A 130496-nucleotide genomic window follows, 5' to 3' on the forward strand; every position below is an offset into this window, starting at 1 on the left:
TGGCTGCTTGTTCGGACTGCGCGCAGACTAAGTCGGGTAACTCTCCTCCTGCCGGTCGTCTCAGACCGCTCCCCATTCCTTCTCGACCATGGTCTCACATCGCCCTAGACTTCATTACCGGTCTGCCTTTGTCTGCGGGGAAGACTGTGATTCTTACGGTTGTCGATAGGTTCTCTAAGGCGGCACATTTCATTCCCCTCGCTAAACTTCCTTCCGCTAAGGAGACGGCACAAATCATTATCGAGAATGTATTCAGAATTCATGGCCTCCCGTTAGACGCCGTTTCAGACAGAGGCCCGCAATTCACGTCACAGTTTTGGAGGGAGTTCTGTCGTTTGATTGGTGCGTCCGTCAGTCTCTCTTCCGGGTTTCATCCCCAGTCTAACGGTCAAGCAGAGAGGGCCAATCAGACGATTGGTCGCATACTACGCAGCCTTTCTTTCAGAAACCCTGCGTCTTGGGCAGAACAGCTCCCCTGGGCAGAATACGCTCACAATTCGCTTCCTTCGTCTGCTACCGGGTTATCTCAGTTTCAGAGTAGTCTGGGTTACCAGCCTCCTCTGTTCTCATCCCAGCTTGCCGAGTCCAGCGTTCCCTCCGCTCAAGCGTTTGTCCAACGTTGTGAGCGCACCTGGAGGAGGGTGAGGTCTGCACTTTGCCGTTACAGGGCACAGACTGTGAGAGCCGCCAATAAACGCAGGATTAAGAGTCCAAGGTATTGTTGCGGCCAGAGAGTGTGGCTTTCCACTCGCAACCTTCCTCTTACGACAGCTTCTCGTAAGTTGACTCCGCGGTTCATTGGTCCGTTCCGTGTCTCCCAGGTCGTCAATCCTGTCGCTGTGCGACTGCTTCTTCCGCGACATCTTCGTCGCGTCCATCCTGTCTTCCATGTCTCCTGTGTCAAGCCCTTTCTTCGCACTCCCGTTCGTCTTCCCTCCCCCTCCCGTCCTTGTCGAGAGCGCACCTATTTACAAGGTACATAAGATCATGGACATGCGTTCTCGGGGACGGGGTCACCAATACTTAGTGGATTGGGAGGGTTACGGTCCTGAGGAGAGGAGTTGGGTTCCGTCTCGGGACGTGCTGGACCGTTCACTCATTGATGATTTCCTCCGTTGCCGCCAGGATTCCTCCTCGAGTGCGCCAGGAGGCGCTCGGTGAGTGGGGGGTACTGTCATGTTTTGTCATTGATTATCATGCCTTGTCCCTGTTCTTCTCCTTCTATTCGTTTCCCTCTGCTGGTCTTATTAGGTTCTTTCCCTCTTTCTATCCCTCTCTCTCCCCCTCCCTCTCTCACTCTCCCGCTCTCTCTTCTCTCTATCGTTCCGTTCCTGCTCCCAGCTGTTCCTATTCCCCTAATCAATCATTTAGTCTTCCCACACCTGTTCCCGATCCTTTTCCCTGATTAGAGTCCCTATTTCTCTCCTTGTTATTCGTTTCTGCCCTGTCGGTTCCTTGTCAAGAATTCACCGTGCTGTGTTTGTGTATCGCCCTGTCGTGTCGTGTTTTCCTCAGATGCTGCGTGGTGAGCAGGTGTCTGAGTCTGTTTGGTTCAAGTGCCTTCCCGAGGCAACCTGCTGTTCACCTGCTGTTCAAGATCGAGTCTCCAGTTTGTCCTCGTCTTTTCGAGTGAAAGTTGTGTTTTTTTGATTGTATTTACTTTACTGGATTAAAGACTCTGTTTTCGCCAAGTCGCTTTTGGGTCCTCTTTCACCTGCATGACAGTATTATCATAACGATTAAAGGTATATAGATCAAATCTAATCGGATCCAGTGTCCTCCACGTGATTGATGAGGAATGCATTTTAATCGTTAGTTACTGGTCGACAGAGAGCGATCCAGGAAGCTTATGCTCCCTCAATCTGTGATCTATTAAACTCTGCGGCGCTAATTATTTTTAACACATCATTTTGCTCTCTGAATATAAATTAGTAGGCTTACCCTCACAGTCAGAGCATTATAGGATACGTGCAGAAGAAATTGCACTCAAGCAGATCAATGAAGTAAACTATTTTTTTATGAACTCTTCTATGTTTCATTTATTAGATTTAGGTCATGTGCATGAAATACATTATGTTGAGTGTGAATTTACATTGAGACTTGCCCGCTTCTTGAGTTCCTTATCCAAATAGGGTACTTATGGGATTACACATATGTGAAATTTAAAAAAAATTCTGACAGGATTTTCATGAATTATTCCACTGACTGGCATGTAGATGAAGATGAAAATTACAGAGAGGGAATAGATGACCCTTTTAAATGATGGAAATTGAAGGTCAATTTTTCTTTCGATTACTGTCTCTGAACCTTTTTCCATTATCATCATTTTGACTATATGTGTTCAGAAATTAATTCCAATGCCGTATTCTCCCCCATCATGACATTTAATGGATTTTCATCAAGGAGATTCAACCTATAGGTACTGTTGCATGATGATTTTATCAGAGAAAAATATTAAGCTTTTCATGAACATCGCTATTCCAACTTCCGCGACGCATATAAGGCCCTGCCCCACACTCCTTTCGGAAAAGCTGACCACAACTCCATTTTGTTGATCCCTGCCTACAGACAGAAACAGAAACTAAAACAAGAAGCTCCCGGTCCGACCAATCTGATTCCACACTCCAAGACTGCTTCCATCACGTGGACTGGGATATGTTCCGTATTGCGTCAGACAACAACATTGACAAATACGCTGATTCGGTGTGCGAGTTCATTAGAACGTGCGTTGAAGATATCGTTCCCATAGCAACGATTAAAACATTCCCAAACCAGAAACCGTGGATTGATGGCAGCATTCGCGTGAAACTGAAAGCGTGAACCACTGCTTTTAATCAGGGAAAGGTGACTGGAAACATGACCGAATACAAACAGTGTAACTATTCCCTCCGCAAGGCAATCAAACAAGCTAAGCGTCAGTATAGAGACAAAGTAGAATCTTAATTCAACGGCTCAGACGCAAGAGGTATGTGGCAGGGTCTACAGTCAATCACGGATTACAAAAAGAAAACCAGCCCCGTCACCGACCAGGATGTCTTGCTCCCAGGCAGACTAAATAACTTTTTTGCCCGCTTTGAGGACAATACAGTGCCACTGACACTGACATTTAACAACATAGTACCCTCCAGACCCTTGGTCTCAACCCCGCCTTGTGCAACTGGGTACTGGACTTCCTGATGGGCCGCCCCCAGGTGATGAGGGTAGGCAACAACATCTCCACCCCGCTGATCCTCAACACTGGGGCCCCACAAGGGTGCGTTCTAAGCCTTCTCCTGTACTCCCTGTTCACCCATGACTTCGTGGCCACGCACGCCTCCAACTCAATCATCAAGTTTGCGGACAACACAACAGTGGTAGGCTTGATTACCAACAACGACGAGACGGCCTACAGGGAGGAGGTGAGGGCCCTCGGAGTGTGTTGTCAGGAAAATAACCTACACCACCCGATGTCACAGGAAGGCCATAAAGATCATCAAGGACAACAACCACCCGAGCCACTGCCTGTTCACCCCGCTATCATCCAGAAGGCAAGGTCAGTACCGGTGCATCAAAGCTGGGACCGAGAGACTGAAAAACAGCTTCTATCTCAAGGCCATCAGACTGTTAAACAGCCACCACTAACATTGAGTGGCTGCTGCTAACACACTGACTCAACTCCAGCCACTTTAATAATGGGAATTGATGGGAAATGATGTAAAATATATCACTAGCCACTTTAAACAATGCTACCTAATATAATGTTTACATACCCTACATTATTCATCTCATATGTATACGTATATACTGTACTCTATATCATCTACTGCATCTTTATGTAATACATGTATCACTAGCCACTTTAACTATGCCACTTTGTTTACAAATCAAATCAAATCAAATTTTATTTGTCACATACACATGGTTAGCAGATGTTAATGCGAGTGTAGCGAAATGCTTGTGCTTCTAGTTCCGACAATGCAGTGATAACCAACAAGTAATCTAACTAACAATTCCAAAACTACTGTCTTATACACAGTGTAAGGGGATAAGGAACATGTACATAAGGATATATGAATGAGTGATGGTACAGAGCAGCATACAGTAGATGGTATCGAGTACAGTATATACATATGAGATGAGTGTGTAGACAAAGTAAACAAAGTGGCATAGTTAAAGTGGCTAGTGATACATGTGTTACATAAGGATGCAGTCGATGATGTAGAGTACAGTATATACATATGCATATGAGATGAATAATGTAGGGTAAGTAACATTATATAAGGTAGCATTGTTTAAAGTGGCTAGTGATATATTTACATCATTTCCCATCAATTCCCATTATTAAAATGGCTGGAGTTGGGTCAGTGTCAATGACAGTGTGTTGGCAGCAGCCACTCAGTGTTAGTGGTGGCTGTTTAACAGTCTGATGGCCTTGAGATAGAAGCTGTTTTTCAGTCTCTCGGTCCCAGCTTTGATGCACCTGTACTGACCTCGCCTTCTGGATGATAGCGGGGTGAACAGGCAGTGGTTCGGGTGGTTGATGTCCTTGATGATCTTTATGGCCTTCCTGTAACAACGGGTGGTGTAGGTGTCCTGGAGGGCAGGTAGTTTGCCCCCGGTGATGCGTTGTGCAGTCCTCACTACCCTCTGGAGAGCCTTACGGTTGAGGGCGGAGCAGTTGCCGTACCAGGCGGTGATACAGCCCGCCAGGATGCTCTCGATTGTGCATCTGTAGAAGTTTGTGAGTGCTTTTGGTGACAAGCCGAATTTCTTCAGCCTCCTGAGGTTGAATAGGCGCTGCTGCGCCTTCTTCACGACGCTGTCAGTGTGAGTGGACCAATTCAGTTTGTCTGTGATGTGTATGCCGAGGAACTTAAAACTAGCTACCCTCTCCACTACTGTTCCATCGATGTGGATAGGGGGTGTTCCCTCTGCTGTTTCCTGAAGTCCACAATCATCTCCTTAGTTTTGTTGACGTTGAGTGTGAGGTTATTTTCCTGACACCACACTCCGAGGGCCCTCACCTCCTCCCTGTAGGCCGTCTCGTCGTTGTTGGTAATCAAGCCTACCACTGTTGTGTCGTCCACAAACTTGATGATTGAGTTGGAGGCGTGCGTGGCCACGCAGTCGTGGGTGAACAGGGAGTACAGGAGAGGGCTCAGAACGCACCCTTGTGGGGCCCCGTGTTGAGGATCAGCGGGGAGGAGATGTTGTTGCCTACCCTCACCACCTGGGGCGGCCCGTCAGGAAGTCCAGTACCCAGTTGCACAGGGCGGGGTCGAGACCCAGGGTCTCGAGCTTGATGACGAGCTTGGAGGGTACTATGGTGTTGAATGCCGAGCTGTAGTCGATGAACAGCATTCTCACATAGGTATTCCTCTTGTCCAGGTGGGTTAGGGCAGTGTGCAGTGTGGTTGAGATTGCATCGTCTGTGGACCTATTTGGGCGGTAAGCAAATTGGAGTGGGTCTAGGGTGTCAGGTAGGGTGGAGGTGATATGGTCCTTGACTAGTCTCTCAAAGCACTTCATGATGACGGAAGTGAGTGCTACAGGGCGGTAGTCGTTTAGCTCAGTTACCTTAGCTTTCTTGGGAACAGGAACAATGGTGGCCCTCTTGAAGCATGTGGGAACAGCAGACTGGTATAGGGATTGATTGAATATGTCCGTAAACACACCGGCCAGCTGGTCTGCGCATGCTCTGAGGGCGCGGCTGGGGATGCCGTCTGGGCCTGCAGCCTTGCGAGGGTTAACACGTTTAAATGTCTTACTCACCTCGGCTGCAGTGAAGGAGAGACCGCATGTTTCCGTTGCAGGCCGTGTCAGTGGCACTGTATTGTCCTCAAAGCGGGCAAAAAGTTATTTAGTCTGCCTGGGAGCAAGACATCCTGGTCCGTGACTGGGCTGGATTTCATCTTGTAGTCCGTGATTGACTGTAGACCCTGCCACATGCCTCTTGTGTCTGAGCCATTGAATTGAGATTCCACTTTGTCTCTGTACTGACGCTTAGCTTGTTTAATAGCCTTGCGGAGGGAATAGCTGCACTGTTTGTATTCAGTCATGTTGCCAGACACCTTGCCCTGATTAAAAGCAGTGGTTCGAGCTTTCAGTTTCACGCGAATGCTGCCATCAATCCACGGTTTCTGGTTAGGGAATGTTTTTATCGTTGCTATGGGAACGACATCTTCGACGCACGTTCTAATGAACTCGCACACCGAATCAGCGTATTCGTCAATATTCCCATCTGACGCAATACGAAACATGTCCCAGTCCACGTGATGGAAGCAGTCTTGGAGTGTAGAGTCAGCTTGGTCTGACCAGCGTTGGACAGACCTCAGCGTGGGAGCCTCTTGTTTTAATTTCTGCCTGTAGGCAGGGATCAGCAAAATGGAGTCGTGGTCAGCTTTTCCGAAAGGGGGGCGGGGCAGGGCCTTATATGCGCCGCGGAAGTTAGAGTAACAATGATCCAAGGTTTTACCACCCCTGGTTGCGCAATCGATATGCTGATAAAATTTAGGGAGTCTTGTTTTCAGATTGGCTTTGTTAAAATCCCCAGCTACAATGAATGCAGCCTCCGGATAAATGTTTTCCAGTTTGCAAAGAGTTAAATAAAGTTCGTTCAGAGCCATCGATGTGTCTGCTTGGGGGGGATATATACGGCTGTGATTATAATCGAAGAGAATTCTCTTGGAAGATAATGCGGTCTACATTTGATTGTGAGGAATTCTAAATCAGGTGAACAGAAGGATTTGTGTTCCTGTATGTTTCCTTCATCACACCATGTCCCGTTAGTCATGAGGCATACGCCCCCGCCACTCTTCTTACCAGAGAGATGTTTGTTTCTATCGGCGCGATGCGTGGAGAAACCCGTTGGCTGCACCGCCCTGGATAGCGTTTTCCCAGTAAGCCATGTCTCCGTAAAGCAAAGAACGTTGCAGTCTCTGATGTCCCTCTGGAATGCCACCCTTGCTCGGATTTCATCAACCTTGTTGTCGAGAGACTGGACATTGCGCACCACTTCCCAGTATTCTTCTTGCCAATGTGCCCTTTTTCGGAGTCTGACCAGAACACTGCCGCGTTTCCCTCTTTTTCGGAGTCGTTTCCTTGGGTCGCTGCATGCGATCCATTCCGTTGTCCTGTTTGTAAGGCAGAACACAGGATCCGCGTCGCGGAAAGCATATTCTTGGTCGTACTGATGGTGAGTTGACGCTGATCTTATATTCAGTAGTTCTTCTCGACTGTATGTAATGAAACCTAGGATGACCTGGGGTACTAATGTAAGAAATAACACGTAAAAAAACAAAAAACTGCATAGTTTCCTAGGAACGCGAAGCGAGGCGGCCATCTCATCTCATATGTATATACTGTACTCGATACCATCTACTGTATCTTGCATATGCCGCTCAGTACCATCACTCATTCATATATCTTTATATACATATTCTATATCCCCTTACACTTGTGTCTATAAGCTAGTAGTTTTGGAATTGTTAGCTAGATTACTTGTTGGTTATTACTGCATTGTCGGAACTAGAAGCACAAGCATTTAGCTACACTCACATTAACATCTGCTAACCATGTGTATTCATCAAATTTCATTTGATTTAGCTAAAGGGATGCAAGATCCACAGCTATTGTACTCGTCCTGGCCTCAAAGAATAACAGAATATACTATTACTGCAACCTGTACGCATTGTTAATTTATCAATTAAAGGCCATTTGATCCACTTGGGAAGAAGTGAATCTGTTATGGTCACTCTATTCTACAGTGAGGCTAATGGGGATACTTAGCCCAATTCTGCAGCCTCTCACTGATACACTGAAATGAATATGTCGGACAGATAAATTATCACCAAATTGTACATAAAAAGCATTTTGAGTGTGTGCCATAGTTGTCAATTGTAAATCTGTGGGACCATTCTCTGATAATGTTCTGCTCATAAAAGGGGATATCCTGGTCCATAGCAAGGTTGGGTCATCCCATTTAAAAAAATCTCCTCTCAGTGTGAAAAGGCCAGTGTGAAAACACCTAGCTACCAACTGACAAACCCCTTGCGTGACAGACATGCTGTTGTTTCTGTGATCAGCAAATGTTGTTTACTATCCCTTAACTCTAAGCCATACCCAAACATTTGGAAATTAATGTTATGTCCTAAAACTAGATAAACAAATCAATTTTGACATGTAGTCAATAATAATGACTTTTCCCATGTTTTCTTCAGCCCAGGTGTCAATTGGAAACGGAAAGCAGACACAAACAGTGCTCTTAGCAGAACTTGGCTAGGCGAAGTGAACTGTGCTTGCATACTCCCTAAAGACCTACATTTGTCCCTCTTGATCCATCGTAGCAACAGCATAGCTATAACACTTCCTCAAAATAGCCAGAATTAATCTAAAATAAGTTTTTGCAGAGGATGTTTTAGTCACATGCAATGTTACATCTAACTAAGATGTTTAACGCAAATTGCATTAGAACGAGTCATCTGTTGTTGAATGACAACAAACAGTTCACTGAAGAATCCCGTCCATAGTTCCCACTCCTACCATTAGTTTTACTGTTGACCAATCACCGACAAAAGGGCGTAGACTTCGGCTACCGAACATCGACTTGCCTCAAGAAAAAGAATGTGTGCAGGGACAGCCAAAAAACCCACTAAAATGAAGAAAAAAACCTTTGTTATTGTCAGGATTTGGCCAGGGTTGTTCCGGTTTTTGGTCACTAGATGCCCCCATTGTGCCTTTTGACCTTTTGTTTTCCCTTGATCCCCATTATTATTTGCTCCTGTGCCTCGTTTCCCCTGATTGTATTTAAACCCTTTGTTTTCCTCAGTTCTGTGCTCTGTGTTTGTATGTTAGCACCCAGCCCTAGTACTCTGTGTACTCTTGTTGATCCCGGTGGACTCTCTTGAGGAATTCTGTTTTTTTGTTCTTGTTTGTTTGTTTTTTTGGGGATCTTTTGAGGCTTTTTGTGCTGTGCCTTCCACCTTGTGGATTTACCTTTTTTGTCTTGGAGGATTACCTTTGTTCTTGTGGAATTCCTTTTGAGGTTGTGGAGTTACATGTTTTCCTGAAGAACTTCACTTTTTACTTCATTAAATACACCGTCTCAAGTACTGCTGTGTCTGCCTCATCTTCTGGGTTCTGCCGACTGTTCGTGGCTCAGTTGGTTAAGTGACTGTTTCTCACTCCGTAGACTCGGGTTCGTAACCGGGTCCTGACAGTTATAATATATGTGTGAACTGTTTCAACTGGGAAGTTCATGCAGCCACGTTACAAGTTCAAACACTCTAATTCGTCATAAACCACCCCCATCCAAATTAACATGAAAATATGCATTAGCCTAACATCATTGGTTTGATATTTGAGAGTCATTCTTTTCTAACATTGATGGAGCTTACACTTTCTAGCGCCGTTTTGAACTCATAACGGGATAGGGATAATAAGGAAGCGATTGGTCTGTGACACACAAGAGCAGCCACTCACCAATAGCCTATGTCAGCTCATACTCTGCAGTTACACCTCCATATCCGTCGAAACATCTGCTATGTGCATGTCGGCCAACGATGGTTAAAACTCAATCTGATTGACTAGGTCTAATGCTAATCCGTTGACTGACAAGACAGTTCCACCATATACAGTTTTCTTCGATAAGGTCCTGTGATGATACGGTGCTATAACAAGGCAATGAGAGCACAAAGAAATTCACTCTTCTAGTTCCACCCTTTCTTCTGCTGTCAAAGGCATGTTGCTTCTGATGATACCTCCATCCAATAAGAGCTGGATGAAGTAAACACTTTTCATGTCCTTTTACATAGGAACATACAGTCCCATTTTTTTGTGCTGGATTGAAGAGAAAAATAATTGCGAGACCAGCAAGCAGTGGTGGCAGCCTAGACCAGTTGGACCAGAACTCAGGAGGGTAAATGACAAACGAATAACTTGTTTTGCTGTCGGTAGCTAGCTAGCAATATAAGATTTCTTTTAACCGAGACATTGTTGTTCAGTAGAGTACACTTTAGTGATCGATTCAGCCATAAAGGAGCTTGCTAGAACCACTACAAGCCAAGCTAGCCAAGTTTAGATAGCTAGCTAGCTGTGCTGTTTATCTTGATCACTCATATTAGTCTTGTAACTATAGTAACTATACCTGAATGCTGTAGCTAGCTAGCTAACGTGTGTCTGAGTTTACTCATATTTTACACCATGCTGCTACAATTGGAATACAGACAGTACACAATGATTGCCATGAATGTGTAGCGTTTTCTTCTTTCTGTCACAGACAAAACAGCTTGGCTACAAAGAAATTGATGACTCTCAAGAGGAGATGTAAAAGGTCATGTAACCACAACTCTCCTTATATAAAAGGTGACTCTGAACACCTCGCTGCACCATCCAAACATACCATTTGCAAGTATTCCCTTTGTACTACTGTAGTATTTACTATAAGCGTTAGTAGTATATTTATTTTGAACTGTATATACAGTGCATTCGGAAAGTTTTCAGACCCCTTGACTTTTTCTCCCCACTTTGGTACGTTACTGCCTTATTCTAAAATTGATGCAATAGTTTTTTCCCCTCATCAATCTACACACAATACCCCATAATGACTAAGCAACTGTAATGAATACTCAGGGAGAAAAAGGTGTTGATTCACGTGCAGAGAGTGGCAGGTGTTTATTTCGCCTTCACAGAAGGCAGGAATCGTGGTCACAGGCAGGCAATGGGCATACACAGGTAGGCAAACAGGCAGGTGAATCAAAACTTAGACTGAAGGCTACATCTGGTTCTAGGAAAGGCTTAGTAAAGTCTAAACTAACAATACCTCACAAAGGCACAAACAGAATGAACTGAACTAAATAAGGAGCTGATGAGACCAGGTAAGTAACTAACACAGGTGAAAACAATGAATAAAAATGAAAGACAGGGCTACATTCAATAACACAAAGAAACAGGGCTACGTTCAAGAAGACAACGAAACAGAACACAAAGTTGACGAAGAAAATAATTACAGAACCTTACAGCAATAACAGGTTTTTAGAACATTTTGCAGATTAAAAGAAAATACTAAAACTTAAATATCACATTTACATAAGTATTCAGACCCTTTACTCAGTAGTTTGTTGAAGCAATTACAGCCTAGAGTCTTTTTGGGTATGATGCTACAAGCTTGGCGCACCTTTTTTGGGGAGTTTCTCCTATTATTTTCTGCAGATCCTCTCAAGCCCTGTCAGGTTAGATAGGGAGCGTCGCTGCACAGCTGTTTTCAGGTCTCTCCAGAGATGTTAGATCAGGTTCAAGTCTGGGCTCTGGCTGGGCTACTCAAGGACATTCAGAGCCTTCTCCAAATGTTATTCCTGCATTGTCTTCGCTGTGTGCTTAGGGTCGTTCTCCAGGTGGAAGGCGAACCTTTGCCCCAGTCTGAGGTCCTGAGCACTCTGGGGCAAGTTTTCATCAAGGATACTTTGCTCCGTTCATCTTTCCCTCGATCCTGACTAGTCTCCCAGTCACTGCCGCTGAAAAACATCCCCACAGCATGATGCTGCCACCACCATGTTTCACCGTAGGGAGGGTACCAGATTTCCTCCAGACGTGACATTTTGCCTTCAGGCCAAAGTGTTCAATCTTGGTTTCATCAGACCAGAGAATGTTGTTCTCGTGTTTTGAGAATCCTTGAAGTGCCTTTTGGCAAACTCCAAGCGGGCTGTCATGTGCCTTTTACTGAGGAGTGGCTTCTGTCTGGCCAGTCTACCACAAAGGGCAGATTGGTGGAGTGCTGTAGATATGGTTGTCCTTCTAGAATGTTCTTCCATCTCCACAGAGGAACTCTGGAGCTCTGTCAGAGTGACCATCGGGTTCTTGGTCATCTCCCTGACCAAGGCCCTTCTCCCCCGATTTCTCAGTTTGGCCGAGTGGCCAGCTCTAAGGAAGAGTCTTGGTGGTTCCAAACTTCTTCAAATTTAAGAATGATGTAGGCCACCTTAAATACTGCAGAAATATTTTGGTACCCTTCCCCAGATCTGTGCCTCGACACAATCCTTCGACCTCATGGCTTGGTTTTTGCGCTGACATGCACTGTCAACTGTGGAACCTTATAGAGACAGGTGTGTGCCTTTCCAGATCATGTCCAATAAATTTAATTTAGCACAAGTTGACGCCAATTTAGTTGTAGAAACATCTCAAGAATGATCAATGGAAACAGAATGCACCTGAGCTCAATTTCGAGTTTCATAGCAAAGGGTCTGAAAAGCTATTTTGTATTTATTTTTTAAACATGTGCAAAAAAATCTAAAAACCTGTTTTTGCTTTGTCATTATGGGGTATTGTGTGTAGATTGATGAGGGAAAAATGAATTTCATACATTTTAGATTAAGGCTGTAATGTAACAAAATGTGGAAAAAGCGAAGGAGTTTGTCACGTTCTGACCTTTATTTCCTGTGTTTTGTATTTAGTTAGTATGGTCAGGGCGTGAGTTGGGTGGGCAGTCTATGTTTGTTTTTCTATGTTTTGGGTATTTCTATGTTTCAGCCTAGTATGGTTCTCAATCAGAGGCAGGTGTCATTAGTTGTCTCTGATTGAGAATCATACTTAGGTAGCCTGGGTTTCACTGTGTGTTTGTAGGTGATTGTTTCTGTCTCTGTGATTGCACCAGATAGGACTGTTTTTAGGTTTTCTCACGTTTGTTGTTTTTGTTAGTTATCTCATGTGTAGTTTCTTTATAAATTAAAGAACATGAATAACCACCATGCTGCTTTTTGGTCCGCTTCTCTTTCACCAGAAAACCCTTACAGAATCAGCCACCAACCAAGGACCAAGCGGCGTGGTAAACAGAGGCAACAGCAGCAGCAGGAGAAGCAACAGAGGCAGCAGCAACAGCAGCAGGAGCAGCAGGAGCAGCAGCAGCAAAGGCAGCAGCAGGAGAAGCAACAGAGGCAGCAGCAACAGCAGCAGGAGCAGCAGCAGCAGCAGTGGGAGAGGCTGCACTATTTGGATAAATGGACTTGGGAGGAGATCCTTGACGGGAAAGGACCCTGGGCAGAGCCAGGGGAATATTGCCGCCCCAAAGCCGAGCTGGAGGCAGCGAAGGCCTCTCTGCCTTCGCTGCCTCCAGCTCGGCTTTGGGGCGGCAATATTCCCCTTATGAGGAGCTAGCACGGCAGAGCGGCTGGAAGCCCGAGACGCACCCCCAAAATTTTCTTGGGGGGGGGGGCACAGGGGGAGTGTGGCAGAGTCAGGAGTCAGACCTGAGCCAACTCCCCCCGCTTATCATGAGGAGCCAAGGAGGAGCTCAGAACCAGAGCTGGTGTTGGAGGTGAGCGAAGCAGAGACTGTGAAGGAGTTAATGGGGAGATTGGAGGAGAGAGATATGAGGGAGTTGCTGTGTTGGTGCATGAGACACGGAATTCGCCCGACGGAGCGTGTCGAGGATTTGATGACACCTGGGTCAGCTCTCCATACTCGTCCTGAGGTGTGTGCTAGTCGGCTGGTGAAGATGGTGCCAGCCTCACGCACCAGGCCTCCTGTGCACCTCCCTAGCCTTGCATGTCCTGTGCCAGCTCAGCGCTACAGTGTGCCTAGCAGTGCTAACCGTGGCGGGCATGGTACTGGTCAGGCACCGTGCTATGCGGTGGAATGCACGGTGTCCCCAGTACACGTGCTTAGCCCAGTACGCTACATCTCAGCTCCTCACATCTGCCGGGCTAGACTGAAGATCCAGCCAGGGCGGTTGGTGCCAGCCCTGCTCTCAAGATCTCCAGTACGCCTTCATGGTCTGGTCTATCCGTCACCACCTCCACACACCAGCCCTCCGGTGGCAGCTCCCCGCACCAGGCTTCCTGTGCGTGTCCTCGGCCTAGTACCACCAGTGCCAGCACCACGCATCAGGCCTACAGAGCCTTCCTCCTCTCCAGCGCTGCCGGAGCCTCCCGCCTGTCCGGCGCCGCTGCCGGAGCCTCCCGCCTGTCCGGCGCCGCTGCCGGAGCCTCACGCCTGTCCGGCGCCGCTGCCGGAGCGTCCAGCCTGTCCGGCGCCGCTGCCGGAGCCTCCCGCCTGTCCGGCGCCGCTGCCGGAGCCTCCCGCCTGTCCGGCGCCGCTGCCGGAGCCTCCCTCCTGTCCGGCGCCGCTGCCGGAGCGTCCCGCCTGTCCGGCGCCGCTGCCGGAGCCCCTCAGCCCAGGGGCGCCAGAGCCCCTCAGCTCAGGGGCGCCAGAGCCCCTCAGCCCTGGGGCGCCAGAGCCCCTCAGCCCAGGGGCGCCAGAGCCCCTGCCCCTCTGTCCCGAGCTGCCCCTCTGTCCAGTGGGGTCATTGAGAGGGGTTGCCATGGTGAGAAAGCCACGGAGGCGGACAATAAGGCGGACTAAGACAATGGTGAAGTGGGATAGGATAGGATAAGTATTCCCTCTCACCCCCCCCTTTAAGATTTAGATGCACTATTGTAAAGTGACTGTTCCACTGGATGTCATAAGGTGAATGCACCAATTTGTAAGTCGCTCTGGATAAGAGCGTCTGCTAAATGACTTAAATGTAAATGTAAATGTGGGTCCGCGTCCCGCGCCAGAACCGCCACCGCGGACAGACGCCCACCCAGACCCTCCCCTATAGGTCAAGGTTTTGCGGCCGGAGTCCGCACCTTTGGGGGGGGGGGTACTGTCACGTTCTGACCTTTATTTCCTGTGTTTTGTATTTAGTTAGTATGGTCAGGGCGTGAGTTGGGTGGGCAGTCTATGTTTGTTTTTCTATGTTTTGGGTATTTCTATGTTTCAGCCTAGTATGGTTCTCAATCAGAGGCAGGTGTCATTAGTTGTCTCTGATTGAGAATCATACTTAGGTAGCCTGGGTTTCACTGTGTGTTTGTAGGTGATTGTTTCTGTCTCTGTGATTGCATCAGATAGGACTGTTTTTAGGTTTTCTTACGTTTGTTGTTTTTGTTAGTTATCTCATGTGTAGTTTCTTTATAAATTAAAGAACATGAATAACCACCATGCTGCTTTTTGGTCCGCTTCTCTTTCACCAGAAAACCCTTACAGAGTTTGAATACTTTCTGAATGCACTCTATGTGATGCATAATTGTTCCTGCATACTGTTGTGTAAACTCACCTCTGTCTCCAGAGCAAATAACCTTTGTCTTGAATACAAGCCATGCCTATTTATTTGCTATATATTCACAGACTAATGTACTGTTTTATTAAAGCATGTTCACTTGCCAACAAATTACTGTAAATGATACACCAACTCCCAACTCCTCATCATTTGTTTTAGCAGTAAGTCTAAAGCTAGTTTATCTAATTAAAATTCATGAATATCACAATGAATTGATCAAGAAGTTTAAGTCAACACTTTAGTCACATGTAAAAACAATATTTTAAAAATAATGATGATATAAAACACCATTATAAACATCCATATGTACAACAGCTAGCAATATCTATACCACAATGCAGTTGTGAGCATACTAAGCATTCTACATTATACTACAACATCAAATCAGATTCTATTGGTCATATACTGTACACATATTAAGCAGATGTTATTGCGGGTGTAACTGAATATGGATGTTGTGTGGGTTGAATGTTCCAGGCAGTTTCCAGAATGTTCTTCAGCTGGTGAACCTCTCCTTGTGTTGGGTAATGGCAGCTGATTTAGCAAGCTTTGTCACCGTGGCAATGTTGGCAGTGATGTTGGGTTAAAGGGGCTGTGGTCTGATCCTTTCTAAACTCTACAGCCAGGTGGACAAACCTCTCGTGCACTTTCTTCACCACCCACTGCTTCGACCGCTTACAGAAGATTTGTTTGTAACGCAAGTCTCCTGGAAAGACATGAAGACTGACCATGAGGATGTGTAACCATACAATAAACCATGTGTAACCAAAAAAAGGTACAGTAGACTGTTATGTGTTTTGTTACACTCTGAGTCAATAATGCGGAATTGCGATTGGCTTTTAGCAAAGAAGTGAAAGGTTTGAGAGGGGGCTTGACTTGTAGAAAGTCTAGTTATGTTTGGTTGTGTATGAGCACCTACAGTTGTGCTGTTGAGTAGACAAGCACTGCCAACAATAGAGTGAATATGCTAGAAGAGTACACTAACAGCCCCTCTCCTGCATGCCAAAGAACTGACTGCAAAGGTGTGAAAAGTTTGAGGAGCACTCATCTTCTAGACAGTGTATTGATGATTTTGTTTTCTCAAGGGGGTATTGTGCTTTTAAAAATATTGTTGGGGATACAAGTTAGGTATATTCAGCTGTGCGGTTACATGTGGCCATTACAGTCTTCACATACTAAGTAAACTCATAACATTTCCCAAAATCAAATACACATTCATCACACAGACAGTACAATAATGATCTGAGAGGCATGTACTGTAGGAGTTCTTGTCAACATCAGTCAGTGTGTCTGGTTATGACCGGTTACAATTATGTTCCCAGTTCCCCCATGTTGTTTCTATTAGATTCCAACCTCCAATGGTAGATAATGGCGGGTAATGGGACAGAAGCACAATCAACCTGTCATCTGACTTCAGCGTGAATAGATCGTACTGCTGCCTCCACTTTCCCCTGAGGCTGACAGCAGCAAGCTAACAGAGTATTCCTTCCCACGGAAATGTAAACAATGCTAGCAGGAGTGTTGTGAACCTCTTGTTTGTTTTCTTTAGGAAAGTGGCACAGATGGGCAAATTCCTTCTCTTGGACTAAGTATGTGTAAAATAAACGATATCTTCTGTATTTTAAGTGAAGAAAATAAGGGACTAAGCTCAATGGACCTGACATTCCTTAAATCTAGTACACCAACTAATCTCAGTCATACACCAACATCTGAAACCAGAAAGACGACACAAATAATCTGCTCTACGGCAAAGGTTTAAAAAAATATATATATATTTCACCTTTATTTAACCAGGTAGGCTAGTTGAGAACAAGTTCTCATTTGCAACTGCGACCTGGCCAAGATAAAGTATGATGGTGTGATGGTGAGATATGCCTTGGTAATTATCGGAAGGTAGTCTACCAGTTGATATTGCTACTGTAGCTAGGTAAACAAATGGTTTACAAGGACTTCTGCAAGGTTTAAATGAAAATACACATAAAAAACTATATTTTGTTTTTTGTTTCATTAGTCCACTGTTAATATAGTCCCAAAATGTTTTGCACATTGGCATTCAAGTTTTCAAGATATAGAACATTCAAAACAGAGAAAGTGTAACAGCAAGGTGCGTTTTGCATCAGACGATGATCCGGCTTTGCGTTATAGCACTGGGAAATTGCATTTGAGTCATTTGCTTTCTTGTACAAAGTGACATGTAGACCACATAAAAAACTATTGATGAAGCAATTGCGTTTTTCTCTTCCTTCCAGTGACATGACTATTAATTCAAGCTTAATCTCTGGCCCTTGATATCTGTTATCAAGCCTGCTCAGCTTTTTTTGTAGCAAGCAGAGCCGTGTTGCAGAGCCGTGCTGGAAGTTGTACTGTGACAAATGAATAGGCCTACTGTACATTCTTCTACAAAATCATCCCAGATGGACTAAGAATCTATCAATAAAAGGATTTGCTGATCCAATGAATGTACCGATTAGACAAGTAAGACACAAATGGCCTACGTTTCACATCCTGCAAATGTGCTCTTATCGCTTTGTCTTGGAGCACCTATAGTATTTATGTGTGCCATTGTCTTGACTCTCTGTTGCGACTAAACTTGCGGTAACACCTTCATAGATTACCCCCTGAAGAGCCCATAAAAGTAATTCAAATTTTAAAAAGCAGCAACAAAAAAGTCTCCAACAGCAGAGTGGAGCAGTCAAATTCATCCTCTCCTTATTCACATATCTGTGATCACCTGGCCAGAATTACAAAACAACCTCAGCTACTGTAGTTGACAGATAGAGATGAGTGTTTTATTGATTTTTCCATTAGCATTACTTTAGCGTTAGTATTGCCCCTGACAGCATAAACAAAATGGCTGCCGTTAGATTGGTATTTTTTTAAAGGAAGGCTACAATACACAGATGTACCTCCCTAGTTCTGATAACAGCCACAATAACACATCTAGGTTTCTCCAGTTTATTGTTGAAACTGATGCTGGATAGAGAGGTCTAGGTATTTTCCGCATATATTTAAACTTCGATGTGTTTGTTGTGTCTCAGAATTTGAGTGTGGCCAGGCTGAGGCAGGATGGGTTTTCAGACATGCATAATGCATGTTCACAATGGCTAGATAACTCAAACCGGAGAGAGAGAGATTGTTTATCCACATTACAGGAGTTGAGTTATAATTTGAGATGTATTGATCCATTATTGATATATCGATGTACAGAGAACCCTCCAATGCACACATCTCAGTTTATTGCCCAGACCTCCATCATTACAGTAAAATTCTGACCCATTATATCTAGAACTGCTTAATGAGATGAACACTCAAAAAAGGGTTAACTTCATACCTCTGCTCTGCCCCTGGCGGATGTTCATACTGCAGACCATTGGTTGGGGGGGTATTTGGGAGAGTGGAGAGGACACATCTTCAAATCTTTAACAAATCATGTAGTTATATTTACATGCTTTGGGACATTTTGTATGCTGTTGTTTTTGTGCGCAGAGCAGACTATATTACTCCAGCATGGTCAGACATATGGTTCTCAGACATGTCACTATCTCCACGCTGCTCAAATGAGTTTCTGCTCCAGCCCCGTTGGTTTGGAGGGGAATTGAGTTTACCACTGGTTCCTAATTTTGTCATTAAAATTGCAATGTGCAGTGTAAACCTGCTTTCATCTGTGAAGAGCACAGGGCGCCAGTGGCGAATTTGCCAATCTTGGTGTTCTCTGGCAAATGGCAGCGAGTCAACGTGCCAATAAATCTCAAATAGAGGACACAAAACAACCAACTTGTAACTAAATTGATTGTTTTGTATTTCGGTCTAGAGAAAACTTGATAAACAGACTTTCGTAAGTCGTTTTTTTTGTCCTGTATGTTAGACAGAAAATCCCTGCTTATTGAATGTCCAATTGAATTATGTAGAAAAACATGTTCAAAGCATTCTTGCTCTTTAATATTCATCTTTTTGTATTAGAATTAGCCCTATATGTAATATATGTGTCAATATACATTTACTTTAGTGTACTGAATAGTTTGATTCATTATATTCATTGTCAACATGCATAAACATTGAGAAATAAAGACAGGTGGAATTTGATTTCCAGGATATTTTGTCATTGTTTTAATGAACACGAGGGGAGACAGAGAGCTGGTTTCAAGAGCAAGCGCAGCAGGTGTTTATTACAAAGTACCACAGGAGGAGGCAGGTAGCTGGGTCCAGGGGCAGGCAGAAGCTCATACACAGGCGGTCCAAAAGGGCAACAGTACAGGCAGGGAAAAGGATAGTAACGTAGTCCCGGAGATCAGACAATAGGTAGATAACAGGAAATCCGCTAAAATACAGGCAGGGAATAGGCAAAAGGCCTCGTTAGTGAGGCAGGCAAAAGCTATCATACACAGGAGGAGTAAATCACGGGGAAAACAACGCTCCGAAAGACGTGTCACAAAACAAACAATACCTCACAGTGATGGGGTGCAAAGAACAGAACTAAATAGCTAGTGGTAATTACATATAGGTGTGTGAACAGGTGATTAGCATTCAGGTGATTGGGATCTGGAGAGTGACCTGCGTTCAGGGGATCTAGGTGTTTGAGAGTGTGAGCTGGAAAGTGGGCTGGAAAGTAAGCTGCGCTCAGGGGATCTACGTGTTTGAGGGTGTGAGTTGGGAGCAGACGTTACAATTGTAAAAATGAAATAATATAGCCAGTGCATGCACACATCCAATACACCACTTACAGAGTTTAAATCATTGTTCACGGTAAGTGATATGAACAATATGTTATTCCCATGCCATGGTCAAATACACTAATTTGGAACATTTGATTTTGGATGATTCATAAAAAGCTTTCATGCTGTTACTGTAACCCAAACTGCTTGAACACTTATCAAGTCTCTTTTTAATTCATAGTGGCCATTGCCCCAAGAGGGTGTTCTGATCTGTAAGCGACTGTTTCTTATACGTTGGGAGACTTACCCTTTAGGAAAATGGTTCTCACATATACAAATGCTAGCGTTTCTGCCAGGAAGTCGTTTCTAGTACAAATGAATGGAATAGTTGCTGCTTTTAGAGCTACCAAGAGAATGGCTTAACATTTCATGAGGTGGGAGGGGAAGTGTGTCGAATACCAAACACTTTGTTTGAGTTCATACTCTTAGATTTGTGTTGTGTGATGATTTTTTCCCCCACAATGCTGGCCCTACAGAGGAGGATGTTATGGGAAGTGAGTTGAATACCAAACACTGCAGAATATAGTTGTTTGAATTAATCCTTTTTTTTGTTCGAGTGGAGTAGCTGCATGTGTCCAAAATGACTGCTAACTGATTCTGATTATTTTTTAAATGCAATAATGCTGTGCGGCTGTTATCCACTGGTAAACAAAAAGAATGTACAGTACAATCAAGCTGTTATTCAGACCTGAATTACACAGGGATTCTGTCACAAATAGGCAGAGGTCACTGCCAATCCTACATACAGTTGAAGTCGGAGGTTTACATACACTTAGGTTGGAATCATTAAAACTTGTTTTTCAACCACTCCACAAATTTCTTGTTAAACAAACTAGTTTTGGCAAGTCGGTTAGGACATCTACTTAGTGCATGACACAAGTCATTTTCCAACAATTGTTTACAGGCAAATTATTTCACTTATAATTCACTGTTTCACAATTCCAGTGGGTCAGAAGTTTACATACACTAAGTTGACTGTGCCTTTAAACAGCTTGGAAAATTCCAGAAAATTATGTCATAGCTTTAGAAGCTTCTGATAGGCTAATTGACATCATTTGAGCCAATTAGGCACACTCTGTCTCCTAGAGATGAACGTACCTTGTTGTGAAAAGTTCAATCCCAGAACAACAGCAAAGGACCTTGTGAAGATGCTGGAGAAAACAGGTACAAAAGTATCTATATCCACAGTAAAATTAGTCCTATATCAACATAACCTGAAAGGCCGCTCAGCAAGGAAGAAGCCACTGCTCCAAAACCGCCATAAAAAAGCCAGACTACGGTTTGCAACTGCACATGGGACAGAGATAGTACTTTTTGGAGAAATGCCCTCTGGTCTGATGAAACAAAAATAGAACTGTTTGGCCATAATGACCATCGTTATGTTTGGAGGAAAAAGGGGGAGTCTTTCAAGCCGAAGAACACCATTGCAACCGTGAAGCACGGGGGTGACATCATTATGTTGTGGGGTGCTTTGCTGCAGGAGGGACTGGTGCACTTCACAAAATAGATGGCATCATGAGGTAGGCAAATTATGGGGCTATATTGAAACAACATCTCAAGACATCAGTCAGGAAGTTTGAAGCTTGGTCGCAAATGGGTCTTCCAAATGGACAATGACCCCAAGTGTACTTCCAAAGTTGTGGCAAAATGGCTTAAGGAGATCAAAGTCAAGGTATTTGAGTGGCCATTACAAAGCCCTGACCTCAATTCTATAGAAAATTTGTGGGCAGAACTGAGAAAGAGTGTGCGAGCAAGGAGGCCTAGAAACCTGACTGTTACACCAGCTCTATCAGGAGGAATGGACCAAAATTCACCCAATTTATTGTGGGAAGCTTGTGGAACATTTGACCCAAGTTAAACAATTTAAAGGCAATGGTACCAAATACTAATGGAGTGTATGTAAACTTCTGACCCACTGGGAATGTGATGAAAGAAAAAAAGCTTAAATAAATCATTCTCTGTACTATTATTATGACATTTCACATTCTTCAAATAAAGTGGTGGTCCTAACTAATCTAAGACAGGGAATTTCTACTAGGATTAAATGTCAGGAATTGTGAAAAACTGAGTTTTTATGTATTTGGCTAAGGTGTATATAAATTTCCAACTTCAACTGTACTTCCACACTGTGTGATGCTGCTGCTGCATGGTAGATTTGCATTCTAATGATAACAATATAGTAAGGTTATCCAACCCTACTGTAGGAAGCTGTGTGGAATTCAGTATCAAGTCTAGTGACCATCAACCAGTACACAAATGAGTGTCACAAATAGAACACTGGAAATCATATGTATTGCATAAATTGAAAACATATACATATGCTAAGCATTGTGTTAATTACTCTTAACTGAATATTCACTTTATTTATCTTATGTACTGTAGTCCAAATACCAAATGACAATTTTCTGTCGAAGGAAAACAAATGTAAATATCTAATCATGTCTCTTGTTGATAACTACGGGTAGCCACATTATTTAGTGCCTTGAATAAACCGGCTGTAATACATTTCTTAGCCACTTCCTCTTTGTGTGTGATATTCAGTCATGATATATAAAGATATGTAAACAAGATGACAAACAAATATTATTAAGTAGGCATTAAATGTATTCACTGGGTAACCAACCCCAAAAGTCACATAGTGTGAGTTGATCAGAAACACAAATACAGAGACTATTTGGCTCTCCAGGTGAAGTATAAGCATTACCACTATCAACATTTGTCAGTTGCCCGAGGGAGATGCAACTGTGGATTTTGGCTCCAGAATACCAATAGTATTTATCTACCAAGAGACAGCCCACTGGGCACACCACCTCATTTCAATGTGGAAATTTGGGTAATATTTAGTTGAGAGTTGGATCAATGAGACTTCAACCTTTTTTCACCCACTCAAAAAGATAGCCAGAATTTGATCATTGAATTCCCAAAGTGTTACCGCTAAGCTTTCAACCATCTAAGCACAGCCCGATTCCAATGGAGAAACAATGTCTGATTTTGGGGGGTTTATTTGTTATTTAAATGTGTTTTCACTGCACTTTCAACCATTTAAAAACACAACAAAGATCAAATGGGAATGTAATGTCAGATATTTTGTATTTTACATCAACTTAATGTGTTATCACTGTGCTTCATCTAATAACACAACCAAATGACCTGGATTGCAGTTGAGATTACATTAAAAAGTACAAAGTGGAAGTGATCAATGCTGTTCGAGAATGTCCACAGATTATTACAGCAATTGTGAAGATATCCACGGACCTGCGACCTTTGCATGCTATCTTGAACATGCACACTTTCTATGCTTACAAAAGAAGACCTTGATAGTTACAGTAAGCTAACCTCAAAACATGGCCATGGATGTTACTAGTTTTAATTAAGGTTGAATAAACACATTTACATTAGTTTACAAGATTGCCTTAACTTTAGGCTATTTACTGTATTACAAAAGTAATATTAAATTGGAGTCTCCCGTCAGTCTCCCGTCTGTCGTGAGCCGTCAGAGTCTCCCATCTGTCCTGAGCCGTCAGAGTCTCCCGTCTGTCGTGAGCCGTCAGAGTCTCCCGTCCGTCCTGAGCCGTCAGAGTCTCCCGTCCGTCCTGAGCCGTCAGAGTCTCCCGTCCGTCCTGAGCCGTCAGAGTCTCCCGTCCGTCCTGAGCCGTCAGAGTCTCCCGTCCGTCCTGAGCCGTCAGAGTCTCCCGTCCGTCCTGAGCCGTCAGAGTCTCCCGTCCGTCCTGAGCCGTCAGAGCCCCCCCTCCGTCCTGAGCCGTCAGAGTCTCCCGTCCGTCCTGAGCCGTCAGTCTCCCGTCCGTCCTGAGCCGTCAGAGTCTCCCGTCCGTCCTGAGCCGTCAGAGTCTCCCGTCCGTCCTGAGCCGTCAGTCTCCCGTCCGTCCTGAGCCGTCAGAGCCGCCAGTCTGTCCTGAGCCGTCAGAGCCGCCAGTCTGTCCTGAGCCGTCAGTCAGCCAGGACCTGCCAAAGCCGTCAGCCAGCCAGGAGCCGCCAGAGCCGCCAGCCAGCCAGGAGCCGCCAGTCAGCCAGGAGCCGCCAGAGCCGCCAGTCAGCCAGGAGCCGCCAGAGCCGCCAGCCAGGAGCCGCCAGCCAGCCAGGAGCCGCCAGAGCCATCAGCCATCCAGGAGCTGCCAGAGCCGTCTGTCAGCCAGCACCCGCCAGAGCCGTCAGCCAGCCGGGAGCCGCCAGAGCCGTCAGCCAGCCAGGAGCCGCCAGAGCTGTCAGCCAGCCGGGAGCCACCAGAGCCGTCAGCCATCCAGGAGCCGCCAGAGCCGTCTGTCAGCCAGCACCCGCCAGAGCCGTCAGCCAGCCGGGAGCCGCCAGAGCCGTCAGCCAGCCAGGAGCCGGCAGAGTCGTCAGCCAGCCAGGAGCTGTCAGAGCCGCCTGTCACACCGGCGTGGCCAGGAGGAGCAGACATCCTGGACATGGGAGGATATCTTGGATGGTAAGAGAGCCTGGACGTGGGAGGAGATCCTGGCCAGAAGGGCTCGCCTTCCATGGGAGCAGATGGAGGCAGCGAGGAAGGAACAACGTCGACACCGGGGTTCGCGGGGTTCGAGAGGTGGTCGGTTGACTCAGGGAGAGTACCAGAGCCCTCCTGGGATTCAAAAGAACAGTGCGAGGAGGGATACCGGAGAATGGAGTTGTCGAGGAGTATGCGGCAACGTAGGCGTTTGGAGGAGCGTGTCACCAGTCCGGGGAAATCTGGGCCGGTCCCACGCATCAGGCCTCCAGTGCGCCTCTTCAGTCCGGTACATCCTGTGCCTGCTCCCCGCAGTTGCTCTGCTGTACGCCTCCACAGCCCAGTACGTCCTGTGCTACCTCGCCGCACTTGCCCTGAGGTGCGTGTCACTAGCCCGGTGCCAGCTGTACCGGTCCCACGCATCAGGCCTCCAGTGCGCCTCCCCAGTCCAGTACGTCCTGTGCCTGCTCCTCGCGCTCGTCCTGAGGTGCGTGGCACCAGCCCGGTACCACCAGTACCGGCCCCACGCACCAAGCTGCCAGTGACAGTTCCCAGTCCAGAGCTTCCGGCAACAGTTCCCAGTCCAAAGCTTCCGGCGACAGTTCCCGGTCCACAGTCCGGAACCTCCAGCGACGGTCCACAGTCCGGCACCTCCAATGATGATCCACGACACAAAGCCTCCAGTGGTGATCCACGGCACGGAGCCTCCGGTGATGATCCATGGCCCGGAGCCTCCAGTGGTGATTCATGGCCCGGAGCCTCCGGTGGTGATCCATGGCCCGGAGCCTCCGGTGGTGATCCATGGCCCGGAGCCTCCGGTGGTGATCCATGGCCCGGAGCCTCCGGTGGTGATCCATGGCCCGGAGCCTCCGGTGGTGATCCATGGCCCGGAGCCTCTGGTGATGATCCATGGCCCTTAGCCTCCGGTGATGATCCATGGCCCGGAGCCTCCAGTGATGATCCATGGCTCCAGTGATGATCCATGGCCCGGAGCCTCCAGTGATGATCCATGGCCCAGAGCCTCCAGTGATGATCCATGGCCCGGATTCTCCAGTGATGACCCAAGGTCCGGAGTCTCCAGCAAGGGTCTGCAGCCTTGAGCCTCCAATGACGGTCGGCGGTCCAGAGCCTTCAGCGAAAATCTGCAGTCTAGAGCCTCCATCGGGGATTCCCAGTCCAGAGCCTCCAGCGATGATCTACGGTCCCGAGTCTCCGGCGACGATCTACGGTCCCGAGTCTCCGGCGACGATCCACGGTCTGGTTCCTCCGGTGACGATCTACGGTCCGGTTCCTCCGGTAACAATCCACGGTCTGGAGTCTCGGGCAACGATCCACGGTCCGGTACCACGGAAGTGGAGGGATCAGTGAGCGGAGGGGGGTCTACATCCCGAACCGTAGCCGCCACCGGGGCTAGATGCCCACCCGGACCCTCCCCCATGGAGTCAGGTTTTGGCCTTTTTCCCCCTTTAGTTTGTGGGATCTTGATTTTGTATAGGTGCTGTGTAGCCTGCAGAACTGTACGTTCGTTTTGTATTTTGTTGGTTTTTCGGTGTTCATTTTAAATAAATAAGATGTTCGCCTAGCACACTGCACCTTGGTCTAATTCATCCAACGAATGTAACAACTACTGTATGTACTGGGTACAGATGTAGGATCTTAATTTGAGACAGTTTGTACACAGAAGGAAAATAATCCAACAGCAACAGGAAATGTGAATTATTATGTGGATTGCAATTAATGGACACTTTTGTAGAGGTTGATAGATTTTTGTAAGGAGAAATCAAGTCTGACATTTCAAAATGGAAATTACAAACTTCAGAAGCCTTTTTAAACCTCAATCAAATACACTACAAGTTTAATATGTCCTGCATTGCAGCAACATTCTCCTGTAACAGGGTGATCAAATGAAGATACTACATCTGTATAAAATGCTCAAAAGCTTACAACACATATATTGCACAGAAAGAATCATAAGACATGTGCCTTTTCAATTTCTCGATCTGCCTTTTTTTTAAGTTGCGTGCAACATCCAGTGGCCTGTATTCATGGATGCCAAGGGAAGCCAGGCTTCCCCAAAAACGTACAGAGACGTACAGAGACGTACAGAGACGCAAAAACGTACAGAGACGTTATTAACTAACAGGCTATAGAGGTTATTATCACAACACACAGCCTATAATATGGCTTTTTTTCGGGCTTCCCAAGTGATGTTACCCACACACCGCTACTGGCAACATCGGCACTTTCTCAGTTCTGTTTGGAATTATTCAATTAACCAAACACCAAAGCTTAGTTTCCGTCAAGCAGAGCAGAGTAAAGAAATTGGAATAGGCCCAAAAAAGTATAAACATTTGGAACTATCTGCATTTTTGTCCACATTTTGTTATTGACATAGTCTTGTTCTGTTCAATGCTCTCTACCTACATTACCAGTCAAAAGTTTGGACACACCTACTCATTCCAAGGTTTTTATTCATTTTTTAAAACTATTTTTTCACATTGTAAAATAATAGTGAAGACATCAAAACTATGAAATAACACATATGAAATCATGTAGTAACCGAAAAAGTAATAAACAAATCAAAATATATTTTCTATTTGAAATACTTCAAAGTAGCCACCATTTTCCTTCATGACAGCTTTGCACACTCTTGACATTCTCTCAACCAGCTTCATGAGGTAGTCACCTGAAATGCAATTCAAAATACAGGTGTGGAAATTCTTTCCTTCTTAACGCATTTGAGCCAATCAGTTGTGTTGTGACAAGGTAGGGGTGGTATACAGAAGATAGCCCTATTTGGTAAAATACCAAGTTCATATTATGACAGTCCATCATTACTTTAAGACATGAAGGTCAGTCAATCAAGTGCAGTCGCAAAAACCATCAATGGCATTGACGAAACTGTCTCTCATGAGGACCGCTACAGGAAAGGAAGACCCAGAGTTACCTCTGCTGCAGAGGATGCGTTTTTGAGAGTTACCAGCCTCAGAAATTGCAGCCCAAATAAATGCTTCACAGAGTTCATGTAACAGACACATCTCAACATCAACTGTTCAGAGGAGACTGCGTGAATCAGGTCTTCATGGTCAAATTGCTGCAAGGAAACCGCTACTAAAGGACACCAATAATAAGAAGAGACTTGCTTGGGCCAAGAACCACGATCAATGGACATTAGACCGGTGGAAATCTGTCCTTTGGATGATGAGTCCAAATTGGAGATTTCTGGTTCCAATCACTGTGTCTTTGTGAGACGCATAGCAGGTGAACGGATAATCTACGCATGTGTGGTTCCCAGCATGAAGCATGGAGCAGGAGGTGTGGGGGTGCTTGGCTGGTGACACTGTCTGTGATTTATTTAGAATTCAAGGCCCACTTAACCAGCATGGCTACCACAGCATTCTGCAGCAATAATCATCTAGTTTGCTCTTAGTGGGATCCTTTGTTGTTCAACAGGACAATGACCCAACACACCCCCAGGCTGTGTACGGGCTATTTGACCAAGAAGGAGAGTGATAGAGTGATACAGCAGTAGACCTGGCCTCCACAATAACCCAACCTCAACCCAGTTGTAAGGTCCTGGGTGTCGTGAGGGTGAAATCAGGCGCAGGAAAGCAGAGTTCAATAAAATGCTTTTTTTTAATGTACACACGGTGAACTACGGTCACCCCACTTACGGGTGCTCAAACCAAATGCCCCAGACACAGGGTAATGAAAACAGTCTAGCACTAAGTACACAAACATGTACATCTAATGGAAACACCAGGGTTACAATAATCAATCCCGCACAAAGAACCAGGCGGGCCGGCTGACTAATAAAGCCTCACTAATTATAACCAACTCAAAACAGGTGTACTCAATAAACACATAAGGAGGGGGAGAAAAGAATCCGTGGCAGCTAGTAGGCCGGCGACGACGACCGCCGAGCACCACCCGAATGGGAAGGGGAGCCACCTTCGGTCGGAGTCGTGACACCAGTTGAGATAGTTTGGAATGAGTTGGCCCGCAGAGTGAAGGAAAAGCATCCAACAAGTGCTCAGCATATGTGCGAACCCATTCAAGACCTTTGGAAAAGCATTCCAGGTGAAGCTGATTGAGAGAATGCCAAGAGTGTGCAAAGCTGTCATCAAGGCAAAGGTGGCTACTTTGAAGATTCTAAAGCATAAAATATATTTTGATTTGTTTAACACTTTTTTTGGTTACTACATGATTCCATATGTGCTATTTCATAATTTTGTGTAGAAATGTAGAAAATAGTCACAAAAAAAGCAAAACATTAAATGAGTTGGTGTGTCCAAACTTTTGACTGGTACTCTATATAATACTCTAAGTTCCAAATTCATGTTAAATTCTAAATGGCCTTTATTGTTTATGCCCTTAATGCTGATTGGCTGAAAGCTGTGGTATACCTTATACCAGGGGTATGACAAAACATTTATTTTTACCGTTGTTATTACGTTGGCTAACCAGTTTATAATAGAAATTTGGCACTTCAGGTGGTTGTGGTGTATGGCCAGTATACCACGGCTAAGGGCTGTTCTTAGACATGTAAATTAGATATGTCTTTATTTCATTTTCAATACATTTCAAAAAACATGTTTTCACTTTGTCATTATGGATATATTGTGTGTAGATGTGTGAAGAAAAAAAATATTCAATCCATTTTGAATTCAGGCTGTAACACTACAAAATGTGGAAAAAGTTATCTTAATCTGATCTGTTTTTGCAGAGAATTTTCCAGCAAACCAGCGGTTTACAGTTAGTGCATTCATCTTTGAATAGTTAGGTGGGACAAGTACATCACAGGCATAGTAGGTACACTGTTCCTCAATAAAGTAGCTATCTGCAAAGTCAGAGCTAGGGGGGGTCCAAGTGCAATTGTGTTGGGGGGGGGGGTTAGTTGATGTGAGGAGTTTTTATTTTATTTAAGATACTATTTGAAGAGGTAGGGTTTCAGGTGCTTTTTGAAGATGGGCAAGGACTCTGCTGTCCTAGCTTCTGGGGGAAGATGGTTCCACCATTGACCAGGACAGAGAAGAGCTTGGACTGGGCTGAACAGGAGCTGGGTGGGAGGGCCAAGAGACCAGAGGCGCCAGAACGGAGTGCTCAGGTTGGAGTGTATGGTTTGAGCAATTAGGGTTTGAGCAATTTGAACAATTATAATCCACATAATAATTCACATTTTCTGTTGCTGCAGGATTATTTCCCTGCTGAGAAACTGGTCAAATTAAGATAGTAGGCTATATCTGTAACATTTTGAAATGGACATAGAGAATAGGATGGAGGAAGAGGGTATCTGACAGTGAAAAAAAGAACACATTTTTTGTACTGTTAACGCTTTTTTTGTACATTGACAATGGTCGACTGTACCTACACCAACCACTAACTCTGGACACAGTGACGGCTGTCGGAGTACACAAGAGTGATGAGGAACCACACTATGTGAACCTCAGGAGGGTAACTTCAGGGGTCGCAATTTATATATATATATATATCTTTATTTAACTAGGCAAGTCAGTTAAGAACAAATTCTTATTTTCAATGACAGCCTAGGAACAGTGGGTTAACTGTCTTGTTCAGGGGCAGAACAACAGATTTGTACCTTTTCAGCTCAGGGATTCGATCTTGCAACCTTCACGGTTGCTAGTCCAACGCTCTAACCACTAGGATACCTGCCGCCCGGAGCTGTATAAATATAAACCGTCCACATGAGTGATTATTCCTCTTTCGAAGGTGGAACCCTCCGCTATGCTCACCAGTTAGATGCTGGTTGCTGTGGATTTCTGTGAAAAGCTCTCAGAATAATGGCAGAATAGCACATCCCACCTGTGATGTCAGAGCTGCGAGACTAGCTGTTGATGTAGAGGAAGGGGGAGCCTATAGCCTGTTGCTCATGATCATCAAATAGCCTGCTAGTACTCTATAAGCCTTGTTCCTGTGCGCAGAGAGAGCAGAGTTGGTGTTCGATGCAGAAGCGACAGCAACAGTTAGGACTTCAGGTTTTCTTGTATTTCTGATCACTTTGTACGAACTAAAACTCACAGCTGTGGGAAGAACTGATACGCGACCACAGTGAGTATTTCATCATATTTGTTCTTATTTACCTCGTCTCAGAGGATGTTAATACACATACTGTAACGTATATCAATCCCTTTTGACAGCTCATGTAACAGTAAAATGCATGGCGGTATCAACTAAGTGCTATCAGTATTCACCAAGACTTCAGTAAGAGTGCATCTGTTGATGCTGACCACCCTATCAACATTATAGGGGCTGTAATTTGTTGTCATTTTCAGTATAACACATGATAGACCATTGAGTGGTGTAATATTAGAATTGCTAATGTACTAATCACCCCCACAGTTGCCATGATTATGATCATGTTTATCTAACGAGCATGTGTTTATATTCAGCAACAGTTAGTTGGAGAAAATGAGTCAACCATGTGAAAATATCAATGTGTGCAAGAGTATCATTATAAAAACGTCATAATTCTGTCATCTGAATGTGATGTAATTCAGATGACAGAATTATGACGTTTTTATAATGATACTCTTGCACACATTGATATTTTCACATGTACAGTCACTATGTGTATATACTGCAAGTTTACATTTCCCCTCAGGTTTTTGAATTTAATATGAATGATATACTGTTCTTCAAGGGACATTAACATTTTAGCTACTGTCCACTCTGATTGTATCCAATGGGTCCCATCTGTTCATTTATTATAATGTTATCGCTCCATCTCCATGTCTCTGACAGATGACTATGATTAGCATACCGTAGATCACTACATGGGAATAGAGTGGCCGATATACTACATATGGTACATGGTAAGTCACTTTAAAAAATAAAATGTATTTGCCAGATTTTGTTGAACTTCCGTAGCTGTAGCATCCGAGCAACATACAGAAAATATAGTACATGTTCTATTCAAAAGGGCCAAAAAGACTTTAAGCTTCAAATCAAAATAAAATCAGAATTATTTATATAGCCCTTCGTACATCAGCTGATATCTCAAAGTGCTGTATAGAAACCCAGCCTAAAACTCCAAACAGCAAGCAATGCAGGTGTTGAAGCACGTTGGCTAGGAAAAACTCCCTAGAAAGGCCAAAACCTAGGAAGAAACCTAGAGAGGAACCAGGCTATGAGGGGTGGCCGGTCCTCTTCTGGCTGTGCCGGGTGGAGATTATAACAGGACATGGCCAAGATGTTCAAATGTTCATAACTGACCAGCATGGTCAAATAATAGGTCTGGGACAGGTAGCACGTCCGGTGAACAGGTCAGGATTCCATAGCCGCAGGCAGAACAGTTGAAACTGGAGCAGCAGCACGGCCAGGTGGACTGGGGACAGCAAGGAGGCATCATGCCAGGTCTGGCCACTGAGGCATGGTCCTACAGCTCAGGTCCTCCGAGAGAGAGAAAGAAAGAGAGAAGGAGAGAATTAGAGAGAGCATACTTAAATTCACACAGGACACCGGATAAGACGGGAGAAGTACTCCAGATATAACAAACTGACCCTAACCCCACGACACATAAACTACTGCAGCATAAATACTGGAGGCTGAGACAGGAGGGGTCAGGAGACACTGTGGCCCCATCTGATGATACCCCCGGACAGGGCCAAACAGGAAGGATATAACCCCACCCACTTTGCCAAAAACACAGCCCCCACACCACTATAGGGATATCTTCAACCACCAACTTACCATCCTGAGACAAGGCCGAGTATAGCCCACAAAGATCTCCACCACGGCACAACACAAGGGGGGGCGCCAACCCAGACAGGAAGATCACACCAGTGACTCAACCCACTCAAGTGACGCACCCCTCCTAGGGATCGCATGAAAGAGCACCAGTAAGCCGGTGACTCAGCCCCTGTAATAGGGTTATAGGTAGAGAATCCCCGGTGGAAAGAGGGGAACCGGCCAGGCAGAGACAGCAAGGGCAGTTCGTTGCTCCAGAGCCTTTCCGTTCACCTTCACACTCCTGGGCCAGACTACACTCAATCACATGACCCACTGAAGAGATGAGTCTTCAGTAAAAACTTAAAGGTTGAGACCGAGTTTGCGTCTCTCACATGGGTAGGCAGACCATTCCATAAAAATGGAGCTCTATAGGAGAAAGCCCTGCCTCCAGCTGTTTGCTTAGAAATTCTAGGGACAATTAGGAGGCCTGCGTCTTGTGACCGTAGCGTACGTGTAGGTATGTACAGCAGGACCAAATCAGAGAGATAGGTAGGAGCAAACCCATGTAATGCTTTGTAGGTTAGCAGTAAAACCTTGAAATCAGCCCTTGCCTTGACAGGAAGCCAGTGTAGGGAGGCTACCACTGGAGTAATATGATCAAATGTTTTGGTTCTAGTCAGGATTCTAGCAGCTGTATTTAGCACTAACTGAAGTTTATTTAGTGCTTTATTCAGGTAGCCGGAAAGTAGAGCATTGCAGTAGTCTAACCTAGAAGTAACAAAAGCATGGATACATTTTTCTGTATCATTTTTGGACAGAAAGTTTCTGATTTTTGCAATGTTACATAGATGGAAAATAGCTGTCCTTGAAACAGTCTTGATATTTTCATCAAAAGAGAGGTCAGCGTCCAGAGTAATGCAGAGCTTCACAAGACACAATGCATTATTGGTACCTAGTAATTTCACAGTCTGACAGACGTATTAAACATTAGAGAGTGAATACTATTGATTGACAGATAGGTCACTCAATATAATATATGTTTCTGGAGTCAAAAACTCATAACATTGTTTTATCATGCTCCTTGCCCACAGTTCCCCATATTTGGTTGTAAGTGTAGAGACCCGATACATTGATGTATTCAGGGCTTGGAGACACAAGTTAGACAGACATTGATAGCTATATCAGTCTGACTACATGAATGTCGAGTCTATGCATAAGGAGCTAAGAGACTTTTGGCTGCTTTAGGCATTTCCACACTCTACATACAGTACCTAACATATTTCTGCTCTACACTGTAAACCCCTACACAGATGTTCTATATTTAGTTGCAAGCGGCAACACGAACGAAGCAATGCTCAAAACCTTGATTACATCTCTGAAGGCCACTACTGGAAATTGATTAATGGCAAATTATGAGCAATACCAGACCTAAGAAGGGAAGCAATAAGAGCTGCGTTGATTTACTAGTGCCACTGTTGTTGGATCACATATGTAAGAGGGTCATTAATCAATTGTGATACTACCAATAATCTGACCTTGGTTTTCCTCAAATGCAATCGTGCACAGAATGCAAGTTCTTTCTTCAGACCCCTTTATGATGTATGTTGTGTAATCTATAGATCTATTTCACCCACTCTGCAAGGTCATTCCGATTTGAATGAGGTGAACTAATGACTTTCTTGTATTTACATCTATGGCAGTCATGCTCCCCCATTCCACTCCGACTGGGCCAGTGCAAGAGTAAATATAATCTGCTTATTCCCAGATGTGTTTAGAAGTGGAGGACCTGAGCGACAAGTCCTTGCATGTCATTAGTTCAGACCGCAGAGTCGCCATTTTAACGGCATTAATTAACTTACATTCTCAATGCACCTGAGGAAAATAGTCTACAGAGCCCTTTCTGCTCTCTGGTCAGGGCTAACTGTCGACACAAATTAGGCTGGGATAGGTGGTGTGTGATTGGAGAGCAAAACACTTCACTCTTCCCCCATTTTCACATAACTTGAGTTGAGTGCCTTGAAACGTCGGCTAGTTCCAGCATTAAATATTCTATAGCAATTGATGTACAGTACAAATCTCCCATCTAGAATGATTTAGATATTTTGGGTCTGAGTAATTTGGGCAAACCAACACTGGCTGAACAGTAAGCAGACAGAAGCTTACATTTAAAAAATGATGTGCATTTAAACAGCATTAGACATTTAGACATTAAACATTAAACAGCATTAGACATATCCTTTTCTACAATAACATGTTACAGTACAAATCCTTGCTGACAGCAGATTTTAATTGACAGAGGAACCTACTGTCCATCTTTTTGAGTCACTAACCACTCTATCAAAACGATTGTATTGGCTACCAGTACCACTGGTGAAAGTACCAGTCTTCACTCAACACCACACAAAACAACTTTTCCCTTTGACTCACTACCATTCTATTTGCTACCTCTGCAGAAAATGCTAGTCTTCACTCAACTCCACACAAAACAACTTTGTCCCCTGTTGTAATTTCCTAGAGCCCAGATCTTGTTAATCCATCCCATCAACTAAAGTAGTTTCTCCTCTCTGTTCAGGCTGACACAAATCTAATAAGGGCTTCCAGAAAGACTGTATGTTGTTTTTTTCTCTCATTTTAAGTCCAAAACGATCCATCTCTCATCCCCCCCCCCATCTCTCTTTTATCTGTCGTTCAATGTCCTCCCTGCCAGACCATCCCAATGAGGCCTGTAGTGGGGTCTGGTTTGGTCTCGTAGCCACTCAGAGCAATCCCTTCAAACACTCTGTCCCTGCAGTGACAGGACAGACAGGACAGGCAGCTCTCTTCATGAACATCAAACATCAGACTGTCTGTCTGTGCACACCCCTACTGGGACTCTTTTAGCAGTGAAGAGCAGGATTAGGGTCAATTGAACCTTAATTAAACATGCATACCCTGTGCTGTCCGAGACAGGTATGGACAGTACTATAACAGGATACTAATGTGTGGTTATGTAATGCACACAGTCTCACAGCTGAGATCTTGTGTAATCATTACGCAATCTAAAGTTGTGTTCTGTTCCATATGTGAGTTTACTTTCCAACTCAGAGAGTGTGATATCAAACAAAGAGATCACAGAAAATGTGGATGGGCAAGAAAGAAACCATATGCATAAGAACCAAACCCATGAGAACAAGATAGGAATACTTACCTCATATAACTAGATAGAAACTACATTTTGCTTTACAAATGTCCTTTTACAGGCATAATTAATCTATATTATGAAGATTGAGAGGTACTCTCTACAATTTACATGAAAATCTAAGTTCCTTGGGCAGAAAGATACAGTAGATTATGAGCAGAATTCCCCAAGTGTTGTCCATTAGCCAATTATGTTCCCAGTTCTGTAGCCTAATGATAACTTAAATATGACAGGGAAAACTACTCTCTATTCCAAACCAGTGCCGTAGTAAGTCAAGACACTTCAGAAAGAAGAATATGGAGGTTACGTTAAGGTGGAGGGTGGAAGGTGTAGGGTTGAGGGTGAGCATTTGGGTGCTACCCGAAATATTGTCAGTCACGGTGTGGTGACTTAAGGGGATGAGGAGGAGTGATGAGGCATAATATGGAGCAGCCAGGCAGAAAAGGAGGAATTGGCAGTGTCTTCTCAGTTTCTGTCTGGGTAGTCCAGAGGGCACGAAGAAGGACAAGGACGGAACACTAAGATTAATGGAGAAAATGGTAAAAGTTCAATAATTCCCATTAGCGGCCTGACATTTGCTAAGAGTGGAAAGAATCTACTGAAGGAAAGACAACTGCAACTGCAAGAAAGGACATCTCCATAGGCTTTGCGTCGAAAGATTCCCCACAACACACATAAATTAGAAAGATGGCATAAAGGATTTTCCTTTAAAAACATATTTTTTACCCCCTTTTCTCCCCAATTTCGTGGTATCCAATTGTTGTTAGTAATTACTATCTTGTCTCATCGCTACAATTCCCGTATGGGCTCAGGAGAGACAAAGGTCAAAAGCCATGAGTCCTCCGAAACACAACACAACCCAACTAAGCCGCACTGCTTCTTAACACAGCGAGCCTCCAACCCGGAAGCCAGCCGCACCAATGTGTCGGAGGAAACACCGTGCACCTGGCTACCTTGGTTAGCGTGCACTGCACCTGGCCCGCCACAGGAGTCGCTGGTGCCCGGACGACTCTAGGCCAATTGTGCGTCGCCCCACGGACCTCCCGGTCGCGGCTGGCTGCGACAGAGCCTGGGCGCAAACCCAGAGTCTCTGGTGGCACAGCTGGCGCTGCACTGCCCCAGGATTTTCTTTTAAAATAAGAGCGACAGGAAAGATAAAGATGGTAGTACAGTATGTAAAATATACGATATACTGTATGAAACCAACTGTTGGTTATATGAAAGATATAAAGTAAAAGTATTAAATTATGGTGTGGATTAAAGTAAATCACATTTGGATATTGTGGACCACGGTGAGGGCTAGCAAGGCAATTACATCCCTTGAGATATTTCTTGTTCCAATGTAGTCCGTATTTATTAAATCCACCCACTTACATCAGAAAAGGGTCTTTTTTTCTATTCCACAATTCCTGCCGGAGGTTCTGTTGGCATAGGTCTTACAATGTAAGGTTTGCTCCAGGCATTGAATCTTGCCTGCATTAAAAAAACAGATTTGAAAACAGAGAGGGAGAGAGCGAGCAAGAGAGACAGAGACAGAGTATTGGCTCAGTATTTCTGTGGTCAGAAGTCCATTTCAACACTACCCACTTCGAGTTCATTAAGTTAGATGGGTTTCTAAAAGAAAACAATGTTGTTCAGATGGTCATTATGTGGTCTGAATGGTCATTAGAGGAGACTGTAAGACTCCAGGCCAGGCTGTATACTGTTGTCATCTTGAATAGCCTACTTGCACCACGCATTTGAGATCGGGGTCAAAAACAAATGGTTTTCGGTCTACAGTACGTAGACACTGTTACGGGGTTGATGGGAAGGATAGTCCTCCCTTGAGAGGAGAGCACACAAGCCATTAGAAAAACAGGGACCCAGTCCTCCAGGCAGACTTGTTTTGATACATTTTGGCAAAGTAAGACACGTTTGTAGTAGAGGGTGAAAAATAGTTACCACTCTACTCACACCACATAGACAGGATTATTAAATAATGACAGAGAATACAAAACAAATAAAAAGTAAGGAATATTACTAAAGAAATATACAGCACCACTCAAAAGTTTGAACACACCTAATCATTCAAAGGTTTTCTTAATTTTTTACATTTTCTACATTGTATAATAATAGTGAAGACATCAAAACTATGAAATGACACATATGGAATCATGTAGTAACCAACATTAAACAAAGTGTTAAACAAATCAAAAGATTTAGATTCTTCAAAGTAGCCAACCTTTACCTTGATGACAGCTTTGCACACTCTCGGCATTCTCTCAACCAGCTTCACCTGGAATGTTTTTCCAAAAGTCTTGAAGGAGTTCCCACATATGCTGAGCACTTGTTGGCTGTTTTTCCTTCACTCTGCAGTCCAACTCATCCCAAACCATCTCAATTGGGTTGAGGTCGGGTGATTATGGAGGCCAGGTCATCTGATGCAGAACTCCATCACTCTCCTTTTTGGTCAAATTGCCCTTACACAGCCTGGAGGTGTGTTGGGTTATTGTCCTGTTGAAAAACAAATGATATTCCCACCAAATGCAAACCAGATGGGATGGCGAATTGCTGCAGAATGCTGTGGTAGCCATGCTGGTTAATTACTTTAAAACATGAAGGTCAGTCAATACAGAACATTTCAAGAATTTTGAACGTTTCTTCAAGTGCAGTCGCAAAAACCATCACGCGCAATGATGAAACTGGCTCCCATGAGGACCGCTACAGGAAAGGAAGACCCAGAGTTACCTCTGCTGCAGAGGATAAGTTCATTAGAGTTACCAGCCTCAGAAATTGCAGCCCAAATAAATGTTTCACAGAGTTAAAGTAGCAGACACATCTCAACATCAACTGTTCAGAGGAGACTGTATGAATCAGGCATTCGTGGTCAAATCGCTGCAAAGAAACCACTACTAAAGGACACCAATAATAAGAAGAGACTTGCTTGGGCCAAGAAACTTGAGCAACAGATATTAGACCGGTGGAAATCTGTCCTTTGGTCTGATGAGTCCAAATTCGAGATTTTGGGTTCTAGCCGCCGTGTCTTTGTGAGATGCAGAGTATGTGAACGGATGATCTCTGCACATGTGGTTCCCACTGTGAAGCATGGAGGAGGAGGAGTGATGGTGTGGGGGTGCTTGGCTGATGACACTGTCAATGATTTATTTAGAATTCAAGGCACACTTAAGGACTGTCAATTCTCTTTGCTTATTTGAGCTGTTCTTGCCATAATATGGACTTGTTCTTCTGTATACCAAACCTACCTTGACACAACACAAGTGATTGTCTCAAAAGCAATATGAAGGAAATAAATTCCACAAATGAACTTTTAACAAGGCACACCTGTTACTTGTAATGCATTTAAGGTGACTACTTCATGAGGCTGGTTGAGAGAATGCAAAGAGTGTGTTAGCTATCATCAAGGCAAAGGTTGGCTACTTTGAAGAATCTCAAATGATTTGTTTAACACTTTTTTGGTTACTACATGATTCCATATGTGTTATTTCATAGTTTTGATGTCTTCACTATTATTCTGTAGAAAATAGTAAAAATAGTAAAAATAAAGAAAAACCCTGGAATGAGTAGGTGTGTCCAAACTTTTGACTGTCACTGTATATGATTTGGATATTCAAATTCAACCTGAGTTTTGAATTTCATAGACATTGATTCAGTATTGAATTGTAAATATTTGATTTATAAGTGATTAGGAAAATGTGGACATTGGATTTAAACTTAACATATAAGTGTATAGATCAAAAAGGACTCGATAAGATGAATTTAAGCATTGTATAATTAGTCAACTATAATGTACTTGTTTTTACACAGACTTATCTGAAAACAAAACATATTTTACTAATGACCAAACCAATGGCCTCTGAAAGCTAACACAAACTTCAATGTTCATTTAAAGTGTGCCAGAATTGAGAATATATCACCAAATAAGGATCACCCCTGATCAACTTTATATTTGGTCCATTACCAAGCCGTGAACAACACGACTCCAGGATCTCAGTTATAGCCTTTCTCAGACACTTGAAGTGAGTTTATCACTACATTTCCAAAGCAGTTTGAGTCAGATTCTCATGGCGCTGTAGGAAATCTGCTGTATTTCTGTTACATTTCGAAGCCACAGACAACTCTAACATTTCAGTAATAGCGTTTCTCAGACACTTGAAGTGTCCTGTGTAATCTGGTAGTGCTTTTCAAAGACAGTTAGTGTCAGTTTCTCGAAGCACAGTTGGAGACGCATGAGCTCTGCAGATAGAAAGAATCACAGCCCAGGCCAGTGACTCACAAGCAATCTGGAGAGAACATGCCCTTTGGCAAAGCTGCGATAGACAGCACGGCATAGCACCGGCACGGAGTGGCCCATCGACAGAGGGCTAGACCTTAGGCGATCTGGTGGAGACAGAAACATTGGCTCCGTGTTGTTTCATCTCTTCCTCAGAGATTTCTGGGAGATACAGCTCTCCCTCAAGGAGGTGTTTAAAGGCACAGTAGAGTTCAAAACACAACTACTTCACGGGTGCTCCTGTGACTGGAAACAGACCAAAGGACCACCTGTTACTACTGGCTCCGGAGAGAAAACAAACGGTGCCAGAGCGATTGAAGGGTTTTATCTATACGGTCTTTGCCATCCATGTCTTTGGGCGAAGAAGAGGAGAGGAATTTAAGATAATTTATTTGATCATTTTATCTTTGGAGCATGAAGAAGACATAATTGTTCTGCAATTTAGAGTGGAATGTTCTTTTTACTGTCTTTGGGCAAAGTGGAAAGGATTTGAATAATGTCTCACAATAATGTTTCTTCCAGATTGGTATCTATCAGTATAATATCCTTGGAGCATCAATAAATGAGCCAATTTAATGGCCATTTCATTTTACTGGATATTTAGGATTTTGTAAGCATATAGGACACTGTTTGTTGAAACTAAAATGGCCTATTTATCACACTACTGGTGATATGTTTTGAGTACTCCATCAAGATACAGAATGCTGTTGAGAATAACTGCAGTGTCATTGGCCATCACAAAAGTGGCCTGTATGGTTTGTTCAAGTGGTTGAGCAGATTCAAGCTGCTGTTCATTGTGACCGAAATGTTTCTCCTCACCCCATCTCGAACATATCCAGATATACACTTTAAATTTCCATTTGAGTCATCTATCAGACCCTCTTATCCAGAGGGATTAATCAACAATCCCATCCTTGCTGAACTCCACTGGCTTCCGGTCAACTGTACGATTGACTTTAAAATAATCCTCGTAGTGTTTTAAAGCCTTGAATGGATTGAGGCCTACCTACATCAGTGACCTCATTTCTATCAATGAGCCACCTCGGACTCTCAGCAACTCCCTATTGCTTCAATTCCCTAAGACACGTCTTCGTACTATAGAGAACTTTTAAAACAGCCTTAAAACACATTTCTACATACTGTCATTCATATAGACCTCATCTGGAAAGTCCTTTTAGGACATATTATTGCCACTTCCTGCCTTGATTCAAAACGTAGAATGTTTATTGTCAGGAAGAGTGGGGTGTGCCCAACTACACAAGCGGCAATGAGTAAACACACAACAAAAGAGTTCAAGTTTCAGACGCTTTTACTTTAGCTTTTAGTTTGACAGATTTTACTTGCTAAGCTTTTTAGTGTCTCTGTAGTTTTACTCCACAAAGTTTCCTAACTGCTTTACTTGAGTGAGGTCCAGCCTGCACTCTTGTGCCAGTCAGTTGATTAGGGAATGCCTTGCAGGTGTGCTGATTAGTAATCCTGCACAGGTGTGTTGGATGAGCAGAGCTGTGGCGCTGTCTTCCGCTGGCCTGGGGCCGAAGGCAGTGCAGCTTTCCACAGTGCTGCTGTCCACTATGCTGCAGCCAGGGCCACTGCCCATGGTGCTGAAGTGAGCACACCTGTCTCCTGTGCTGAGGTGGCTGGCTCTGTTCATGGTGCTGAACTGGGCATCCTTCAGCCACATCTATGCCCATGTCTCTCACGGTGCCACATGTACTGCATATTGTATTTTATTATAATTATTTATATTTTTGCCTATGTAGAGCTTTAAGACAACACTGTAATGAAAAGCACTATACATATTAAGTGCATTATTATTAGTATTATTAACCTCTCTGGTACAAGTGGGATGCTAGCGTCCCACCTCGACAACAGCCAGTGAAATTGCAGGGCGCAAATTCAAAACAACAGAATTCCCATTATTAAACATCCTCAAACATACAAGTAATATACACCATTTTAAAGATAAACGTCTTGTAAATCCAAACACAGTGTCCGATTTCAAAAAGGCTTTACTACGAAAGGACACCATGCGATTATGTTAGGTCAGTGCCTAGTCACAGAAAACCATACAGCCATTTTCCAGCCAAAGAGAGGGCTCACAAAAGTCAGAAATAGCAATTAAATTAAACACTAACCTTTGACGATCTTCATCAGATGGCACTCATAGGACTTCATGTTACACAATACATGTATGTTTTGTTCGATAAAGTTAATCTTTATGTCCAAATACCTCCTTTTTGTTTGCGCGTTTAGTCCAGTAATCCAAGTGCACAAGGCACGGAGACTAAGTCCAGACGAAAAGTCAAAAAAGTTCCATTACAGTTTGTAGAAACATGTCAAACGATGTATAGAATCAATATTTAGGATGTTTTTATCAAAAATCTTCAATAATATTCCAACCGGACAATTCCTTTGTCATTAGAAATGAAAGGGAATGGAGCTCGTGCTCACGGCCGCGAAAGGCTTTCAGCCCGACCACTGGTTCAAACAGCTCTTATTCGCTCCTCTTTCATAGTAGAAGCCTGAAACAATGCTCTAAAGACTGTTGACATCTAGCGGAAGCCTTAGGAAGTGCAATCTGACCCCATAGACACAGTATATTGGAAAGGCATCTCTTGAAAAACTACAAACCTCAGATTTCTCACTTCCTGGTTGGAGTTCTGTTATACTCACAGACATCATTCAAACACTTTTAGAAACTTCAGAGTGTTTTCTATCCACATCTACTAATAATATGCATATCCTAGCCTCTGGCCCTGAGTAGCAGGCAGTTTACTCTGGGCACGCTTTTCATCCGGATGTGAAAATACTGCCTCCTACACCAAAGAAGTTAAGATACTTTTTCCCTTTTATTTAAGATGGGGCCCTCTGTTCTTTAGAAACAACCAGTGGCAAACCAAACACAGATTGCTCCCATGGGAAACCAAGCAGGCTAAATGAGAGGAATAGGTGAATGTCAATGTACTACATCATCGTTGGCTTCGCTTGGGGTGGTTCACTCTAATGTGACAGGTGGGAAACAGAGAAGTAATTATTGGCCTGAGGCACTCACAGTGCAAACACCTAATAACCACCCACTGACCATGACGCACTCTGATACATACATTTTTATGCGTTTTGTCATATGGGTTTTTTATTCACAGCTAAAAACGTGTGTTGTATTATGGGATTGGTAGTTATTTCACACACAGCAAGATGGAAATTGGAGTATTTCAAAAGGCTATTCTTTATAGTTGCAGAGAGTGAGGCTGTATAACTAAGAAGTGATCGTATTGTAAAAAGTGTTAAGTATCACATGCAATCAATCCATCCCTAAGTGCTATAGCTACCATATAGTCTGAAAAAATCAAAGCAGCACTGGAAAAACTACACTGCAACTGTTACACAATGGATAGCAGATGTTTTCTGACAGAAAATGGTTGGCTATGTTTATATCAATTCATCTAGATGAGTAAACGTGTTGAAATATGTGTGCATGGTATCTTTATGTAACAGGAACCAACAGTGTGGGTTTAGTGTTGCATCATTAGACGATAATGATCAGCTTGTTGTGACAGAACTGGGTACTGGGGTTGGGGTTGCCTCTGCTTAGCTGCCTAAAGGTTATAGGGGTCCGCCATATGATGTACAAGTAGGGGGACATCAAGAACAACTACATTTGTCCAATGTTGTTGAACCAATGTGGCATGAATGTTCATATTGGGAAGAGCCAATATTGGCAGTCTTGGCAGATTAGAAATCCATTTTTGTAAGCAGGAAGTCACTCTGCTCTTTATGATGATATCACATTGCTGAGTCTAGGTCTACCTTCCTATGTGTTTGTATCTGTGTGAGTGGGTGTACTGTGTATGCAGTGTCATTATGCAGTAGTCCTGAAATAGAAGTTTGCTATAAGATCTTGATTCCCATGTACTGTAAATTTAACTATATCACCTTCGGCTATGAATTAGTCTTGCCAAGTTCTCACCAGTGTTTTTGTTCCAAGTACATTTATCATCTCACCCCAGTGTTTATCATAGTTACATGACTCTACATGATACATGGTTGCCCTACGGCTGTAAAGAATCAACAGCATGTGTGGCATCCACTACAATTACATCCATTAGACAACCAGACCCCAGATCATTTCAGGTGTTGTCCATCGAGCATCAACATTACAGTGAAATCATATGTTGCCTATCCATTAGACAGAGCTTTTAAGTGCATTACAGGGGGAATCAATCACAATCAGCAACCGTTTCAAGCATCTAAAATCAACCAATACATGTTTATTTAACCTTTATTTTCCTAGACAAGTCAGTTAAGAACAAATTCTTATTTTCAATGACGGCCTAGGAACAGTGGGTTAACTGCCTGTTCAGGGGCAGAACGACAGATTTGTACCTTGTCAGCTCAGGGATTTGAACTTGCAACCTTTCGGTTACTAGTCCAACGCTCTAACCACTAGGCTACCCTGCCACCCCATGCAACAGGGTTTATTTTATTGAGGCTTTTGCCTATTAGTGACATATAATGAGAAAAGACAGGGAATCAATGATTTATTAATGTTTTTAGTTTTTCATATGATTCCACATCTGTTATGTGTTAACTGTACATTATGGTCACATCAAATCAAACCAAAGTTTATTTGGCACGTGCGCCGAATACAACAGGTGTGTTTCACCTTACAGTGAAATGCTAACTTACAGGCTCTAACCAGTAGTGCAAAAAAGGTATTAGGTGATCAATAGGTAAGTAAAGAAATAAAACAACAGTAAAAAGACAGGCTATATATAGTAGCGAGGCTATAAAAGTAGCGAGGCTACATACAGACACCGGTTAGTCAGGCTGATTGAAGAATATGGACATGTAGATATGGTTAAAGTGACAATGCATATATGATGAACAGAGAGTATCAGTAGGGTAAAAGAGGGGTTGGTGGGTGGTGGGTGGCGGGACACAATGCAGATATGATAAACAGAGAGTAGCAGCAGCGTAAAAGAGGGGTTGGGGGGGCACACAATGCAAATAGTCCGGGTAGCCATTTGATTACCTGTTCAGGAGTCTTATGGCTTGGGGGTAAAAACTGTTGAGAAGCCTTTTTGTCCTAGACTTGGCACTCCGGTACTGCTTGCCATGCGGTAGTAGAGAGAACAGTCTATGACTGGGGTGGCTGGGGTCTTTGACAGTTTTTAGGGCCTTCCTCTGACACCACCTGGTGTAGAGGTCCTGGATGGTTGGCAGCTTAGCCCCAGGGATGTACTGGGCCGTACGCACTACCCTTCGTAGTGCCTTGCGGTCAGAGGCCGAGCAATTGCCATACCAGGCAGTGATGCAACCAGTCAGGATGCTCTCGATGTTGCAGCTGTAGAACCTTTTGAGGATCTCAGGACCCATGCCAAATATTTTTAGTTTACTGAGGATGAATAGGCTTTGTCGTGCCCTCTTCACGACTGTCCTGATTACATAGTAATCCTTGAAATAGAAAAATATGTTATCCTATTTAAAAGTCAAATGATTTAGGCCTACTACATCTGTGACATGAACAGACCACTTCAATGAACTTCTAAGTTAAATTGCAGGATACATAAAGTCAATAAAAAATTCTAACTAGCAACAAAGATGCTTTGCCCCTTCCTCTCTGTTAGCAAGTACATTCCCCCATATGAACAGTACATAGAATACTAGCTAGCTAGCTAACATTATTACATTAACCAACATTATCTTCGATCTTAATCAAGATATTGTGGATGACTGACTGACATCAAAAATAATAATGGGTAGTCATTAAACAAATATGCCAAGAATACCAATGCTACTAAAAACAAGTTAGCACAGTTAATAAAGTTACTAACGAGAAATGTCCACCGAGTTGTGTGGACATAGGACGAGCAGCTAGCTATCTTCTCAGCTCATTTTTATTTGCTACCAGCCAGAAAGGTCAAAGCAGAGACGGTATTTTGTAGCTAACTACCAAGCTACACTACCAAAGTTACGTCGGTAATTCAGTTAAATGAAAAGATGTAGCGTTAGCAAAAAGTCACTCACTAAAACAGTGAACTTTAGAGTCACCGGTTTGTTTTTCAGACAGAGTCTGACTTCAACTCCAGTGAGGTGGAGGAGAACTTGGAGTTTTAAAACATAATTTCAAGCAAAAGTATTTTTCAATACTTAATGTCTAATATGATCAGTTGGTGGCTTTAACACTCAAAGAACACAAAGATCTTAATCAGGAAAGAGTTCAACCTGGTCCTGGAACCCACAATCCAACAAAGAACAATCTACGAACGTTCCTTTGTAGTACATGTAGGCCTACCCAGTACCTGTACCCTTTGCATATGAGATTATGAAATAATGATACATATAATTTTGTGTTTGTCCTTTCCTCTCCTTCTAAAGGTAAGCATGTGCCAGAGAAAGGTCGACCACAGGGATGTGACCAGCGATGGAGGTAGAGGGGTTGTTCCTGTATAGGTAAAGATGACGCTGCTGGCAGGTGATGGCTCGGACTACGACTACAGCGCTCTGAGCTGTGCCTCTGATGCCTCCCTCCTCCTCCTCCCTCAACCCCCGCCCCTGTCAGAGCAGGAGGCCCTCAAGGGGGCCTACTACAAACGAGCCCAATTACTTCCCGAGGACCCAGACCACCTCCTCACCAATGCTACCTCGCTCTTCGCTACCCATAAACTCCACGTCATCATCAACGTGGGTGGGCTGCGTTATCAACTACCCTGGACCACCTTGGAGGACTTCCCCCTGTCCCGACTGGGCCAGCTGCGCCTCTGCAGCAGCTTCGACGAGATCATGTGCGTCTGCGATGATTATGACATCGCTCAAAACGAGTTCTTCTTCGACCGCTCGCCCTGTGCCTTCCGCACCATCCTGACTTTCCTGCGGGCTGGGAAGCTGCGGTCCCTCAGGGAGATGTGTGCCCTCTCCTTCAGGGAGGAGCTGCACTACTGGGGGGTCCCTGAAGAGAACCTGGAGTGGTGCTGCCGTCGCCGCCTTATCCAGCGGGTGGATGAGTGTGACGAGTTGGAACGGGCTGCCCAGGAGGACGAGGAGGAGGAGCTGATGATGGACACGGACAGCGGGCACCGTAGGGGTTCCACCGCCCTGGCTACGGAGACCCGGATGGGACATTGTATGAACAAGCTGAGGGACATGGTGGAGCGGCCCCACTCGGGCCTGCCAGGAAAGATCTTTGCCTGCCTGTCGGTGCTGTTTGTCACCATCACAGCTGTCAACCTGTCCATCAGTACCATGCCGGCTATGAGAGAGGAGGAGGAGCAAGTAGGTGGAAATGTTGAGGACCAGGAGGCCTCAGTACAGGGCAACACTTCCCAGACACTTGATAACAAAACTTGCACTTTGAAATTGTAAAAAAAAAAAACATTTTGAATATCAGAGCTGTAATGTAAAGCACAAAGAGCATTTGTCAAGTTAAAGTAATAATGGATTATGTGCATGGGCTATAATTTGCAAAGAAAACACATCTGAAACATTTTAAAAAGTCTTGTTCGAATTGAATATACATGCTCATGAACATGGCTGACTTGAATCACTGCAGTAATTCCTCTTTTTTTGGCCTCGGTGGCCAGATAAAATGAAAATTGGAGTGACACACACACACACACGCACACGCACACACACATGCACACACACACACGCACACACACATGCACACACACACACGCACACGCACACGCACGCACACACACACACCACTGCAGAAGTGCAGTCTGGTTTCACTGTGAGTTATAGGAGAGTACTTCCAGGAGCAAAAGCAATTAATTCATTTTTAGCCTCCGTTATCTGGTGGTAACCATCATGGAACATATTTTGTAACCCAGAAGGTAATTCATTACCCCAGAGGTGATGGACTTTAGATGGTGATCCAAAGCCTGATACCTGAGCACATCATTCCAAAATTGCATCCCTAATAGATTCTATTGTTAGACGGTTAGAATCAATTAAAGAAGAGTATTTTGCTATCTAAACGCTGTTCTGTCTGAGAACAAGCTTATTGTACACTCTGTGTAGAAATGACACACTGGTATAAGTTGTTTCCTACTCTGTGGGAGTGTTTCGTGATAATACTGCATGTTTTCTTCTGAAATAGAATCAACTCAAAGGCCACTTTATATCATACCATATGTGCTTGGAATTGGTTAATAATTTAATATCCACAATCGAAAAACAATTTCTAAGAAACAATCTCCCAAATAGTACATAACCTTCAGCCTTGGAGAGCATTATTTTGTGTTAACTAAATTCAGGAATTTATGTTTTTGTTTCAGTACATAGATTTTTAAAATATTTTATGTAGCTGAATAAAGCAACACGTACTCTGTGCAAGAACTGTCTGAGCAGAGAACAGAGAACATAAAAAATATTGGTAACAAGCTGTGAACATAAAATATTTGGGCTGTAATGAATGGAGTCTGTGTTCAATGCCCTGCAGTCTACAATTTGACATTTGAGGAATAGAATTTGGCATACCTCAATGACTTACCTTGGATTTTAGGCAGCACCATAGCTCCCTCTAGTGTCAAACTACTCATGCAACAACCAAAAGTCAAGAACGAGTTCAAAACAAAAGCCTATACACCTTGTGGCTTGGTGTATAGAACACTGCTGTATATGCTAGATGTGTATATACAGGTGATAACCAGTATCTCGTGTCTCTTAGGGCAAGTGCTCCCAGATGTGCTACAACATCTTCATTGTGGAGACGGTGTGTGTGGGCTGGTTCTCCCTAGAATTCACCCTGCGCTTCATCCAGGACCGAGACAAACTAGCCTTCCTGAGGCGCCCTCTGAACCTCATAGACGTGGTGGCAATCCTGCCCTACTACATCACCCTGGTCGTGGATAGCTACCAGGGGGAGAAGAAGCTGGGTTCGGGAAGTAGTTACCTGGATAAGGTGGGCCTTGTGCTCCGTATCCTCCGCGCCCTGAGGATCCTATATGTGATGCGACTGGCCCGTCACTCCTTGGGCCTGCAGACTCTGGGGCTGACGGCGCGGCGCTGCACACGGGAGTTTGGGTTGCTCCTCCTCTTCCTCTGTGTGGCCATTGCCCTCTTCTCCCCGCTGCTCTACCTCATCGAGAACGAGATGGCCGCCACCCACGAGTTCAGCAGTATCCCCGCCACCTACTGGTGGGCTGTCATTACCATGACAACGGTGGGCTACGGGGACATGGTTCCGAGGAGCATCCCGGGTCAGGTGGTGGCGCTAAGCAGTATCCTGAGCGGGATTCTTCTCATGGCGTTCCCAGTCACCTCCATCTTTCATACATTCTCCCGGTCCTACGTGGAACTGAAGCAGGAGCAGCAGAGGCTACTGCAAAGACGGACACACTTCCTGTTACGCAGGAGGATGGGTGGGCTGGGAAGTAACATGTCGCTGGAGAGTGACTACCCCAGCTGCGGCTCCACTAAGACCAGGGACCGGGATGACTGAAGAGGAGGAGGAGGAGCAGGAGGAGCAGTAGGAGAAGCAGTAAGTGGAGGAGGGAGAATTAAAGGACACAAAGCACAGAGGGAATAAAACAAAAGAGGGGTTAGGACTTGTCAACTTCATCTGTGAACAGCGACCTAAATGACTGTGGATGATGAGAGAAAGAAATCAAGGACACAAAGCACAGAGACTACGGAGAGAAAATCTGAGAGAGAAACAAATAAGGGTTAAGAGGACCTGGCAATGCTCTGCTAAAAATGTTTTAGTTTATTATTCTTCTCTGGACGATGTCATCTCTGTCTGCCATTATGCGGTAATAGAGGCCAGAAATATTCCCATAAACCAGAAGATCTGCACAATAACAGAAAGAAGATTGTAATGAATCCTATTAGATCATTGACATTTTGCTGTATAACAGTACATTATATTCCATAAATGCATAAATCCAAAATAACCTACAGTATAAGCTATATGTAATATGTGATTGATTTCTTCTTCATTTTTGTGTCTCAATTGTGAAGAGTCCAGTCCATAACCATATTTCTTAAGAGTTAGGTATATTGGAGGTGTATTGGTGCTCAGCACTGTTAGGGGTTGCATATGCAATTTATGTATGAAACATTGAAGAAACATGTATATGTCCGTAGTTGTTGTGTACTCCGTGTCTTGAAAATGTATTTCTAAATAATGCTGTCGGTTGCTATATATTTACAACTGAACTGAAGCTGATCTGCCTCATGATTGCTTGGACTTATTTGTAATTTCACTGACTTTGTTGCTATTTCCCAAACAATTATACGTCTATTGGGTCCTACTAATCACCCCAAACAACCCAAAAGTACCAACAAGTACCTAAAAGTACCCAAAATAACCCAATAATAGCAAAAAGAACCCAAAAGTACCCAGGAGAATAACAAAAAACCCTAATCAGGTACCCAAAATAACTCCAAACAGAAGTGGAGGCTGGTGTAAGGAGCTATAGGAGGACAGTCTCCCACATTGTAATGTGGTTTCTATATATTTGATGTGTTTGATACCGTTCCATTATTCCATTCCAGGCATTACAATGAACCCGTCCTCCTATAGATCCTCCCACCTGCCTCCTCTGCCAACCCGGTACCAAAAGAACCCATAAACAAACCCAAACAGTTACTCAAATGATCAGTTCAGGTTCACGTTTCAGGTGTTACGCTACATGCTAGTCATAACTAGGAAACTCTGAAATGTCTGACTTGCTGATTTGTTGAATGCGGCACGTCTATAACTACAATCAATTAGGATCTTTTGGGTTCTTTTGGTACCCGGTTTGGCAGAAGAGGCATGTGGGAGGATCTATAGGAAGATGGGCGCGTTCACTTTTGTCAAGATAGTGACCAACGATGGTCACCAACTTTCAAAGTGTGTTGCAATATGGGCATAAAAATTGTCCGACTACATCGGCTGCATGACCTTTACAGCAATCATACGATCAAAGGTCATGAACTTTGACTGCAGTCAACTGAAGATTTCTCAGCAACTGAAACTTGAATTCGAAACCAAAGCATTGTGTGAGATGAGCCTCTTCAATTTGTTTTGATGTTGCCACCTATCATTGGTTATTATCAATGCATGTTTACTGTTTTTGGGTGGAAGACTATTTAGAGCATAAATACATCTTTATCTTTACATCCTAACAATCTAATTACATAGGCCTACATGTGATCCACGTTTCTAACATAGATAAATGAAATATCCAACTAGATGCTACTGTAACGTTGTGTCCCATGTTATATCCGGCAATTTATTTGTTCAGTCTGTAATATTGTTGTCACCAAACAAATGCAAATGTGTTGATTGTCTATTAAGTGTGAATAAAATGTAATACATATTGTAAGCTACACATGAGGCTTAATCTGTGTCCGGGAAACCAGCCCTTAATGAGCAAGTATCCCAGACGCCAGTCGCGGGGTCAGTACCAACTGCGTTTGACTGCTTGGCATGTTGTTAGGCATATTGTTTGCCAAGTAATTTATGTGAACTGATGTACATGTATAGTCTAATCCTGTTCATAGTGTTTACCCAGTATGTGAACTGATATACATGTAAATTATTCCTTTTCTGTACAGTGAGTGTTTTGTCCTTCATGCGCTTGAATCAAATTCTGTTATTTACATGCTGACAAAAGCAACATAAAGGTTGAGAATTAAAGAAATTACACTCCCGGCTGTAGCGATGCTGCCATTCAATCAATTACCATACAGTAAGAATCTTTGTGGACTAGGTTTAATCACATCTGTTACAACTCCATGTTGCACAAGCACAAATAATGATGAAGGTGCAAGGCCATGAAGAAATTGCAAACAAGTGCCTATGCACTCACTATCTGGTTGTGTTTTGAGAAACCCATCACAAAAATACAGAACAATTCCTGTGAATGTTAGAGAGCTTGGACTGGTATCTAATTTCCTCATCAGCATATGAATTCCTTGGACAATGTTGATCGTGTTCAGCTTCGGGTATGAGATGTCGAATTTCGATAGCCTCCACTTCCTCGGCAGTAACAAAGGCGAATGCCACATCTTCAATTGGCTATGTTTCTGTTAAGGTGTCCAGTGATTTTCTTGTCGACATTTAGAAAGTGCTCGCATAGAAAATAGATGTGACAATTGCCTGTTAGGGTGAGTTTCCATTTAGGCTAACTATCTTGTGTCGATAAAAGCAGCATGACATCACACCTAAGAAACACCTATGATCAGTGTCGAATACAAATGTGGTGGTTGAAGTGTTTCCATTAGCCATTTTGGCAAATTGCACGTTAATAAATTGGCCACAGCCTGTAGGCCTATGTGTCATGTGTCAGGTAGCCCGCGAAAGCCTGCATGTATAGAATGCAATAATTGACTAATATTTGCCGGTCTAATAATTCTCCTGTACCAACCTATCGCCACAGTCCATGCCAGGGTGGAACTTGCACTCATGTAGATCTGAAATAATTGGATGGTGAAACTAGAAAAGCAAGGTGAAGCAATTCAGGTATTCTGGAAAGTCATGACAATCCTTGTCCTGCAAAGAAACATACATTTTATAGCTGAAAAAAAAAGGATTTTGCAAGCAGTAGGCATTTAGAAGTAAATGTGGGTGGAGTGGAGTTTTATAGTTATGTGGGTGACATCAAGTGCCTTCAAAATGATTCAGCATTTCTTTTTAAACATTGTTTCCATCATAATTTGTCGCAATAAAGAAAGTTCGACAAAAGACAAATCCACCTGTCAAACATAGAAAAATGTTGTTGATCTTTAGAAAATGTTTGCTATTGGCCTATCTGCATTTCCATTATGGAATAAACCTGGGTCAATGGAAAACTGCCTATAGAGCCCCACTGTGGAGGTGTAATAATACCCATAAAACCTAGCAGTCAAACAGGGAAATGGTTCCAATAATTTTAATAATAATAATAATAATATATGCCATTTAGCAGACGCTTTTATCCAAAGCGACTTACAGTCATGTGTGCATACATTCTACGTATGGGTGGTCCCGGGGATCGAACCCACTACCCTGGCATTACAAGCGCCATGCTCTACTAACTGAGCTACAGAAGGAAACATTTGAAATAAGGGCTGTGTTTTTTGTAGGCTTACCCTAGCGTGACGTTTTGATAACCATGTAAATCTCTCTCTGACAAGGTGACTGTTATCAATATATTAGGCTCTATTTACTCTCAGATTTGAAAATGCTAATTAGCATCAAAGTAAACATCATGCAAGACAAAAATCCCCGCAAGCTCCTGCATGTCATCTCTAGCTGACACCTATGCTAACAGGTATTGTGTCCATATAAAACATGCACGAGACAGTTCACAGAATTGTTCGTTTAAAGAAATGTAGCCAATTTATTCATTGCTAAATTTAGCTACCGTTCTCAATCAAATCATATTGTATTGGTCACATACACTTGTTTAGCAGATGTCATTGTGGGTGTAGTGAAATGCTTGTGTTTCTAGCTCCAACAGTGCAGTAATATCTAACATTTTTACAACATATACCCAATACACACAAATCTAAGTAAAGGAATGGAATTGAGAATATATAAATATATGGTCAAGCAATGTCAGAGCGGCATAGCCTAAGAGTAGAATGGAATATAAACTATCGGTCAAAAGTTTTAGAACACGTACTCATTCGAGGGTTTTTCTTTATTTGTACTGTTTCCTGCATTGTACAATAATAGCGAAGACATCAAACTATGAAATAACACATATGGAATCATGTAGTAACCAAAAAATGAGAGCTAGTTTCATCATAGTGCTTGATGGGTTTTGTGACTGCACTTGAAGAAACTGAAAGTTCTTGAATTGTTCAGTATTGATTGACATTCATGTCTTAAAGTAATGATGGACTGTTGTTTCTCTTTACTTATTTGAGCTGTTCTTGCCATAATATGGACTTAGTCTTTTACCAAATAGTGCTATCTTCTGTATACCCACGTACCTTGTCACAACACAACTGATTGGCTTAAACACAATAAGAAGGAAAGAAATTCCACAAATGAACTTTTAACAAGGCGCACCTGTTCATTGAAATGCATTCCAGATGACTACCAAATTAAGCTGGTTGAGAGAATGCCAAGAGTGTGCAAAGCTGTCATCAAGGCAAAAGGTGGCTATTTGAAGATTCTCAAATTTAAAATATATTTTGATTTGTTTATCACTTTGTTGGTTACTACATGACTCCATGTGTGTTATTTCATAGTTTTGATGTCTTCACTATTGTCACATCTTCTCCCGCTTCCTCTCTCTGGAGCTCATTGTCGACAGTTTACTCATTATTACGCACACCTGCCACCATCTTTACACGCACCTGCTCCTCATGAGACTCAGCTGGTCTCTATTACCTTCCTGATCACCTCCCCTATATCTCAATATATCTCACTCCCTTTGGTTCTTTCCCCAGGCGTTATTGATTCTGTTCCTGTGTATATGTCTGTATGCTACTTGTGTTTCTTGTTTTGGTCCATGGTTAATTTATTAATTCAATTCCCTCCCTGTACCTGCTTCCCAATTATTAGCGTATACGTGAAAGAATAACGCATCGCCAAAGGGAAGCAACAGGGATGTTTTATTTATTTTTTACTGGTTATGCCGGGTCCAAGGGTGGCTGCTGAAGCAACTGGGGATGCCTCAGCTGGCTCAGGCTTCCATGCCTCAGCTGGCTTGACATGTTCACAAGCCCCGGTTGGCTTGTCAGTTTTCCATTGCCGAAGCTACCAGGGATGTCTCAGCTACCTCGTCACGCTTCCATGCCTCAGCTGGATCGACAGATTCCCAAGCCTCGGTTAGCTCGTCAGGCTACCGCGCCTCAGCCGGCTCGTCAGGCTCCCGCGCCTCAGCCGGCTCGTCAGGCTTCCGCGCCTCAGCCGGCTCTACAGGTTCCCGCGCCTCAGCCGGCTCTACAGGTTACCGCGCCTCAGCCGGCTCTACAGGTTCCCGCGCCTCAGCCGGCTCTACAGGTTCCCGCGCCTCAGCCGGCTCTACAGGTTCCCGCGCCTCAGCCGGCTCTACAGGTTCCCGCGCCTCAGCCGGCTCTACAGGTTTCCGCGCCTCAGCCGGCTCTACAGGTTCCCGCGCCTCAGCCGGCTCTACAGGTTCCCGCGCCTCAGCCGGCTCTACAGGTTCCCGCGCCTCAGCCGGCTCTACAGGTTACCGCGCCTCAGCTGGCTCTACAGGTTCCCGCGCCTCAGCTGGCTCTACAGGTTCCTGCGCCTCAGCAGAAGTGACCGGCCCGCTCATGGTCCTTTGGACGTCCCTCTGGTTGGCATCCTGCGGCTTGAGCCATGTATCAGGGATGCGGTACTGTCACGTCTACTCCCGCTCCCCCTCTTTGGCGCTCCGTGTCGCCAGTTTACTCATTATTACGCAGACCTGCCACCATTGTTATGCACACCTACGCCTCATGAGTTTCACCTGGACTCCATCACCTTCCTGATTACCTCCCCTATATCTGTCACTCCCTTTGGTTCTTTCCCTAGGTGTTATTGATTCTGTTCCTGTGTTATATATCTGCACACTACTTGTGTTTCTTGTTTTGTTCCATGGTTCGTTTATTTAGTAAATTCACACCCTGTACTTGATTCCCGATTATTAGCGTACACGTTACATCTCTTATTCTACAATGTAGAAAATAGTAGAAATAATGAAAAACCCTTGAATGAGTAGGTGTTCTAAAACTTTTGACCAGAAGTGTACATATGAGATGAGTAATACAAAATATGTAAACATTTATCAGTGACTAGTGTTCCATTTATTTAAGTGGCCAGTGATTTCACGTCTATGTAAACAGGCAGCAGCCTCTAATGTGCTAGTGATGGCTATTTAACAGTCTGATGGCCTTGAGATAGAAGCTGTTTTTCAGTCTTTCAGTGCCAGTGTTGATGCACCTGTACTGACCTCGCCTTCTGGATGATAGCGGCGTGAACAGGCAGTGGCTTGGGTGGTTGTCCTTGATTATCTTTTTGTCCTTCCTGTGACATCGGGTGCTGTAGGTAGTTTGCCCCCAGTGATGCGTTGGGCAGACCGCACCACCCTCTGGAGAGCCCTGCAGTTGAAAGCGGTGCAGTTGCCGTACCAGGGGGAGATACAGCCCAACAGGATGCTCTCAATTGTGTATCTGTAAAAGTTTGGGAGGGTTTTAGGTGCCAAGCCAAATTTCTTCAGCCTCCTGAGGTTGAAGAGGTGCTGTTGCGCTTTCTTCTCCACACTGTCTGTGTGGGTGGACCATTTTAGTTTGTCAGTGATATGTACGCCGAGGAACTTGAACATTTCCACCGTCTCCACTGCTGTCCCGTCGATGTGGATAGGGGAGTGCTCCCTCTGCTGTTTCCTGAAGTCCATGATCATCTCCTTTGTTTCGTTGACATGGAGTGAGAGGTTATTTTCCTGGCACCACACTCCCATAGCCCTCACCTCCTCCCTGTAGGCTGTCTCATCATTGTTGGTAATCAAGCCTACTACTGTTGTGTCATCTGCAAACTTGATGATTGAGTTGGAGGCGTGCTTGACCACAAAGTCATGGGTGAACGGGGAATACAGGAGGGGGCCGAACACACACCTTTGTAGGGCTCCAGTGTTGAGGATCAGTGAAGTGGAGGTATTGTTTCCTACCTTCACCACCTGGGGGTGGCCTGTCAGGAAGTCCAGGACCCAGTTGCACAGGGCAGGGTTCAGATCCAGGACCTCAAGCTTAATGATGAGCTTGGAGGATACTTTGCTTTCTTGGGTACAGGAACAATGGAGGCCATCTTGAAGCATGTGGGGACCGCAGACTGGTATAGGGAGAAATTGAATGTGTACGTAAACACACCAGCCAGCTGGTCTGCACATGCTCTGAGGATGCAGCTAGGGATGCCGTCTGGGCCGGCAGCCTTGCGAGGATTTAAACGCTTAAATGTCTTACTCACTTTGGTCACAGAGAAGGAGAGCCCACAGTCCTTGGTTGCGGGCCGAGTTTGTGGCACTGTATTATCCTCAAAGCGGACAAAGAAGGTGTTCAGCTTGTCCGGAAGCAAGATGTCGGTGTCAGCGACGTGGCTGGTTTTCCTTCTGTATTCCGTGATTGTCTGTAGACCCTGCCACATATGTCTCGTGTCTGAGCAGTTGAATTCCTACTCCACTTTGTCTCTGACGTTTGATTTCCTTCGATGGTTAATCCAGAGATTCTTACCTTTGCCTCGATTTGGCAGTTTCGTCCAGATTATCATGGCATTTGTAGTTCTTTGATAGCCACATTAGCAGCTAATTATAATTTCATTTTGGGTGGGTAATTACAAGCGAATATATTGATAAAAGTCACCTTGTCCTAGAGAGATTTACACAGTCCTCAAAACATCATGCCAGAGTAAGCCTACACGAAACACTGCCCTTAGGGGATTTTAGAAACATTTAAACTATGGGAAAAATGAACGGTGGAAAAACATTTGGAACCATTTCCTTGTTTGACCGCAAGGTTTTATGGGTATTATGACTCATTCTGTGGTACTCTATTGTCGCTTTTCATAGAAACATCAGAAGTTTTATGATTTGCTGTCGGTGCATATGTACCTGCTCTGACTTTACTCTTCGACTTCCGTCTACAGTTGACTACTTTCAGCTTACCACTCGCGTGCCCAGTATTACTCTATGATAGACAAACAATAGCCCTTGTAGACTTCAATAAATGACTGCTGTACTGTTTTGTAGTTTACCGCTTATAAACTATGTTTTCTGGGTTAAGCCTGTGCATGATCTTTTATTGACATGTTGTTAAATAATGCACTTGAAGTGAAAAAAGCCGTATTGATCAAGATGTGAGCCACAGGGAATCTGTTAAAGTCTATCCATACTGTAAATAATATACAAATATACATTTAAGATTATATGCTGTCAACTATGTGATTACCACCTACAGTGGGGCAAAAAAGTATTTAGTCAGCCACCAATTGTGCATGTTCTCCCACTTAAAACTATGAGAGAGGCCTGTAATTTTCATCATAGGTACACTTCAACTATGACAGAAAAAATGAGAAAAAACATCCAGAAAATCACATTGTAGGATTTTTAATGAATTTATTTGCAAATAAATGGTGGAAAATAAGTATTAGGTCACCTACAAACAAGCAAGATTTCTGGCTCTCACAGACCTGTAACTTCTTCTTTAAGAGGCTCCTCTGTCCTCCACTCGTTACCTGTATTAATGGCACCTGTTTGAACTTGTTATCAGTATAAAAGACACCTGTCCACTATGGCCAAGACCAAAGAGCTGTCAAATGACACCAGAAACAAAATTGTAGACCTGCACCAGGCTGGGAAGACTGAATCTGCAATAGGTAAGCAGCTTGGTTTGAAGAAATGAACTGTGGGAGCAATTATTAGGAAATGGAAGACATACAAGACCACTGATAATCTCCCTCGATCTGGGGCTCCACGCAAGATCTCACCCCGTGGGGTCAAAATGATCACAAAAACAGTGAGCAAAAATCCCAGAACCACACGGGGGGACCTAGTGAATGACCTGCAGAGAGCTGGGACCAAAGTAACAAAGCCTACCATCAGCAAGGGCATTGAAGATGAAACGTGGCTGGGTCTTTCAGCATGACAATGATCCCAAACACACCGCCCGGGCAACGAAGGAGTGGCTTCGTAAGAAGCATTTCAAGGTCCTGGAGTGGCCTAGCCAGTCTCAAGATCTCAACTACATAAAAAACTTTGGAGGGAGTTGAAAGTCCATGTAGCCCCAAAACATCACTGCTCTAGAGGAGATCTGCATGGAGGAATGGGCCAAAATACCAGCAACAGTGTGTGAAAACCTTGTGAAGACTTACAGAAAACATTTGACCTCTGTCATTGCTAACAATGAGAATATAACAAAGTATTGAGATACATTTTTGTTATTGACCAAATACTTATTTTCCACCATAATTTGCAAATAAATTCATTAAAAATCCTACAATGTGATTTTCTGGATTTTTTTTCTAATTTTGTCTGTCATAGTTGAAGTGTACCTATGATGACAATTACAGGCCTCTCTCATCTTTTTAAGTGGGAGAACTTACACAATTGGTGGCTGACTAAATACTTTTTTGCCCCACTGTATATTCTCATTACTTGGCTACAGCGTCCTGGGTCAGATTTTTAAAATAAACCTTGCAACAGGCAATCACTCCTAGATTTGTCCTTTCCAGACTTAAAATAAGAATAAAAACAGGCATATTTGCCTTTCAGCTATAGGATTTATTAGAATGTTATACTGCTAAAGGCCTGTAAAGGGCAAAGAGAAAGTGTCTGATAGTGTCGATAACAGACTAACATAGAATTGCACACAATTTAACATTCGACCCGCTCTTTTTAGTCATACCACTTTCACGCTATTACAGGTGACTCTATTTTTTATTTTATAGAGTTGGGTAGGATTTGAATGACCAGTTGAAAAAAGTTGTGATTAAGGTGGTCCAGGGAGAGGGCATTATGTGCAGCACCAGTTTAGCGATTTCAGTCACACTCATATTAACAAGACCACACCTTGCCACACCCACCAAACGGGAACAGACCTACCTCATACCTCTTTAGGAATGTAGTGAACTAAAATTAAAAGTTGTTTAAACTATAAATAGTAAAGTATAGATACCCCCCAAAACTACTTTAAGTAGTACTTTTAAGTATTTTTACTTAAGTACTTTACACCACTATAAATTTCACATATAGGCTAGGACATACTTAGAATTAAATACAAATTATACTAAAAATGACTTATTAGTGCCTTTGAATTTATTTTTAGAAGCACAAGTTTGGCCAGTCTGTGGCTTCAGGCTCATGCAATGTTGCCTGGAGAGCAGGCCAGGAGCGGAGAATATCCTCTCCACACTTGCAGAGCCACTGGGGATGCTTAACATCCTTTTGGCTGTTCTTGACAGGCTGGGCAGAGATGCTTTTATTTTTATAGGTAGGCCTAAAGGTTTTTAGGAAAAATAACCCAATCAAAATGGAAAGCTTTTTGAACATGGAAATATGCTAGGTCTATTGGGCCAAAATAACGGATGGTCTATTGTATAGATAATAGAACAAAAAAATGAACGAAACGTTTAAGAGATCGGATTTTTAGTTTCTAAATGATTTGCTACAATGGCACACTGAGTTATCTAACCACCTCATTTCCTTTCATTTACAATGTGGATGTAATAAGAAAACTATCATGCTTTTGGGATACTTGTCTTTTCAGATTCCATTATAGTTTTTTAGTTGTAGACGCAACAACACCACACTCCCTCTCTTGCTCCTGGTCATCATCTTTGTAAGTCACCTTGATTTTGCACCTGTGTGTTTTATCAGTTTCTTTGTGAGAATATACAGCGAACTGCATTACAGTAGCTAAAGCAAGGGGCTATAGCAGCACACAAGTAGACTACAAATGCATGCTGGGTCAGGGCATGCCCTGAGCTCGTGAAGTGAGCTACTGGAGCTAAATTGGAGTGGGCGAGAAGGCCAAGGCTCCAGCCTTTGGGAATCTCGCTCCACACTCCAGTCAAATTGGGATCGCTGTGCTCCAGTCCCAGCTCCACTCACATACACTACATATACAAAAGTTTGTGGACACCCCTTCAAATAAGTGGATTTGGCTATTTCAGCCACACCCATTGCTGACAGATGCAGGGGCACAACTTTCACTAGGGACCTGGGGGACATGTCCCCTCCACATTCTGAAATTGCATTTTTGTCCTCCCCAGTTTTATCATTGAAATGTGATACAAAACAAGGCACCGGTGTGCTTTAGGACAATGCGGACGCCTCCGAGTGGTCGGGTAGGCTGTTTGGAGTGTTTATCCGACTAGATCAAAATAAATAAATAAATTATGCCCCCTACTTCTAAAACCAAAGTTGCGCCCCTGGACAGACGTATAAACTCGAGCACACCGCCATGCAATCTCCATAGACAAACATTGACAGTAGAATGTCTTTACTGAAGAGCTCAGTAACTTTCAACATGGCACCATCATTGAAAGCTACCCTTACTAACAAGTCAGTTTGTCAAATCTCTGCCCTGCTAGAGCTGCCCCGGTCAACTATAAGTCTTAATCTTGGAACACGATCTAAATCTCCCATAAATCAAATCAAATTGTATTAAATTGGAACGCCGACTGTGGACCAGGCCTAACCGCCCAACATCATTGTCCGACCACACTAAAGCTCTTGTGGCTGAATGGAAGCAAGTCCCCACAGCAATGTTCCAACATCTAGTGGAACATCTTCCCAGAAGAGTGGAGGCTGTTATAGCAGCAAAGGGGGGATCAACTCTGTATTAATGCCCATGAGTTTGTAATGAGATGTTCGACAAGCAGATGTACACACACTTTTGGTAATGTAGTGTATTCTATTCTTAAGAGTGTCGAATCTGGTTAACAAAAAAGGTAATGGTTTATAATAATAATAATATATGCCATTTAGCAGACGCTTTTATCCAAAGCGACTTACAGTCATGTGTGCATACATTCTACGTATGGGTGGTCCCGGGGATTGAACCCACTAATATAATAATATTGTAATATATGCCATTTAGCAGACGCTTTTATCCAAAGCGACTTACAGTCATGTGTGCATACATTCTACGTATGGGTGGTCCCGGGGATCGAACCCACTACCCTGGCGTTACAAGCGCCATGCTCTGCCAACTGAGCTACAGAATTAGCTAGGTGTGGCTTATTGATCGAATAGAAGTTTCGTAATGATTAGGTTGTTAGAAGTGTACTGATACAAATAGGAAACGTGACATCCCAGTAACTAAAAAACAACAACGTTATATCAGAGGCCAGTTGTCTCAGTGACTGCTGCTGGGCTAAGAAATATGCACCTCGTCCTGTTTTCAGTGTTCCCTATTGGAAATCAGACTAGTGACACAAAACCAACCAGTGGCCAGAATTACATTACACCCGGGTTGTTTTAGAAACCCCATTGACAATGCATGGGAAATGGTTTAGGGCTGTTGAGCCAAAGAATCCGCACGCTGGGACAACTAGCAAGCTAAAGTTAGCTAGTGAGTCACAGAAATGTACGTTCAGCCTGTTAATTACTTCAGTCCAATTGGATTTACCTTACTAAATCAGCATGGCTTAATTAACATATTTAATTTGGTTTTCGACGTTGACATTATTGCTGGACACGCAAGCACTGCTAGCTAGCTAATGCTAACAACGCTAGGTATGTGGATGCCTCTAGTTCCGAAGAGCAGCAGACCAATAAGTCAACTTTGCTTTCAAACTTTATGATCATCTCTAAAGTGGTTTTACATGCAACCATTGCTAACTAGATGGACCTTTAGTTAAAACGACTGTTGATGCCATTGGTTGTCTCTTTGGAGCTAAGTTAACTAGATAAGCTAATAGCTTAAATTAGATACTATTATCGAGCGATCACACATTCATGCAGATGTGGTGGTGTCACATTGTCTTTATCCATACCATAGCTGCTGCTATTGAGATGCCTTTTACTTGAGCCCTCTTTGCTAGGTCTTCCTTGAATTTTTTGTTATTTTTGACCTGGTGAAATAAGCTAACGGTGGTGTGTACTCTCACTAGATTGAATTGTGTGGTTCGGTGGTAGATTTTCAAAAGAAAATAGACGTGCAGTATATCATCAGCAATTCGCAATCAGATGAGATAAACAGCTAACCCACCTTGAATTTCATTCATAAATGTGTCCACTAATTATTGTTGATATTACAATTCTTTAGGTCCTTCCGAAGCCCCCTGTCCCCAGCAGGAAAGACAAGGAAAAGTGTTGGCTTAAGGTACAACTTCCTATTGAGGAAATGTAAGATAACTCAACTAGAGGTCGACCTATTTCCCATGTCGATACCGATTACCGATTATTGGAGGACCAAAAAAAGCCGATACCGAATTTTTTTTTAAAGAAATGTATTTGTAATAATGACAATTACAACAATAATGAATGAACACTTATTTTAACTTAATATAATACATCAATAAAATCAATTTAGCCTCAAATAAATAATGAAACATGTCAATTTGGTTTAAATAATGCAAAAATAAAGTGTTGGAGAAGAAAGTAAAAGTGCAATATGTGCCATGTAAGAAAGCTAATGTTTAAGTTTCTTGCTCAGAACATGAGAACATATGAAAGCTGGTGGTTCCTTTTAACATGTCTTCAATATTCCCAGGTAAGAAGTTGTAGGTTGTAGCTATTATAGGAATTATAGGACTATTTTTCTCTATACCATTTGTAATTCATTAACCTTTGACTATTGGATGTTCTTATAGGCACTTTAGTATTGTCAGTGTAACAGTATAGCTTCCGTCCCTCTCCTCGCTGCTACCTGGGCTTGAACCAGGACTGCTCTATCAAATCAGACTTAGTTATAACATGATAACACACAGAAATACGAGCCTTAGGTCATTAATATGGCCGAATTCGGAAACTATCATTTCGAAAACAAAACGTTTATTCTTTCAGTGAAATACGGAACCGTTCTGTATTTTATCTAATGGGTGGCATCCATAAGTCTAAATATTGTTGTTACATTGTACAACCTTCAATGTTATGTCATAATTATGTAACATTTTGGCAAATTAGGCAGCCCAAACTGTTGCATATACACTGACTCTGCGTGCAATGAACGCAAGAGAAATGACACAATTTCACCTTGTTAATATTGCCTGCTAACCTGGATTTCTAAATATGCAGGTTAGAAATATATGCTTCTGTGTATTGATATTAAGAAAGGCATTGATGTTTATGGTTAGGTACACATTTGAGCAACGATACGCACTGCATCGATTATAGATAGATAAACTATCATATCATCAACCATGTGTAGTTAACTAGTGATTATGATTGATTGATTGTTTGTTTTTTATAAGATAAGTTTAATGCTAGCTAGCAACTTACCTTGGCTTACTGCATTTGCGTAACAGGCAGTCTCCTCGTGGCGTGCATTGAGAGGCAGGTGGTTAGAGCGTTGGACTAGTTAACTGTAAGGTTGCAAGATTGAATCCCGGAGCTGACAAGGTAAAAAATCTGTCGTTCTGCCCCTGAACAAGGCAGTTAACCCACCGTTCCTAGGCCGTCATTGAAAATAAGAATGTGTTCTTAACTGACTTGCCTAGTTAAATAAAGATTAAATAAAGGGGTAAAAAATAAAGTTTTTAAAAAATCGGCCAAATCGGTGTCCAAAAACATCGATTTCCGATTGTTATGAAAACATGAAATCGGCCCTAATTAATCGGCCATTCCGATTAATCAGTCAACCTCTACACTCAATGTCATATTTCGAGTTACTGACACGAAGAGAAGCATATACAAGCACTCAATCAATGTTGTTTTACATCAGCAGTTGTCACAAAGTGCTTATACAGATACCCAGCCTTAAACCCCAAAGAGCAAGCAATGCAGCTGTAGAAGCACAGTGGCTAGGAAAAACTCCCTAGAAAGACAGGATCATAGGAAGAAACCTGGAGAGGTGCCAGGCTCTGAGAGGTGGCCAGTCTTCTTCTGGCTGTGCTGGTGGATATTATAAAAGAGTACAGCTATTTAGGCCAGATTGTTCTTTGAGACATTTAAACGTTCATAGATGACCAGCAGGATTAAATAATAATCACAATGGTTATAGCGGGTGCAATAGTTCAGCAACTCAGGATTAAATGCCAGTTGGCTCTTCATAGCTGAGCATTTAGAGGTTGAGACAGTAGGTCCGATAGAGAGAGACAGGATCAAACAGCAGGTCTGGGACAAGGTAGCACTTCCAGTGAGCCCTGAGCAGTTCAGGGTTCCATAGGCACAGACAGAAACTGGATCAGTAGCACGACCAGGTGGGCCGGGGACAGGGACAGGAGTCATCAGGCCAGGTAGTCCTGAGTCATGGTCCTAGAGCTCAGGTCCTAAATTCTTTATTTAATTTAAGTGTAGACTAAGCCCGAGAGGTGATTTAGCCAACTTGTCAATCCTAATCTGAATATTTGATATCCTTTTTACTGTACAATGTTGATAATAATTTTTCCAAAGCTAATCACTGAATGTCCTACAACAAGGATGTGGTCAGGTTGACACACTTCTGAGTGTAACGGCCGTTGTTGGTGGTGGAAGAAGAGGAGGACCAATGCGCAGCATGATAAGTGTCCATATTGATTTAATAGAACAATCGAACACTGAAACAAAACAATAAAGCGACAACGAACGAAAACGAAACAGTCTTGTACGGTGAATACACAAAACGCAGAACAGAAAATAATCACCCACAACTCAAGGGTGAAAACAGGCTGCTTAGGTATGGTTCTCAATCAGGGACAATGATTGACAGCTGCCTCTGATTGAGAACCATACCAGGCCAAACACAGAAATACCAAATCATAGAAAAAAGAACGTAGACTGCCCACCCAACTCACGCCCTGACCATACTAAAACAAAGACATCACAAAGGAACTAAGGTCAGAACATGACACTGAGTCACAATAACACAGAACACATACACCACAGTTTGCGAGTGCAAGTACAATGAGCAGTTGGGAAAATGAAGTCTGCTGCGTGATTGCCCTATACACACACACAAACACTTCATTTAGGTTAGTGTGTAGTCGAAGGCTTTGTCATTAACATAATATTGTGCCTATCGTTCAGATCTGCCAACTAGGCTCGGTGGGTGACAGGTAACCGTGTTTCCACCAAGCTGTTCCAGACCTGGAGTGGCACTCTGGAACTAGAGGCTTGTAGACTTGAAGTAGTGTGATGTGGTCCAGGTAATTATCGCACACACGTATACACACTCACTCAATCACTCTCTGTTTTGTTGTATAATTATTTTCACTTAAGAAAATTGTGCCGCTCTCTTTTAGATCTGACACCCCTATTAGATCAAGCATAGCCCTCATAGCCGCAGTCGTCTGCTCCTTTCACCTGTTACACAGGCCGCAACAGGTGATACAGGTAATTATCACATACAGTACCAGTCAAAAGTTTGGACACCTACTTATTCAAGAGTTTTTCTTTATTTGTACTATTTTCTACATTTTAGAATAATAGTGTAGACATCAAAACTATGAAATAACACACATGGAATCATGTAGTAACCAAAAACGTGTTAAACAAATCAAAATATATTTTTACTTTAGATTCTTCAAAGTAGCCACCGTTTGCCTTGTTGACAGCTTTGCACGCTCTTGGTATTCTCTCAACCAGCTTCATGAGGTGGTCACCTGGAATGCATTTCAATTAACCTTGTTAAAAGTTCATTTCTGGAATTTCTATCCTTCTTAAGCTAATCAGTTGTGTTGTGACAAGGTAAGGGGGTATACAGAAGATAGCCCTATTTGGTAAAAGACCAAGTCCATATTATGGCAAGAACAGCTCTAATAAGCAAAGAGAAACGACAGTCCATCATTACTTTAAGACATGAAGGTCAGTCAATATGGAACATTTCAAGAACTTTGAAAGTTTCTTCAACTGCAGCCACAAAAACCATCAAGCACTATGATGAAACTGGCTCTCATGAGGACCGCCACAGGAACGGAAGATCCAGAGTTACCACTGCTGCAGAGGATACGTTTTTGAGAGTTACCAGCCTCAGAAATTGCAGCCCAAATAAATGCTTCACAGAGTTCAAGTAACAGACACATCTCAACATCAACTGTTCAGAGGAGACTGCATGAATCAGACCTTGATGGTCAAAATGCTGCAAATAAACCACTACCAAAGGACACCAATAATAATAAGAGACGAGCTTAGGACAAGAAACACAAGCAATGGACATTAGACTGGTGGAAATCTGTCCTTTGGAGATTTCTGGTAACAACCTCGGTGTCTTTGTGAGATGCTGAGTAGGTGAACGGATGATCTCCGCGTGTGTAGTTCCCACCGTGAAGCAGGTTTGATGGTGTGGGAGTGATTTTCTGGTGACACTGTTGGTGATTTATTTAGAATTCAAGGCACACTTAACCAGCATGGCTACCACAGCATTCTGCAGCGATACGCCATCCCATCTGGTTTGCTGTTAGTGGGACTATTTGTTTTATAACAGGACAATGACCCAACACTCCTCCAGGCTGTGTAAGGGCTATTTGTATAATGACACAGATGCAGAGACAGGAGGCAGATGGTTCAAGTCTGATATTTATTAAAATACAAGGGGCAGGTTGAGGACAGGCAGAATTTCATTAACCAACCGAGTCCGAAAGGTACAGGGTGGCAGACAGGCTCGAGGTCAGGGGAGGCAGGAAGCCTCTGTGTCAGGGCAGGCAGAAAAGGTCGGGAACAGGGAGGGCTAGAAAACAGACTAGGAAAACAAGGAATATGGAAAAACCACGCTGGTAGGCTTGTCAAGACAAAACAAACTGGCAATAGACAAACAGAGAACACAGGTATAAATGCACTGGGGATAATGGGGCAGATGGGAGACACCTGGAGGGGGGTGGAGACAAGCACAAAGACAGGTAAAACAATTTGACGAAGAAGTGATGGATTGCTGCATCAGATGACCTTGCCTCCACAATCACCTGACCTCAACCCAATGAGATGGTTTGGGATGAGTTAGACCACAGAGTGAAGGAAAAGCAGCCAACAAGTGCTCAGCATATGTGGGGACTCCTTTAAGACTCTTGGGAAAGCATTCCAGGTGAAGCTGGTTGAGAAAATACCAAGAGTGTAAAAATCTCAAATATATTTTGATTTGTTTAACACTTTTTTGGTTACTTCCATATGTGTTATTTCATAGTTTTGATGTTTTCACTATTATTCTACAATGTAGAAAATAGTAAAAATAAAGAAAAACCCTTGAATAAGTAGGTGTTTCCAAGATTTTGACTAGTACTGTACATGTATACACATATCCATAGTCTCCATCACTTGGGGCTCTGTTCAATCACATCCGCTTTAGCCGACATCCGCATAGCGTTTGTTTTGGTGGTGTCATTGGCGGTGTCATCATTATTTCTAAAACGTCCTCTCACTGTCAATTGCGTTTATTTTCAGCAAACTTAACATGTGTAAATATTTGTATGAACATAACAAGATTCAACAACAACCTTGTTGACAGCTTTGCACGTTCATAAACTGAACAAGTTCCAAAGACATGTGACTAACAGAAATAGAATAATGTGTCCCTGAACAAATGGGGGGTCAAAATCAAAAGTAACAGTCAGTATCTGGTGTGTCCACCAGCTGCATTAAGTACTGCAGTGCATCTCCTCCTCATGAACGGCACCAGATTTGCCAGTTCTTGCTGTGAGATGTTACCCCACTCTTCTACCAAGGCACCTGCAAGTTCCCTGACATTTCTGGGGGCATTGGCCCTAGCCCTCACCCTCTGATCCATCAGGTCTGAGACATGCTCAATGGGATTGAGATCTGGGCTCCTCGCTGGCCATGACAGAACACTCACAATCACACACAGTACGAGCAGTATGGCTGGTGGCATTGTCATGTTGGAGGGTCATGTCAGGATGAGCCTGCAGGAACGGTGCCACATGAGGGAGGAAGATGTCTTCCCTATAACGCACAGCGTTGAGATTGCCTGCACTGACAACAAGCTCAGTCCGATGATGCTGTAACACAGCGCCCCAGACCATGACGGGCCCTCCACCTCCAAATCAATCCCATTCCAGAGTACAGACCTCGGTGTAACGCTCCTTCCTTCGACGATAAACGCGAATCCGACCATCACCCCTGGCGAGGCGAAACCGCGACTCGTCTGTGAAGAGCACTTTTTGCCAGTCCTGTCTGGTCCAGCGACGGTGGGTTTGTGCCCATAGGCGACGTTGTTGCCAGTGATGTCTGGTGATGACCTGCCTTACAACAGGCCTACAAGCCCTCAGTAACAACTCGGGCAGTTGTTGTTATTGCCATCCTGTACCTGTCCCGCAAGTGTGATGTTCGGATGTACCGAGCCTGTGCAGGTGTTGTTACATGTGGTCTGCCACTGTGAGGATGATCAGCTGTCCGTCCTATCTCTCTGTAGCGCTGTCTTAGGCATCTCACAGTACGGACATTGTAATTTATTGCCCTGGCCACATCTGCAGTCCTCATACCTCCTTGCAGCATAACTAAGGCAGATGAGCAGGGACGCTGGGCATCTTTCTTTTGGTGTTTTTCAGAGTCAGTAGAAAGGCCTCTTTCCTAAGTTTTCATAACTGTGATCGTAATTGCCTAACGTCTGTAAGCTGTTAGTGTCTTAGCGACCGTTCCACAGGTGCATGTTCATTAATTGTTTATGGTTCAAGCATGGGAAACAGTGTTTAAACCATTTACAATGAAGATCTGTGAAGTTATTTGGATTTTTACAAATTATCTTTGAAATATAGCCTACACTTTCTCGTTCGGAACTTGTATCACGAGTAGGATGGGTGTGGCTTTGTGACAATGATCAAGAGCAGCTGCATACCGATTTTACAACTCCAACGTAGTTAAACCTCAGACACCACCAAAACATCAGCTATGCGGGAGTCGGCTATCTGCGGCGGGTAGTCTAGTTGTTAGATTTTGGGCCAGTAACACAAAGGCTGCTAGGTTGAATCCCTGAGCTGACATGGTAAAAATCTGTCTTTTTTTAAACCTTTATTTAACTAGGCAAGTCAGTTAAGAACAAATTCTTATTTTCAATGACGACCTAGGAACAGTGGGTTAACTGGTTGTTCAGGGGCAGAATGACATATTTGTAATTTTTCAGCTCAGGGATTTGAACTTGCAACCTTCTGGTTACTAGTCCAACACTCTAAACAGTAGGCTGTCATTGTAAATAAGAATGTGTTCTTAAATGACTTGCCTTATTAATTAAAGGTTAAAAAAAATCTTTAGTATCTGATTGAATCTTAAAACGTGTGCCTCTCTCTTTCTGATCTGCCACCCTCAGCAGTTCAGCTGCAGCCACAGCAGTCCTCTGCAGTCCTCTGCTGCACCAGGTCCTACTACACTGGCCGTGAAGGGAGAAACTTTTATTACATTAACACACACATTAACTCAGACCAACAGATGTGCACACACAAACATGTTGTTGAGCTATATACTTACTGCCACTTTGTGCATCTCTCTTTCAGATTTACCATGCACTCCACCAAAGCCCGACAGCCTCACCCAGACGTGCCTATCAAGACTGGCAAAGCAGAGATGGGTGAATGACAAGGAAAAATAAAACATAACATGCACACACACACACACTCTCGCTGTCACACACACACACACATTATCCCCAATGTAAATAATTTGTAATTACTTGTTTATTTTATGTATGCTCCATTTTATTTTAGGATTGGAGATATCTACTCCTACATTATCACATCTACATAATGAATCTAAATAGCTATCAAATCAAAGTGTGATTGATAATATTGTAAAAGAGTATTGCTTAATGTGTACAGTTTGAGGGAATTCTGTGTGCTTTTTCTGTTGAAAAACATTACTCCCTCTCATCTCTCTCTCTCCCTCACATACAGCATATACAAGGTTCCCAGGAGTGGCAGGCAGATAGTTTATTATCCTGCAAAAGTGTTTTTAATGTACTAAGGCCCCTAGCTACCCATCACATTGCTCTGGCCAAACTGATGTTTGTTCTCCACAATGAATGTATGTAGCAATTTCATTTCAGGGTGAGTCATCAGGCAACCAAGGCCAAGGAATGGAGAGAGATGACCTGGAGGGAGTTCCAGACCTCAGCTTTTTATGAAGCAGAAAAGCAGAGATGGGTGGCTGACAAGGAAAAAATAAAACAACCTGCACACACTCTCTCTCTCTCTCTCTCTCACACACACACACACACACACACACAGTCTGTAAATATATAAAGACATTGTAAGATATCTAGGCCTCTAACACTCAAGTGCAGTTAAAAAAAGGTTTATCATAAAAATGATCATTAATAACGGACACAATTATATAATTACTACATAGAATAATAATACATGTGACCAATAGTTACTGTATTGTGATTGTTTAAGTGTTATAATTAGTCAACAAGTAGTGCCCCAAGGGGGGATCGAACCACATCCCAAAAGCAGCAGAAAAGGTCAAATAAGGTCACAAGGTCACAAAACTGTTCATTGTGGCTATACAAGTCTGGCAACAACGTGGTGCCTTGTCGTCACTAGTTACCACAAACACAAAGTCATATAATCCCAACTATTTATACAATCTATCTTCTCAAAATGTGATTTTAAACCTAATTCTAACCTTAAATTAAGACCAAAAAAACACTTTTTTCTCTCCATGCATTTTTAGGATACAGTTTTGACATTGTGGCTGTGGTATCTAGTGGAAACCGTTGCACCTGTTCACATGCATATCCGTTCTCTCATTGGCTAGAATGTTCCCACCTGATCTTGCCTTCTCCAACTGCCTTCCATTTTTGAAGACATGCGACATGTTCGAGTGTATCGTTGGTCACCGCCTTTCAAAACGTGTTGTGTTATGTGCATAAAAATAGCCTGACTTGCTCCCACATGTCGACTACATGGACTTTACAGAAATCATGTGATCAAAGGTAATGAAGTTGACTGCAAGTTTCTGCAGCTGCTCTTCACCAACATCCTTCTGCAGCCTTGCCTGCATTGTGGGAGGCACTATTGTAAACCAATCAATTTGGTGTTTTTGTTTGATCCATGTGAATGGGACCAAAGACATGACTGAAACAGGAACCAACTTCTTGTATACAGTGGATAACCTATATACAAATTAATGTGATATTTGATACTCTCAGTAAATAATTGAACAATGAACACACATTTCAGTTTGTGAGCGTGTTATATGGGTATTGGAGTCATGTTATTTCGACATTATAGAGAAAAACTTTGATAAACAATGACAACACTGGGATGTTGGTCTGAGCATTGCTGTTAGAAAATCACTGCCCAACTTTTGGCCATCGAAGATACACCTCCCCCCACTTCACTCCTCGACTTTTGTTTACAGTCGGTAGCTTTCGCTTACAACTCAAACACACCCATTGGTAGTGTTTGAAAGCATCAAAACGACTGCAGGTGACTGACTCGGATGGGGCCACAGTGTCTCCTGTCCCCTCCTGTCTCAGCCTCCAGTATTTATGCTGCAGTAGTTTGTGTCGGGGGGCTAGGGTCAGTTTGTTATATCTGGAGTACTTCTTCTGTCCTATTCGGTGTCCTGTGTGAATCTAAGTGTGCGTTCTCTAATTCTCTCCTTCTTTCTTTCTCTCGGAGGACCTGAGCCCCAGGACTACCTGACATGATGACTCCTTGCTGTCCCCAGTCCACCTGGCCATGCTGCTGCTCCAGTTTCAACTGACCTGAGCCCTAGGACCATGCCCCAGGACTACCTGACATGATGACTCCTTGCTGTCCCCAGTCCACCTGGCCTTGCTGCTGCTCCAGTTTCAACTGTTCTGCCTTACTATTATTCGACCATGCTGGTCATTTATGAACATTTGAACATCTTGGCCATTTTCTGTTATAATCTCCACCGGGCACAGTCAGAAGAGGACTGGCCACCCCACATATGCTCTCTCTAATTCTCTCTTTCTTTCTCTCGGAGGACCTGAGCCCTAGGACCGTGCCTCAGGACTACCTGACATGATGACTCCTTGCTGTCCCCGGTCCACCTGACTGTGCTGCTGCTCCAGTTTCAACTGTTCTGCCTTGTTATTATTCGACCATGCTGGTCATTTATGAACATTTGAACATCTTGGCCATGTTCTGTTATAATCTCCACCCGGCACAGCCAGAAGAGGACTGGCCACCCCAAATAGCCTGGTTCCTCTCTAGGTTTCTTCCTAGGTTTTGGCCTTTCTAGAGAGTTTTTCCTAGCCACCGTGCTTCTACACCTGCATTGCTTGCTGTTTGGGGTTTTAGGCTGGGTTTCTGTACAGCACTTTGAGATATCAGCTGATGTACGAAGGGCTATATAAATACATTTGATTTGATTTGACTGATCTACAAACCTTGCATCATAAATAACAACTAATTATTGGTAGATCAGTCAGTCACAATTTAACCATTATACATTGTGGTTTTCATCCTCTCGAACACCATTTATTTTAATTTTGATTGATGTTAGAGCAGCCACTACAGTATCTGGTCAATATAGTGAATAGTCTGTATAAAATAACACAAGAAATCTATTATTTTTTACATTTTTGTATAAAAAAAAAATGTCACCCAATTTTACGTCTAACTAAGATGGTTTTGAGGTAGAGTATCTTATGATGAGCTGTAAACAACGCTATCGACCTAGAGAGTTTTCATATATATTCTTCTTTGCTGTCTATTTACCGCCACAAACCGATTCTGGCACTAAGTCTACACTCAATGAGCTGTATACGGCCATAAGTAAAGAGGAAAACACTCATCCAGAGATGGTGCTCCTAGTGGCTGGGGACTTTAATGCAGGGAAACTTAAATCCGTTTTATCAGCATGTTAAATGTGCAGCGAGAGGGGGAAAACAACAACTCTAGACCACCTTTACTCCACGCACAGAGACGCGTACAAAGCTCTCCCTTGCCATCCATTTGGCAAATCTGAACATAATTCTATCCTCCTGATTCCTGCTTACAAGCAAAAATTAACGCAGGAGCACCAGTGACTCGTCAATGAAAAAGTGGTCAGATGAAGCAGATGATAAACTACAGGACTGTTTTGCTAACAGACTGGAATATGTTCCAGGATTCTCCTGATGACATTGAGGAGTACACCACATCAAGTCACTGGCTTCATCAATAAGTGCATCGATGACGTATAACTTTTCGATTACAGGCAACATCCGCACTGAGCTAATGGGTAGAGCTGTCAATTTCAAGGAGCGGGATTCTAACCCGGAAGCTTATAAGAAATCCCGCTATGCCCTCCGATCAACCACCAAACAGGCAAAGCGTCAATACAGAACTAAGATCAAATCGTACTACACGGCTCCAACGCTCATCAGATATGGCAGGGCTTGCAAACTATTACAGACTACAAAGGGAAGCACCATCGAGAGCTGCCCAGTGGCACGACCCTATCAGACGAGCTAAATTACTTCTGTGCTTGCTTTGAGGCATGTAACACTGAAACATGCATGAGAGCATCAGCTGTTCCGGACTACTGTGTGATCACGCTCTCCGCAACCGATGTGAGTAAGACCTTTAAAGAGGTTAACATTCACAAGGCCGTATGGCCAGACAAATTACCAGGACGTGTACTCAGAGCATGCGCTGACCAACTGGAAAGTGTCTTCACTGACATGTTTAACCTCTCCCTGTCTGAGTCTGTAATACCAACATGTTTCAACCTGACCACCATAGTCCCTGTGGCCAAGAACACGGAGGTAACCTTCCTAAATGACTACCGACCCATAGCACTCTGTAGACATGAAGTGATTGAATGGCTGGTCATGACCCACTCCAATTTGCATACTGCCCCAACAGATACACAGATGACACAATCTCAATCGCACTCCACACTGCCCTTTCTCACCTGGACAAAAGGAACAACAATGTGAGAATGCTGTTCATTAACTACAGCTCAGCGTTCAACACCATAGTGCCCACAAAGCCCAGGAGGTAAGGGTAGGCAACAACACCTGCCACGCTGATCCTCAACACTGGGGCCCTTCAGGGGTGTGTGCTTAGTCCCTTCCTGTACTCCCTGTTCACCCACGACTGCATGGCCAAACATGACTCCGAAACCATCATTAAGTTTGCTGATGACACAACAGTGGTAGGCCTGATCACTGACAACGATGAGACAGTCTATAGCAGGGGTGTCAAAGTCAAATGGACGGAGGGCCAAATAAAAAATTTAGCTACAAGCCGAGGGCCGGACTGTTCGAATGTTCATTGAAAAATTTTTAAATGACGCATATAGTCTAGTGAACCTAATTGAACCTACTGAAAACCTAACAAATATATTCCAATATGATCAGATAAATAAAGCAATATTTTCTTATGGCTCTGTCAGTAATCTTTAATTTTCAACAGACACAAAAGACAAATTTCCTTTATATAAAAATCCCCATAACATGAACATTAAATGAAAGAAACCGGTATTCAAGGCACCATCAGTAGCCTATATTTTCTATTTTAGCAAAAGTGGGCTAAATTTACTTCAAAGAAAAAAACAATAATAGCAATTTTCTATCATCCACTCAACTGAAATATTTTTAAAATATAATTGGATTGAAATACAATAAAATAAAGTGCAAAAATCTATTAATCAAAAACAACACTTTGTTTAAGGAGAAGTAACATGCAGTGAAAACAAATATTAAACTTTAACTTTTAAACTTGAACTGAGTAAAAACTCTAAATATGTGATTGCACAGTAATGTTCACTTGTTTGAGGTTGAGGGTGATACTTGGTGGTGTCCCATCTTTTCCACAAGTTCATCAATGTTCGGGGTAAGGCTCTGAGCTGAGGAAATCCTCAGAATTGAGTGGAGGTGTTCAGCAGTAAGTCGACTTCTGTGTGATGTTTTGTTCAAGTTCATCAAAGAAAACAGTTGTTCACACAGGTATGTGCTGCCAAACATAGACAACGTTTGAGCAGCCTGGATGCGCAGCTGGGGCATTGTGTCGGGGAGGAAACGGGCGAACTCCGCAGCACCCACTGCCGCATATTTTGCCCTCAGTGCATCATTGCATTGGAGGTCAATCAACTCCATTTGGAGGTTTGGTGGTGAGCTTTCCACGTCAACAGCAAATGGGTTACCGAGCAGTTCCAACCTGCTTTTTTGTGCTTCAAAGTCAGCAAATCGGCGTCGAAAGTCAGCGGCAAGCATACCTATTTTATCAGCCAACTGTGCGCTCGGGAACGCACTGGTAGAGAGCTTCTCTTTCATGGTCTGGCAGCTGGGAAAGTGGCTCAAATTTTCTTTCCGCATCTGCGTCTCCCACAGAGTCAGTTTGGTTTTAAATGCCTTCACTGTACTGTACATATCAGAGATGACACGATCCCGACCCTGCAGCTGCAAGTTCATTGCATTCAGATGACTCGTAATGTCACACAGAAAAGCCATTTCACACAGAAACATTTCGTCTCGGAGTTGTGTTGTGTCTTTCCCTTTGCTGTCCAAGAACAGACAAATCTCCTCACGAAGCTCGAAACATCTTTGAAGCACCTTTCCCTGGCTTAGCCATCGCACCTCTGTGTGATAAGGCAAATCACCATGCTCCGTTTCTAACTCCGTCAGAAATGCCTTGAACTGGCGGTGATTCAAACCTTTGGCTCTGATAAAGTTAACTGTGCGCGTGATGATGCTCATTACATGCTCCATTTTCAAGGCTTTACCGCACAACGCTTCCTGGTGTATGATACAATGATAAGCTGTCAGCTCACCTGTCGCGTTTTCCTCTTGCATCTTTTCCCGTATCTTCGGCACCAGTCCGCTCCTGTGTCCACACATCGCAGGTGCTCCGTCGGTTGTCAAACCCACAAGTTTTTCCCAAGGCAGCTCCATCTCATTTACACATCTTGACACCTCTTCATACAAATCATGCCCCGTAGTTGTGCCATGCATAGGACGTAAAGCCAAAAACTCCTCTGTCACGCTTAGGCTGGAGTCCACTCCGCGGATGAAAATTGACAACTGGGCAATGTCAGAAATGTCGGTGCTCTCATCCACAGCCAAGGAATATGCAATGAAATCTTTTCCCTTTTTCACAAGCTGCTCTTTTAGATTGATGGACAACTGGTCTACTCTCTCGGCAATGGTGTTTCTGCTCAGACTCACATTTAAAAAGAGTTGCCTTTTTCTGGGGTCACAAACTTTAATCATGCAGTTTTTGATGAAATCCCCCTCCGTAAATGGCCGGGCTGATTTAGCGATCTCTTCTGCCAAAATAAAACTGGCCTTGACAGCAGCCTGGCCTGTGATTTGGCTTTTTGAACAGAGCCTGTCGAGATTTGAGGCCTCGTTTTAATTCCTCTGCCTTTTGTAGCCTTTGTTCCATGTCCATATTCTTGTTTTTGTCCGCGTGTTTCGTTTCATAATGTCGTCTCAGATTATACTCTTTCAGTACCGCCACACTTTCTCCACACAGAAGACACACAGGTTTTCCAGCTACCTCCGTGAACAAATACTCCGACTCCCACCTTGTTTGAAACCCCGGTTCTCAGTGTCCACCTTCCGTTTTGCCATTTTTGATGGGTATCTGAAAGTTAATTTTACTGTGATGCTGACAACTGCTGTGCCAATAAATATTGAAATGAAGCAGCCTACTGCTCGGTGCGTCACCGTTGCATTGTGGGAAATGTAGTATTGGTGCGTGTAAAAGATCTGCGGGCTGCCGGCTTGCTGCGGTCTGCGGGCCGGTTCTAATAACAAATCAAGATCATCCCAGGGGCCGTAAAAAACCTTCTCGCGGGCCGGATGTGGCCCGCGGGCCTTGACTCTGACATATGTGCACTAGATGTTGGAACATTGCTGTGGGGACTTGCTTCCATTCAGCCACAAGAGCTTTAGTGTGGTCGGACAATGATGTTGGGCGGTTAGGCCTGGTCCACAAGGACTTATAGTTGACCGGGGCAGCTCTAGCAGGGCAGAGATTTGACAAACTGACTTGTTAGTAAGGGTAGCTTTCAATGATGGTGCCATGTTGAAAGTGAGCTCTTCAGTAAAGACATTCTACTGTCAATGTTTGTCTATGGAGATTGATCGTGTGGAATACGTCTGTCCAGGGCGCAACTTTGGAAAAGGGGGCATAATTTATTTCTTTATTTTGATCTAGTCGGATAAACACTCCAAACAGCCTACCCGACCACAGGCCTAAAGCACACCGGTGCCTTGTTTTGTATCACATTTCAATGATAAAACTGGGGAGGACAAAAATGCAATTTCAGAATGTGGAGGGGACATGTCCCCCAGGTCCCTAGTGAAAGTTGTGCCCCTGCATCTGTTGAAATAGCCAAATCCACTTATTTGAAGGGGTGTCCACAAACTGACATATGTGGTAGTCAGGACCTAGCAGTGTGGTGCCAGGACAACAACCTCTCCCTCAATGTGAGCAAGACAAAGGAGCTGGTCGTGGACTACAGGAAAAGGCTGGCCGAACAGGCCTCCATTAACATTGACGGGGCTGTAGTGGAGTGGGTTGAGAGTTTCAAGTTCCTTTGGTGTCCACATCACAACGACCTATCATGGTCCAAACACACCAAGACAGTCATGAAGAGGGCATGACAACACCTTTTCCCCCTCAGGAAACTGAAAATATTTGCCATGGGTCCCCAAATCTGCAAAAAGTTATACAGCTGCACCATCAAGAGCATCCTGACCTGTTGTATCACTGGCTGGTATGGCAAATGCTAAGCATCTGACCATAAGGCGCTACAGAGGGTGGTGTGTACGGCCTAGTACATCACTGGGGCCAAGCTTACTGCTATTAATGACCTATATACTAGGCGGTGTCAGAGGAAAGCCCCAAAAATTGTCAAAGACCCCAGTCACCCAAGTCATAGACTGTTTTCTCTGATACCGCATGGCAAGCTGTACCGGGGAACCAAGTCTAGGACCAAAAGGCTCCTTAACAACTTCTACCCCAAGCCATTGGACTGCTGAACAATTAATGAAATGGCCACCGGACTATTTACATTGAACCCCCCCCCAATTTGGTTTTTACACTGCTGCTGCACTGTTTATTATCTATGCATAGTCACTTCACCCCTACCTACATGTACAAATTACCTCGACTAATCTGTACCCCCGCACTTTGACCCCCTGTATATGGCCTCGTTATTGTTATTTTATTGTGTTCCTTTTTAATCTTTTTTACTTTAGTTTATTTGGTAAATATTTTCTTAACTCTTTCTTGAACTGCACTGTTGGTTAAGGGCTTGTAAGTAAGCATTTCACTCTAAGGTTGTATTCGACACATGTGACAAATAAAGTTTGATTTTGATTTGAGTAAACCGGGTGCTAGTGACAGTGAGGGTATTGGGTATTGGGTGGAGGCCGGCTAGTGATAGATATTTAAACAGTCTGATGGCCTTGAGCTAGAAGCTGTTTCTCAGTCTCTTTTGGCCTTCCTGTGACATTGGGTTCTGTAGGTGTCTTGGAAGGTAGGCAGTGTGCCCCCAGTGATGTGTTGAGCAGATCACACCACAATCTGGAGAGCCCTGCGGTTGCGGGCGGTGCGGTTTCCGTACCAGGTGGTGGTACAGCTCGACTGGATGCTCTCAATGGTGCATCTGTAAAAGTTTGTGAGAGTCTTAGGGGCCAAGACAAATTTCTTCAGCCTCCTGAGGTAGAAGAGGCTGTGTGTGTGGACCATTTCAGATTGTCAGTGATGTGTATGCCGAGGAACTTTAAGCTTCTCACCTTCTCCACTGCGGTTCGGTCGATTTGTATGTTGAGCATTTATAACCTGGCAGAGACTAGGAAACAGGAAGCACTTGTAATTGAATTCACTTGGTCAAACTAAGCCAATAAACACTTATCAAAGTAAACAACTCCACAATGACAGTTTAGATACTATAACCTGTACGAGACAGAAATATATAGAATAGTTTTAAAGAGCTGGACTAGTGAAAAAACGATTTTCCCCTAATTAGTAATGGCGTGTCCCTTCTTAATGAGCAGACCATGGTCACCTGCACGCTTGGTGGCCACACCCTTCCACATGCTACAAGACAGATCTCATACACAAACATTAGTAAGACAGATGGCCCAGGGGGAGTGGTATTTTTGGAGGTAAATCTGGGAGACTCCTAGATGTGAGAAATGTGCGGGAGGACATGAGACTAAGGAATGTGTAGTATCGGTGGGAAAGGTTGTGTGTGTAAACTGTAGGGCTACCCATGGTGCTAGAGATCAGAGGTGTCCGGTGAGAGAAAGGCAGGTTCAGCTTACCAGGATCAGAGTAGTGCAGAAGGTGTCGTATGCTGAGGCAGTGAAAGTAAGTAGTAGAGGAAGATGGGTCCAGGTTCATTGATCCTAAGAGGATCCCTGTGAGTAGGCTGAGGGCCAAAGTGATAGGAATAACATGTGCTTCAGTAAGTTTTTTTTTTTTTTTGGCATTCATGTCCATGGTTGTCAGTTGTACCGCAGGGATTGTACCGCAGGAATGGAATGTAAATCACAGAGGACAGAAGTTGTGGTGGCATCTGCAGAGAAGAACTTGGGTGTTTTAGATTTTACAGCAGATGAGTTACAAGATGTTTTGAACTATAGTATCCTGTCCTCCCAGCCTGCTGGCCTGGAGTAGGATCTGATCAAGGTAGTGGAATAGTGGTTTTAATGGGTGCAGGGTTAGTTGGTAGGGCCATTTCTATTCATGAATTGCAATGAATTCATACTGGAGAATAGTAGGCTGATACATAGTCAATACAGTAGGTGGCGGCATGCACCTGTAACATTTGTTTGCGTACTGCCATAATACCGAAGAAGAACAGTTGTAATAACTGCATTAGACTGGCAAATAATACTGCTTTAGACTAGCAAAGTAACTATACTGAACTGAAATATAAATGCGACATGCAATTTCAAAGATTGAGTTACAGTTCATATAAGGATATCAGTCAGTTGAAATAAATTAGGCCCTAATCTATGGATGTCATGTGATTTGGAATACAGATACCTGAAAAAGAAAGGTAGGGGCATTGATCAGAAAACCAGTCGGTACCTGGTGTGACCATTTGCCTCATGTAGCATGACACCCCATTTGCATAGAGTTGATCAGACTGTTGATTGTGGCTTTTGGCATGTTATACCCACTCCTTCAATGGCTGTGCGAAATTGGTGGACATGCTCAATGGGTCACATGTCTGGTGAGTATGCAAGCCATGGCAAAACTGGGTCATTTTCAGCTTCTAGGAATTGTGTACAGATCATTGAGACATGGGGCTGTGCATTATAATGCTGAAACCTGAGGTGATGGCAGCGGTTGAATGGCATGATAATGGGCATCAGGATCTCATCACGATATCTCTGTGCATTCAAATTGCCATCGATAAAATACAATTGTGTTTCGTTGTCCGTACCAATACCATAACCCCACCATGTGGTACTCTGTTCATAATGTTGACATCAGCAAACAGCTCACCCAGACAACACAATACACGTTGTCTGCCATCTGCCTGGTACAGTTGAAACCGGGATTCATCCGTGAAGCGCACACTTTTCCAGCGTGCCAGTGTGCATTGAAGGTGAAAATTTGCACACTGAAGTCAGTTATGCCGAACTGCAGTCGGCTCAAGACCATGGTGAGGACAACGAGCACGCATGATGGGCTTCCCTGAGACGGTTTCTGACAGTTTGTGCAGAAATTCTTCCATTGTGAAAACCCACAGTTTCATCAGCTGTCCGGGTGGCTGGTCTCAGTCCATCCTGCAGGAGAAGAAGCCGGATGTGGAGGTCCTTGGCTGGCATGGTTACACATGGTCTGTGGTTGTGAGGCCGTTTGGACAATACTGCCAAATTCTCTGAAATGAAGTTGGAGGCGGCTTATGCTACAGAAATGTACATTAGATTCTCTGACAACAGCTCTGGTGGATGTTCCTGCATTCAGCATGCAAATTGCACACTTTCAAACTTGAGACATCTGTGGCATTGTGTTGTGTAAAAAAAACTGCACATTCTCGGGTGGCCTTTTATTGTTCCCAGCACAAGGTGCACCTGTGTACTGATCATGCTGTTTAATCAGCTTCTTCATATGCCACCCGTCGGGTGGCTGGATTGTCTTGTTAAAGGAGAAAAGCTCACTAATGAGGATGTAAACAAATTTGTGCCCAACATTTTAGAGAAATATGTTTTTAGGTGCATATGGAACATTTCTGGGATCTTTTTATTTTATGTTGCATTTATATTTAGGAAGAGGTTGTCATTTCATGGATTCTGTGAAGGAAGAAACCACATGAGCAAGTGGTAAGCAATTTAGGTCCACAAATTTGTTTTGCACCAAGTCGAATGAAAGTATTGTGAAAGAGGTGTTATTATTGTATCTAAATAAAAGTAGATCATTTTAAGATTGTTCTATACATCAGTTTGGGTCTCTATACACATCAATGGGAGGTACTAAATCTAGTATGAAAGTGCATCCTTGTAGTTGTGTGGGCTAATATAGGCAATGTTTGCCATGGTAAGTTTAGCCAATGGCCATGAGGTAAGTGAGCCAATCAATGGTTCAGTCAATAGCAAGTTGAAATTGAAGGGTTTTCTTCCCGGGTGTAATGTGAAGCATGTGTTTAAATATGCTTAGTGATTAAATTACAAAAAGGTAATGTGATATAAAGATAGACATTATATTTAAAATGTAGTGGTAATATTCTGTATAGAAATTTGCAGGCGTCTTAGAGGCCTCTTAAAGCTGCATTATGTGCCTTTTTGGGCGATCCGACAATTCAGACATTTTTGTTATAGATATTTCATTCTCATTGAAAGCAAGTCTAAGACGCGCTAGATCTGTTCTATGCTTCCCGTGCTTAAATTTAGTTTTTGTGTCTTTTACTTTCAGGTTTGGTACACTAGCATCAAACAGCTGAAAATATATTTCATAGCGGTTTAGATGGTAGAATGATTCTCTACTACACTATACTTGCTTGTTTTGCCAAGAGATTAGATTATTTCCAGGGATACACAACATCCTGAAATATATGTACATATGTACATATGGAACAAACTCCCTCACGACGCCAGGACAGCGGAGTCAATCACCACCTTCCGGAGACACCTGAAACCCCACCTCTTTAAGGAATACCTAGGATAGGATAAGTATTCCCTCTCACCCCCCCCTTTAAGATTTAGATGCACTATTGTAAAGTGACTGTTCCACTGGATGTCATAAGGTGAATGCACCAATTTGTAAGTCGCTCTGGATAAGAGCGTCTGCTAAATGACTTAAATGTAAATGTAAATGTAATGTTTGTGATAAAGAATAATATATTTCCCTTGATCGCGTGATGCTGAAAGTAAAAAATGACTCAATTTACGCCACCCTCCCAAATATTGTTTTTCTATATTTGGCCTACTGCCCTAAAATGATAGCATATTTTCATTAACCTAAAAATGTAGACTCAAGGACTGTGCCCAAAGTAGATCCGTTGATTTTTAATGACCTGCAGTGAGAAATGGACAAATTACCTGTCAAATTATAATGCATGATTATGTATAATAAATGCATATCTAATTGTGAACATGACCCGCCTTATCCCAATCACAGCCAATGGCAAAATTGTGGATACTTCCAAAATAGAGTATGTGTGTGGACTCCCACCTTTTTGCGGGCGGTGCTCAAATGCGGAACAATTCAAATGAGCCTAAAGCTAATTATGCAGAAACAGTCTATTAGGTCTCCATAGTCAGCTGTCCCAATACTCCAAATCCCTCCCCTTACCCCCTCCTATCCCACACTCTATGTTTTGGTCCTGAATTCTCTCTGCTTGTGTGTGTGATTTACTACGCGCAGCACTGAACGCAGTAGCCTAGATATTTTTCCATCGCAAAATCTAGCCATTTCTTAGGCAATTGTCAACCTGCTTGAAAGCCTACTCCCTTTCATAATTATTGGGATTAAAATTATTGCAGCAATCAGACTAGTTCTGACTGCCTTACGTACAGTGATTCTCGGGCATTCCCCGTCATGACCTAGCCCGCCCCTCTGGTTGAATGGATGGGAAACCTCATTAGTTCGACCATAGATTTTCTGCTGTGAACGTCGTCTGTAATCTGTTATCATTTTTGGGTTTACTTCGATGACGGATCTGTGTTTTCTGTCGTTACATTCGATGAACTATTGTCCATCTGGTAAATAAACGAGCAACGCAATACACTGGTACGCGTTAGGGTAAGTGACTTGTTATTTTGGTATTACGATGAAACCATTGATTGAACAGAAACAATGGATCACAAATGTATCCAGTCCGGCAATATTTATTGAAATGCATTCTGATCTCAACAATTCTTCTGATAGGCTACAGTTGATATGAAATAGCTCGCTGGATCAGGGTGCTGAGGTGGGGCTTTAAATCCAATAAATGATTTGAATGCATGTTAAGTGTGTGCTTACCATTTTACATAGATATTCAGTAGCTAGTACTATGATTGGGACACAAACCCCATTGACCATCGCATCATATTTTTCAAGTAGCTACATGTGTATGCCAATATGTAAGTCAATCAACAATACATTAGTGTGTGAGGGGGGTGATATGTTATAAGGTGTTGATATACACTGACTATACCAACCATTAGGAACACCTTCCTCAGAACAGCCTCAATTGGTCGGGGCATGGACTCTACAATGTGGCAAGCGGTCCACAGGGATGCTGGCCCATGTTGACTCCAATGCTTCCCACAGTTGTAAAGTTGGCTGGATGTCCTTTGGGTGCTGGACCATTCTTCATACACATGGGAAACTCTTGAGTGTGAACAACTCAGCAGCGTTGCAGTTCTTAACACAAACCGGTGCGCCTGCAACCTACTACCATACCCTGTTCAAAGGCACTTAAATCTTTTGTCTTGCCCATTCACCCTCTGAATGGCACACATACACAATCCATGTCTCAAATGTCTTAACAATCCTTCTTTAACCTTTCTCCTCCCCTTCATCTTCATTGATTTGAAGTGGATTTTAAAAAAGTGACATCAATAAGGGATCATAGCTTTCACCTGGATTCACTTAGTCAGTCTTTGTCATGTATACACAGTGTATAGACCGGTCTCTGCCGGTGCCTATGTCCTATTTACTAAACTATGGGCTGTGTCATATGCTCAGGATTAGTGTTATGCCACTCAAGATGGCTGGCCCTCGCTTCATATTTGTCGCCAAACCCACCAGCTCCAGGTCATCTATAAGTCTTTGCTAGGTAAAGCCCCACCTTATCTCAGCTCACTGGTCACCATAGCAGCAATTGAATTTATCCAACACAGAGTTGTCATAGTCCTTAAGCATTTTTGCAATTCGTTCCAGTCATTGGCAGCAGAGAACTGGAAGGAAAGGCGGCCAAAGAGGAGTTGGCTTTGGGGATGACCAGTGAAATATACCTGCTGCGGGTGTAGCACGTGCTCCAGCAGGTATGTTTCACTGGTCATCCCCAAAGCCAACTCCTCTTTTGGCCACCTTTCCTTCCAGTTCTCTGCTGCCAATGACTGGAACGAATTGCAAAAATCGCTGAAGTCTTATCTCCCTCACTAACTTTAAGCATCAGCTGTCAGAGCAGCTTACAAATCATTGCACCTGTACACAGCCCATCTGTAAATAGCCCACCCAACTACCTCATTCCCATATTGTTATTTATTTTTTGCTCCTTTGCACCCCAGTATCTCTACTTGCACATTCATCTTCTGCACATCCATCACTCCAGTGTTTAATTGCTATATTGTATTTATTTCGCTACTATCGCCTTACCTCCCTGATCTTCTACATTTGCACACACTGTATATAGACTTTTCTATTGTATTATTGACTGTACGTTTGTTCATCCCGTGTGTGACTCTGTTTGTCGCACTGCTTTGCTTTTGGCCAGGTCGCAGTTGTAAATTAGAACTCGTTCTCAACTGGCCAACCTGTTTAAATAGAGGTGAAATAATTCAAATAAAAAAAGATGACTTAGACAAATATTGACTCTTAATGAAGCGGTATCCTTAGCATGTCTAATTCCTGTTTTTGAACATACGGAATGAATGATGTTTTCCCCAGTTGAGTATGGCTATAAAGAATAATGACATTAAACTCTAGGTTTCAGTGTTGAGATGTAGGGAGTGGTCTACACTTGAAGTAATGGGTTCGCCTCAGCCTCATGGCAATTGAATGTATCCAACACGGAGTTGTCATATTCCTTAAGCACGCACACATAAGTTACACAGTATACATTCACTTTGTTTACGCCCTGCTGAGTGTGTTGTCTTGTACCTTTTTGATCTGCCTGAAGGCAAGATATTGTGTGAACAAAGGCAAAATTCTAATCTGAAGTCCAGAAATTCACTCAGAATTTAGAATCACAAATTTGCCAAGGAATTTCACTCTATTGAATTTGCCAGAAAATGGTCAGCTGTTCATCGATTATTAGATGAATTGAAAACACATCCTAAAATGAATATGAACTAGGAACCATTCAGTTGTGTGTTCTGTGAGGATGAGAATGAATGAGTGCATGAACAGTAAGCCTATATCTCTTTCTCTATTATTGAGGAATTATGTTGTTTGGCAGAGCATTCTGAAGCTATTAACATCTCTGTATAGGCTATATCCTTTCCAAAAAATCAGTTAATCTGTCTCCCAAAATCAGACACGCAGATTTACGCTCCATGGATATTTAGTTATACCGTTGTAATGCCCCAAAGCATACAATATGACGAGAAGAGCACTGCAGTCTTTTTAGTCGCCCTTTTATTTTCCTCCAGAAGATTTAATTTAAAATGTGCTTCTTTTGTAATAAAACAATGGGATATTTCAATATGATTTAGCTGATTTCTTGGGAGCCATCCTCTCACTCTCTTACACGTCTTTTCAGCTGGCCAGTCAGGCATGGTGGTGAAACACTCGTGACTAACAGAATCTTCCCTGGCTGATTTGGGGGACATGTCGAAGGAAAGGCCTCAAAGACAGAACTTAATGGCCCCTTGGAATCCTATGAAAGAATGTCATCCAGTGAAAGATTTGGCGCTTTATGTTGGTTCCGATGAGATCACTGCAAAGTGGCTCTTGAAGCAGAAATTCCTGTCAATTGGTGGCTTGGCCCCTTTTGTTCCCCCTATATACTGAATCACTCTGTCTGACAGGGCAGTACACTACACTGGGCCTGGCGATAGTCAATGACTTGCTTGTTTCTGAAGCCAGGCGTTCCAAGCCTTGAGAATGATCTGCCTCGGAAACAAGTTGTGACTTCCTTTCATAAAATGTCTTTCTCATAATGAAAAAGTCAAATGGAAAGGGCATTTCGACAGGCCTTGTAGAACTACTTGAGGAGTGACTCCATTACCATGAATCTCACTTGAGGCTGTCTAATATGTACAGTTTTGACCCTATATTATTGTCTTGAATTTAAATGTTAACCTAATTTGGCTGTAGGACTCAAACTGGGCAAATAGAATGAAAACAGAACAGTCTAGTTAGTTTTCTAGTGAAGATCATTTCAGGTGAGTTGCTCCAGGTCACTTCAGGTCAGAGGAGGATTCATTTGAGGAAATGTCTAACTACTTAATTAGCGGTATTATGAGTAGGGGTCTGGTTTTTTGGGCCCGGGGAATAGGATAGAAATGATGAACAAATGGTGGGATGATGAAAACAATAAGCCATACAGAAGTATAGACGTGCTGTTTTGTTGGTCCAAGTAGAACAGCACAACATTCCCTGATATCTGATGCCAACAATCCCCCTAAGTTTTGGCCTTCGGATGTATGATTCACAGTCACACTGCTCAGTGCAGTTGTATTGGTACTTTGGCTAGCTGGCGCGAGCACTGTGACTGTGACAGCCTCTGAACTCATTGAATTTTTCATGTGGCAGACGCACACTCCGACAGACACCAAACTTCTGTTGCTCTATCTGGCCCAGTTTTGGTGCTAATTAGTGCCCAGCGATGTTCAAGGGCAGCCATTTTAAGAGGGGAATGGAAATACCACCTGTTCTCTGTTGAAGCAGACTTTGTTTGGGGTAGTATTTCCGTAAATGGTGGAAGAGGACAACTTGTTTTTCCTTTTATGTAGGCCTATCCTTTATTTAAAAAGGGCAGACACATTAAGATTGACATCTGTTTTTAAGGTGATCCCTGGCTATCTTCACAGAGCTGCGTGGGGCTGTCTAAGCGTCATTGTAATTTACTGACAAAGCTTCATGTAAAAGTGTGTTTGTGAACGTGTGTGTGTAAAGGGAACCAAATGTATGACCTGGAGTGTATTACCAAGTTACAGGTTACAGTCAACTGGGCAGTGAACACCCCGCAGGATGTCACCTGAGTTACATAAGTAGATTTACGTAAGGGTGCACAATATGCAAAAGTCAAACCATTTGTTAAATCAATGTTAGTGTTTGGCTTAGCAACCACTGTATATGATAATAAGAATGGAAAGGGGTTGCACAGGTAGCTGCATGGAGAGAGGGCTGGGTGAGTGACTGCTATCTGTGGCTGTTTCTGTGGCTGGAGACATTTGAATTGAATATCTGATTGTGGTTCATTGAGCGGAATAGAACAGAGGAAGGACTGTGTCCTCTCAGCCCTCCCAGGGTTTCAGGCTACTGAGGCTAGTCACTTCCTGTTCTGGCCTAGCCTGCTCTGTGAACAGGGTGACCGGGGCCATACTTCTCATCTCAATCCCTCCACTGTTGCAAGGGAGTGTGGACGGGAAGGCTATCAGTCAAAATATCTTGTATGGATTTTCTTCTCACCCCCCCATTTGTCTTGACAGGAAATGGCTCCTTTGCATTCAGAGGTGTCTCTCTGTCTCCGTGTCTTAATGCAGTCACAGCTGGGCCACTAAGTCAAGTTGTATGACTGCTTGCGGCTTCCTCTTGTCCAGGGCTCCCTTAAAAATGGGACTCACCTCGTTGATAAATACAATTTTGAGATGCTGGACCAGCCTTGGTCTTTGTTCCTCTGCCCTGCCTGAAAATCACTATATTGGAATGGATTTTATGTAAATGTTGTATTGACAAAATTTGCCTCTCAAGTTGGACTTGCTGTCCTTTACCCTGTGGTTGTAAAATGACTGAAAAGACAACACAGACTCTTTTTGTCTGTACATTTTAATATGAGCACAAGAGGATGTAGGTGGATAAACAACACAGTCTCAGATCCTCTCATTTACAGGGGAATGGAAACACACAATTCTCCTTTCTGGATTCACTGTGTGACTTTAGTGTCTATCGTAACAAAAGACAGACCACACCTGCATCACTGTGATTCCTGTGGGGGCTATTTGTTGACAACAACCACTACTAAGCCAGAGCAGGTCAAGGAGAAACAGATAGGGGAATTATCTGTGAGTGGAAATGGGTTCAGTCATGCTTGAAAAGCAGCCTTTATCTATAACTGAGAACCTGTTCCAGTCCTCACATGGACAGACGAGCAGTTTTCCTGAGTGGTGGCCTTAGTTGCCCCTGAATGCCCTGATGCTTATCTGTGTGAGTGCGAGAGCTGCTCCCTGGGGTCCTCTTCCTCCTCATCAGTCATCTGAGCTGAGCAGCAGCAGCCACGCCCTGGGGACTGGAAGCTATACAGCTGGTGTATTTATTAGTGCACACTGTAGCAAAACATTATGCAATGAAAAGCAAAGCTAAGCTTTTCTTATTGGATAAGTCCAGGTAGTCCCTCCCTGTTGCAGTCTGTTTTCTTCTATTTAGTGCCTAATGAACATGGCCCTGCTGTCCCCTACCCAAAGGAAGTTGCCCCTGGTCCACACGCCTGAATGGCAGTGTTAATTTGAATATTGAAATCAGGCTCTGTGGTGAACAAAGGCTGATATAAAAGCAATGGAGGATATCGCTCCATTGATGGGGCCCTCACCCTAAAATCAGTTATGGAAATGATGTTATGTTTTGATGATCATGCGCAATTCCACGATAACAGAATTTTCACTTAAACATCGATTTAAAAAATATATATATATTTTTTTACAAACCATACAACTCTATGCACAAGGACTACTTTTTAACAATTTACACAATTGTTTTAATATATACATTTATTGGAATGACTGCAGATGCAAAGTTCGGTAACAGTTTGTGTCCACGTTTTCCGAAAACTCTGTTAAATATATGCTCCGAATTAATAAGATTCAACGATGTCTGCTGAAAGAATGGAGACCTCATTGAAAAAAATCGAATCCAATTTAATTTGCCACTTGCTTCATAAACAACAGGCGTAGACTAACGGTGAAATGCTCAGTTACGGGCCCTTCCAAACAATGCAGAGAGGGGAAACAAATAATAACACAAGGAATAAATATGCAATGAGTAACGAAACGTTGGCTATATATACACAGCGTAACAAGTCTGTGCAGGGGTACGAGATAATTGAGGTAGATATTGGTAGGGGGTAAAGTGACTAGGCAACAGGATAGATAATAAAACAGTAGCAGCAGTGTATGTGATGAGGTAGTGCATAAAGGGTCAATGCAGATAGTCCGGATAGCTATTTAGTCTTATGGCTTGGGGATAGAAGCTGTTCAGGGTCCTGTTGGTTCCAGACTTGGTGCATCAGTAACGCTTACCTTGCCGTAGCAGAGAGAACAGTCTATGACTTGGGTGGCTGGATATTTTGAACATTTTTAGGGCCTTCCTCTGTGCCTGGTGTAGAGGTCCTGGATGGCAGGGGAGCTCGGCCCCAGTGATAAACTGGGCCGTTCTCACTACCTGCTGTAGTGCCTTGCGGTACGATGCCAAGCAGTTGCCATAACAAGCGGTGATGCAGCCAGTCAAGGTGTTCTCACTGGTGCAGCTGTATAACTTTTCGAGGATCTGAGGGCCCATGCCAAATATTTTCAGACTCCTGAGGGGGAAGAGGTGTTGTCCTGCTTTCTTTACGACTGTGATAGTGTATGTGGACCATGTTAATACCTTAGTGATGTGGACACCGAGGAACTTAAAGCTCTCGACCCGCTTCACTATAGCCCTGTCGGTGTGTGCTCGGCCCTCAGTTTCCTGTAGTCCATGATCAGCTCCTTTTTGTTTTGCTGATGTTGAGGGGGGGGGGTCGTTGTCCTAGCACCACACTGGCAGGTTACAGACCTCCCTATAGGCTGTCTCATCATCGTCGGTGATCAGGCCTACCACCATGATGTTGTCAACAAACTTATTGATGGTGTTGGAGTCGTGCGCTGTCGTGGGATAACAGGAAGTATTCCACACCATTATTACAGAAAATCAAATATATTATGCTACCCTCTGCCTATTGGCTACATAGCCTATTCAAGCCCATTTAAAATACAGCGCTACCCCTTTTAAGACCAAAAAAAAGCTCATTACCCGACTCGCTTTTCAAAGATGTCTAGAAATGTACAAGTTTTGTGCTCTTGTAGGAAGCAATCCCTCCCCCATTGCTGACTACAAGTTATCTATAACTGGGCTAATAATTAACTAACTATCAACGGATATGAACACATGTGCACACGTGGCTACATGCGCTTGTTTTGAGATCAAAGCGAGAGCTGCATCTACTCACGACCGCTCATGCTGTAAACACAGTCAAGTTCAAAGTGAATGGCACAGATCCATATATGGCAATGGTATAGGCCTAGTGCAGCTCTGATTGGTTATGCCGCACCGGTCTGTGTAGCATTATGCCTACAACAAAATTGACTGCATAGTTAGTTTTGCATACTAAGTCTTGCATAGTTTGTTTTGCTTCGGTATGTTGCGTTGAAAGTGACTAATATTGCTTTGATTCAATCACAATTCCAACAGTAAAGGGAAAAGCTATAGTGAATGTCTACTTTTGTAGAAATATTTTTATTTATTTAATTTGACTGTTCTGTTCTGCAGGATAGTTCTTGTCTCATTGAAGAAGTGCTCTTGTCTGAAGCCTCAAGAGGAAAATATAATCAAAGCTTTAATTATTTCCACGCTAATTACGAACAAAACACAGATTCAGTCGGTTCTATAATATATGCCATTTAGCAGACGCATTTATCCAAAGAGACTTAGTCATATGTGCATGCATTTTACGTATGGGTGGTCCTGTGAATCGAACCCACTTACCTGGTGTTACAAACACCATGCTTTACCAACTGAGCTACAAAGGACCACAGTTCTAAATCCAAACATCCACTAGTCTGAAGAAGTCTGTGTTGTTGATGAGAACAACGATCAGTCTTCCATTAGTTCTGCTTATTGTTTTTAAGAATGGAAACATTCCCGTAACCTTTTTCCTACTCTAAGTTATTGTAAAACGTTTCTATGGCCTGTGGCATCATGAACATCTATCCACATCCTGGGTGTACGGTGTCTCTACCTGTTCCCAGAGCATTCCTCATGTGGGGTGTGTTAGTGAGAGAGGAGACAGGACCTGCCTTATCCTCCAATCTACATTCCACAACCATGACTGGGGCTGCCTCACTCGCTCTCACTGTTGTAACAAACCTGAATGCACAGACTGTACGTAGACACACAGCCCGCCCAACAAACCGACCCACTACACACACACAAACCTGGTTGTCTCATTCCTCATTCCTGTTGATGGCTCATACCTGTAATGGGGACTAATATTTGGGCTTGTGTGTAAGCACACGTGTTTAGAGTTGCTGTGATCTGCCATTTTACATTTTATTCACTTTTCCTGATGGATTTCTCCAATCTATTATAGACTATATATACAAAGTTATGTGGACACCACTTCAAATAAGTGGATTCTGCTATTTCAGCCACACGAGTTGCTGACAGGTGTATAAAATCAAGCACACAGCCATGCAATCTCTATAGACAAACATTGGCAGTAGAATGGACTTACTGAAGAGCTCAGTGACATTCAACGTGGCACCATCATAGGATGCCACCTTTCTAACAAGTCAGTTTGCCAAATTTCTGCCCTGCTAGAGCTGCACAGGTCAACTATAAGTGCTGTTATTGTTAAGTGTAAATGTCTGTCCTCTGTTGCAACACTCACTACTGACTTCCAAACTGCCTCTGGAAGCAAAGTCAGCACAAGAACTGTTCATTGGGAGCTTCATGAAATGGGTTTCCATGACCGAGCAGCCGCCCACAAGCCTAACACTTGGCTTTTAACGCAAAGCCAAGTGTCGGCTGGAGTGGTGTAAAGCTCACCACTATTGGACTCTGGAGAAGTGGAGACACGTTCTCTGGAGTGATGAATCATGCTTCACCATCTGGCAGTCTGACGGACAAATCTGGGTTTGGCGGATGCCAGGAGAACGCTACCTGCTCGAATGCATAGTGCCAACTTTAAAGTTTGGTGGAGGAGGAATAATGGTCTGGGGCTGTTTTTCATGGTTCGGGCTAAGCCCCTTAGTTCCAGTGAATGGAAATCTTAACGCTACAGCATACAATGACATTCTAGATAATTCTATGCTTCCAACTTTGTGGCAAACAGTTTGGAAAGGCCCTTTCCTGTTTCAACATGACAATGCCCATGTGCACAAAGTGAGGTCCATACTGAAATGGTTTGTCAAGAACTAGACTGGCCTGCACAGAGCCCTGACCTCAACCCCATCGAACACCTTTGGGAGGAATTGGAACGCTGACTGCGAGACATGCCTAATAGCCCAACAGTGCCCGACCTCACTAGTGCTCTTGTGGCTGAGTGGAAGCGAGTCCCCGCAGCAATGTTTCAGCATCTAGTGGAACGCCTTCCCAGAAGAGTGGACGCTGTTATAGCAGCAAAGGGGGGGGGGGGGGGGGGACCAACACCATATTAATGCCCATAAACATTTTTGATGAGATGTTCAACGAGTAGATGTCCACATACTTTTGGTCTTGTAGTGTATATGGTTCCCTGATGGGACTTCAGATTTCAGAGCTACATGGATTTTTCTTAATGGTAACAGTATTAGGCACTGCTGCCTAGATCAGAAGTTAAATGGTCAAACCCCTGAGTTACTGAAGGATGCAGCGCTCTCGGGTCTCTGTGGATGCTGGCTGGTCAGATGTTAGCTCAGCTGCTCTGGTGTTCCCTCTTTTTGAAATAAGATTGAAAAGTGCTAGAAGCATCATTGAAGGGTTATACTTCATAGAATCTCAGTGCCTTCTGTAGGCTTTGTAACATGTTTGCTAGTTTTCTCCTTTATTATCCTATATTTCTGCCCTTGTCATTTCTGTTGCATAGTTTTGGTAATCTGTTCTGACAGAGTTTTTATAATGTGAACAAGCAAAACCGTAGGGAAGAAAGTACATTGGCTATATTTTCTAATACACTTCTATACGGATCGGTGTGTTTTTCAACTACTTGTAGTTGACTAGTTCAGTAATATTTGGGAAGCAGGCAAAGAGGATGTTTTTCCTTGTCATGTGCCATAATAGGCTATGGATGAAATTGGTTTATTTTAAACATTTTCCTTTGAGAAAAAAGAAGGAATCCGCGCACTACTCTTGATAGTAACGCTGCTCTTTAATTAGCTTTACATATCGGCCTCACGGCCTTCGTCATGGCTTTTGAGAGTTTTCTTTTGCTTTCCTAGAGATCTTAGTGATGAAATGCTATGTATGTTATGATGTGAATATGAATTATGTCCCCATTTCAGATTAATCTGACGTTTTTCTTGTGCTGTACCCAATGATTTATGAAAACTTGCTTGGTAGGTCGATGTCCTCATTGTGGTTTTACAGATGTGTTTTAATGTTTTATGGACACACTTTGTGCATATTTATGAAATGCACGTTGTATTTGGTAGCACTTATTTGTTTCTCCCTCGACTCCAACCCCATCCGATCCATGGAACAGATGTGGGTGGGGCTATGTCTACATGTAAAAAAAAAAAAAACTTTATTTAACTAGGCAAGTCAGTTAAGAACAAATTCTTATTTTTAATGACAGCCTAGGAACAGTGGGTTAACTGCCTGTTCAGGGGCAGAACGGCAGATTTGTACCTTGTCAGCTCGGGGATTTTAACTTGCAACCTTCTGGTTACAAGTCCAACGCTCTAAAACCACTAGGCTACCCTGCCGCCCCAAAGGGTGCTAATTTTTAAAAACTCACAAAAGCTCTGACGGAAGGCGGTGAGGCTGGTACGTAAAAGCTTATTAAAGAGCAGTGTGCAGGTTTCTTTCTCATTTTATTCAACTGTTACCATGCACCTGAAACAAAAAATGTCTCAGATGTGCCAAGTGCCTTTTGAATTATACATTTTCCTTTGGAAATCTCTTGAAAGGATTGGAGAAAGAGACAGCAATGGAGAGAGTAAGAATTGTAAAAAGCGAAACCCTTAGAATTATGTTTTTCTTCTGCCTCACTCTCACTCACTCTTCATGTCCCTCAAACACATGACCACAGATCATCAGTCTCTGTGCACATAATAACCATATTCAGATGAAGGGAAAGAGATGGGGAGGATATGTGATTGTTTGGGGGCAATGGCAGAACAATATAGGGTACCCAAACATTATACATACTTCCGGTAAGGCTTCCAGGATTCCAAAGTGAAGCTATGGCAGAGCAGATTTTAAACAATTCAACACTAAATCAGCCATTCTATTCTTAGTGTAAATATACCATATACAATAGAAACAAAATGGATCTGCTTATGGTCTATAGAATGCACACACAGGTCATTGCAGTGCAGTCACGTTTTATTTTCATTGCTGAGCCCCAGATGCTTAAAGGCCCTGTGCAGTCAAAAACATACATTTTGCTGTGTGTGTTTATACAGTGTTTCCACACTGTGAGGTTGAAATAATACTGTGACATTTATGAAAATGCCCTTTTAGTGTAAGAGCTGGTTGAAAAGACTGATTTTGGGCATGAGAATTGGTCCAACTCCTCTTTCTCAATTCTCAAACAGAAATGGGATGTGCCTTTGAACTACTAATATGTTATTCTGGTCATGTGCGCCGCGACCGGCATAGCTAGTTCGTTAGCTAAGCTAGCCACTTGTAAGTAGAGGTCGACCGAGTATGATTTTTCTATGCCGATACCGATTATTGGAGGACTAAAAAAAGCAGATACCGATTAATCGGCTGATTTAATTGATTTATAATAATGACAATTACAACAATACTGAATGAACACTTATTTTAACTTTAATATAATACGTCAATAAAAATCGTTTTAGCCTCAAATAAATAATGAAACATGTTCAATTTGGTGTTGGAGAAGTAAATGTGCAATATATGTAAAAAAGCTAACGTTTGAGTTTCTTGCCCAGAACATGAGAACATATGAAAGTTGGTGGTTCCTTTTAACATGAGACTTCAATATTCCAAGGTAAGAGGTTTTAGATTGTAGTTAATATAGTATTTATAGGACTATTTCTCTCTATACCATTTGTATTGAATGTTCTTATAGGCATTATAGTATTGCCAGTGTAACAGTATAGCTTTCATCCCTCTCCTCGCCCCTACCTGGGCTCGAACCAGGAACGCATCGACAACAGCCACCCTCGAAGCAGCGTTACCCATGCGGAGCAAGGGGAACAACTACTCCAAGTCTCAGAGCGAGTGATGTTTGAAACGCTATTAGAGCGCATCCCGCTAACTAGCTAGCCATTTCACATCGGTTACACCAGCCATTAGGCTGATAGGCTTGAAGTCATAAACGGCGCTGTGCTTGCAAAGAGCTGCTGGCAAAACGCACAAAAGTGCTGTTTGAATGAATGCTTACGAGCCTGCTGCTGCCTACCATCGCTCAGTCAGACTGCTCTATCAAATCATAGACTTAATTAGAACATAACACACAAATACGAGCCTTTGGTCATTAATATGGTCGAATCCGGAAACTATCATTTCGAAAACTAAACGATTTTTATTTATTTCAGTGAACAGTGGAACTGTTCTGTATTTTATCTAACGGGTGGCATCCCTAAGTCTAAATATTATTGTTACATTGCACAACCTTCAATGTTATGTCATAATTACGTAAAATTCTGGCAAATTGGTTCGCAATGAGCCAGGCTGCCCAAACTGTTGCATGTGCCCTCACTCTGCGTGCAATGAACGTAAGAGAAGTGACACAATTTCACCTGGTTAATATTGCCTGCTAACCTGGATTTCTTTTAGCTAAATATGCAGATTTTAAAAAATATACTTATGTGTATTGATTTTAAGAAAGGCATTGGTGTTTATGGTTAGGTACAGTCATCCAACGATTGTGCTTTTTTCGCAAATGCGCTTTTGTTAAATCATCCCCCAGCGTTGCATCGATTATATGCAACGCAGGACACGCTAGATAAACTAGTAATATCATCAACCATGTGTAGTTATAACTAGTGATTATGATTGATTGATTGTTTTTTATAAGATAAGTTTAATGCTAGCTAGCAACGTACCTTGGCTTCTACTGCTTTCGCGTAACAGACAGGCTCCTTGTGGAGTGCAATGAGAGGCAGGTGGTTAGAGCGTTGGACTAGTTAACTGTAAGGATGCAAGATTGGATCCCCCAAGCTGACAAGGTGAAAATCTGTTGTTCTGCCCCTGAACAAGGCAGTTAACCCTCCATTCCTAGGCCATCATTGAAAATAAGAATGTGTTCTTAACTGACTTTCCTAGTTAAATAAAGGTATAATTGTTATGAAAACATGAAATCGGCCCTAATTAATCGGCCGTTACGATTAATCGGTCGACCTCTACTTGTAAATCCTCCAGTATGTGACGATTTGATTTCACAGGATTTGTTTTTGATCGGAAGCTGTAGAGATGGGTAAGAAATGGCACTTCTGTAGCAAAATATCATATTCATCCATTTTGTTTTGTATTTAAGTATTACATTCCCTGGTGTGGTGTTGCATTGCTCAGTTATACAGTTTAAAGCTGTTATTTTTACCCAAAGTCGACCTTTAATAGACCAATAAGAAAGCGTTCCAAACCTTTCAGTTTTCCCTTTCCTACCACTCATAAGATGTCAAACACCCGGGGGCAGCAGCACATCAATGGTACCACTGATGCAACTCATCACTATGAAGTTGTGCAGCTGTTCCTGTATGCCAGTGATCATAGAGAGGCGTGATCACTTCTCCTTTGACACCTTGCACCGTATTTATTTACTTTCTGAAAATAGACACGCCTTATCGCACCATGCGCTTAAGTTTGAACCAGGAAGCTTCAGCTGCTATTACGTTTCTGCTCGTTCTTTTTACTGATGCATCAAGGGTGCATCATCGCTTCCCATAGCCTCTCCCCCTCCAACGCCTCTGACATCGCATGGCCTTAGTGGATGACGAGAGTAGCCAGCGTAACATCATTGTTTCCTTTCATTTTTATCATAAGTAAACTGATTCAATAAGACAGATGAGCTCGTTTTACAACAGAAAAAACCCTAGTGAGTTAGGGTTGGAAGAGGAACTGCCAAGATGAGTTGGAGTTTGATTACCTGTTTGAATACGAACCACATGCCATATTCGTGCCCAGTAACACATGTCCTAGCAAAAATTATTGCTTGAGAAATTGATGTTTCCTAAAAAAGCTTTCCTAAAAATAAATTAAATACCATTTTTAAATTCTAAAACGAGCATGGTAAGTTACATATTTGTTACGCACAAAAAAATCCATCTTTAATTGGAGATTCTGCTGAATTACATATTGATGAACCATCTCTTTTAAGATCCTTAACTCTCAATGCAGGAGAAAGTGACTAAGGCTTTGGGTTGCTTGCTTCAGTCTCTTCTATATTTATCTGAAGATATTTTGCTAAGATAGCAGCCGTGAATCCTGAGCCCTGAAATCAAACACGCTTTTGTGTATATATATATATATATATATATTAGTACCAGTCAAAAGTTTGGACACACTTAATCATTCAAGGGTATTTCTTTTCTTTTTCTATTTTCTACATTGTAGAATAATAGTGACGACATCAAAACTATGAAATAAGACAGATGGAATCATGTAGTAACCAAAAAGTGTTGAAGAATCTAAAATATATTTTGATTTGTTTAAAGTAGCCACCCTTTGCCTTGACAGCGTTACACACTCTTGGCATTCTCTCAACCAGCTTCATGAGTTAGTCACCTGGAATGCATTTCAATTAACAGGTGTGCTTTAAGTGAATTGATGGAATTTCTTTCCTTAATGTGTTTGAGCCAATCAGTTGTATACCAGTTAAAAGTTTGGACACCTACTCATTCAAGGGTTTTTCTTCATTGTTACTATTTTCTACGTTGTAGAAATACTTATTCATTTTTGCCCATCTCAGTGAACTAATCCATTGCGGAGGCCTAGACTAAAAACCAATTTATGCTTGATCCAAAAATGTGGTCAGAGGCTCCATATGGAGGGTGTGACACAATTGCGGAGCTTCCAGAGGCATGCAGAGGCCAAATCGAGCTCTGTACCGCATCGCCATGTGCCCCCCCCTATTTTGAAAACAATGCCAAGGGCTCTGTATAGCTCCGCACTGGCATGATTGGTTGACCCTAGGTGGGGGCGTTTCATCCTGTATAAACACAAACTCACTTCTCTGACTTCAGCTAGGCACTGCTCTGTGAAGCGCAAGAAGTATGAATGCCTTGATTTCTGCCGAGGCCATTTCACCGTAAATGCGGCATGGCCAATGCAGACATAGGATTGACCATGTGCCCAGATGCCCAATGCACTTCTTTCTCCAGAATGCGCTTTCTCCCGCAAATTTGTGCACATTCATTGTTTCATAACTTCATTGTGTGAATTGTTTGCGTTTAATTGTTTAGTGTATATGTATTCCCCATCCTATGTAGTACATTTACCGTTAATTCCTATAACTTCAAATCTACAATGTTTCTTACTTTGGTCATGGTCATTTATTTGAATGCATTCAATATTATTCCATAATTTTTCCTGTTCTCATTGTCAGAGTGGACACGTTGTTTGCAGAGTGCACAACCTATGTTACACTTGTGAGAAACAAGTCTTTGTTTGATTTAATTCCACTTTTGAGTTCTGTCAGTTCAGTCATTGTCTTTTGTTTGCAGTGCTTTGCCAATAGAAGTAGACCTATGGGCTACGTGGCCTGCGTGCAAATGTAGGCATATAAATGTGCCCATTTGGGGATCTGATAGTATTTCTTATTGGCTTAACCCACCCCTATTGACCTGTGGAGCTTCTCAAAGTAATGTTTTCTTCACTTCAAATAGCAAGCAAATGAAGTCTGTTTTTACATCCATTGAGAATTACACTAGTTCCTCAATGTATTAGATTTTTATTAGAGCTCTCTCCCTTTCTCTTTCACGCTGAATGGTTATCGAAATGTCATGCTCTGATCCAGTGGAAACGTCATAAAATAGGCTTCTTATCAGTGCTTGACTTGGACTGAAATCGGTTCTGGTAATCGTTTTTGGTGCTGCTACTGTTTATATTTATGTGCAGGAGCTCCACAATACTTTTGAGCTGATATTCTATAAGAGGAACAGGAGCACAACAGAAGCTCCTGCCCAAGTCAAGCACTCCTTCTTATCCCTTGTGCAAATAGTCTACAGCTGTGTTTGTCCCGAGCTCACTGGCTCAGGAAACTCTGAGGGCCCAGAATATTTTATACAATGTTGCAAGTTTGCTAGTGCAAGCTTCTGCCAGACCCAAGTTAATGGTTGATACAATGTTTCAAGTTCGTTGCAGATAAGCCATGTGTAGCCAATGCGATTTATAGGATATTTATTTTCATCCGGTTATTTTGTCCCTGCAGCTGCAATGTAGACTATTTTTAAATAGTTGCCAATGGCAGTAGAAATGACTATTTTAGGTTTATCATTTTAATTTAGATTTGGATAGAATTTTGATTAATTACATGACAATGATTTTGAGATACGAAGATGTTATTACAAAATCTATTGAAACTTTTTTACGGAACTTTCCATATGTAAACAATAGAAACTGGAATGCAGATCAGTAGAAATGGTAAGATAAATTGGCATTCCACATTAGAAAGGTTGTCGACTCCTTGTGTAGCCTGTTACCGGCAACTTCGGGAGAGTAATGGCAGAATATGCAAATGCCAGCAGGAGCAGGAAGAGAATAGTTGGGTCAGGTGAAGTTTAAAAAAAAAATCTAGATATCTGGCACACTCTTGAGGCATCAAACCATAAGTTTAAAGCATCAGACAAGCTCAAAATAAAATTATTTGATTTTATTAAAACACACAGGGTGTGTCTATATATGGAAAACTACACATTTTTACATTTTAGAGTGTGTGGTCAAAAGAACAGACTACTTTCGGTCTACCAAGATTTTTTTTTTTTTAGTCGGGGACAGTCCTAGTGGCTTCATGACTGCTCTGAAGCTGTCCACATCAGTAGTGGTTTTTGTTTGCTACCTCCTTATTAGTTAAGCAATGATGATCACTTTTGGCACTCTAGGAGTTACCTCTCTTTGATAGTCTCGTGATTCAAAACAGTCAACCAATTTTTGTTTTTCAATTCCAAAATCAGTCAACAGCTTGAACCTCTTACAGAACCTCAGAGACGGAAAGATTTTGTAAATCCACTTCCCAAACTTGTGTAAGCTAACCATTTTTAATTCTCCATGTCTGTCTCTTAAGAGCCTCTTTATAAGCCACTAGGCATGGTACAGCAAAGTCTGTCTTGGGATGGTTGTAGGCCTATGGCTCAGTCAGTCAGAGTTGCGTGGGAAACAGTGCTGTGCTTCTGTCTAACATGGGTTGTACCTCGGTGTGGGCTAAATCTATGGATGATTCACACACACAGAGCTGCTGTGGGACTGGGGCTCGTCTCCTACTGTGTGTAGCTCAGATCAGATGGGCCAAGCTTGCCTGGGTGGGAGGCTCACTGCAGGGATGGAGAGAGACTGGCGTGCTGCGCTCTGCTCTTGCTTGCCACACTCTCAATTTGGTCACAGAATAGTTTGTGTCCTGGAATGACTATGCCTCTGAATCATGGTTGCAGAGAGCAGGGAGGGTGCTAGAAGTTGCTCCTCTCTACTCTTGTAACGCTCTCTAATTTTGTCACAGGATACTTTGTGATACCCGATATTGATGTGTCCTATGCTGAGTGACTTGACTGAATTATAAGAGCATAGAGAATGTGGAGTGGTATAAGTTTGTGCTTTGAGAGATGGAGTTGGATGTCGGGTGGTTCTGCTAGGGAATGAAGAATGAGTGAAGGAAGGAATGAAGCAAGGGAGAGATGATTAAAGAAAGCAAAAGGAGGGTTGAAAAAGTGAAAATATCCTACTTTTTTGTTGCTCTACGGTAAGTTGAAGTACCTTTTTTTCTATTTTTTTAAAACTCCCTCCCTCTGACGTCACAGGAGCTGTCCTCTGAACTAATCCCTTCTTATACAAAATGGCCCAGATTATTTTATGAGTTGAGCCTAAATTCCCAAATGATTTAATATGTGTTGCAGTGAGATTAAGAACTGGTGATAACAGGCCTTTAGAAAATCCATGGATCTGGGAACCCTGCCAGACCAGTGGCTCATTTGTTGTTGTGAAGTCGTAAATATGAAAGGCCTCCCTGAGGAAACAGGGTTGTAAGGCCAACCAGCCTCAGCCTCTGAGGCTTTTTTGGGGGCGAGAGAGCTGTCAATCGCGCTCATGGTCACACTGACTGGATGTTTTGTTTTAAAAACCGAAGGTGATGTGAACTCAGATTGGGTTAAGTTCCCCCCCTCCCCCCAAACACACATACTTGAGCAGTGAACGGGAACAGGACTCTCCACAGGTCAGTAAACTCTTAAGAGACTGCTGGGTAAAGGAAACTGGGTAAACGCTGCGTCCCAAATCATAGCACTTCCGCAATGCGTAATGTTTTACCGCAAACTCTGCACCAGAAGCAAACTCCTTCCTCTGCTACTCTTTCGTCCGAATGAGGCTACAATACATTGAGTTTCCCAAATGGCACCCTATCCCCTATGTGGTACATTGCTTTCGACCGAAGACATATGGGCCACTTTTTAAAGGGAATAGGCTGCCATTTGGGATGCAGGCCTGTGTTTTTACAGGACTCTCTGGAGATCAAACATAAATGGAAAGAATTTTCCGGGTGATTTCACTTCAGTCGCTCTCAGGACATGACCGACATCCAACCTGATAGCTCAGAGACAGCCAGGGAGACTTCCCTGTCTCTCTCTTTCTCTCTTTATCTGATAAACTTGCTGCTGTTTTCTGCACGTTTCTCTGAAAAAGAATAAAAGTGGGTGTACAAGTGCATTTGGGCCGTTGCTTGTGGAATGCCAGTGTCCTCTCATTCACTCACTCACTCACTCACTCACTCACTCACTCACTCTCACTCACTCACTCACTCACTCACTCACTCACTCTGTCTGTAGGGGAGATTTACTGTTGGGTGCCTTCTCGTATTTAGCACACTGCGGCAGATGGATTTGTCTAGGCAGGATAAGATATGTGCTTGCTGCATGTAGAAGTCCGACCGGTATATCCGGTCTTTCAATTTTGTTGTAGTCATGTTGTTCTGTTACAGCTAGTCTTGACTCCCCATATGGGATGTCATCACGGCATAGCCGAACACGATTACAGAATTGATGTTGATAATCTGGAGAGAACAAGCAGACGGTGGGCAGTGACGCAGGAAAAGGAGGGCCGAGCCAAAGCCTCCCACTTTCCCTGCTTTCCCTTAAGTAATTACTTAGAGAGCATTAAGATGAAGGAATACATCCAGGGCCTGATCCACGGCTGTGTCTAAAAAAAATAAAAAATAAAAGTTACATCTGTAGCAGTCAACTCCTCGCTTCCTCCATTCTTGTTTCCTCAGTTCCTCACCAAGCGTATTGGAGGAGGGACCTTAGATCCTCTCCTTCAATTCACTTTGAGAAGAATTGAGGAAGCAAGAATGACAGTCGGTAACTGTTTCGGACACAGGACCACATGCTGCAATTCCCTGGTTCAATGCTGGTCTAATTTGCCCTCAACCTTCTTTTTCTCAGGGAGTTGATGTGGAACTTCTGCCTAAATGTGAACATCGTTGAGCAATGACATGAAACCGTAGCCTCAGATATTACACCCATGAGCCGACCTTTCGATACTTGATGTACAGTACCTCAGTGTTTTGATATTTACCTGAATCCTTTCTTTAGCATTCCCAGTTGACGTTACCTGTGGCTCAGACTTGTCTCCAGCTGATAACGATAGTAGTAGCCTGGGAAGCAGTTCACATTTTATATGGTCCTTCTGTAGCTCAGTTGGTAGAGCATGGCGCTTGTAACGCCAGGGTAGTGGGTTCGATCCCCGGGACCACCCATACGTAGAATGTATGCACACATGACTGTAAGTCGCTTTGGATAAAAGCGTCTGCTAAATGGCATATATTTATATATTTTATGTAACAGGACAAGAGTTGAGCTATATGTCGATTTGTTGTTAGAACCTATGCGGTAAAATCATGGATTGGCCACAAAACGGCCGGCCCGGTTTTAATTAAAAGGAAATGCATAAAGAAATACAAAATGAGTTACTCCGTTGGGGTTTCAACTTACTGAGAGTTATAATGGTTGAAAACACAGGTTATGTCAGTCACTGACAGTCACTCAATTAGCCCATGTCAGCTAACATTTTTTAAGTGAGTAAATTAGTTTGCTAGACGATCAATTTGTAGTAATCATGGTCGAATTAGCAACCGATATATAAAAAAAACTGCAAATGTTTCTCTCCAACCTATGGCAAAAGGTGTACAATTGCAGCAAACGTGTTTTAAAACTACAACATTTTCTTTACGCCCCATAGCAAAATGTGTAGAATTGCAGGAAATTCACACAAAACTTAAATGTTTTGTTCGCAATGTGGGGGTGGGCCCAATAAATTGTACTTAGGGCCCCCAAAAGGCTAGGGCCGGCTCTGACTGCATATTTGGGTATGCAGACCAACGACCAAAAATCTGATGAGTTCAGATTCTGGGTTGCCCCCACCTCCATCAAAGTTGCCCATCCCTGGGTTAGATGTACTATAAGTTGCACAACATGTGAAAGAAGAAATGTAGTTTTTCCTGGCCCGAGCCTAAAAAACACACACTGTACTGAGCTGTCCAGGTCTCGGATGCATACAGCATGTTAAAACAATAGTTGATGTCTTACTCATGCAAATGGAATAAAATCATGATGATTATCTCTCCACCTGTCTGGCACCTGTTGTTCTGTCACTCATGTAATGGGAGGACTGCGGAAGGAAGGCTAGTGGATAAGATGGTATTTAAATGTCAAGCCTCACCACTGACGTCAGACTGCCACAATGACGACTTTCATGCTCATTATGTTTGGTTCCCCCCCCGTGGTTCTCCTCATGAGTTTTGTTTTGATTTCCTCTGTGTGGTTTTCAGCTGTCTCACTGGAATGAGCATGCGATTCTCACTTACAGTCCATCATCATAGTTGGCTACAGGGTTTCAATCTTAGCCCGAAAAAAATTGAATCAAGCAAGTCGCTGTTTTATTACTTTCATAATATAATAATATGCCATTTTGCTTACTATTTTCTCCAAAGCGACTTACAAGTAGTGTGTGCATACAAATTGATATGGGAAAGGGAGATACCTAGTCATTTGTCCAACTGAATGTATTCAACTGAAATGGGTCTTCCGCATTCAACCCAACTCCTCGACAGATTTTTACCTTGTCGGCTCATGGATTCGATCCTGCAACCCTCGGGTTACTGGCCCAACGCTCTAACAACTAGCCTACCGGCTGCCCCATATGGGTGGGCCCAGCGGAAATCAAACCCACAACCCAATGTCGTTGAACACGCCATGCTCTACCAACTGAGCCACGAAGCACCACTATTCATGAGTAAATGATGACTTCTCGATTATCAGTAAGGAGCTAAAAAATTAAGCAAAAACACTGAATCATCAGGGATTTCTTTTCTTTTTTAATCAATGTGTTATTGAATTAATAGGAAATGTTCAGACAAAGAAGAGATTTAATGTGCACCGTCTTAAATAGATTAATGACACCATAGCCTTTTGAATAGTCTGTTTCACTTTCCTAGTCTGAGATGATCCTTTCAGAAGAAACAGGAAAATGAAGAGGGAACAACAACAGAATATACAACAAACAACAACAGCAGCGAAGTGAAAAGACGACCCCCCCCCCCCCGTTCAGCCAAAGCCCATGAGACTGGTAGGATTTGGAAACCATTGCTGGTTTCTTGTGCATAATTATCCCTCATCACCCCCTGCCTTGCTGCCAGAGGGATTTTACTGGGTTTCATTCTGCATTGTAGTGAGTAGAGCAGGTGCTTAGTTACCTCAATCTTATTAGTCAATGAGGCACTGACAGGACCTCACTGGTTTATTACACAGTGTACATGCACAAAGGGCAGAATCTGGGTGGTATAGCGCTCTCTCTCTCTCTCTCTCTCTCTCTCTCTCTCTCTCTCTCTCTCTCTCTCTCTCTCACACTCACACTCACACTCACACGCAGTAGCTTGGGCATGGGCAAAGTGCTGCCTGTTTCAAACCATGCAGTAGCCGAGCCCACGCAGTGCGATCCAGGTCGGATCTATAGTGTGAATCGAGTCTATTCAAATAAATTGTGTTTGATTGTAAAGGCTTGCTGGGAGTGTGAGCTGACAGTAGAGTTCTTTGTTTGAGCAGTAGTGTAATAGAGGAAGGGTGGAATGCCCCAAAGCTCAGACGTTGAGACCCATCTGATGTTTACTTCACTCAGCTGTCTGAGACGTGGGTAGATTTGGTCAGATCTGACAAACAAGCTTTGGTGGAGTTTTGTTTTTGGATGTTAATGGGAGGAAATTCTGTAGGGAAAAAAAAGGGATTTTTTTTTCTCTCAGATCACATGGTATGTTAAGCTCTTGTTGCATGCTATAGTCTAAAGCTGATCTAGATATTACATTGATTTCCACTAATGAAATGGGTTCAGCGTATTCACTAAGAAACTGTTATGTGTATTACTAAATAAATACCTGAGACGTATTCAAATAACATCTCCATCATGAAAGTGCCAGTTGTGTGAAATGTGACTGGTCATTTGATGGAGACAGTGAGATGGTAGAGGAAGTGTCTGAAAAGGCGTATTAACCTTTCAACCACAATCAGAATCACTTTATTCGCCAAGTAGCCTACATTTACACATGCCCAGAATAGGTGCTGCCAGCAATAGACAATGTACAGACAGAATAGACAGTCAACATTGTCACCATACAGAATAGACAATATACTTTATTAAATACATTAAACAAACATAAAACTCTGGAGTATAGGCTGATTTACAGTGAGGATATTTAATATGCAGTGGATGAGACACACAAAAGACACAAAGACTGGCTTGCTGTGCTACCCGTCCTCTTTGTGTCTGCTTGAGTGTGTGCACTGACTGCGCTCTAACCTGGCTGCACTGTTAGCGACTGTACAGTAAAACTACCCCGTTGTACAGACATACCCTTGGGGGACATATCGACTTCCTCTATCCCCATTGCCCCCTCTCGCTCCCCACCAGCCCCCCTTTCCTTCCAACAACCAGCCCCCTCACACACCCTGACGCCGGCTGGGCTAGAAATGTAATGAGCCCCCCTGGTTCAGCTTTTCTTCCTCATGAAAAGTGTGTGTGTGTGAGTGAGAAAGATGGAGGCTGGCAGGATAGACTGGCTGCTGCTGTGTCCTAGTCTACATCGGATCCATAGGAATCTCCTCAGCTGTTTGATAAGCAGCAAGAGGCTATGGGGCCTCCGTCTCCAATCTCCTGGCTACCTGCCAAGCATGTGTGTGCGTGTCTCTCCTCTGACAGACGAGAAGCATGGATAGGTCTCAGAATGTTCCCCCTGGTGAAAGAAGGGTGTTTTTTCTTTGTGTGTCATACATTTTTCCAGCGTGTCATCAGTACATTGCAAGCCTCTGAGAAGCTGTCTGTCACCCTAGCCTTGCTACCTTGGTTTAGTTTAGCAGGATTATAGACAGACACATGGCAGCCTGGTGAATGACTCCACTACCACACAATGACTGACTCCATAATTAGATCAACGGGATAGAAAGTAGCTGAATCCTTTGGATCTTACTTTGGAGTTTGGTTTAGTTACTTTGGAGTTTGGTTTAGTTACTTTGGAGTTTGGTTTAGTTACTTTGGAGTTTGGTTTAGTTACTTTGGAGTTTGGTTTAGTTACGTTGGAGTTTGGTTTAGTTACGTTGGAGTTTGGTTTAGTTACGTTGGAGTTTTAGTTTAGTTACTTTGGAGTTTTAGAATCCCAAATTAGCTACTGAACATGCAGCAGCTACTCTTCATGAGGTCCACATAAAACACACAAAGTACATGGCAAAGTACAGAACAGTTATAGACAATAACAACATATTACAGATGCACAAAGATCATGCCCCCAAAACGTGCTAACCTCTCACCATTACCAATAACAGGGAGGTTAGCAATTTTGGGGAAATGATATTTATGCATTTAACTTTCTCACTCATTATTCATGATTCATTCAGGATTATCCGTAATCCTGGTAGCATCCACATTAATGTAGAAGTGTTCAGAAATATATTCTTATTTACAGTAAAAGTATCTCCATAATGACACACTACATTATTTACCATTAATTTCTACTGGGCACAAAATAATTTGAAACATGACCAAAATGAACTGCAAATGTATCCAACAAGTTTGTAGAGTCACAAGCTTGATGTAGTCATTGCGTGCTAAGAATATGGGACCAAATACTAAACTTTTGACAAAATGTAATACATCAAGGAAATTTGTCCAAATACTTGACACCTTCAAATGGGGGGACTAGATACGTAGTGCTTTAATTTCTAAAGTGTAAAACAGATATGTACATGACCTCAAATGAAAGGTGACATTCTGTGCTGTCGCCTCATGTGAAAACATTTGATATCAAATGATATCAATGAGACAAATGACAAGTTTGAGCTTCGCTGTACCAAATAAATACGTAGGTTAGTGTGTATCCATCCATAATAGTAGTGGAGGATTGAGTGCCTAAATGATCCTGGATCTAGTGTAATGATTACATGCACTAAACTGTGATTAGACTGAGATGCATCATGTGTTTATAGCTGGAGCCTCTTCCGAAGAATGCTGGGAGCTTCGGAGTAAAGAGGCAAGAGTCTTTAAGAGATCTTAGTACCTTAATTGCACGTTAAAGTGTAAACTCTCCTCATAGGTCATTGTTTTACTCTGGACAAAATCTCTGGTGGAATTGCAGCTCTTGGTTTTTATTTTTTATTTGATTGAACCTCCTTTTATCCAGGCGATTCTTCTTGAGATAAAAAGAGAGACCCACTTTGTTTAAAGCTGCTACAGTACATGCGATTTATACAGGCTGGTCGTGTGATTACACAGACTGATACAGCAACATGTCAATATTTATGCTCAATTGAACTCTATCCAATTATGTGTCCGAGCCCATTTGTAAGCCTTATGGCCGGATGGGCTGAGTCGCTTTGGGCAACATGTTCACAGCATTCATTTGGAGCAAATGAGCTCGAGCGATGGCACGGCAAGCAGGTCACACTATTCACCGGGTGGTAGGGGGATGTGAATGAGAGGTTAGGTTGGGTACCGTACAGCCAACCCTTTGCTCTGACTGGTAGTGAGTCTATTGATCCTGACTCATTAATATCAGTGTGTGGAAACTAGAGCTTGGCTACATGGGTAAAAAAATCCATATCGCAGTAAATTGCCTGAATTATGCGATAACCATAAATAAAAATGTGTTTGGAACGGCATCTTTTTTTTAATGATCCTTTAAACTACTCCTAGTTTTGTTTATAGCCATCATTGTCCCATTTAACAATCACCCATATTAGCAAACGTATTTAATTTCAAACTTCACATTTCCCTAGTATGGGCTATTATCGCTATGAACGATGTCAGCAAAATGCCCGCGATAAGGGATCGGTATTGTCGGCGACGATCATTTTCGGTGTAAACTGAAGTCTGTGGCTATGTCCTCTGCCCTGTGCCATTGACTAGTGTTGTAGTGCCACTGCAAAAGCCATGATGGCGGAGAGCAACGTGCTCTGCCATTTGAACACTGGAGGCCATACAGTGGCACAAAGCCATGATGGCAGAGAGAAAAATGATCCATGTCCATACACTTTAGTTGCTGATTTCTTGCTCTCTTCACATGATCTTTCCCATTCTGTCTTTTCTGTATTTCATACATTTCATATTCAATCATCTCTCTTGGGGTGGAGAAGCCTCTGTTTGGTATGTTGTGGGTGGGTGTGGGTGAAAGCTAGGATGAGGGGTCTTACATCTGTGGCTTCCTGTCTGGTGGCTGAGGAGTGGCAGCTGCAAGCCCATCCTTAGGGAAGCATTGGTTAAGCATATATTATTGCTGCACATGACTGTACTTCTGTGGGTTAGAATATAGCAACTGTATGGCTTCCCATGTATCTCTGGTTTCTGCTCTTGGCCCTGCCCTCTTAAGCAGCCTGGGGTCAGCGAGGTGAGTGTTCAAATATAAAAAAAATTATCAAAGTTTATTGATCACGAACACAGATTTGCAGATGTTGCACTGTGAGTGCAGTAATGCCTAGCAATACACACATTAACCAAAAATGTAAAATAAAGAAATTATGACACATCAGAACGAGCAATGTCGGGGTCCAGAATATAAATATTAGGGTTGTCCCCGACAATTTTTTGTTTGTTGTTGTTGAGTCTTCTGTTCTTTTGACCAAACGATAGGTCGAACTTTTAAAATGTGTATTTTACCATCTATAGACACTCCCTATGTAGGCTACTGAGCTTGTCTGACGCTTTAAGCATTGCAATTAAAAATGAAGACATACAAATGACTAAAGAGGGAGCCAGAGATAAATATAGCTTAACTAGAGGAAAGGGAACCTGTTCCTGAGCCTCCTCCACCCACTGCTGCTGGTCTTAGCAGATTCTACTGTTATGCTCCTGAAGTTGCCGATAATAGGCTACACCAGCGGTCGCAAACTTTTTCCATTTGGAGAAGTTATCCTACCATTTCTACTGATCTGAGTGCTAGTTCTGATTTTCATATACACATATTTGTGGAACAGTTTTTAATTTAATTTATAATTAAAAATATCTCAATGTGGTTTAATAAAAATTCTAAACGAAAATTATACAAATCTAAAACTCATATTGCCATTGCCAATATGTAAAAATAAACATAAAGCCAACAAGGAACTTGAAACATTGTATAATCTATAGTATTAACTTGGTCCGGCTTGAAGCTCGTGCTAGCGAACATTGTATGGAATATTCTGGGTCCTCCAGGGTTTCCCACACCAATGCACTCCAGACAAACAGACACGGCTCTAGGCTATTTTGTGCAAGGGATAAGAAGTAATCAGGTAGGCCTATTTTTATGATGTTTCCACCGGATCAGCGCATCACATTTGTTTCCCCTGTCATGCCGAGTGCTAATCGAAGGCGAGAGAGCTGGTTTTTACAATGGGCTACGTTGAGGAACTGTTATCATTCTCAATGGATGTAAAAACAGACTTCGTTCACTTGCCGTTTCAGGCGAAGCAAAAACAAATTTGAGAAGCGCCACAGTGATGGAGAGTTAAGACAATCAGAAATGGTATCAGATCCCCAAATTGGCACATTTATAGGCCTACACTTGCACGCAGGCCAGGTAGACAAGTCTGGAGCGCTCCGAACAAAAGACAGTGAGTAATTGACAGCTCATAAATGGAATGAAATAAACACAAACCTTTTTCGCACCAGTGTAGCCTAGATTGTGTGCTCCTCCACTCCTCCAATGACAATAGAAATACTGTAGTAGTAGTAATAATAATAATCTCAGCAAAAAAAGAAACATCCCTTTTTCAGGACCCTGTCTTTCAAAGATATTCCGATTTTTACGAATTAACTTCACAGATCTTCTTTGTATAGGGTTTAAACACTGTTTCCCATGCTTGTTCAATGAACCATAAACAATTAATGAACATGCACCTTTGGAACGGTCATTGAGGCACTAACAGCTTACAAACGGTAGGCAATTAAGGTCACAGTTATAAAAACTGAGGGGCCTCAGCTCTCTCCCCTATCGGGGTTAGGTTTGGGCCACGGAGCTCCGACCGCCGAAAGAGGCCTTTCTACTAACTCTGAAAAACACCAAAAGAAAGATCCCCAGGGTCCCTGCTGATCTGCGTGAATGTGCCTTAGGCATGCTGCAAGGAGGCATGAGGACTGCAGACTGTTACTTTTGATTTTTACCCCCCCCCCCCCATTTGTTCAGGGACACATTACTCCACTATTCTGTTAGTCACATGTCTTTGGAACTTGTTCAGTTTATGTCTGTTGTTGAATCTCGTTCATACAAATATTTACACATGTTAAGTTTGCTGAAAATAAACGCAGTTGACAGTGAGGACGTTTCTTTTTTGCTGAGTTTATATTGAATACATTAACATAAATTTCTGTACCCAAACAAGCTTTGTAGATTTAGAAATGATTGGAATTGGCCTCCCATGTGGGGCAGTGGTCTAAGGTACTGGATCACAATGCTAGCTGTGCTACTAGAGATTCGGCACTAGAGATTCTAGGTTTGAGTCCAGGCTGTGTCAAAGCCGGCTGTGACTGGTAGACCCATGGGGCGGCATACAATTGGCCCAGCGTCATCCGGGTAAGCAGAGGGTTTGCCGGCAGGGATGTCCTTGTCCCATCACGCACTTACAACTCCTGTTGTGGGCCGGGCGCAGTGCACGCTGACATGGTTGCCAGGTGTACGGTGTTTCCTCTGACACATTGGTGCTGCTGGCTTCCGGGCTAAGTGGGAATTGTGTCAAGAAGCAGTACAGTGGTCCTCTGTAGCTCAGTTGGTAGAGCATGGCGCTTGTAACGCCAGGGTAGTGGGTTCGATTCCCGGGACCACCCATACGTAGAATGTATGCACACATGACTGTAAGTCGCTTTGGATAAAAGCGTCTGCTAAATGGCATATATTATTATTATTATTATTAGTACGGCTTGATTGGGTTGTGTTTCGGAGGACGCACGGCTCTCGACCTTCGACTCTCCCGAGTCCGTACTGTGGGGTTGCAGCGATGAGACAAGACTGTAACTACCAATTGGATACCACGAAAAGGGGATATTATTTTATTTATTTTTAAATATAAAATAAGGAATTATGGGAATTAACCTCTCTGGGATATGTGGGACGGTAGCGTCCCACCTCGCCAACAGCCAGTGAAAGTGCAGGGCTCCAAATTCAAAACAACAATCTCATAATTAAAATTCCTCAAGCATACAAGTATTTTACACCATTTTAAAGATGACAATTCTCATTAATCCAGCCACAGTGTCTCATTTCAAAAATGCTTCACAGGGAAAGCACCACAAACGATTGTTTAGGTCACCACCAACTCACAGAAAAACACTTTTCTAGCCATTTTTCTAGCCAAAGAGAGGAGTCACAAAAAGCACAAATAGAGATCAAATTAATCACTAAACTTTGATCTTCATCAGATGACACTCATAGGACTTCATGTTACACAATACATGTATGTTTTGTTAGATAAAGTGCATATTTATATCACCAAAATCTAATTTTACATTGGCGTGTTACATTCAGTAGTTCTAAAACATGCTGGGATTTGTGCAGAGAGCCACATCTATTTACAGGAATACTCATTATAAATGTTGATGAAAATACAAGTGTTATACATGCAATTAGAGATATACTTCTCCTTAATGCAACCGCTGTGTCAGATTTTTTTTAACTTTATGGAAAAATCAAACATGCAATAATCTGAGTACAGAGTTCAGACAACAAAGCAGCCAAAAAGATATCCACCATATTGTGTAGTCAACATTATTCAGAAATAGCATTATAAATATTCACTTTGATGATCTTCATCAGAATGCACTCACAGGAATCCCAGTTCCACGATTAATGTTTGATTTGTTCGATAATGTCCATCATTTATGTCCAAATAGCTTCTTTTGTTAGCACATTTGGTAAACAAATCCAAACGCGCGTTCAGTTCCAGCCTTAACGTCGGACGAAAAGTTAAATACGTTAATATATAATAATAATATATAATAATATAATAATATATAATAATATATAATAATAATATAATAATATTATTGTGGTAGAGCACAATAATAGCTCAGTTGGTAAAGCATGGCGCTTGTAACGCCAGGGTAGTGGGTTCGATCCCCGGTACCACCCATATGTAGAATGTATGCACACATGACTGTAAGTCGCTTTGGATAAAAGCGTCTGCTAAATGGCATATATTATTATTATTATAAATACGTTATATTACAGCCCATAGAAACATGTCAAACTAAGTATAGAATCAATCTTTAGGATGTTTTTATCATAAATGTTCAATAATGTTCCAACCGGAGAATTCCTATGTCTGTAGAAAAGCAATGAAACGAGAGCTAACTCTCTCATGACCGCGCCTCAGAGCCTGTGGCACTCTGCCAGACACCTGGCTCAATCAGCTCTCATTCGCCCCCACTTCACAGTAGAAGCCTGAAACAATGTTCTAAAGACTGTTGACATCTAGTGGAAGCCTTAGGAAGTGCAATATAACCCCATTTACACTGTATATTGGAATGGCAAAGAGTTGAACAACTACAAACCTCAGATGTCCCACTTCCTGGTTGGATTTTCCTCAGGTTTTCACCTGCCATATGAGTTATGTTATACTCACAGACATCATTCAAACAGTTTTAGAAACTTCAGAGTGTTTTCTATCCAAATATACTAGTAATATGCATATATTAGCATCTGGGACAGAGTAGCACGCAGTTTACTCTGGGCACCCTATTCATCCAAGCTACTCAATACTGCCCCCCTGTCACCAAGAAGTTAGTGGTAAATGTACTACTGGTGTGCCAACCCTGCGGCCTCCAATGGATCAATCCACGCAGACAGGCGTGAAATATGATATGTCTCATGTGCTATATATATTTGCTACTGCTCGACTAAAAAAATATTGGTCGACCAACAGCCTATTGGCCAAACAAAATAATATACAGTATCTAGGTATCGAATGGTGTTTGGCTGAAGATTATTCTAGCTATTCTAAGCCTATACCATCATGTAGAAAGGAGAAGTCTGAACTGTGCAATATCTTATTGGATTAATTAAACAGCTCAAACTCCCAGCATTTTATTGTCTTTGCTTAAAGTGCAAAAGCTCATAAGTCTCTCTGTCTGTCTTACAGGCTTAGGCCATGGGGGGAACCAAGAGCAAGCCCAAAGACGCAGGCCTTCGGACACGGAGTCTTGATGGTAACATCAGTTTAGGAGGAGGGGGTGGCAGCTACAACATCAGCCCTGCCCAGCACACCCTCACGCCCAATCTGAGTCCAGCAGTGGGCGGAACACGCCGGTCCACTCAGCCGCTGATCAATACCCCGGAGCTGGCACTGTTTGGGGGAGTGGAGTCCGCCAATAGTGTCACGTCTCCTAACAGAGGGACACTTGCAGGTAAGACTGTAGGGCCCAGATACCCCACTAATACCTAGAATGGAATATAAATAAATGATTAAATCACTATAGTGATTAATTTCACTAAAGGTAAGATTATCTAAAACAGACAGAGGTGCATTGAATGCTACTTATTTGATGCTACTGACTACTGTAGTACATGCAAATCTTATTCAGTACAATGTATGTTTTATACCCTTTATGGAAAAGCTACACAGTTTACTCTGCATATATGAATAGTACTGTATTTTTAAAAATGGTATTGCAATATCACTTAATATTTGATGACCCATCCTCTGAGGTATGAGTGTCTGTCTGCATCTCCCCCACAGGAGGTGTGACGACGTTCATGGCGCTGTATGACTACGAGTCTCGCACTGCCTCCGATCTGTCTTTCAGGAAGGGGGAACGGCTACAAATAGTGAACAACATGTGAGGCAACTCCACACACACTGGGATGAGTTTTTCAAGTATCACGTTTGATTAGTCGTATGTACGGGAAACGCATGATATACAGTTGAAGTTGGAAGTTTACATACACTTAGGTTGAAGTCATTAAAACTCGTTTTTCAACCACTCCACAAATTTCTTGTTAACAAACTATAGTTTTGGCAAGTCGGTTAGGACTTCTTTGTGCATGACACAAGTCATTTTCCCAACAATTGTTTACAGACAAGATTATTTCACTTATAATTCACTGCATCCCAATTCCAGTGGGACAGACGTTTACATACACTAAGTTGACTGTGCCTTTAAACAGCTTGGAAAATTCCAGAAAATGATGTCATGGCTTTATAAGCTTCTGATAGGCTCATTGACATTGTTTGAGTCAATTGAAGGTGTACATGTGGATGTATTTCAAGACCTGCCTTCAAACTCAGTGTCTCTTTGCTTGACATCATCGGAAAATCAAAAGAAATCAGCCAAAAAATTGTAGGCCTCCACAAGTCTGGTTCATCCTTGGGAGCAGTTTCCAAACGCCTGAAGGTACCACGTTCATCTGTACAAACAATAGTACAAACAAAAGTATAAACACCATGGGACCACGCAGCCGTCATACCGCTCAGGAAGGAGACGCGTTCTGTCTCCTAGAGATGAACGTACTTTGGTTTGAAAAGTGCAAATCGATCCCAGAACAACAGCAAAGGACCTTGTGAAGATGCTGGAGGAAACGGGTACAAAAGTATCTATATCCACAGTAAAACGAGTCCTATATCGGCATAACCTGAAAGGCCGCTCAGCAAGGAAGAAGCCATTGCTTTAAAACCGCCATACAAAAAGCCAGACTACAGTGTGCATCTGCACATACATTTTGGGGAAATGTCCTCTGGTCTGATGAAACAAAAATAGAACTGTTTGGCCATAATGACCATCGGAGAAAGGGGGAGACTTGCTAGCCGAAGAACACCATCCCAACCATGAAGCACGGGGGTGGCAGCATCCATGTTGTGTGGGTGCTTTGTTGCAGGAGGGACTGGTGCACTTCACAAAATAGATGGCATCATGAGGAGGAAAATGATGTGGATATATTGAAGCAACATCTCAAGACATCAGACAGGAAGTTGAAGCTTGTTCGCAAATGGGTCTTCCAAATGGACATTGACCCCAGCATACTTCCAAAGTTGTGGCAAAATGGCTTCAGTACAACAAAGTCAAGGTATTGGAGTGGCCATCACAAAGCCCTGGCCTACAAACCGGACTCTGTTACAACAGCTCTATCAGGAGGAATGGGCCAAAATTCACCCTACTTATAGTGGAAAGCTTGTGGATGGCTATCTGAAATGTTTGACCCAATTTAAAGGCAATACACTCAATTAGTATTTGGCAGCATGTAAACTTCTGACCCACTGGGAATCTGATGATTAAAAAAATAAAGCCGAAATAAATCATTCACTCTACTATTATTCTGACATTTCACATTCTTAAAATAAAGTGGTGATCCTAACTAACCTATGATAGGTAATTTATACTAGGATTAAATGTCAGGAATTGTGAAAAACTGAGTTTAAATGGATTTGGCTAAGGTGTACGTAAACTTCTGACTTCAACTGTACATTGTCCAACGAAATACTTACTTGCAGCTTCCTTCTAAACAATGCAACAATAAGAATAAATCAAATATAAGAATATGAACATAAACTAAATGGCCCAGTAGAATAGAATAAACATATTAGCATAAGATGAGGATGGGGACATATCCCCAGGGATAGACGCACATGCCCCCCCACATTCTCGCTCTCTCTCTCACACACACACACCGTAGTCTGCATGTCTGGTCTCTTGCTGCGCTGGCTGGCTGTTTTGCCCCCAAACCCTGTGTCAGTCACCCGCCCTTTGTAAAGCCCGTATCCATAGAAACAGTCTCCCTTTACCAGTATCTGTTTTGTGTGAGCTGACACGTTTTTGTTGTAGACTTCCTATTTTCTCCTGCTCATTCATAGAAGTACAGCTGTTCATCTCACTGGTGCGTCCACTTGGAGGCTGATATGTTTCAACCCCCTTCCCGTTTGTTACTAGCCCCTTCCTGCTGCGACTAGCCCCTTCCTGCTGCGACTAGTCCCTTCCTGCTGCCTCTACCTTAGTTGAAGTCTTGCTCGATAATTGTCTGCGAAATAACTGTCATTTAAATGTATATGTTAAAGTGACAAATGACCATTCATTCTAATAATGTCAGTCTGTGCTGCTTTTACAAATTTGAGTCTTTCTCTAATCAATAGAAGTGCAGTGGGACCATATTCTAGTGAGCCGAGCCCCCAATACTCTAGCTACAACAAAGTGTTGACCTAGAAGGCCTGAGCTGAGGACAATAGAACTATAGTGGATTATTGTGATTAGTGCATCTGCCCCCAAAGCTGTTACAGCTATTCCCTTAGGGTTACCAGGTCAAATACGTCCACTCTGTGAACTCACCGAGATATGATAACCACAAGATAATGTTTCACCATTTCCTGTGTTATGAGCCAACCCGTTCTCAACTTTATTTCTGCACCATGCACTTGGTATCGTGTTCTGAAGCTTTCTTGGTGTTAATATTAGGTCTGCACCAATTATATTATCTGTCCTCTGTTTTAGGTATGCTGCTGAATGTCTCTTCTTTCTATGCAATCAGTCAATAACCTTGTTTCCATGTACATACAGTGTGATCTTTAGACAGACTTCTGGTTTAATGGCTGTACTGTATGTCTTTGCAAAGGGAGCTAGGTTCCGCTGTAGTGTTGGGATGGGGGGGTGGCGGATACCTGTTGTAATGGTTCTGTATACTGTATCTCTAACTAGGAATCTGCTTCGCTAACACGCTTTCTGTCTCTTTTTTTTAACCCCATCCACCCCCTTCGCATCTATTCTCTCTCTCCATCTCCCCAAACTATTTCTCCGTACCTTTTTTGTAATTGTATGTAGGAGAAAGTTGAACAGCAGGTCAGTGAAGCTTCTCTTGTCTTTGGTGTCGTGTGTGTGTGTGTGTGTGTGTGTGTGTGTGTGTGTGTGTGTGTGTGTGTGTGTGTGTGTGTGTGTGTGTGTGTGTGTGTGTGTGTGTGTGTGTGTGTGTGTGTGTGTGTGTGTGTGTGTGTGTGTGTGTGTGTTCACGTCACTAATACATCATAGTTGCTGGTTCACATGATAACTTCCCGGCATTTGGTTAATGGTGTCATAGTACACGTTTGTGTTTGAATCCACCCTGCATCCATTCCTTTAGTGTTCCTAGTAGTTGTAGGGTTGATTTCCTGGACACAGATTAAGCCTAATCCTAGAGAATCTATTGGAGTTTAATGGAGAATCTTCATTGACGCATCCTCTTAGTCCGGGAGTTTTAATCTGTCTTCACGAAACCGCCCTGTAGTCTACGGATATTGTAAATCATTTCCTCCCGTTGAGTCGTCCCTGTATGAGCGCGTGTTACTGTTTCACCGTAGTCCCGGTCTATTGGAAATGTGAAGAAGAGCCTCTGTGAAGACTGTATTCAATATTTGCCTCCCAATGTGAATGTACTGTGTGCAAAGTGTTTCCTTCACTCAAGAGTCCTGTCTTAAGTATCCCACCATATGAAGTAGAATCCAAATCACCCCACGTAAACTGGAATCACAGACTTGCAAAGGAGACCATCTGTGAAACCGTTCCGTTCTTGTCTCCGCAGAGAAGGGGACTGGTGGCTGGCTCGCTCTCTGACCACTGGAGAAAGTGGTTACATCCCCAGCAATTATGTGGCTCCTTCCGACTCCATCCAGGCAGAAGAGTAAATCCCTCCCTCCCTTCTCTCTCTCCTCTCTTCTCTCTTCTCTCCTCTCTCCTCTCTCTTCTCTCCTTCTCTGATGGAATTCAAAAGGAGCTCCATCTACAGTATCTCTCTATGCACCTTGAAGGCATACACACACTCCACAAGCTGACATGCACAGACACACACGTGGATAATAACACACACACAAACTAACCTGTGTAATGATTCCATTTCTTACCTTTATCCTACCAGTCATCTCAGATTGCCTATGGCTTCCAGGTAAGGGGCAGTAATCAGAATGCAATACTTCTTTGATTGGGGCATGCACAGAAGGCAGTTATATCGCGCGCGCTCTCTCTCTCTCTCTCTCTCTCTCTCTCTCTCTCACACACACACACAGCCACACTTTTTTTTCTTTCTCCCTTCCTCTCAACCTGGTCCATGTGTCCCCGTGCTCTCTTCCCTCTCTTCCCTAGGTGGTATTTTGGGAAGATCACACGTCGCGACTCGGAGAGGCTCCTCTTGAGTTTGGACAACAGGAGAGGGACGTTCCTGGTGAGAGAGAGTGAGACCACCAAAGGTGAGTGTCTGAGGCTGGCATCTCCAGTGGAAACACCTCATAGATTTCACCAAAGCATCTCCACTGACAATTAAGACCACATTGGAATGCTGGCCCGTGGGAATTGTCCTTTTCTGGGGATCAAGCCGTGTAGCTGTGCAACCATGTTCTTTTAAAATAGCTATTCCGCAACCCTTTTATGTAGAAAAAGCTAACCTCTGATTTCTAAACTAAGAATTGAGACAAGGATTGTGTGTGTGTGCCATTCAGAGGGTGAATGTGCGACAAACAATGTGGGGTCCTTTTGAAGGGGGTATAGAAATACACGTCGGGTGCACCGGTTTGTGTCAAGAACTGCAACGCTGCTGGATTTTTCATGCTCAACAGTTTCCTGTGTGTATCAAGAATGGCCCAACACCCAACAGACATTCAGCCAACTTGACACAACTGTAGGAAGCATTGGAGTCTACATGGGCCAGCATCCGTGTGGGACGCTTTCGACACCTTGTAGAGTTCATGCCCCGACAAATTGAGGCTGTTCTGAGGGCAAAAGGAGGGGATGCAACTCAATATTAGGAAGGTGTTCCTAATCATTTGTTAACCTTTTATTTAACTAGGCAAGTCAATTAAGAACTCATTCTTATTTACCAAGCATGTGACAAATAAAATTTGATTTGTGGATTCGATGTGACGCCCCTGGGGCACAGCGGAGTTCGATGCCTCTGATCGTCAGCTGCTGCACTACAGCACAGCCACAGTAGTGTCGCGCACACACGCTCTCCATGGGCGGAGCTCAGCGGAGAAAGAGAGGGTAAAGAGAGGTGGAGGGAGGGGGCGGGTGGGGGGCGTTGCCGGGAACTGAGTGGGAGCAGTGGGGAGCCCTCGGGTGAGTGAGTAAGACAGAAGTAGGTCATTGAGGAACCAGGGGCGCGTTTAGCAGGGCCCTGTGTAAGTTATGTAAACATGCCTCTAGATAACAAAGAATAAGGAATCATGTCGGCTCTATTCGTGAAATCTCTATCTGCAACGTTCGACAACCAGAGGCATATCACCCAGTTTAAACAGAGAGGGAAGGAGGGGGAATTGCCCAGGGGTTCTTTGAGTTCACTCGTCAGGCTGGCTCACTGGGCTGGTGCCGCCCTCTGGTGGCAGACTGGATGTAATTGTTTTGTTTTGTGGGACCACAAGGAATGGAACGTGGTTGTGAACACAAAATATATATAATAATATACACTAATAAAGCCATTTCTTTCAAACTATTCTTCCTTTGGGCCTCAGGAAGACTAGGAGTCGCTAAAGGCATCATCTAATGGAAATGTGAATAAAGGATTAGACAATATTTCTTGTCCAAGGTTATCTTGCTTGCTTTACTGATTTCCTGTTTCTAATGTACCTCTTCCTAGGTGCCTACTGTCTGTCAGTCCTGGACTATGACAACACTAAAGGACTGAATGTGAAACACTACAAGATTAGAAAGCTGGACAGTGGAGGCTTCTACATCACCTCACGCACTCAGTTTAACAACATACATCAGCTGGTCACACACTACCACAGTGAGTCACACACTGTACAAGTGTAAACATCTCAACCAATTACCTCTAAGCGAATACCTCTGAGAAGAGACTATGCGTGACGAACAAATAACACTACCAGAAGGTGATATTAGAGCTCACCGTGTTTTCTTCCCTGTCCTCTCAGAGCATGCAGACGGACTGTGCCACTGTCTGACTGAGGTATGTCCCGTACTAAAGCCTCAGACCCAGGGGCTGGCCCGCGATGCCTGGGAGATCCCCAGGGACTCTCTATGCCTCGACCTCAAGCTGGGACAGGGATGCTTCGGAGAGGTCTGGATGGGTAAGACAGCCTCTCTCCACTACGAGCTAATTGAACTGTATATAAGAGTATGAATAGTGTGTAAATAGTATATTTGTTGTCTCTTGGTGTCTTTCCAATATATAACTCTTATTTCATTTGAATTGTTTTATATATATATATTTTAATGTAACTGTTCTGTACTTTGTCATGAATTTGTACGTTTTTATGTGGACCCCAGAAAGAGTAGCTGCTGCATGTGCAGTAGCTAATGGGAATCCTAAAAAACAATGCTATGTTGTGATTTAATAAGTTACTTTATGAATCAGTTGATCAGTGGGATCCATTCTGATCTTCAGCCTACTCCCTAAACCAGCTGATCCTCTCAAACAAAGCAGAGGGTACTGCCATGTAGAGGAACTAAACATGTCTACAGAGTGCATTTGTCATTGCATCGACACATTCCTTGGCAGTTGGCACATATTTGACAGTTTTGAAAACATAATCTGACGCTAGAAATGGTTACCACAACAACACAACTAGCTGTGCAACCTTTATGTAGGCACGTGGAACGGGACAACGCGGGTAGCGGTCAAGACCCTGAAGACCGGTACCATGTCCCCCGAGGCATTCCTTATGGAGGCCCAGGTCATGAAGAAGCTGAGACATGAAAAACTGGTCCAGCTGTACGCCGTGGTGTCTGAAGAACCTATCTATATTGTCACGGAGTACATGGGACAAGGAAGCTTGTTGGACTTCCTGAAGGGAGACATGGGAAAGATGCTCCGCCTTCCTCAGCTCGTTGACATGGCCTCACAGGTAAGCAAGTTTAGAGATGGTCAGTGTAAATACTGTCTAGTATTACACACACACACACACACACACACACACACACACACACACACACTGGCTGTTTTAGTCAAACCTAAACATGTGTCTTCTCGTCAGATTGCCTCAGGAATGGCGTATGTAGAGAGGATGAACTACGTCCACAGAGACCTCAGGGCTGCCAACATTCTAGTGGGAGACAACTTGGTTTGTAAAGTGGCTGACTTTGGACTGGCCCGTCTCATAGAGGACAATGAGTACACTGCCAGGCAGGGTAAGACCAGTAGAGGGGGCTGATTACCATCTCTTCCTTTTGTCTGTCTCTGTTTTTTTCTCTCTCTCTCTCCTCTCAATGTTTTGGCCCGCCAGACCAATTGGCATGCATTTTTATTCTCAGGTTTTCTCACCACAACTTGAATTAGAGTATTGTCTGACGTGTGTCTCCTACCCTTGCAGGAGCAAAGTTCCCCATCAAGTGGACGGCTCCTGAAGCCGCGCTGTATGGCCGCTTCACCATCAAATCAGACGTCTGGTCGTTCGGGGTCTTACTGACAGAACTGGCCACCAAGGGGAGAGTACCATATCCAGGTAGCAACTGTGAATCTGCAAAGATGTCGCTTTGGTGAAAGTATCCCTTGTCTGATAGAGTTGCTTACCACTGTGAGCACATCCCAAAGACGCACACTGCTGGCAAGCGAGTCTACCTATGTGAAGACACTGTTGGCCGTTAACCTTTTTGAAACCATGAAGGTCAATGCAGTATCTATCTCTCCTGCCATTCGGCCCCTGTATAATGATGTTTGTGTTCTCCCTGTCCCTTTCCTCTCTCTCGCTCTCTCCCCCCAGGCATGGTGAATCGGGAGGTGCTGGACCAGGTGGAACGTGGTTACAGGATGCCTTGTCCTGCTGAGTGCCCTGACTCCCTCCATGACCTCATGTTCACCTGCTGGAGGAAGGACGCTGAGGAGAGGCCCACATTCGAGTACCTGCAGGGCTTCCTGGAAGACTACTTTACCTCCACTGAGCCACAATACCAGCCCGGGGAGAACCTTTAGTCGAGAACCTGAGGTATTATAGGGCTCCTGTTGGAAGGGGAGAGGGGAACGGTGCTTTGGATACAGCCAGACTGACCTCTGTTGCACCTGGAACTGAACTCCCAATGACCACACACCTGCTCCTGACCTATAGTATAATTATTCAATGTGACGATATCGTTAGTTTGTTACTTGATTGATGTTGATATCCTTCTGATTTTGAAAAGGACAGCACTAATCTACTGGTTTATTTTGAGTTCATCTACATTCATACCTGTCAGTAACTGTGCTCCTATTGACATTGTGCGGTAGCTCCACCCCCCCCCATCTCTTTAGAGGTACACCTTTGGAGATCTAAAGAAATAACAGATTTCTCATATCCCTATTGGTTCCTCTCCAATGAGATTCCATGTTTAAGGATGGGTTCTTGTTCTGGTATGTCTTCCAATCTATTCCCACAGACTGCTTGAGAAGCAACTCTGAGGGGTACTGTTGTCAGGATATCGCTTTATGTTTTTGATCAAATTTGTTCTAAAACCTGGAATATTCGGTATTATAATCAGGCCACAGTTATTTCAGATGAACATTTCCCCTCTACATTGTGGCCATTCTTGTCAGCTTGAGGTGCTGTTTGTAGTTGACCGAGGTGGGTGGAACTTTCACTACGCAGACACTTCCATGAAACAAATTAGAATTGCTATGCATGGAATACCCCTCCCCAGGCACTCTTAAAGAAGATGAGAGGAGAATATTGTTTGTTATTTTTCATTTTATATTCACAGCGTTTCTAGAAGAAGACTAAAAAAGGCTACTGACGATCACTCAGTCTCCTCTCAGGAAGGGGACCATGAGTCCTGCTGCAATGTTTTTGTGCCAATGCTGTAAATTACTATTTTCTACTCTCTTCATTGTTTTAAAGTTTTTCTTTGTTCTTACTACAAAGTTCAATAAGCGTTGCCCTGTAATTATACACACTATTTGTAAATCATTCCCAAATGTGTGTTTTGAATAATACCATCCATCTGAATAATACCATCCATATTCCATCAAATATCTAAGGCATGTATTTTAAGGCTTTGGTTGTTCAAACATTCAGATTAAAACTCCAATGTTCTGCAATGGTTTTTAGTTATTTTCAGGAAAGGAGTAACCCTAAGACCTTTCACAATCTATTATTTGAGAAGTGATATCAGTGCAGCCGCTGGTTGAAGGTAGACTCAGCGAAATGACGTTGCCACGAGCAGCACTGCAGATATTGAGATGAGCGAGATGCAAAACTTCACTCACATAGTCACATCCAATATCTGCGCATGTGCACGGGTTCGCTACATGCTGTTACAGCATGGTAGCCGGGCGAAGTTGAGCCTTGGCAAATTAATCCACTCTGCTGTTCATTCCTGCACCTATGTCATATCGCTGAGTCTACCTTCCAAAAGTAAGTGGACATCTGCTCGTCGAACATCTCATTCCGAAGTCATGGGCATCAATATGGAGTTGGTCTCTCCCCCCCCCCCCCCCCCTTGCATCTGTGACAGCCTCTACTCTTCTGGGAAGGCTTTCCACTAGATGTTGGAAAACTGCTGTGAGGATTTGCTTCCATTCAACCATGAGCATTCGTGAGGTCGGGTACAGATGTTGGGTGATTAGACCTGGCTCACAGTCGGCGTTCCAATTCATCCCAATGGTGTTTGATGCGGTTGAGGTCAGGGCTCTGTGCAGGCCAGTCAAGTTCTTCCACACCGATCTCGACAAACCATTTCGGTATGGACCTCACTTTGTGCACGGGGGCATTGTCATGCTGAAACAGGAAAGAGCCTTCCCCAAATTGTTGCCACAAAGTTGGAAGCACATAATTGTCTAGAATGTCATTGTATGCTGTAGCATTAAGATTTCCCTTCACTAACCCGAACCATGAAAAACAGCCCCAGACCATTATTCCTCCTCCTCCAAACTTTACAGTTAACATTATGCATTCGGGCATAGTTCTCCTGGCATCCGCCTCACCCAATTCGTCAGTCGGACTGCCAGATGGTGAAGCGTGATTCATCACTCCAGAGAACGCGTTTCCACTGCTCCAGAGTCCAATGGCAGCGAGCTTTACACCCCTCCAGCCGATGCTTGGCATTGTGCATGGTGATCTTAGGCTGGTGTGCAGCTGCTCGGCCATGTAAACCCATTTCATGAAGCTCCCAAAGAACAGTTATTGTGCTGACGTTGCTTCCAGGGGCAGTTTGGAACGCTGTAGTGAGTGTTGCAACCGGGGACTGACTTGTTGGAAAGGTGCCACATTCAAAGTCACTGAGCTCTTCAGTAAGGCCATTCTACTGCCAATGTTTGTCTATAGAGATTGCATGGCTCTGTGCTTGATTTTATACATCTGTCAGCAACGGGTGTGGCTGAAATAGCTGAATCCACTCATTTGAAGGGGTGTCTACATATTTTTGTGTATATATAGTGTATTTAGTGGTTTTGTTTTCATTGAATGATGGAGAAATTATTCTGAAGATATGAGGGGAGCAGGTTAGCATTTTTCATCATGAACCTTGTTCTGGAAACAGCTCTGCAGAGTGGTCTAGCTGGCACAGCCATAAAATCTGATTTTAAACCTAACCTTAACCGTAACTACACTGTCAACACGTATGCCTAACCTTCAATTATGACCAAAAAGCTCAATTGTGTTTTCATGAATTTTTACATTATAGACCATTTTGACTTTGCAGCTGGCTTATCTAAGGCAAAATCGCTCAGTTGTGCCTCCAGGACAAGACTCACGACAATAAACGTCATCCTGCATGAGACGACAGAGCTTCCCAGTGGCCTGAGATGCTGAATTGCCATTTTAAACGTCCACTGTCATTGGGCAATTGTACATAAATATCCTCAATGCTACTATTTTTTTTGTATATATCCTGTTTCTAATTTATTCATATTATTAAAGGTCCTTTTAATTTGTCTATTTATTTTCAGCATCATTCTGCCTGTTGCCATGTCTACGGTACATCCCACTATTATACTGGGAGCTCATCAGTGACGAGTGACGAAACATTTTTTTTGTCTTTTTCTTTTGTTTTACATCTTTCTTTATACGCCTGTCTTTTGTACCACGTTTTACTTTGTTTCCATCTTTTTACGAAGCCATGCTTATTGGCACTACATCTGACTGAGGAACTGCCCAAGGGACATGGTTGAAAACAAGCTTTCATCAGTGGTGCGTTCAGTACGTTTTTTTTTTACGTTCTGGAACATTCAATTGAACGGAAACGATACTGAACGGCCAGTTAAAAAACGTGGTTGGGTTGGGGAACGCTATTAGCATGGCCACTGCCCTTTTTTAAATATATTTTTTTAAATACGCCACTCATTGCATCAAGCCACACCCACCCAAAGGCAGAAAACGTACCTCAATATCTGTTCAAGAAGGTACAAGAACATTTTTGGGGAAACGTTGTAGTTCAGTACAAACTGTTCCGCAAACGTTTAAGCAAGCTGAACGCACCTCAGGTTTCATCTTCCTCGTTTCAGAATAAGAGAGCACCTTTTTTAGGTAGCCTCTAAAGGTGCCACTGATTCTATTTCTGCTATGAAAAATTGCATTCATCAATCATATGTTAACAAGTGGAAGTGTTTCCTACTCTTAAGGCCATTGATGGCTGGCTTGCGAACTGAAGGTCAGTGTTTTTTTTTTATAGAAGACCGTTGATGTACAGTGCTGTGGTACAGCATGGTTTCTATGTTACTGTGGCAAGAAGACTTGCATCAAGAATCTGAACTGGGTATTGTGGTTCTGTAGTGCTTCTTGAGTGCTAAGATTTCATAAACCACTAGAAATTCTACACTGGTTTTCATTGAATTCTCAGACACTGGCCTAGATTATTAATCTGAGTTATGTGTTCTGTCCTGTGAATAAATGGAGCAGCAGACTGACTAGTCTGTCGTCTTAATCCTAATCCCCATTGTATGATCATATTGATAAAACAAGGACGTCTCCATTGGGTTCTTTGTCTTTTTCACCTCAACCTATGCAGTTTTTTGGATCTGTGATATTCCTTTTGTATAATCTTTTTTTTTTACCGTATTCAGTGGAAAATGCAGAAATATTGCCTGAAATTCTTACTATTGTTTAAAATTCAAATGACAGTTGGAATAAAATGTGTAAATTGCAAACTGTAATCTGACAAATGTTGTAAAATGCATTAAATGATGTTTCTTATATTGACTATAACAACATTGGTTGAGCAACCAGGCAGTGAGTCAGTTGATGTCTATCAGTTTACAGTAAATAGTGTTTTACCTCACATCAGGTCATGATCCCTAACAGACTAGAACGTTATACCTTTCATTTCATTCTGAAGTGACGGCTTCCTTTCGGTGAGTTTATACAGGGTGGAGGTAAGATGCAGTGTCACAATGTCATTTTATCCAAAAGCCTCCTGTAGTTCAAGGTACTGTGAGCTAGGGTTGGTCTAGATAATTGCATATCTTTGAGATACTAACCCAATGTCTTTTTTAGAGGTGTTTTTTAAACATTATAGCTTGGTAAACAAATAATATGCCAAATTCATATTGTATGTTGTTATGAGGCAGTAGACCTAGGCTACTGTAGGCCTGTTTGTGATTGTCAGATCATTCGATATAAGATATGATTGAGAACAAAACAAAGAAGTAAACATTTGTGTTATATTACTTCAAGTGAAGTGATACCCTTGTTCAGTGGTGGGAAAAGTACCAAATTGTCGTACTTGAGTAAAAGTAAAAAAATACCTTTTTTAATAGAAATTTACTCAAGTAAAAGTGAAGGTCACCCCGGTAAAATACTACTTGAGTAAAAGTCTAAAAGTATTTGTTTTTAAATAAACTTAAGTATCAAAAGTCAATGTAATTTCTCAAATATACTTCAAGTTCAAAAGTAAAAGTATAAATAATTTTACTCAAACACTCAGACTTCAGACATCATTTACAAAGGAAGCACTTCTGTTTCGTGAGGCAGTAGAGATGCCAGGGACGTTCTCTTAATAAGTAATATAATAATAATATATGCCATATAAGTGCGAGAATTGGACCATCTTCCTGTCCTGCTAAGCATTCAAAATGTAACTAGTACTTTTGGATGTCAGGCAAAATGTATGGAGTAAAAAGTACATTATTTTCTTTAGGAATGTAGTGAAGGAAGTAAAAGTTGTCAAAAAATATAAATGATAAAGTGCAGATACCCCAAAAAACTGGTTGAGTACTTTTAAAGTATTTTTAACTTAAAAGTACTTCACACCACTGTCCTTGTTGCATAATATGCAGAAACCCCTCTTTTATTCATGGTCATCACTAGTTACCACAGCCACAAAGTTATAATTATGGCTAAACCCACATTTTTCTACAATTTCTCTTCTTAAAATCTGATTGTAAACCTGACCTTAACCCTAACCACACTGCTAACATTCAGCTTAACTCTAACCTTAAATTAACCTCTACAGGATTGGTGGGTCCCCTGCTGGATGATTGAGCTAACCTATACTAATGTGATTAACATGAGGTTGTAAGTAACACAAAAAAATCCCAGGACATAGACATATCAGATATTGGCAGAACGCTTAAATTATTGTTAATCTAACTGTGCTGTCCAATTTACAGTAGCTACATAATACCATGCTATTGTTTGAGGAGAGTGCACAGTTATGAACTTGAAAAGTTATTAATAAACCAGTTAGGCACATTTGGGAAAATGTTGAACAGAAAGGCAATGGTTCATTGGATCAGTCTAAAACTTTGCACATACACTGCTGCCATCTAGTGAATAAAATCGAAATGGTGCCTGGGCTGGAATAATACATTATGGCCTTTCTGTTGCATTTCAAAGATGATGGTATGCTGTCCCTAGGAGAGGTGTGTCACTTGAGTGGGTTGGGTCAATGACATGATCTTCCTGTCCGGATTGGAGGTGTCTCTCCCCCCCCCCTCCCCCTGGGCTTGTGCCGTGGCGTAGATCTTTGCGGGCTATACTCGGCCTTGTCTCAGGATGGTAAGATATCCCTCTAGTGGTGTGGGTGCTGTGCTTTGGCAAAGTGGGTAGGGTTGTATCCTGCCTGTTTGGCCCTATCTGGTTGTATCGTCGGATGTGGCCACAGTTTCTCCCGACCCCTCCTGTCTCAGCCTCCAGTATTTATGCTGCAGTAGTTTGTGTCGGGGGGCTAGGGTCAGTTTGTTATATCTGGAGTACTTCTCCTGTCCGATTCGGTGTCCTGTGTGAATTTAAGTGTGCTCTCTCTAATTCTCTCTTTCTCTCTTTCTTTCTTTCTCTCTCTCTCTCGGAGGACCTGAGCCCTAGGACCATGATGACTCCTTGCTGTCTCCAGTCCACCTGGCTGTGCTGCTGCTCCAGTTTCAACTGTTCTGCCTGTGATTATTTTTATTTGACCATGTTGGTCATTTATGAACATTTGAACATCTTGGTCACGTACTGTTATAATCTCCACCCGGCACAGCCAGAAGAGGACTGGCCACCCCACATAGCCTGGTTCCTCTCTAGGTATCTTCCTAGGTTTTGGCCTTTTCTAGGGAGTTTTTCCTAGCCACCGTGCTTCTATACCTGCATTGCTTGCTGTTTGGGGTTTTCGGGCTGGGTTTCTGTACAGCACTTTGTGACATGAGCTGATGGAAGAAGGGCTTTATAAATAACTTTGATTGATGGTACAAAAAAAAACGGTTAGTTTTTCTTTGTATTATCTTTTACCAGATATGATGTGTTGTATTCTCCTGCATTCATTTTACATTTCCACAAACTTCAGTGTTTCCTTTCAAATGGTAGTTAGATTTGGGTATGTCTTTTTAGGTGAAAATTGGAAGGGGGAAAAAAGGGGGCAGATACTTAAGTTAAGACCTAAAAGCACATTTTTGTTTTCATGAATGGTTACAATATAGTCAATTTTTGACTGTGCGCTGAACGTGCGTGCAGGTGAGAATGAATGATTTATTTCTGGAATTCCCTTCAACTGTGATCAGACAGTAGGTAGCCTGCAGATCCGACACCTTTTGCTTGCTCTCAGCTGCACTAGAGGGTTGAGCAGAGCATTTGCTTAAATTATAACACTGTGGAGCTGGCGTGAGAGATGGCAACAACAACAAAAACCTTCCCTCAATCCAATGATGAGAAATTGCATTGTACTCTGAATTATCCCATTATATCAACTGTTACACAGAGAAGATTGAATGACAGCTAGTAAACAGTAGCAGTCCTTCAATCTTCTTGGTGTAACAGTTGGGATAATGGCACATTAAAGTTTTATTCTGAAAGTCCAGTAATATTACAGATACTAGGCCTACTTTGTTATTGAAACCAGGAAGAATGTTCTGCAGGGCAGGATTGGCACACACCATATTATTCAGCAACCCATTTTCCCCTGTTTATTTCATTTGTCAATTTCCCATTATTGTATATCAAGCAACCTTGGTAGCTGAGAATTCTCAACTCCACAATATGTACATCACATCTCAATGGAGTTGAGTGGCGATTGAGTTTTGGTGGCGTGGACTTTTATTTTGAAGGCGAACCACCGATTCCACTTGTTTTTTGCTCATGCTAATGTTGTTCACAACACACTGTTCTAGCACTTGAATTAAAGGGTAACTACACCCAAAAATCTAAATTGCACACATTTTTCCTAGACCTCAAAAGTTGTCTCCTGATAGGGTTTAAGCATTGTTGTGGTCTTAACATTTTCAATGACGTTTTTTTTCCCCTATACATTTTTAGTTTATTTTGTTACTTTTTAAAATTTGGCTGGCTACTCTTACTTGTGGAAAACACTTTTACTGTGTACCTGTGCTTGTCCTGACTTGTTATTAGAGTTGTCAATGAGAGTTTGAAGCCATAGTTCTATTTTGGCATCTGCCTTGCAGGGCTGCTCCTTCTCTGTTAACAAACAA

General features: G+C 42.9%; 2 protein-coding genes and 1 long non-coding RNA gene across 5 annotated transcripts; all 3 read left to right on the forward strand.

Moving 5' to 3' along the window:
* Nucleotides 1–30188: 30188 nt before the first annotated feature.
* kcng1 (potassium voltage-gated channel, subfamily G, member 1) lies at nt 30189–51021 on the forward strand. The gene is made up of 4 exons (XM_046365951.1): nt 30189–30316; nt 31010–31080; nt 45763–46656; nt 48056–51021. Exons 3-4 carry the CDS (start codon nt 45844–45846, stop codon nt 48827–48829), a joined length of 1587 nt encoding a protein of 528 aa, XP_046221907.1. The 5' UTR covers nt 30189–30316; nt 31010–31080; nt 45763–45843; the 3' UTR covers nt 48830–51021.
* Nucleotides 51022–61291: 10270 nt separating this feature from the next.
* Nucleotides 61292–71399, forward strand: LOC124045146. 2 transcript variants are annotated; one of them, XR_006840795.1, is made up of 5 exons: nt 61292–61377; nt 62059–62115; nt 64959–65077; nt 65174–65264; nt 69181–71399. It is a non-coding gene; the product is annotated as an uncharacterized LOC124045146 (long non-coding RNA). The 2 variants fall into 2 exon arrangements; XR_006840796.1 differs by having other exon boundaries at nt 61293–61362.
* Nucleotides 71400–82628: 11229 nt separating this feature from the next.
* On the forward strand, nt 82629–124089 carry LOC124046024 (proto-oncogene tyrosine-protein kinase Src-like). 2 transcript variants are annotated; one of them, XM_046365952.1, is made up of 12 exons: nt 82629–83041; nt 113869–114133; nt 114466–114565; nt 117533–117550; nt 118266–118364; nt 118823–118926; nt 120309–120458; nt 120604–120759; nt 121280–121536; nt 121666–121819; nt 122002–122133; nt 122392–124089. In XM_046365952.1, exons 2-12 carry the CDS (start codon nt 113878–113880, stop codon nt 122598–122600), a joined length of 1635 nt encoding a protein of 544 aa, XP_046221908.1. In that variant the 5' UTR covers nt 82629–83041; nt 113869–113877; the 3' UTR covers nt 122601–124089. The 2 variants fall into 2 exon arrangements, with proteins under 2 accessions (XP_046221908.1, XP_046221910.1); XM_046365954.1 differs by lacking the exon at nt 117533–117550.
* The last annotated feature ends 6407 nt before the right edge of the window (nt 124090–130496 follow it).

This window comes from Oncorhynchus gorbuscha, linkage group LG10, assembly GCF_021184085.1.
Source record: "Oncorhynchus gorbuscha isolate QuinsamMale2020 ecotype Even-year linkage group LG10, OgorEven_v1.0, whole genome shotgun sequence".
In the NCBI taxonomy this organism is placed as follows: Eukaryota; Metazoa; Chordata; class Actinopteri; order Salmoniformes; family Salmonidae; genus Oncorhynchus; species Oncorhynchus gorbuscha.

What these genes read in the sequence shown, in the direction of transcription:
- LOC124046024 (XM_046365952.1), top strand. Translation starts at nt 113,878, where the DNA reads ATGGGGGGAACCAAGAGCAAGCCCAAAGACGCAGGCCTTCGGACACGG. An exon ending in TAACAGAGGGACACTTGCAG is followed by an intron (nt 114,134 to 114,465) that starts GTAAGACTGTAG and finishes TCTCCCCCACAG; the next exon opens with GAGGTGTGACGACGTTCATG. An exon ending in GACTCCATCCAGGCAGAAGA is followed by an intron (nt 118,365 to 118,822) that starts GTAAATCCCTCC and finishes TCTCTTCCCTAG; the next exon opens with GTGGTATTTTGGGAAGATCA.
- kcng1 (XM_046365951.1), top strand. Translation starts at nt 45,844, where the DNA reads ATGACGCTGCTGGCAGGTGATGGCTCGGACTACGACTACAGCGCTCTG. An exon ending in TGAGAGAGGAGGAGGAGCAA is followed by an intron (nt 46,657 to 48,055) that starts GTAGGTGGAAAT and finishes CGTGTCTCTTAG; the next exon opens with GGCAAGTGCTCCCAGATGTG.